The 114,103-nt window shown below is 47.1% G+C and overlaps 1 protein-coding gene and 2 pseudogenes across 2 annotated transcripts; 2 read left to right on the forward strand and 1 right to left on the reverse strand.

The window, feature by feature from the left end:
- The first annotated feature begins 5,845 nt into the window (after positions 1–5,845).
- LOC129381969 (uncharacterized) lies at positions 5,846–91,567 on the forward strand. 2 transcript variants are annotated; one of them, XM_055065279.2, is made up of 8 exons: positions 5,846–6,280; positions 18,920–19,006; positions 19,096–19,217; positions 50,893–51,010; positions 58,473–58,774; positions 71,371–71,484; positions 73,150–73,351; positions 90,858–91,567. In XM_055065279.2, exons 1-8 carry the CDS (start codon positions 6,007–6,009, stop codon positions 90,968–90,970), a joined length of 1,332 nt encoding a protein of 443 aa, XP_054921254.1. In that variant the 5' UTR covers positions 5,846–6,006; the 3' UTR covers positions 90,971–91,567. The 2 variants fall into 2 exon arrangements, with proteins under 2 accessions (XP_054921254.1, XP_054921255.1); XM_055065280.2 differs by lacking the exon at positions 71,371–71,484 and having other exon boundaries at positions 5,858–6,280.
- Positions 71,787–72,460, reverse strand: LOC140213669 (uncharacterized; annotated as a pseudogene).
- Positions 91,568–102,869: 11,302 nt separating the features above from the next.
- On the forward strand, positions 102,870–105,475 carry LOC126519231 (uncharacterized; annotated as a pseudogene).
- Positions 105,476–114,103: the final 8,628 nt, after the last annotated feature.

The raw sequence follows: 114,103 nt of genomic DNA on the forward strand, positions 1-114,103 counted from the left end.
GGATTACTTTGAACGTGGGACGAAAGCGTGCGGCCGGGCGCACTGTGCGCACGACCAGATGGGATGCCTACAGAAGAGCATTTGCGGAGCAACCCAAGACTTCATCCGTACGGGAGCGGGCGTCACGCGCCCTGCGCAAGGCCACTACTGAGACTGAGGTGAGAGCTGATGCTCCGGCGCCGGACATACATATGCTAAACCTTTGGGATGCGCGCAAGCGAGCACAGTTGCCGTACGAAGCCAATGGCCGACGACATCGCGACCGTGTGCGACTTCGATGTCGCACTGCCATCGCTAGAAGATACGCCAAGCGCCTGTATCGGGAACGTTGGAGCCAGCACTGCTCATCATTCAACGAAAGAACTGGCCTCCACAAGGCGTGGCACACGTTCAAGGCTATGACAGGTCAGCGTAAAACACGCAGTGCTATTTCAAATGTCTTGCTCAAAACTAGCCAGCCAGTCAGCCAACTCCAAGATGATGCCGCGAACACGTTTTTCCCCCAACCGGCGACGCCCCCGAACGTCGACATTTACCGGAAAACGCCGCCAGTGACCGATGAGAGCATCCAGGCCCCATTCTCACTCTTCGAGCTCGAACAGGCACTTTCTTCCATCAACGCGCGCAGCGCGCCAGGCTATGACGGCGTGACGTGGGCGGCTCTGAGGAATCTGGAAGAATACGCAAAAAATCTCGAGGAGATTAACGAAGTGTGGATCAACGGTGAAATCCCAGCAGGATGGAAGCATTCGATAGTCACACCCATACCGAAACCAAACAAACAGCCAGATGTACTGTCGAGCATGCGCCCTGTATCTCTCACACTTACTACGTGTAAGCTGGCGGAGCGAATGGCCTTGACACGCATATCTCACTTTCTAGAAACAGAGGGTCGCTTTCATCCAGCCCAGACAGGGTTTAGACCAAACCTTGGCACTCATGGCAGCCTCCTACTTGTGAGGGAAGGTGTACTGCGTCGAAAGACAGTCGGTCGCGCAAAGCGACACCCGAGCGTCCTGGTGGCGGTGGACCTCCGCAAAGCTTTTGACACTGTGACGCATGAGGCAATCATCGAGGCAGCTGAGAGGCACGGAATCACGGGCCGCCCCCTCAACTTTGTGCGTTCCTTCCTTCAAGATCGCACTTTTTCCATACGGATCGACGGAGACGTCGGGAAGGTTTACCCAAACATAGTGGGAGTCCCACAAGGCTCCATACTATCACCCCTCCTATTTAATTTGACTATGATAGGCCTGGCTGAGCGACTAGAGGCTATTTCCGAACTGGGCTTCACAATTTACGCAGATTACATCACGTTATGGACGGCATCACGACCAATTGATGAGCAGCAGGAGACCCTGCAAGCGGCACTTGACGTTATTGACGACTACCTGCCACAAACTGGCATGCGGCCATCTCCAGAGAAGACAACCTATGTGGTGATCCGAGGTTCAACGCAGGACGAAGCAGCCCTCACGCTCACTCTCGCAGGCAAAACGCTGCAGCGAGCAGAAAAATCAGTGCGCGTTCTCGGGATACCTATTGACCGCACAGGCACAGCGGATGCGTGGCTCGCAGACCTTCGTCGGACATGGCACAACACTCTGCACCTCATAAAACGAATCTGTTTCCGCATGGGCGGTGCTGGTACCGACGTATGCCGAAAGCTTGTTAGTGCTTTGCTGACATCCCGAGCGATATACGGAGCGCGCTGTTATGACCTGCTTGCTCGGCACTGGACACAGCTAGAGGTACTCCACAGATCAGCTCTCCGTGTTATCACAGGGCTCCCGAAACACACACGTGTCGAGGAGCTACATCGCTATGCGAAGTCGCCTACCCTCCGTGCAACCATCGAAGCATCGAAGGCAGGACACGAGGAACGCCTGAAGCACACCAGACAAGGCAGGACTCTACTGGCCTACATGGGAAAGGATATATCAACTTTGCCACAACTGCCATCCGACATCTCACCATGGGATGACATTGCTGTCGTCGACACTACACCAACGCCCCGAAACATGGGTGCCCAACATGCGCACCGCCGGGCAGCATTCGCTGCGAGTCATATGCAGACATTGGCAGACGCACCGCCAAGCCATGAACACTGACGCAGCTGACGCAGCTTTCGACCCACGCACCAAGGAGGGAGCAGTCGCCTACCACGTAGTGGGTTCTTGTGAGACACATTCTACCTTTACAACTGCTGATGCTGACGACCCAACGGAACTTGAACTCCGCGCAATAGTCTGGGCATTAGATAGAGTTTCAAGCACCACGCAAGCAAAACACATCGATATATACACCGACTCTCAGTATGCGCTGCATGCCTGCAAGTCGCGCCACACATCATCATCGGAAGTACTCCTCGTCAAGCAGGCCTTCAGGCGTGCGGAAGCCCACGGGGTCACTGTAACACTTCATTGGATCCCTGGTCACCAGGGCATCGAGGTAAATGAGAGAGCCCACGAGGCGGCGCGCGCCCTTCTTTCCAACCGCGTCGTCTCCCGGGATCCTTCAGAAGCCCTCACAACCAGCACAAGCAACACGACAAATGGAGCCCCGTATGACCCAGACAGAGCTCTGAGAGCAGCAGCCAACCGACGCAAGAGCTAGGGAACTCCGTGCGAGTGTGCCCTCAGACCCAGACCCACTTCCAGCGGGTCTTCCCAGGTCGGGGCAGGTGCTGCTGCATAGGCTCCGTTCCGGCTTCGTCCTCACACCGGATGTGCTGGAGCGGTGGCGACAGTACCGGCCACGCCGGGAAAGACGCCCTCCATCTCCGTCTCCCAACTCCCTTCCATCGCAGGAACCCGGCCATCCCACAGCCTCCGCGGACCAAGAAGCGCTCCAGACGCCACACAGGTGCCCTGACTGCGACATGGTCACGCGGCCATCCGCAGCCCATCTGATTTGGGAGTGCCAGCGACACGCTCAACAGCGGGACCACCACCTGAGGGCGGTGCGAGTGTCGTCCTACGAGGAGTGGATTAGACCGGCAACTGGCTCGATGGATTCTGACAGGGCCATTCTGGACTCGCTCTTGGCTTTCGCCAAGGACGCGCAACTTCTAGGACGGCTCTGAATACGTCTCCCCCCTCCTCTTCCTATTCCCCATTATAGGCCTTCGCGCCATCCTTTAATAAATACATTTTGTCATCATCATCTTCGCCTATGTACTACGAAAGTTGTTAGCTCCGTTCGTCCCTAGCCGAGCTGGCAGCACAATCGACAGAATGCGTGGCCGGCAAGGCGATGAAGCCGTGTCCAAGGTGAGTTTGGACGGTAGCATATTAAATTTTTATAGCCGCAGGGGCATACGTTTGGAAGTGAGGCGTCTTCTCGAATGACTTTAGTGGCAAAGCATTACATCGCGCCGAAGCATTATTCATTAGTGTCGTTGAGCAAGGTCACTCTTCAGGAGATTCGCAGAAACGGAAACAGTTTATGAATTCGACTGCCGTGCCGATGCGAGTTTGTTACTTTTCTTTTGCAGCGGTAGCATATTAAATTCTGATACTCGCAAGGGGATACGTTTGGACGTGAGGCGTTTTCTCGGATGACTTTCATGGCAAAGCATTACGTCGTGCCGATGCATTGTTCATTAGTGTCGTTGAGCATACCACACACTTCAGGGGAATCGCGGGAACGGAAACAGTTTGTTAATTCAACTACCGTGCCGAGGCATTAGTTCAATGTAACTGAGCATACAACACGCTTGGAGGTTCGTGGGTATGGAACATTTTGTACTCTGTATGTGAAAGTACTAAAACTTGCGTCGCCATGCAATCTGCGCCGCAGATCGTTGTGAGAGCTGTACAGCCACACTGGCAAAACACTACGCCCTGTGGATGAATACGGAACAAATGTATGCTAAAGAAAAATGGTTGTCATGCAATTTATTTATTTATTTCAGAATACTGCAGGCCAACAGTTATGGCGCCCATGCAGGAGGAGCTGTACAAGGCATGAAACTGCATTGTGACATAATAAAGAAAGAAAGAACGGCAGTTTAAGAGATTGCCGCTAATAAACAAGCAGAAAAATATGTATACACATGCACGTATTTATACATATGTACACATATACAGCACTCATTCACTCAAACAAATGCTCTTCTAGAGTTTTAACAAACACAAAGTAGTTCACAAAGTCACAATCAGTCACAAAGTATAGGAGCTGAAGAGAACTTTTTAATGCTGGCTACTCGACATTGATAGCGATTAAGTTGTGGAAAGCCAGTGACATTTGCATTGCACTAAACAGTGCGACTTCGTCTTAATCCGCAATGCTTATGTTGCGAACAAAGGAGCAAAAGGTGAAAACAATGTTTTCATACAAGGCAAGTTCATATAGTGGAAAGTTCTCTTCAGCTCCTACTTTGTGACTGATGAGCCGGCTGTGCTTACATAGGAGCGGATCCACCTCCAGAGGGTCATCACTGAATTGCATTTTTTTTACAGGAGCGTGGTCACCAGGCCTGCATAAATAGTGTTTTTTGACTCACTGCACATAGGTTACCAGGCTTTTTATCAATCTTTTAGATCACCCACACAGGCGTACGTTATCCTCTTCATTTAGTAAATAGGGGTAAACATCGACAAAATGATGCAGCTCAAATAGCTTGAAGGGTATGCGTTTTCTAGCCGCAGTGACGGACAAGATAGCTCGAGCGTTGCACACTGCCGTTTGCCTAAAGTCAGCTTCGCCGCAATCAAACATGCGCGGTGTATTGCGACGAAGTATACCAAGAGTGGAAAGCGGCACCTGCCATCACGTCTCCTATCGCAGTACAAGCACGGAGACGCCGAACAAGTGTACTGACAGGCCTTCAGAGCTATTTCGCACGCGGTCGTAGCGATCTGAGCCCTTGTTTCGCCCACATAGAGCGCCCCTTATATCGTAACAGCCGGGATTAGTAACTATAAATACGCGCTCCTTCATTAATTACCCTTGCGCACAAGCACCTCAGAATCGCTACGAATCTGCACCACATAGCCAATATCAGTGTTGCAGTACAGCTTTCACAAGGGTCTACTGCTATCAAATTGCATGACGACCATTTTTCTTTAGCATACATTTGTTGCGTATTCATCCGCAGGGCGCAGTGTTTTGCCAGTGTGGCTGTACAGCTCTCACAACGATCTACGGCTCAGATTGCATGGTGACGCAAGTTTTAGTACTTTCACATACAGAGTACAAAATGTTCCATTCCCACGAATCTCCAAGTGTGTTGTATGCCCAGTTACAGTAAGAACTAATGCCTCGGCACGGTAGTTGAATTAATAAACTGTTTCCGTATACGCCATTCCCCTGAAGTGTGTGGTATGCTCAACGACACTAATGAACAATGCACCGGCACGACGTAATGCTTTGCCATTAAAGTCATCCGAGAAAACGCCTCACGTCCGAACGTATCCCCCTACGACTATAAAAATTTAATATGCTACTGTCGCAACAAAATAGCAACAAACTCACCTCAGACACCGCTTCTTCGCCTTGCCGGCCACGCATTAACTGTCGATTCTGTGCTGCCAGCTCGGCTAAGGACGAACGGAGCTAACAACTTTCTTCCCCGTAGTACCTAGGCGAGGAGAAATTGTAAGCACCAAAAGTCCCCACATTTCTCTCTCGCAACCACTCCTCCTCGCGGATGCGCAGAAAGAGCGGAGAAATGCAATTATGATATGCTCGCGTGCAACTCTGCTGTGAATCTCGGAGGCTACGTAAAATAAAGTTAGTAAGTAAGTTTGTTCCCAGTCCCGTTTAACGCAAGGCAGGCGTTTTAGACACCAAAACAATATAACATATATCTTTTTGCTGTCTTTCACAGTTCACTTTGTTTTTTTGTTCGTGTACTGCAGAGCTGGAGTTATCTATCTTAACGCTCTTTGTCGCAGATGGAGCCACGCACTCGAGGTTCGCCCTTCCATTGGTTCGCAGTTTTGGCGGGCTCTTGGGCTGTTTTTGCGCGTCTTTGCGGCAGAATACGTGCGGTTGGATCCTATGGTGCGGTCTGTGCGGTTACAGAACGTGACAGCCGTGTCAGTTGTCAGTGCGGTCTTGCAGCGTTACCGTGTTAAAACAACGGCGTGGTCAGGCAGAATGTTTACAAACGTCGACGTCCGCGGCGTGGCACGAGGACGCTGCTCTCGCGACACGTGTGATTGCGACGGGTTTTCGCGCTCCCACACAGAAGTATACGTCGGTGAAAGCGGGTTAGTCCAGTGCGGCTGGTGTTGCTACTGCGGACATTCACCTGTCTGTCACACTCGCATTGGTAAGTGTCTTCGACATGTCCTTTTGTTCTTATTGGTGCCCGAATTTTCTGCTGCTCTCTACTTGTTCAAACCGTAGCCGGTCATTCAGAGGAGCGTTCCTATCGGAGCAGCGGTGTCACAATGTCCGCGTCACGGCCGCTCGATGGACACAGTGCGTGACAGCAGCTGACCCTTCATTATTTCACTTACGATGCCATTTGCGCGCCTCTTATTTGCGTCGTAACTTCAGCGAAAATACGTTGCAATGCCATTATTAACTGCAGCTGAGAGGCGCGGGATCATCGGGGGTGGTCAACTAATTGACGGTTTTTGTGCTATTTGTGTGAAAAGGCCGGCTATTTGCGTTGCGTATGGGTGCACAAATTGCTTCACTGGCAAACGGAGCGCGAGTTTATTTCGGTTTCCGTCCGAGAAATGATAAGCGATGGCCGAAGGTGCCATCGCAGCACATTGCTTGCATGCTCCTCGCAGATCCGGTTCTCATCGCCCAACTTGCGGCTACTGAATTGTCATATGCCAGCACCGCGAGTTTATTTCAGCCTGCAAACTTCGAGACGCCCTTAAAGGGACACTAAAGGTTACTATGAAGTCAAGTTAAAGTGATAAAGCAATGATCTAGAACGTCTAAGGCGTCAATATAATTGCGAACAGAGCTTTAGTAACCGAGAACTTGAGGTAAATGCATTACACGATTTGAGACACCCCAGCGACATTTCGGTACTAGCCCGATGACGAAGGCACTCCTCATCATAATTTATGTTACTAGTACTCAACTACTCGTATTAACCCTTTGAGACGATGTCTATACAATTGTGCACAGCAGGAGAGTGCATCAATAGCAAAAGCACTGATGAAAGTAATGGTATTTAAGATGTGTTTCATACATCTTGAAACACTTATTATTGGAACTGTGCTGCAATTTTGAATAGCGTGCAGAATGTTTTAGCAAAAAGAGTGCGAAAGTAGGCGGCTGGGTGTTTTTACTCTGTGTCAGTATGTTGTATGTAGCGGGTTCACTTCTTTCATTGTTTTTTACGATGTCATGCACCAGGCATAATTTTCAAGTGGCTGCATAAGTGCTTTTCAAGCTTTTCAAAACACTAATAGTACATGTTCTCATATTTTGTGTTCCTGTAGTGAGTTTTCGCATGGAGTCGAAATTTTGTAAACTTGACAAAACTCGCTAAACAATTGAAAATTCTTAATATTTTCTGCAGCGGTACTTTCTACGATTCTGAAGATGCAAGAGATGTGGTGAAAGCAGCTTTTCAATCAACGGGATAAAGTGGCGTCTGAAAGGGTTAAAAAGATAATTTGATTAGGTTATAAGACGGAAGAAAATGCTTCTTGTCTACTTCTGTTCGATTCTAAGAAAAAATAACATTTTGATGTTACCCTTCAGTAGTATGGGGGGTGGAAAGGTTTCGTTTTCGCTCGACTCTGCGCGCTCGACTCGGCGCCGCGCGGGCTTTGGAGTTTCAGTTGTTTCGTTATTGCGTCGTGCTGCGCTGGTTCTGCTGGCTCGCGAAACTTGCATTTGGAACAAGCAGCGAGAATGCCACGTCCATGTGTTGTCGTGGGATGCGCGAACGGTCCGTGGAACTTGGCCAAGGGCAGTTGCAGCGGCGAATCCAACGTTACTTATCACTGTGTGCCAACGAGTGAACCTCTCCGTTCGAAGTGGTTAAGTGCCGTACCTCTGCCACAGCGCGTTGGCAAAGAGCCGAAAAATCGCATAGTGTGCTCGCTGCACTTTCGTCCAGAGGATTACGAGTTCAACGCCGACTTACTGAAGTCGTGTGGAGTGCCTCTCAAAGCAATGATTTCCCGTAGCGCTGTTCCGTCGGTCTTTCCTGCACTCTCCGAAGCGCAAGAACAACTGGAGGGCGAAGACGGGGCGGTGAGGGCGGCATTTGGTTTTCACGAAGGAAAAGCTACAAATGTGCGAATATGTAGTACAGCCATGACATACAGTTGCCGTCGTAGTAGCACGCAACGACGCTGGCAGCGCGAGCCCTCAGCAGCAGGTCACGTTCATCAGTGCTTAAATCGCTGAAGTCGAGCCCAGCATCGCGAGCCAATGTGTCGTTGTCAGGGTCGTCCATTGCAACGAGCGTCAAAGTTGGCGTCGTAAAATGAACAACCAGCTTATCGTCGCGCGCTTTCCCTTTCAGCTAGCCACCATAGTTCCGCTTTCGCGCTGCTGTCGGCTGTCTTGGCTCTGTTACTGGCCGCGCGTTTGCGTTTTGCGCAGAAAAGCCGTAGCGCCGTCTGTGGGCGCCACTCACCGACGGCGCAACGTCACTATGCGACCATGACGTCACCACTCCTCGATCGGAAGGCGGGCGATTTGAACTGCGCTAGACGTACGCGGACACTTCAGAACGCATTTTCTCTTAAAATAAGTATTTTCTTCGCACGAAACAAGCGTTTCAAGGTTTCGTGGATGGTATTTCAACAGTCCACGTTGACTTAATATTAACCTTTAGTGTCCCTTTAAACGCAGCCGCATTTTGCCGGAAATGTGGAAAGCTCAGGATAGACAAGGACGGACAGAGATTGCGAAAGCGCAGTGGAGTCTTTCAGTTGTCGCTGAGATGTGTCACGATCCGCCCGGGTTCGTGAACAAGGGAGGGCTCGAGGCACCCTCCGTTAGACGGGCGCTCCACAGCGTGGTGGTGATGAACAATAACTGACTGCCGAGCACCTGTGCTCATCGGTGTTTATGGATGGATGGATGGCGGCTACACCCTTTGGAACGGGCGGCGACTGGCGCCACTTAGCCTTTTGCTCCCCCTCCTATTTTTTTTCTTTATGTCCCCTTCTCCTTAAACTAGTTTTCACTCCCCTCCTCCCCCCAAGATAAAATATCTGATATAGTCTAGAAAACATCAGCTCGTCGATTTATGGTATTATCTCTCGCTACACTTCCTCCACCAATCCTACTGAATTGCAGTCCCAATTTTTCTCCCTCCTCTCCACATATCCTCATTAGTTCCTGTAGCCCTACTTGGGTGTCAGCAAGCAGTACAATATCATCTACGTACTTCAGTCCGGCTAGTACTTGAGCTACCTTCTGCCCTTCCATCATATAGCTTATGTCGGTTTCTATTGTGCTCTGTTCTAGCCTCTTTACCACTTGGCTCATGTAAATCATAAAAAGCAGGGGCGGCAATGGACAGCCCTGCCTGAAACCACTTCTTATTTTAGCTGGCTTTGTAGTTCCCCTCCCATGGTATCTCTACCTCATTATCTGTATAAACTTGTAGGAATCCAACCAACTTTCTATCTAGACCATATTCCTTCAACTGGCTCCATAACTTTTCTCGGTTTACATTATCATAGGCTCCTCTAATGTCTAAAAAAGCTATCCATAGTGGTTTCTGTCTGGCTGCCGCTATCTCTATGCACTGTGTTATAACAAATAAATTATCATCTAGCCTTCTGTTCCTTCGAAATCCATTCTGCAGCTCTCCCAATATCTCTTCATATTCTGCCCATTCCTCCATTCTCATTTTCACCATCTGCATTGCTACTCTGTATATGACTGATGTGACAGTTCTTGGCCTGTAGGATTTAATGTTGTCCTTGCTTCCCTTACATTTGTAAACTAATATCATTCTGCTTGATTTCCAGTCCTGTGGAACATCTCCCCCTACAACTATTTGTTCAATAAGTTATCATAATTTTAATTCACTTTTCTTGCGGTGCGGTGACCAATGTTCCCTACCGAGCCTGTCAGGCCACCAAGCCTGGCGGGCCAATGATTATTATGCCCGAGGGGGCGTCGCATGCTTACTACACCCCCTTACCCCTAGTTTGTTTGTTAACTAAAATAAACAAACGCCTAAGTTCAAAGTACGAGGCTCTGCCTCCGTCCTAGCCAGGTCGACGGTGCCTGCTACCCAGGCGAGTAATGGTCCGGTGGCCTCCGCCGTTGAGTACTCCACCTGGGCACCGGTGTTGAAGGGCTGGGTGTGGCAACACCATGTGCTGCCCGAGACAGCCTCGCTCCATCCGGAGAATCTGCACTGGTCGGCCTTGTGAGTGGTGACAGGCTCGACACCGGCCCAACGGGTGCCGCACCACTGGCAACGCTTGCCGCCCCTGTGGTGGGCGGGGCTCCGCTGGAAGAGACTGGTACTGCCTCCTGCGGGATGGAACTCAGAAGTGGCAATCGAGGCTGCTGGCCAGGTCCCGAGGCGAGGCCTGACATGGTCAGCGTGTCTGTGCCACGTGGCCCCATCTGGCATGTGGACGAGCAGCGATGAGGCGCTGGCAGGAGACACCAGCTGTCCGGCGAACTAGGGTGGGCCAGGACGGAAGTTCCTGGCGAAAACAAGCTCCCGACTCCAGCAAAGGCCCGGAACGGCACACTTCGTCAGCAGCCAGCTTCTTCTTCAGCTGCTTCAGGAGCACAGTAGATCGAAGGTCCGGATGCAAGATGTCCAAGGGTGTCTTGACCATCCGACCCAGCAGGAGCTCACAGGGAGCACGGCCAGTGACATAGGAGGGGGGGGGGGGGTCTGGTACTGGAACAGTATCCGGGCAATCTGTGTCTGGAAATCCCCAGTCTGGCTCTTCTTGAGCTTGTCCTTGATGGTTTGCACCATTTGAAGCAGGGTGGTATGGCGGAACCATCATTCAGCAGATTCCGTTACTCGTCAGCCAGGCCAGGTACTCTGCTGACAAAAGCAGGACCATTGTCGGATACAATGCCTTCTGGCAACCTCCATGTGGCGAAGACCTGTCGTAGCGCTGCAATGGTCGTGCCTGCTGATGGAGTGGTGACAGCTAGAACCTCCACCCACTTCGAAAAGGCGTCCACCACCACCAGGAAGTAATGGCCCTTGAAAGGTTCCCCAAAATCCACATGCAGGCGAGACCAGGGTTTCTGTGGGAACGGCCAGGGGGTGATTTCCACATGACGTGAGGCCCGCTGATGCTCCTGGCAGATTTTACAGCTCTGCACCATGTGAGTGATGTCCTGGTCCAGGCCAGGCAACCAAACATGGGACCGGGCCACCATCTTGGTCTTTTCCACGCCAGGATGACCTGCGTGCAGTAACTGCAGGACCCTGGACAGGAGACTTGGTGGGATCACCACCCTGAAACCCCATAGTAAGCAGCCCTGCTGCCAGCTCAGCTCAGCAGCGTTGTGGCTATAGGCCTGCTGAACCGATTCCTCCCCACGGGACACCGCCTTGACCACCTGAGTCAGGACTGGGTCCCAGCTGGTCGCTTGCGATACCGCAAATCTGGAGAGCAGCTGCGGGTACGCGTGCTCCAGCATGAACACTTGAGCAGGTTCTGGCACAGCGTCAGGCACCTCTGGCAGGGGCAGGCGGCTCAGGGCATCAGCAGGTCCCAGGTCCTTTCCTGGACGGTAAATCAACTGGTAACTAAGCTGCCAGCCTGAAGGCCCAGTGTACCACTCGAGGTGATGCCTGCACAGGAACTGCCTTGTCGGGCCCCAGCAGCCCCAATAGCAGCTTGTGGTCCGTGACCGCCTCGTGGCCCCACAGATACTGGTGGAAGCGTTCGACACCGAACATGAGGGCCAGGCCTTCCTTGTCCAGCTGGCTGTAGCAATGCTCTGCAGCATGAAGTTGACAAGAAGCAAAAAAAACGACACAGGGCGTTCCTGGCCATCTTCGTCCCAGTGTGCCAGGACGACTCCCACGCCGTACGGCGACAAATCTACGGTCAGGACGACAGGCTTGGCAGTATCGAAGTGTACCAGCACTGGAGCCTTGGTGATTAGCTCCTGGCTGCACTGGAAAACTCGGCCCAGCTCCTTCTTCCAGACCCATTGCTGACCATCTCGAAGCAGAAGATGCTCTGACAGGTTCGGCAGGAAACTTCTGTAGAAGTTGATGAGGCCGAGGTAGCACTGAAGCTCCTTCTTGTTCTGGGGCTTGGGCGTCTTGAGCACAGCATCAACTATGCGGTGAGCCGGGGCTAGGTCAGCCTGGGAAATGACATGTCCCAAGTACTCAACACTGGGGTCCAGGAAAATGCACATTTCCAGCTTGAGCTTAAGGCCGGCGTCCTGCAGCCGTGCCAGGATGTTGTGCAGGTTTTGCAGGTGGTCTCCGTCATCGCTGCCAGTAGCCAGGATGTCATCCAAGTACACCGCCACGTGCCTCATGCCCCTGAAGAGGTTGTCCATCTCCCTCTGAAATATGGGAGGGGCTGAGGCCACGCCAAACGGTAAGTGCTTGTACTGGGAGAGCCCCAAAGTTGTTGATATTGGGACATACTTCCAGGAGGCATCCTGGAGCACCAGCTGCTGGTAAGCATCTCTGAGGTCGAGCTTGGTAAACTTCTATCCACCAGACAACACTGACCAGAGATCTTCATTCCGGGGCAACGGGTACTTCTTGATGGTAGCTACGGGGTTGATGGTAACCTTGAAATCCCCACAGATCCTGACACTGCCATCTCGCTTGAGGACTGGTACGATGGGAGCTGCCCATTCAGATGTCTTGATGGGCACCAGGATGCCCTCTCACTGTAACCGTTGCAGTTCCCGGGTGACCCCGTCCTTCAGGGCGAACGGCAGTGGGCGAGGCTTCAAAAAATGTGGCCGGGCTCCCTCAGTTACATAGATGCCAGCCGTCGGGCCGGCGAATGTGCCCAGCCCTGGCTGGAACAGAGAGACCTTAACTCGGTCAGGAGGCTGGGGACGTCTTTCACCATATGCAGGCTAGCTTCCTTGTACTTTGGCAGACGAACACCCAGTGCATGAATCCAGTTTCGGCCCAGCAGCGTCGGTGACGACCCCTTGGTTAAGTAAAGGGGAAGGGTTGCCTCCCTGTCGCCAAAGCGAATGCTGACCTGTGCCTGACCCTGGACCTGGGAGAGCTGCCCGGGGTAGCTGCGCAGCATCATGCCTGGAGCCTCGACGGACACTCCGGGGAAAGTACGGCTGAAGAGTTTCCCGGCCATGACCGACACCCTGGCCTCTGTGTCCAGCTCCATGGAAATGGGATGCCCGCAGATTTCAACGGTCAGCATGTACGGCGGCACAGACGACGGTACAAGGCCTGTGCACCACATGGCGAAAATCGGCGAGTCCTAGGCCACGACGTGGAGCCTGGCTGCGGAAGAACTTGAGCCTGCTGCCGCACGCCCCTGCCGCGTACCCTTGCGAAGCGATGTCGAAAGTGCGCCTCATATAACAATCGGCTCCCAGCACTACACCACAGAAGGGATCGAAACACACTATCCGAGGGCAGTTGGTTTCACCGACGGGCAGCGCACAGCTATGTTCACCTGGTTTGCTCTTTTCTGCAGACGGTGTATAAATATCCAAATGTATTTTCATTTAGCCTCTTATTATTCATGTATGAGTTAAAGAGTGCGCAGAAAACTATGCATTCGATTGCTAGCAGAGGCTTCTTCGTAACCAGCGACACCTACGGCCATCGAGCAAGGCCTACCGTCTTCATCGGTGACAGTTATCAGTGTATGCAGTCGAGAGAACAGCGTGCTGTTTGAGGCTTTTCTGTATTTACCGTGCGCAAAAAAGGGCTGTCGTCGTAACACAAACAGCTCTGTGAAATTTTCCTTTGTTCCAGATGGGCCATATTACTACGGTAAACTTCCCTAAGCGGAGCATCACGCTCGGCCCGCTGCCGTTGATCGTTCGCGGTTGTCAAAGCAGCAGCCGACGGGGCTTGCAATAAAAACGCCGCTAGTCGTAAAGCATTTATTTTCGTGAGCATTTTCGCGTATGGTCAATTATGTTGCGTTTAAATTAACGTCTGTCAGCACTCTGACAATTTCACTCTGTCAGCAGTAAAGAGCAAACCTGGCGAGCCGCTTTGCATGGTGGTCGCTGCGTGCGGCCAGTCTATAGGCCCCCTTCAGTCATAGAGAAAGAAACACAACAAGAGCGCACACTCCCATAGAGCCCAGCGGCCGAATTGACTCCAGCACACCAAGCCGCCGGCGTTAATACCTGCACCAAACTTTAGGTTTTGTGCGTGCGGCATTTTGAATGCTGGCGCTAGTGTCTTTTTTTTTTGCTTCTACAGCTCAACCGTGCGCGGTCTTCGAGCGAAACAGTTTTATTATTAAGTAAATTGTGAATTATCTTTACAAGCCTCCATCGAATATGTGCCACGTGCAGTTTCATAAAGACACAGAACGCCTTGTGAAATGAGGAAATGTTTATTTTATTCTATATAAACACTCGTTGCAGGCTTTTTGTGCATTCATTCAACATTGTGGCACCAGGTAAGCAGCTTTAGTTCCCGTAGAAAGCTCCACCAGACGACGCCAGCTGAAAAAATAAAATTACAAGCAAGTTTATAAGCAATTATAAGCAATTATAAGCAAGGCAAAGCGTGCGAAAGTGGTGAATGGGCGGCTTTACAAACAAAAGCAGTTCACTTTTGCATACACGGCATAGAAAATGCCCGACTCATCCCACAAAATACCGTACGTACCACAAAAACATTCTATTTCAAAGCAGTCCCCTCTTCTCGGGCCTTATTTCCTGCACTTTAATAGCACGAATACATGGGCTACTGTGCATTCCCAGAACTTGACTACAACTGACGCAATAGTACGCTACGAATGCACAGAGGTGGCCACAACACAGGCTCTTAACCAGACCATGCTGGACGTTCGCAGAATTTCTTCTACACGCACTCAAGACAAATGCGTGGGTGCAAAACCTGTCTTCGGTTGTTCAGAAGACAGAATTTTCAAGTTACAAGTTCCTGGCGTTCGAGCTCCTTGGCGTTATCTTTTGCGCGTTCTGCCGGCGCAAGCAACGCGCTCCTATGTTATCACTCATGGCAATTGCTTGTCACATTTTCTACAAGTGTGAGTACCGAAACAAGGCTTAAATTGTTGTTGGGCCATAACATTGTCACAAACTTTAGCAGTAAGGTTGGGTAGGTGCCAAACTATGTCACCATGGCCGAGCTGCTTTTTGCTGAGTCATGACAGGCGCGGCGAGCGTGCCTCATAAGTAACAAAAAAAAGTACTGAAAATAATTTTCAACAATGTTGGGCGTTAGAGAAAGCACCTCAAACTTGTCTTGTCAATGCATTAAAGCGCGAAATTTCACTGCGCACCACGGCCGAGCTGCATTTCGCTAAGTGGGTCACAGCGCTTGAAAAGTACTCCAAAAAGTAACAAAATTGGTTACAATGATGTTGGGGGTCAGAGAAAGTGCCAAAACTTGGTGCAGTAAGATTCAGTACACGCGAAACTGCATCACAGCACCCTGTGGGCTCAGCTTGCCCAAAAACTACCGAAATAAGTTAAAATAATATTGGGGCTCATAGAAAGAATCGCAAACATCTCCCAATACGATTCATTAATTAAAGTTAACTGTGCCACGATAGCCATGCTGTTCTCATTAACTGCGTCACAAGTCTAGCCTAGCCTAGGTGCCGTGCCGTAAGCCTAATTGCTAAATGCTTCGCATACTGTCGAACAAAATTTCTCACCTTGCTGTAGTCCAATAGTGCAGTGGTGCCATGTCGAAGTTCAGAAGGAACGTAAGAATTCGCCGGGAGCCCACCAAACCAGGCTAAATTCAAAAATAGAAAAACAGGCAGACGGCTGACCGAATAGGCCAACGCTCAGATGCATGCCTGGTCTCGTTCACTTCGGCGGTGTGTCTGACGAATGATGCACGCACCTGGCTCGTCAGTCGCCGATTTGCCTGTCGCTAGGCAGCCAAAATAAGCCGCAAAGTTTAATTTAATTTATGCGCAGATATTTTTACTTTTGACCGGAAAGAATAAAGAAAACGAAACAATTTCTGTTAACCTCATTTCACATTCTCTTTATTTTGATGCTCGGGGCAGCAAATGGTCGGCGTGACGTATTTCCTGTTGCCAGTTTTCATCGAGTGTCCCCTCTTGTTATATTTCTTTCTCTGCTTCAATGGTCAGGCGGCGCAGCGATTGGCTCAGCCGTCAGCGCCACAGCGTCAGTTGCTCGAAACACTGATGCGGCCGCTGCTACGAAGGCATGCTTTTGCGGCGCTTGTTTGAAACCTGTCGGACGTTCTGAATTGCAGTTTTCAGGCAATCGAAAACATTGAGGCCCATTTTGGACCACCGACGCTTGAAAAAGGACGTCAAATTTACGACTACAACCATGTATATCTTGTCAAAGAAGTAAGCAGCACAGACATCACAGGCGCGGTACTTAAATTAAATTATGCTGTTTTAGGTGCCAAAACCACGATCTGATTAGGAGACACGCAGTGGTGGGAGACTCCGGAATAATTTGGACCACCTGGGGTTCTTTAACGTGGACCTAAATCTAATTACACGGGTATTTTGGTATTTCAGCCCCATTGAAATTTGGCGGCCGCTGCCGGGATTTGATCCTGCAACCTCGTGCTTAGTAGCACAACACCATAGCCACTAGCAACCACCACAGGTCGCAAAGTATTTGTCACAACAAAGCAAGCATGCTTACGATGTCGAACTCCGAGTTAACAAATCATTATTTTATGCCACATAAGTGACCAAATATGGCCATGGACGTCTTTCAACTGTCATTTGTCGCGTCATTACTTGGAGCGTGCCTTGCACCTCACAATTGTAGAGGTTTTGACGAATTGGCAGGTAAGTGCTTTTTTCTCCGTTGACAAAGTGACTCAAGCATATTCTGGTATTGTTGTTCGGGCTCGAATGTGAGAGGGCACTACTGCTGAAGCATCATAGAGAGCAATCAGCTGAGACTAAACAACATGAAGACTGAACAAATATGCGCTTGTGTGCACGAGGGAAATGCTAATTTTCGAATACTCGACATGTGCTACAGTGTACTCTAGCCTTAGTTCTGTTCTAAGCGTGAGAAAACATTGGCATGAACGAGCTCGGTTCCAGCATTCGCGTCTTGATCTTGGCGCAGGAAGAAGCAGAGTGCATACAAAGCTCCAGCACGGAGCGCTTACGAAGCTAGATTTGACACAGAACAACCACTGCACGTTTGTTTTGGAGCAAAACAAGCTAAACAACTATCTAAACTGATTTAAAACAGCGGGAATCAGTTCACGCGTTTTTATGCAGTTGTCGCATTATTGTGTGCTTTTACGGATGCCGCTGATCATTCTTTTTCATTTTTTTCCTTATTTTTGCATTTACGTCTTAGTTTGTTTAACAGACAAGACCAACACGAACTGCGATGATCCACTTCAGCCGCCGGATTGCTTCCCTCGGTTTTGAAGGGAAGCGGTACAATTTGATGCAACATCCCCTTTGCGGTTGTGACAATCCTTAACGCAGCAACATCTGTGCTTGTTCTTTTTGTTCACCCTTGTCACGGAGGAACTGCCAAGAGGCTGTGGTGAATCCATTTGAAAATTGGAAAAGCTGGCTTTTAGGCGGGCCTGAGCACACCGCGGACAATGGTGACATGACGCTGAGGGCCTACCCTTGGGAGGCTCACCGCCGCTGCTAGGTGGCGCGATATGTACAGGCAAACTTCATTGCAGGGTGCCCATGCGACACCTAGTGTGGTCACTCGGCGACACATCAGCACTGTTTCAATCTACGACTTGAAGGAGTGCGATCTACAATTTTTGGAGTGCATGTTGCTCGCACCAGCCCCATGCTGGTATCGGCAGTCTCCGAATGTATATTTTTAATGTGAAATTTTTCTTCAGTGCCGAGCCTCAATGAGCTTGGTGAACAGTAGCACTTTTAAAAAGAAGATACTGCCACACACCATCAGTTCGAGAAGTGTGAGGTCTATGTCATGTATGAAAACTGGAACGCAGTGAAGGAGTCTTCAATTATTTTTGCCGCAGTGAAAACACACGGCTGCCGCGACAGAGCGCTGCAGCTTCGCCTGTTGCGCGACAAGTGGCGCTCACTGTTTTGCTTGCTACGGTAAAGCTAGGGAAATGATGGAGCATGTTTTATTAGAATGTGAAGATATCTGCCCAGTGGTCGCTTTAGGCACCACTGGCCTCCTTGAAGCCCTTAGGTTCAGTGAGAGCAGGGGGAAAGTAAATATGTCCACAATAGGGGGGGGGGGGGGAGATTAGTAAGAGGCGATTGGAAGATTGGTGGAAGGAAAGTAGGGAAGCGAAAAAAATGGAGATGCACAAAAACAAAGTTCACAATGGGGGTCAAAAAGTTTGGTTATGGGAATTCTTCACGTTTTCTTTTTCTTCTTTAACCTAGGTAGGACATTAGGCAGTATAATAGCAAGAGATTGATGGCGCAACCCACCGCCCTGTTGCAAAGTGGACGCTCATAACATCCATCCACCGTCTATTGGCTGTTAGATTCGTCGCGGTGCCTGAGTGGCTTGGCGTTCTCTCGCTGAGCACAAGGTCGCAGGTTCGATCCCTGGCCATGGCAGCCGCATCTTGATGGGTGCAGAATTTGAAACCCCATGTGGTACAAAAAGAAAAAAGAAAGTCGGGGCGCTGCATTGCAGAGCCTTTGGAGACATAGCTCCACTGTTGCCCTATGATCTTAAACACCTAAAAATGAATGTGCATCGGATTAGAGCATGAAGGTGCTTCTGATGTTATTGGGGACCTCAATGCATCAGATATTTTTCGTGTTAAAAAAGTTGCCGTGTTTGGTGGTTTCTTGCCCGAGTTTAATCCGCTCACAACTTTGTTTTTATTTCAACAAACCAGGCACAAACGTACTTGGACAGGAAGAAATTGTTTTAGTCAGCTGGCAGGCTGCCCCACCACCATCACTTGACCAGTCAGCATGTCAGGGTACGTAAGCCCTAGTGCCTAACTGCGTTGCATCGAGTAAGAGTGGTAGGAGCTTAGTGACTCCTGTCTTGTCATGTTTGTCACTTCAGGCTGGGACGGTGACACGCTGGAACCAGCACAGCCCGTGATCGACGATGATGTCATTTTGGTGGAATCTGAGGACGAGAAGCCTGCCTTACCCGATGAAAACCAACAGCTAGAGCAGCGCAAGGTAACCAATATCCATAATTTCATGGCAAAACAAGATGCCTGCATTTTGTTGTGTACTTAAATTAGAAAACTTCCTTGGTTCACACATTCATAAAAGTATATTTCGTGGCTAGAAAATACAATACAATTTAAGTTAGGCCTGGCAGCTATATGGACGTATCAGGAAGTTATTTAAATAACTGTGCCATACAGTAACAGTACATTAAAGAAATGCAGGGAGTCAAGTAATTGGGGGGAAAAAGCAAAGTAAACAATCTTTATAGAGTGCCAATATGTGAGACTTATAAGTATTAGCTATTGATAAGATAGCAATTTCTTTTTGAAAACGACTGATGAACAATACTTAACGTGTGACAGGAGTCATTTGCACAATAACATAGTCAAATATCTATTATGTAAGCAAAGCTTTCTGTGCTGTTTGCTTTGATTGGCGATAGTTAGTGGCAATGTTGATGGTGAATGTTTAATTTATTCAATGTTTAGTCCAACACGAGAGTGGTGAGTTGATTTCAAACGTCCCCGCAGGGGCGTCTGCATCAGCAGGCGTTTGGTGTGTTGCGACACCACGGACCCGAGCACACGAGGGTTGGACCCTCCCGCGTGTAGCCGTGCGCGGCTTAGCCGTGTCTGGGGAAAGGGGGATCCTGGAGGTTGAGCCGATGCTGGCTGTTTGGACCTTTAAGGCCCCCCGGCGGAGGCAACACCCCTCTTCGGCCTCGGCTTCACATAGACGGCACCCCCGGACTGACCCACCCGGGGGAAATCGGTAGTCGCCTCTTCCTGTCCTCCTCTCCAATCTTCGACTTTCTCTCCCACTTTTACATCTTTCCTGTCTTCTCTTCACTTCTTATTACTTCCTTTCTCCACGGCGGCAAGGGTTAACCTTGTGTATCTGCCCTCCCTTGGGTATAATATATTAGGTTATAGTAGTAATGTACGGCTGGCGCCTGCAGCCTTACGCGTTAAGGCCTGCAGCGTCCCCATGTTGGGCTCTGTGGTGGGTGGCCGCCATTGCTGCCGAACACAAACCAAAATACCATGGGAACACCCGCATTTCCCCGCCTACTTGAGCGTCACCCTCAGAAGAGGGGACGCACCGAAGACTTCAGCACATGTTTGACCCGCACTAAAGAGAACTACCCGAAATACCATGTTGTACATAGTGAGAATGCTGCAAAACAGGCCAGACTCATTTCACCATTCATAGTTTCAAAATCTTTGACCGAAGCCTTAGGGTCAGGTTACAAGGTGACGAAAATGGCAAGTGGAGATCTTCTTCTTGAGATCCCACAGAAAAATCAATACGAAAAGCTAGACAGTCTGGTGACCTTTGGCAACATTCCAGTTTCTGTTACGCCACACCGATCAATGAACAGCTCACGCGGAGTCGTCTCAGAGGCAGACCTTCAGGATTTGACAGAAGCTGAACTGCTGGAAGGATGGAAAGATCAAAATGTGACCGATGTAAAGCGTATTATAATTAGACGGGACAATAAGGAAATCCCCACAAAGCATCTTATCCTAACATTTGCATCCAGCGTACTGCCAGAAACGATTGAAACAGGATACATCAGATTAAACGTTCGACCATATATCCCCAACCCTAGAAGGTGTTTCAAATGTCAGAGGTTCGGCCATGGCTCGCAGAGCTGCCGTGGTCAGACAACTTGTGCAAAGTGTGGAGTGCAGGGCCACCCTTCCGAGAACTGCAGTGGCACACCTCACTGTGTGAACTGCAGTGGTGACCATCCAGCTTACTCACGCTCCTGTCCGAACTGGAAGAAAGAAAAAGATATAATCACCCTTAAAGTCAAAGAAAATATTTCGTTTAAGGAAGCCCGTAAACGGTGCTCACCTTTCCACAGCACACCTTATGCTGATGCGGCCCGTCGGGGGGCAGCGTCGCAGCGGCAATCGCCGAGTGCCCTGCCCGCGTGGAGCGAGCAGGCACCTTTGGCTCCTGCCCCCAGGGTGGAAGTAGGTAAGCCTACTCCATCCAACCAGCAACCAGGCCCGGCTACCCTTGGGTTGCCGGTCCCACAAGAGTTATCTGCGGCAACCTGCGCTGCACGCAGCGATCCCGCAGGACCGATAGCGGCCACGAAGGTAGGCGCAGCTGAGGCTGCCTCGACCTCCCCGGCCCCTCCCAGCGCTGGCAACAGCCGGCGCAGCCAAATCCCACAGGGAGCCCCATCGACCTCAGGGCTGGTGGGCGCAGGGGTCTTGCCTTCCGAGGTGAGACTCTCACGAAAAACTTCTCGCTCGCAAGAGCGCGTGTCCGGCGCCTCACAAGAGGCAATGGACACAACACCTATACCTACGGCGCAGCAAGCGCCTAAGGAGCGGCGAGGTTCCCTCGAACGCTCCAGAAAAAACAAAACCCCGGTTACAGGGCCTCGAAAGAGCTCTGTAACCTAAGGCATCACCTCCCTTTCCGTAGACACAGTACTTATTTAAAATAAATATGGATACACAAATTCTTCAATGGAACATCAGAGGTCTCCTTAGAAACCTTGATGATTTGCAAGAACTTATCCACAAACACAATCCAAAAGTGCTGTGTTTACAGGAAACACACTTAAAGCCAAAATACACAAACTTTCTTCGACAGTATGTTACCTTTCGCAAAGATCGCGATGATGCCGTCGCATCATCGGGCGGTGTTGCCATTGTCATTCACAGAAGTATTGCGTGTCAACCTTTACAGCTACACATGCCCCTTGAAGCAGTGGCGGTTCGAGTTGTCCTACTAAACAAACTCATTACCATTTGCTCCCTTTACATACCCCCGCATTACCAACTGAACAAACATAAATTCCAGTCCTTGATCGATCAATTCCCAGAACCTTATGTTGTTCTTGGCGATTTCAATGAGCACAGCTCCCTGTGGGGCGACTCTCGTATGGATTCGCGAGGTTGCCTTGTTGAACAGTTCCTTTTTTCTTCTGGTGCGTGCCTGTTGAATAGGAAGGAACACACATATTACTCTCTTGCAAACAGAACCTATTCCTCAATAGATCTTAGCATAGTCTCCCCGTCTGTACTGCCTGAACTTGAATGGGAAGTTGCCGACAACCCTTACGGCAGCGATCACTTCCCTATACTGCTAAGATCACCTATAGAAAACGAATATCCACCACACGCTCCTAGGTGGAAGATGGACACAGCCGACTGGGAAAAATTTCGAACTCTCACCAGCATCTCATGGGCCGACATTCCTTCTTTAGAAATTGATGCTGCTGTGGATTATCTTACATCATTCATAATAGATGCCGCAGCAAAATGCATATCCGAAGTAAGTGGTCTGGCATGCAAACGACATGTACCGTGGTGGAACAGCGAATGTAGGATCGCCCGTAAGAATCAGAACAAGGCGTGGGGGTTGCTACGCGCTTCTCCCACAGCAGAGAACCTTATGATCTTTAAAAAAGTAAAGTCCCAAGGCAGGCGAACCCGCCGACAGGCCAAAAGAGAAAGTTGGCACAAGTTTTTATCGAGTATTAACTCGTTCAGAGATGAGGCCAAAGCCTGGAACAGGGTGAATAGGATTAGAGGGCGCCAAACATATTCACTCCCTCTGGTAAACACACAGGGCGATACACTGCAAGACCAGGCAGACTCACTTGGGGAGTATTTTGAGAACGTGTCAAGTTCAACAAATTATTCACAATCCTTCCTCAAATACAAACAAATAGAAGAACGTAAGCCTTTCAACAGAAAATGTCGTCAAAATCAACCATACAACCGTCCTTTTAGTATTGCAGAGTTCAGAGCTGCCTTGAGTGCATGCAAGAACTCTGCACCGGGATCTGACAGAATCATGTATGAAATGCTGAAACACTTACACAATGACACGCAAGTTACACTACTTACACTTTTCAACACTATCTGGGAAGCAGGGTACCTTCCGACTGCATGGAAAGAAGCCATTGTGGTCCCCGTTTTAAAACAAGGCAAAGATCCTTCCTCAGTGGCAAGCTACCGCCCGATAGCCCTCACAAGTTGCATGTGTAAGGTATTTGAAAAAATGATAAATCGGCGCCTCATCCATTTCCTTGAACAGAACAAAATACTTGATCCTTATCAGTGTGGCTTCAGAGAAGGGCGCTCCACAACTGATCACCTTGTACGTATTGAAGCAAACATCCGTGACGCATTTGTACACAAGCAGTTTTTCCTATCCATATTCCTCGATATGGAGAAGGCATACGACACAATGTGGCGATACGGGATCTTAAGAGACTTGGCAGAAATGGACATTCATGGTAACATGCTAAACCTCATAGAAAGCTATTTGTCCAATCGCACATTCCGTGTAAAAGTCGGCAATGTGCTGTCACGTCCTTTTACGCAAGAAACTGGTGTACCCCAGGGAGGCGTGCTCAGTTGCACAATTTTTATTGTTAAAATGACAACGCTTCGTGCTTCTTTATCACCGGCCATTTTGTATTCCGTCTATGTGGACGACATTCAAATAGGCTCCAAATCCTGTAACCTCGCAGTATGCGAGAGACAGGTACAGCATGGTTTGAACAAGGTGTCAGGGTGGGCAGAGAAAAATGGTTTTAAAATCAATCCTCAAAAGAGTTCTTGTGTGCTGTTTACAAGGAAGAGAGGCCTGGTCCCCGATCCTTGCTTAGAACTGTGTGGACAACAAATTCCTATCAACAAAGAGCACAAATTCCTAGGTATTATACTTGACGATAGACTCACTTTCATTCCGCACATCAAATATCTGAAAGAAAAATGTCTAAAAACAATGAACTTAATGAAACTTCTATCCAAGACTACGTGGGGTAGTGACAGAAAGTGTCTAATGAATCTCTACAAGAGCCTAATACGGTCACGATTGGATTATGGGGCCGTAGTGTATAACTCTGCCGCCCCGAGCGCACTAAGGATGCTGGATCCTGTCCATCATCTAGGTATCCGACTAGCCTCTGGTGCTTTCAGAACAAGCCCGATCGAAAGCCTATACGCTGAATCGAACGAATGGCCGCTCCACTTACAGAGATCATACGTCAGCTTTACTTATTTCCTCAAAGTGCAGTCCATTCCTGAACACCCATGTTTTAATACCATTACCGATATGACGTATGCTACACTTTTCCGCAACCGTCCGTCTGTAAGACAGCCTTTCTCGCTGCATGTGAAGGAGCTTAGCGATGAAATGCATGTCCCACTCCTGGAGCACCGCTTAATGCGCCCAACCAAGCTATTACCTCATTGGGACTGGCAGGTCACAGAATGTGACGTATCCTTTCTAAAAGTTTCAAAGCATGCTCCAGAGGTAGAAATTCGAATGCATTTCCTAGAACTTCAGTACAAACACTCATGCACAGAGTTCTACACAGACGCTTCCAAGTCACATGCCGGAGTATCCTATGCAGCCGTCGGTCCTTCTTTTTCGGAATCCGATGTACTACATCCAGAAACAAGTATTTTTACGGCAGAGGCCTACGCTGTATGGTCGGCTGTAAAGCATATAAAGAAATCAAAACTCCAAAAAGCTGTTATATATACAGACTCCTTAAGTGTGGTGAAGGCCTTAATGTCACCCTACAAACATAAAAATCCCGTACTTACTGAGGTCTATTCCGACGTGTGCAAAGCTTATCTATCTAACCAGCAAATCATCATATGCTGGGTACCCGGCCATAGGGGAATCGAAGGTAACGTTTTGGCAGACCAGATGGCTACGTCAATTACACTCCCTGCTGTTAATAATACTGCTTTGGTGCCTCTCACAGATCTGAAACCTTACATACGAAAGAAACTGCGAAACCACTGGCAACGCATGTGGGACGCAGAAATAAATAATAAACTGCACGTTATTAAGCCACAGTTAGGTTTTTGGCCCTCCCCAACAAAATCTCGGCGAACAGATGTCCTATTCTGTCGCCTCAGAATAGGACACACATTTGGTACCCATCATTTCTTACTTACTGGAAGTGAACCTCCAACCTGTGGCAGATGCGGTGAGAGGCTGACCGTCCTCCATGTCCTCTTGGAGTGTCGGAAAGCTGAACCTGAAAGAAAGAAACATTTTCCGCTAGCATACCGTTATTACATTCCTTTGCACCCGGCTATGTTTCTTGGTCATGAACCGCTTTTTAACACCAAGGCAGTCCTCGACTTCTTAAAAGATGTAGTTCTACACGTTATATGCGCATTAAATTCGTAGAGCATCCTCGCTCCAGAGGATGCCGCTGCGATAATTGTTTTGAATAGCACATGCCTCCAGGCCCTTGTGTTTCAAGGGCTCTAAGGAGGCAGTAGTGCTAAATGTGTCTTATTGTTCATAGTACACTTCATAAGTCATCGCCATAATCTTATTATACAGATTTTACGCACTTTAGCGCTACCATTTTTAAGGCCCCTCTACAGCCACGTCACACCAACTTCATAGTACTCATGATCTCACTGCAAACTAATTAACACGGACATGGCGCTCTTTGGCCATATCTGGCCCTTGCGCCACTAAACCACATACATCATCATCATCATCATTGATTTCAAACGTTACCTGCATGCATCACTGCTGTTTGTCTGCATAGTACACAGAACACACAGCAAGAGGTGTTTGCAAGAGGCATTGTTTTGTGCCATATTCATAACCTCTGAGAGGGTTGAGCATTGTCATTTCCTCACATGGCACATCGCATCCATGGCAGGAGTATTAAACTTGAATTGGATAATGGGGCTGTATGTGCCAAAACCACAATCGTGTTATGAGGCACGTCATTGTGCTGGACTCCGGATCAATCTTGACACGCGGTGGTATTTAATGTGCCCCTAAATCTAAATGCATGAGTATTTATTTCGCCCCTGTTGACATGCGGCTGCCGCGGTCAGGATCAAACCGATGACCTCGAGCAATGCCATAGCCACATAGTTACCACGGTGGGCACAGAAGTGTTGATTTCACATGCGACCGCTTCAGTGTTGTCGCCTAGACTCTACGATGCACTTTATGCGGCTCGGCTTCTGTACAGTTTTTTTAAGTTGTCCGCCTAACAAATTTGCGTGGTGTTTAATTTTCAGAAATAGCAGAAACGCACCTTGTCGTACCTTGAACTTGCATTTATTGAGTTTGCCCGCAACCACTGTCGTGTCTATAGTAGTAGTGTTTCCTTGCCTTCTCACGTCACCTTCTCCTTATTTCTCCCTGGTCCCCCTCTTGTATGGGAACTGGGAGCGAAGAGTTGCAAGTCTGTTATTCACCTCTGGTCTTGCACGATACCAGAAAGGTAAGCTCCGCAGTTCCTGCAATGCTTTAGCAGGGGGTCACGGATAATTGCAGCTGTCAAGAGGCTAGCATGGCGATGCCGAGTTCACTCCAGAAAGTATTGGGCACATGCGACCTAATGGAAAGGTCTGAATGAGTTTCTTTCTCCCGTTGCCTTTAATCTCTGCCGTGCTTCTGTCGTCTATACAAATGCTATGAACCACCCCCTGATGCTGTGTGCCAGACAGTAGTAGCAACAGTAGCAGCAGCAGTAAAAAAGTCGAAGGAAGAGGCAAAGAAAGCTTCGCTTTAAAAATTAGTATTGACTGTCAGTACCAACACATACTGCAACACAATTGGCATAGCACAGTGTCTTGTCTTGGCGTACTTCCTTCATCTTGTGTTACATAGTACATCATGCCTTCTATAGTTTGAATCTGTTATAGGCAACAAAAAATTCCTTAGCTCTAGTATTGCTAGCACCCGAAAGCATGTGGCACTGTTCCATCTCCCCAGAGACCATTCTTTCTGTGTCAACAACATGGTTGGAGCATAAGCAGCGAGGCATAACGTACGCACAGGAGCAGCGATCAAGGACAATTCACACCTGCCATTTGTGGAGTTCCTGCAAGGAGCTAAACAGGAGAACATAGTGTCACTAAGTATTGTGACAAAAGAAAAAAACATTTTGAACTACTTCGCAGGTTACCAGAGTAATCACTTGATATATGGTTTAAAGCATACAGTGTTGACTATCAGAATACATATTTAAACCGAGATGGTATGGCTTCATATAGAGTAACTTGGTAGTTGACATTTGATTACTGTATTTACACGATTCTACTGCGCCACTGATTGTAACGCACAGTTATATTACCGCCCAAATATAAAAAATAATTGGTGCCGATTCTACTGCGCACACCAAGTCACAAAACCTGAGTCGACCGATGCCATGTTGAAACAATTTTATGGAACACACAAAGGCACCCAGACAAGCACACAACTGAATCTTAGCGGCTGTTCACTGTCGGAGCCTGACAACACCTCTTTTCCACTGGCTGCCGACAACAGAAAGTCATCTTCAGTTTCATTTTATGCATTAGAAATACTCCACATCTTGGCTTGTGCAACCATCATCTGCGGGAGGGCTTTCCACGCACCATGGACACAACCCCGTGATGTCTCCAGGCATCGCTTTCTTCAGATGACCTGTTCAATGGCAGTGTGGCTGGCTACATGGAATTGAGTTTTTTTTTAAAGTAAGAATCGGTTTCGTTTTTGATTTTCAGTTGAATTAGTTACGATTATAATGTGCTTGTAAGTTTGAAAGCAGCTTTTCTTTAAAAAAAAAGGTGCACGCTATAATCATGCAAATACGGTACTTTTAACACTTCATAAGGCTGGTGGCAATTTACGTCGCATGGGACGGGTGAGAGGCATGTATGCTCTGCCAAGGGGCTGTGTTCTAGAATGGTTTGCTTTGGAACCAGTTTGCTCTGGCTTTTGCGTCACTCAGAGAAACAGTGGAAGGTTGCAGCTGGGGGGAGACTAATCAACAAGTAGTGATCTGCCAGGAGTTGACGTCATCGTTTTTGTTTGCACTTTGGGGACAATGTAGTAGTTAAAGGATTTTGTTAGTCCCATAGAAGAAATATTGGTCTGTCTAAAATACTTGCATGTTTAATATCCAGTAATATTCATACTGTGCATGTGCAACTTGGTATTATCCGGTAAGAGATGAGAGCTTTTTTTGTTTGTTTTTTAGACACATTTCAAGTGCTGTTCAATTTCATCCAGCCGCGTTCATGGCCTCATACGTGTGGGATATTCCGAAACCACAATGTTAGAACCATTGAGAAATACTACTATGTAGTGCTACCTGTTGTGATCCACAATGCCTGTCTATCGCACCTAAATCAAGGGAGTTTTCAGGCTTGTAAAATTTATGAAAAGGGCTTAGACTGACATTGCTGACACACTTTATGCCCTTCTATCGCGGATAATTCAAGCATGTTTTTAAATTTTAGGATCCTCTGGGCTGGAATTCTCCACCATAAGGTGGCCTCACAGCCTGCAGATTTATCTGACTGGGCTAGCTTACATGCTGTGTCATAGTTAGGGGTTTGAATCCTCATTTTTTTATATATATATAAATCTGAACGTGGTAAGCTCTGATCCACCTCCTCCAGTACACTAAATCTCCAGGCTTGAAGTGGCACCTGACACTGGCAAGAGATCCCAAGAGCCAGTGAGCCTATACTAATCCAGGTACAACCAAATTAGGGAGACCCACTAAGCTTCAACAAAAGACACTCCCTCACCAGAACAGGAATTGGCCTTCCTGGTGCAGTATTCAGCCACTCCCTCCCAAATGACTCATTCGATCAACCAATGGCCCTCAGTCCCCACCAGCTTCAGAGCACCAGACCAAGGCAGCAGTCAGACCTGTAACGCAGCAGAGGGTGCTAAGACTCTCTGTACCAGGACAGGCCGCCAAGGGAAATTGATCCTGGCAACTGTTAACACTCGAACTCTCTCGAGTGAAGCTAGCTTAGCAGGACTCTTTGAGGGACTATCAGGCATTGTTTGATATATCATTGGCCTTAGTGATGTTAGAAGAACTGGTGAGGCTTATACAGTGCTGTCTAATGGCCACATTCTCTGCTATAGAGAACTTCTAAATAAGAAGCAGTGCAGAGTAGGATTCATATACATAAGGACATAGCGGGCAACATTGATGAATTCTACAGCATTACTGAGAGGGTAGCAGTAGCCGTAATCAAACTTAATAAGAGGTATAGATTAAAGGTAGTACAAGCCTACGCTCCAACATCCAGTCACGATGATTAGGAAGTAGATCAGCTTTATGAAGATGTTGAATAAGCGATGAGAAAAGCGCAAACTCTGTATACTATAGTAATGGGCGACTTCAATGCAAAAGTGAGAAAAAAGCAGGCTGGGGAACAAGCAATTGGCAGCTACGGCGTCGATTCTAGGAACGCTAGAGGAGAGATGCTGATAGAATTCGGAGAAAGGAATAAGCTTCGAATAATGAACACCTTTTTCATAAAGCGTAGCAACAAAAAGTGGACCTGGAAAAGCCCTAATGGTGAAACAAGGAATGACATTGATAGCATACTTTCTGCCAATCCCAGCATAGTGCAGGATGTACAAGTGTTAGGCAGTGCAAAAAGCAGTGATCACAGGTTAGTGAGGTCTAGGATTTTTCTCAGTTTGAAGAGAGAAAGAGTGAAATTGGTCAAGAAAAACAGGCTAACCTAGACGCAGTAAGGGTAAAAGTAGGCAAATTCAGGCTGGTACTTGCAAACAAACATGCAGCCTTAGAACAGAGAGATGATGATGATGACATAGAGGTAATGAATGAAACCGTAACGAGGCTGGCTTCAAAAGCAGCAATTGAAGCGGGAGGTAATGCACCAAGGCAATCAATAGGTAAGCTCTCTCAAGTAACGAAGACCTAGTAAATAAATGACAAAGAATGAAAGTGTCCAACTCAAGAGATAAGATAGAATTTGCGGAACTGTCAAAATTGATCAAGGCAGAAATGAGCGATATACGAGCCTATAACGTGAGAAAGACTGAAGAAGCCATAAAAAATGGACGCAGCCTGAAAGCAGTGAGAAAGAAACATTGCATAGGACAAACCAAGATGTATACACTATAAGATAAGCAGGGTAATATAATCAGCAATCTTGAAGATACAGTAAAAGAAGCGAAATAATTCTATACTGACCTGCACAGTACCCAGAGGAGTCTGGATACGTCCATTAGAAACAGTAATGAACAGTAATGAACAGGATACAGAAACTCCTGTAACTAGCTATGAGGTCAGAAGGGCCTTGCAAGACATGAAACGAGGAAGAGCGGCAGGAGAAGATGGAATAACATGCGAAGGGTCTATCAACTGCAAGGGTCCCAGAAAACTGGAAGAATGGAAACATACTAATCCACAAGAATGGATACAATAAAGAATTAACAATTATTGGCCCATTAGCTTGCTTACAGTATTATATAAAATAGTCGCCAAAATAATCTCCAGTAGAATAAGGGCAACACTGGACTTTAGTCAACCAAGGGAACAGGCTGGCTTCAGGAAGGGATACTTTACAATGAATCACATCCATGTCACCAATCACGTAATCGAGAAATCCGCAGAGTACAATCAGCCTCTCTATATGGCTTTCATAGATTACGAAAAGGCATTTGATTCAGCAGAGATGCCAGCAGTCATAGAGGCATGAAGTAATCAACGAGTACAGGACACTTATGTGAATATCTTGGAAAGTATGTACAGAGATTCCGCACCTACCTTAATTCTCCACAAGAAAAGTAGGCAGATACCTATGAAGAAAGGGGTCAGGCAAGGAGAAACAATCTCTCCAATGCTATTCGCTGAGTGCTTGGAAGAAGTATTCAAGCTATTAAATTGTGAAGGCTTAGGAGTAAGGATCAACGGCAAATATCTCGACAACTTTCGATTTGTGGATGACATTGTCCTTTTCAGCAACACTGGGGACGAGTCACAACAAATCATTCAGGACTTTAACAGGGAGAGTGTAGGAGTGAGGTTGAAGATTAATTTGCAGAAGACAAAGATAATCATCAATAAATAGCCTGGCTAGGGAACAAGAGTTCAGGATCGCCATTCGGCCTTTACAGTCTGTGAAGGAGTATGTTTACCTAGGTCAACTACTCGCAGGGGACCCTGATCATGAGACGGAAATTTACAGGATAGAAATGGGTTGGAGCGCATATGGCAGACATTGTCAGATCCTGACTGGAAGCTTACCATTATCACTAAAGAGAAAGGTGTACACTCAGTGCATTCTACTGGTGCTGTGGGGCAGAAATTTAAAGACTGACAAAGAAGCTCCAGAACAAGTTAAGGACTGCAGAAAGAGCGATGGATTGAAGAATGTTAGGCGTAACGTTAAGAGGCAGGAAGAGAGCGGTGTGGGTCAAATGGAAAACTGGGATAGCCGATATTGTAATTGACACGAAGAGAAAAAAATGGATCTGGGCAGGTCATGTAATGCATAGGTTAAAGTAATCGGTTGACAATTAGCATTACAGAATGGGTGCCAAGAGAAGGGAAGTGCAGTCGAGGACGGCAGTGGACTAAGAAATTCGCAGCCACTAGTTGGAATTGGTTGGCGTAGGACAGGAGTAGTTGGAGATCTTAGGAAGAGGCCTTTGTCCTGTAGGGGACATAAAATAGGCTAATGGTGAGGATGATGATTATCTGAACTTGCGATGCCGACAGCCGCTGGTGGTGTTAATTTGCACTGCATTGTTTTATTTATTTTTGTCGCTATGTGGTGCAACATACAATAAGCAATCAAGGTGTTTCTCTGTGTGTACGGCCACATCTCAAACAGGATTCATTCTCCCTGGGGCTGAGCTTCTCAGGGCGGGCTATTGCGATGAGAGTTCCGTCCACACATCCCTCAACATTGAAAATCTTTCTGCAGTAAAGGAAGCATGGTTTGACTGCAGCATTCTCCTGCGCCTTGGAGGGAAATCTCACCCACACTTCTTCTTTCCCTCAACCATAGTGGCCCTAGGAACGGCTATAATGATGCGGCTGACTGACGGCGGTGACATTCCAGTTGCTTCTTCATTCCAGACACAATGCTGAAAAGCTATGGAAAAAAAGAAACCCAGTGCAAACACATTTTTGTCACAGTGTCAACGCGACTAAATCTTGTGGTCTACGATAGTCTTCCAGCTAGTCGCAAATCCATCGCACTGTCTCTTTGGAAAGTCTAAAATGCGTTCTGGACTCTTCCTTGCTTATGTTGGAACATGTCGCAATGCCAACGCTCGCCAACAACACAACCAAGAAAGCAGTCATTAGCGTTTCTGTCTCTTCACGTATTCCAGTGCGTGACTAGCTGGTGGCCATGGTTGCCTTAGCAACCCTCAAATAGCATGCTCGCAACCGCTTCACGGTTCCACTTCTAGCAGACAATGGGTTGCTTTGCAGATGATTGACAACCTGTGTGATGGCTACAAAATTTGTAGCCACGCCCACCAGGGATGACAACGAAGTGCCGGCCAATCTTTGTGAGAGCAAACCAGTTCCAAAGTGAATCATTACAGAATGTGGCCCCAGATCCAGCCTCCTTGCAATACATGAGGAAGACTTAGTATCCTGGTCAAGAAGTACAAGACAAACTTGCTTATACGATGCTCCTTTATTTTACGCGAACATTGTCACCAAAAGCATGCGTATACACGACCAACAAACACTTGATCAGCATGTTGGCTACTGACGGTTCCTCTAACAGCCGTTGATCAGGCCGCTTGGTGTAGCACACAACATAACTTGTGATCCTGCTGCAGCTTATTACAGTAAAACCTCGTTACGACGAAACAGGATATAACAAACTAATGGATATAACAAAGAAACCACGATTCCCCTTGAAATTCCAGTAGATGCCCATGTATTGAAAACCTCATTTTAACGAAGCTAAAATTTTCTCGCAATGGGTATAACGAACCCTTTCTTAGAGCGCAGTTTTTAGGCGCCCGTTCCTGCATTTCGTGCCGCCGTCGTGCCTCGTTATAACCAGCTCCGTAGCCGGGGCCAGTGTGCTGCTCTATCTGCACGTGCTCCTGGCGCCATCGCTCGGGCACAGCGCAAGCCTTGCTCTCTTCGCTCCTCCTATGCCACCCATGTGCGGCGGCAATCGGAGCACCGGCTCGGTGGTGCATGATCTCGATGTGCTGCTCTCCAAGACGAAACGCATAGTAGCAGCCATTTGCCACTGCGTGTACCCCTTGCTCCCCTCCTCTCCTCCATGGCGGCGACAGCACGAGAGGGCGCGGTGCTCTCCGGTTGCCGAAGCACTGGCTTGGTATCAGCGGATCATGGTGCGCGCTTCCCAAGCCGAAACGCAAAGCCACCTTCAGTTGACTTGCTAGCAGCGTCAGCGGCGTCAGTCAGTCACTGCCATGTCTTTGCCACGCACCGTTCCTACCCGCCTACGCGCTGCCTCCCGCAACCTCCCAATAATAAGCAAAGCAGCTGCGCCAAGCTGCTTGTTTGCGGCGGCCGATGCAAAATGTTCCGCACCAGACGGATCGCCTGAGGCTCAGACAGCTTATATTATAATACAATCTGTTTGCCTATATAAGTAGTTTATTCTCAGCCAGTTCTTTCTGAGCCATGAGCGAGGCAACTGGTAGAAGTCCTTCGTTTGCCACTGCTGCTAAACAAGCTGCCCGGGCAGCGACCCAGCACTGTCGCCGCCAGAATTTAGAAGTGCGCTATGCCGAACCAGGCATGGGTGCAGCAAGTCTACCATATATCTGTCTATTTCTCCAACCACAAAGCTACCTTCATAACAATCAAGAACTGGGAGTAGAGTGTTTCTTGAAGAAGCGAAAAATAAAATTTTATAACTGTAGATACATGTCTTGCTCGAATTATTTGCCTTAGTATATAAAGAAGCCGAAACAGATGCAGACCTGCGCTCAAATTTTGCATTAGGAAGTAACGTAATTGTTGTCAATTCTTTTTTCCACAACGAGCATTTACTGACCATTTTGGTACCCGTCAGGCCGTGTCTCCTGTGCACGTCTCCCGGCCTCCCCTTTCCCGTGGAAGTGGTGGACCCGCCCGCTCTTCCACTGTGTGCGTGGGGTGGCACGGACTGCGGTTTCGTTGTTGCTTGTCATTGCCTCCGTACGCATCAACAGTATCAGTGTTTCTTAAGGTTTGTTCGTGCGAGTTCCCGCTGCCAGAAAGGAGATGGACGACGGCAAACGGAAGCGTAAAACGATATCAGTCGAGCAGAAGGTGGCTATGCTGAAAGCTGTCGAGTCTGGCGTGAAGACAGAAAAACGTGGCCGAAGATTTTGGCATAGCATTGAGCACGTCGTCGACGATTTTGAGCAGCAAAGGAGCTGTCACCAGTGCTGTCGCACATGGTGTAAAACGCGATGGAAGTTGCGAGCCCCCGCTTTTGAAGCTGTAGAGAAGACGGTCTTCAAGTGGCTTTTGGACACAAGAGGAAGTGGCACTCCTGTGAGTGGGGCACTGTCGCAGCGCAAAGCGAGGGGCTTGGCGTGCATCATTGGGTGCGACAATTTTCTGGTTGGCTGCAGCGTTTCAAGGAGTGCCACGACATCGTCAGCAGGGCTGTCAGTGGAGAAGCGCAATCTGTCAACCGCGAAGCTGCAGTGGGGTGGGGGAGACAAACGTTGGACAACTGCTAGAAAAATACAGTGCCAAGGATTTTTTCAACGCGAATGAGACAGCCCTGTTCTACCAGATGCTGCCGCAAAAAAATCTTGGCCCTCAGAGGTGAACGCTGTGAGGGCGGTAAGCAGAGCAAGGTCCGCGTAACCGTGTTGCTTTGTGCCAACATAGATGGGTCGGAAAAGGTGACGGCACTCGTGGTCGGCAGAAGTGCGTCGCCACAATTCTTTAAAGGCAGACGAAAGCTCCAAGTGAGTTATGTGTCCAACTATAAGGCTTGGATGACGAGAGAAATTTTCGCACAATGGCTGCGGGAGCGGGACAGGCGGCTGGGTAAGCTGAACCGGAAGATAAGCCTTGTACTGGACAACTGCGCGGCCCATCACACTGCCACTGTTCTCAAAAACATTGAGGTATGCTTCTTAACGCCAAACTGCACTGCAGTTGTGCAACCCCTCGACCAAGGGTTTATCATGAACTTTAAGTCGGAATACCGCAAGCGTGTGATCTACCGGATTCTGCTGGATATGGGCATGAAGCGCGAGTCCACGATCGACTTGTACATGGAGATCGAGATGCTACAGGCTGCTTGGATGGCCATACCGGCAAGCATGATCGCCAATTGCTTCCAGCATGCCTCACTTGGCGTCAGCAGGGGGGTTTACATCGAAGATCTCGATGCTGCCGTCAATGAGGGTGCCGCGGGTAACCAAGCCCTAGCGTCGTGGGACGCTCTCTTTGACGCCGGTGTTGTGTCAGACTACGACACCTTCTGCACATACGTCAGTGCCAGTGCTGATGCGGTGACGACGGAAGAGCTAACGGAGGCGGAAATTGTCAGCGCGGTGACGGGAGTGCCTGACGACTGTGACGAATGTGTCGACGACAGCCCAGAGCCTAATATTGGCGAACCCGATGTACCGATGCCCACACAAGCGCTGGATTGGCAGACCTGCTGCGCCGCTTCATTGGAGCTCACGATGACGGCGAGGACGGACTCGAAATAGCGGCTGCAGCTGAAAAAGCCATCATTCACCTGAAGACGTGGCAAAAATCTTATCAAGGACATTTTTCTGCGAATTGAGCCCCCAGCTGGTGTGCTGTTAATCGATCAGTAATGAGCCGTTTGGCGTGAATAAAGTAGTTATTCCTTGCTGTCTTTCTCTCGCTTTTTTTTTTTCGTGTGACAGCCGTTTTCTTTTTCATGTGATGGGCTGCTGTGAGATTTGGTGGTGAGTACATCCTCTCTTGCTTGCTAATTATAAATAGAAATGGATAGTGGCTTTAATGAACTGATGGCTATAACGAAGTAATTACGACCCCCCCTTCACCTTCAAATTCGTCATAAAGAGTTTTCACTGTATTGGGTGGTTATTTTTGCCTGCACGATTCGTGATTGTACAGACATGTTGTGCCTTACGAAATGCAATTGGTTTTTGCAATGCCATGGGTACAAAAAGCAAACATGTAGAACGTCTGCCACATGGGCACAAATTGACACTCAGTTAAACGGCCCCTCACCAGGCCACGTGGCAAATTTCGGTTATATGCTGGAAGTTGTTACGTGCCCTCTAGGGAGCGTTCTGGCACAAGAATTTTTAATATTGGTCCAATAATAGCTGAGATATGAAGATTTTTCTGCCATGAATCCATGATTTCAGGAGGTGAGGGCCACTACCATGAGACACTCTCTACATTTGCCCCGTCTAGCCTCTGTAGGTGAAATTCCTTTCCTGCATTTTCCCAGACCGCACCGTTTATGAAATGCCTGTAACTTTGCTACTACTGCACCATTTTAAAAGTTGCATGTATATGTTCATTACTGACTAGTACAAATGAGCCACTATTACTCATTTTCAAGCTGATGGTGGTTCAGGGGCCCTCTAAAGAATGTAATAATGTGAACGGAGTGATAGTTTAAAACATTAACGCAAAAGATCTGCAGTAAGTTCTACCAGCATTGCGCGTACAAAGCACACAGTTATTGGGGGCGTGGAGTTAAGTTGCCATCTGTTGGAAGCGCCTCCCTGGCGTAGCATGAGGGATCACGCGGTGCGCTGCTCATAGCTTTTGCTTATGGCGCTCAATAAAAACATGTGGCAGCCCTCCTGAACATTTATGTAGGTACTGTCAAAACGAGGGAAGCTTTTTACTGTCGATGTAATAATCTTGGGCAAACTGAAAGCACAGAATCATTTACAGATGCATCATTTACCGAATACGTACAGTGAACGCCACTGCGCGTGGCTGGCACGATGGAGTCTCCCGAACTGACTTCTTGCATGAAAGGTAGGCAAACGCTGAGAGTAAACTATGTGAAATATGTTCTTATGGTGGGCTGTCTGTATAACGAAATGGGGCATAACAGAGTGAAGCCTCAACGCAGCGATTGCACGGGTTTGCAGCGACCGACTGCGCGTCTGCATGCATGTCCGCGCACAATGTTTTGCTTTCGCTGTGAGCGCATTTTCGCACCTTGCCGTGAGCTTTAGGCCACAGCATATGAGAATTTGACAGTACACTAGCAACCATTGTTGCATGGATGCCATCAGAACTTTTCCAAAATTTCGTTATAGAGACTTCGACGCCTACGGCGACTGTGATGTGCCGTCGTGACAATTTTTTTTTTCTTCTAAATTCTTGGACATTACAATATTATTTCTCAAGTTGCGTCGCACTGTATGTTTACGACCTTCTCAGCATGCGATTTCCCTCTGCTTCTTTTTCGTAATCCAGTGCATTAATTCATAACACAAACATGATCATACGCCATACCTTTTATTAATGTGCGTCTTACCGCTACCTTTCCGTTCCAGTGAACTTGCCAGTATCTAGCATCAACAAGTTCATTGACCAAACCGTCATGACATTAGTCGGGCAGCGGGTGCGGGCGAGCGTCTCAGTGCGCGTTTTCTGCTACTCGCTGAACATCGTGCAGTCCCTGCGCCTTAGCAGAAATGTTGCTCACGTCTGTGCTTGCTGCATACCCGAGTTGTAGCCGAGGGCTGTCTGCCGGTTCTAAGTTTCGCCATCCAAGCTTCATGTAGCTCCTTGCCCTGCGGCTACATGTGAATAAGGCTGACACAGGGCTCCATTGCGTACGTCCGGCACTGCAGCACCGAGTAGTAGCCTACCATGCTGCATACCTACAAAGGCGGCCGCTACCTATTATAGTACTTTCAAATGTTGTCAAGCGGACACCTAAGGCGGCAAATCCTCGCCCTTTGATCGGAACCGCCGTGCAGGTGTGACTTCATACTTTCGTTTCCAGCTCGCTTCGGCGCTTCTGAAGCAGCCGACGTGGCCGCTGTGTCCACGTCGTCCCTCATCCCACGTCACGCCGACGGTGGCACCAGCTTTTCCAGTGATAGAGCTCACCCCCAATACCGCCAATTTGTTCTTTTCTCCCTGCCAAAATTTCCCAAACAGATGTTCACTGGGGCTCTAATCAGGCTTGCTCTGCCTATAGGCGGTTCTCAGTGAATTTTGTTATATTGCCACATAGTGTTACACAGCAAGGGGGCTGAAAAAGAGGAGAACGAGGTTTGTCTCGGCATTGCGTGTCGCCGCTTACGTTTTCGTAAAGTGCAAACGCCTGGATCTTCATTCAGCGTGTATACTCCAGCAGGGTATACGCGACAATTTGGTGGAGCTTGCTGGGCACACTCAACTTATGCAGGAGAGCCCACTGGGCAGCAAGAACCTCGCCCAACAATTGGAGTTGACTCCAGTTCACAGCACAAGTCGGCGAATCCGAGGCCTCGCCCCAGAATTCGGAAACCTCCAGGAAAAAGTGATTACTGTGACCACTGCGACTTCTACGGAAAGGGTGACATCGACTTACCTAACGCTGCTGAACCCCCAAGTGCCGACGGCTTTTCATGGCGACACATTTGAAGACGTGGAAGACTGGCTGGCGGAGTTCGAGCGCGTGGCTGCGTTTAACGAGTGGGACAACAACGCCAAACTCAGGAACGTCTACTTCAGCCTACAGGATGGTGCTCGCACGTGGTTTATGAACCGCGAAAGTGCCCTATCATCCTGGCCTGAGTTCCGGCGCAAGCTACTGGAGACTTACTCCAGCCCCGATCATCGCCGGGAAAAAGTGGAGCGGGCCCTTCCGTCACGCATTCAAAAGCCCAACGAGAGCGTCACTATGTACGTGGAGGACATGACGCGTCTCTTTCAGCATGACAATCCGAGCATGTCAGAAGAGAAGGTGCGTCATCTGATGAGAGGCGTAAAGGAACAGCTCTTTGGCGGTCTTGTTCAGAATACGCCCAAGACTGTCATGGAGTTCCTCACCGAAGCCACCGCGAAGGAGAAGACGCTTCAGCAACGGTCGAACATGTACAACCGGCAAGTAAATGCCGCCTGCACTCCAGATACGCCCGTAGGCTTGGGGTGCGACGTCGCCTTGCTTTGCGAGCTGATTCGCTCAGTGGTTCGTGACGAGCTGCAGAAGCACCACGGTACGTCGCCATCGCCAGTCAGCTCCCTCACCAGCGTCGTTTGCAACAAAGTACAGCAGGCACTGCAGGCATCTTTTCCCAGCAGTGAAGCACCACCGCCTCCAAGTGAGTCCCGGCGAAAGACTTAAGCAGAAACGTTACTGAGGCGCGCCCAAGCTTTCGTACCTACTTATGTTGTGCTGCCAGTCGCGTTGCAATCGGTGCAAGCCGCTCCGACAACTCCACTACCATACTTCGACGACCGCCGAATACCTGTGAGGAAATCTGAGGTATTGCGAGCACCCGATCAATGACCGCTGTGCTACCACTGCGGCAAAGCTGGTCATGCGTATCGGGAGTGCCCCTACCGACGACTCGGACTGTGGGGTTTTTCTATCAATTCGGCTTGACCTAGGTTCGGCCAAAGGCCTCCCGCCATCGCAGAATCCCTCGAACAACAGCGCAGGCCGGGCCCATAGCAGCGGCAGTCAAGCTCACCCTCACCGCGGCGACATTTCCCTGCTCGCGATACCACCTCGAGGACGACGCAAGGGCGATCCCCAAGTCCACACCGGGAAAACTGACGTCAGCGACCTTCCGAGGTGGGGCCGCTGATACTTGACGCGCTCAAGACCTTGTATCGTGCCGACCGCAGAACAACAAAAACACAATGACGCCAGAACCAGTTTCCACGAACAAGATTTCACTGGACATACCTGTGTTGATTGACGGCAGAAAAATGAGTGCACTTGTAGATACCGGCGCCGATTACTCTATTATTAGTGGAAAACTGGCGAGCGTTCTGAAAAAAGTTACGTTGCCCTGGAACGGGGCACTAGTTCGTACGTTAGGTGGCCACGTCGTCACACCGTTTGGCCTGTGCATGGCCAGAGTAGAAATTAGTGGTGCTGCTTTTCTCGCCACTTGTCTGGTTCTCGAGTGTTCCCGCGATGGAATTCTTGGGATGGACTTCCTCCAGGAATATGGCGCCATTATTGACCTCCACGAGCGCTGCATCACTTTCTCGACACAAAGGGCAACAACACAGACCTACGCTACTGGACACAGATCCGCACTTCACGTTTCAGACAACAGCATCACGATACCGCCGCGTGAGAGTGTTATGTTTCCGGTCAAGTCCGATGGACTACAAAATGGTGAAGCCATTGTAGAAGGCAACATTTCTATGTTACTGACCCAAGGTAATTGTGTAGCGCGAAGACTTGTGGAACTTCGTGATAGTCAGACAGCGGTCCTCGTTGCCAACTTTACCTTTGAGCATCGGCACATTTTTTGTGGCACTGCCATCGCCTACGCCGAACCATCAACGGACATCGTCAAGTGCTTTGCTTCTGAAGTGGACACAGACGACGGTTCGCTCAGAGACATCCATGTAAACGTCGAGCTTACGGACGCCCAAAAGAGTGCACTGCAGGCACTCTTGAACGAATTTCGCGCATGCTTTGCTCAGTCTACTAAGGTGGGCCAAAGTAATCATGAAGCACTGAATAACGTCATCCGCCGACGCATGCCCCATCAAACAACAACCTTATCGTCTCGCTGAAAGAATGTGAGACAATTCAAGCCGAAGTCAAGGAGATGCTAGATGATGGTGTCATTCAGCCTTCGCATAGTCCGTAGTCCTCCCCGGCCGTTCTAGTCAAGAAAAAAGACAGAACGCTTCCTTTCTGTGTTGATTATCGACGCTTCAACGATGTTACCAAGAAGGACGTGTATCCACTACCACATATCAATGACTCTTTAGACAGGTTGCGGCGAGCTAAGTATTTTTCGTCTCGATCTAAAGAGCGGTTCTTTGCAAATTGAGATAGATGCATAAGACCACAAGAAAACTGCTTTCATCACTCCAAATGGCCTTTGCGAATTCAGAGTACTTCTTTTCTGTCTCTGTTCGAGCGAATGATGGACACCGTTCTCGCTGGTTTGAAGTGGCAAAGCTACCTCGTCTACCTCGATGACGTGGTTGTTTTTTTCAGCGACATTTGACGACCACCTGAAACGACTGCGGCAAGTTCTCGAAGCCTTCCGATCGGCTAACCTCACCCTTAAGCCTAAGAAGTGTCATTTCGGCTACAAGGAGCTGATGTTGCTGGGACACGTGGTCAACGCAGAAGGCGTTAGCCCTGATCTTGTGAAAACTGCCGCTGTAGCCTCGTTTGCAACACCGACTGACAAGAAAGGTGTCCGACGCTTCCTGGGCCTTTGCGCATACTACCGCCGTTTCATCGAAAATTTTTCGAAGATGCCAGAGCCGCTGACTCGCCTCACGAGGGACGATGTATCGTACGACTGGGCCTCAGAGCAAGATACTGCTTTCGCCGACATTTGACAACGTCTGGTGTCAGCACCAGTTTTGGCCCACTTTGACGAGGAGGCGGACATGGAAGTTCATACAGGCGCCAGTAACGTTGGTGTTGGTGCGGTGCTCGTACAACGGCAGGAAGGTATTGAAAGAGTGATCGCCTACGCAAGTCGCACACTATCGCATGCAGAGACCAACTACACCACCACGGAAAAAGAATGTCTTGCCGTCGTATGGCCGCTGGCCAAATTTCGACCTTACCTCTACGGCCGCCCATTCAACATTGTAACCGATCATCACTTGTTATGCTGGCTTGCAAATCTGCGGGACCTTTCTGGACGACTGGCACGGTGGAGTCTATGTTTGCAGGAGTACGACGTGACCATCGTGTACAAGTCGGGCGCATACACAAAGACACTGACGCACTCTTGTGCGCCCCTATCGACACTACCAACCAAGACATTGAGGACGATGGCGCTTTCCTTGGGGCCGTAAGCGTTACTGATTTGTCCACACGCAGCGCGCAGACGATGCACTGTCGCCTATATTTGAACATCTGGAAGGTTGAAACCCATCAATACCCCGGCATATCACTCGAGGATTGTCATCTTTTTGTTTACGCTATGGCGTCTTGTATAAGAAAAACTCCGCTGCCACCAACAAGACCTACCTTTTGGTCGTTCCAGCAGACCTCCGTGCCGAAGTTTTGTTTGCCTGTCATAACGAGCATCCGCCTGGCCATTTGGGTTTTATGCGAACGCTTGATAGAGTGCGCAAATCCTACTACTGGGCGAAATTTGCCGAGTGTGTTAAGCGGTACGTCCAAGCCTGCCATGAATGCCAGCGCTGAAGGTTGCCAGCTGTGAAGCCTCCGGGATTGCTGAATCCGATTGACCCACCTGGCAAACCTTTTGACCAGGTTGGCATGGATCTTCTGGGCCCGTTTCCACTGTCATCTTCTGGCAACAGGTGGATAATCGTCGCCACAGACTATTTAACGCGGTATGCTGAGACAAAGGCGCTGCCTCGAGGCACAGCTTCTGAGGTTGCCCAGTTTCATACAGAGCATTGTCCTACGGCATGGCGCGCCATCGCACGTCATCACAGACCGAGGCAGAGCCTTTACAGCACAGCTCATTGAAGACGTTTTTAAACTCGGTTGCACGACCCATTGAAGGACAACTGCCTATCATCTGCAGACAAACGGCTTGACAGAACGACTGAACAAAACGACGACTGACATGTCTGTGTACGTAGACGTACAGCACAAGATGTGGGACAAGATACTCCCTTATGTAATGTTTGCCTATAACACTGCTATGCAAGAAACAACACGCTTCACACCATTTTACCTCGTTTACGGCCGTGAAGTACAGACTATGTTAGAACAATGCTGCCTTGCGACAACATCGATCATCTCGACGTCGCCTAAGATGCCGAACCTTTTGTGCAACGCACGGAAGAAGCCTGTCAGCTTGCCCGAGTGCACATAAAGAAACAACAGAGCATCGATGTGCACCGTTACAATCTCTGCCATCGACAAGTCGACTTCCAACCTGGTGATCAAGTTTTGGTGTGGACTCCCATGCGCCGAAAAGGACTATCCGAGAAGCTTTTGAGTCGCTACTTCGAACCTTACAGAGTGTTGCAGCGAATTAGTGACGTGAATTATGAAGTCCTTCCTGACAGAAGCCAGCCCCCTCGACGTCAACAACCTCAATCTGAAATTGTGCACGTTGTGCGGTTGAAACCGTACTATAGCCCCTAATATTCGACGTTTTCAGCCGCTTTGGTTAGTTTTTGTTGTTGCTCGTCCCTCAGTGCCTTGGGACTATATCGCACACCACAGTGATTGTGACTATAGCCTATGTGTTCGTCCTAGACCATCTCGGCGCTCTCACATTAAACCTATGTATGTTTTCCTTTTCTTTTTCGAGGAGGGGGCAATGCCACATGGTGTGGCACAGCAAGGGCGCTAAAGAAGAGAACGAGGTTCGTCTCGGCATTGTGCATTGCCGCTTACGTTTTCATAAAGTGCAAAGGCCTGGATCTTCATTCAGCGTGTATACTCCAGGAGGGTATACGCGACAATATGTATGCAGAGTCGGCTGCTCAGCGCCCGAGTTCCTAGTCTTGCTCGGTGATGGGTATACAGTTGAACACACTTATAGCAATATCCAAGTGCCACGAAAATTCTACTGTTATAACCAACCATTGTCATAACTGGGTTGCATGAAAAAACTTAAAATGGGGAATGGGAGAACTGTTGTGCGAAAACTATAATGGTGGGGAGGCCCGTGCCCCTCCCCACCACCTTCCTCTACCCAGCTTATGATTGTGTTGACTTGTTCAACTGTTTCAGTCTGCTTCCTGCACACTCCAATCGCGTGTAACAAGCCGCAGCTGTCGGCATTCAAGAACGGCACTGCTATAACTGCAAAGCACAGTCACGGGTGATAAGTGACATGCGAGCTTCGCCAAGGCATCGCTTTGGTGGCCTCAAAAGGGGCCTTTGAAATAATGCAAGAAGGTTGCCGCAGCAGCGTTTCAGCTTGAGAAATTTAGAAGAAAGGCTAGGGCGAGATCGGCACAAGCATCTTGTTACGTACTTCTCACTGGCTTGCACGAGAAAACCCCAGGGTCGTAGGCCTTGCTTTCTTTATGCAAAGCTTGCCAACATCCTTCTCCAAGGCATCTACATGCTCCTCGTAGTGCATTGGAAGGTCCCTCACGAAAACGAAGCCCTGGGGGGAATGAATAATTCACAGGGCTTCGTGCGAGATCAGCATTGAGGCAGCCTGCCCTACCGTGTCATAGCTATCGTCATTGCTGTTGCTATCTGGTGTAAGCACATTCACGACGATCACCTCGTCGGTTAGGAGCACTTTGTTTCCACCGGCAACATCATGCATTGCCAATGATCAGCAGGCAGATCAGCCATCTTCCATTTCGGCGGCAGGTCAAACAAGGCTGAGAAAGCACATGGTAAGGAATTGCTTCAACACAGCCAACAAAGACGAGCACAAGCAGCTTAACCCGTTTGCAGGACTGCACAGCATGACGGCCAGCGGGCAATCGAGCAATCTTGGAGCAGCGCCCAGCACTGTCTGCGAAGTTGGCGTGGTCCATTCGTGTTTTGGAGAGAGGGACGGCATAGAGCTATGGGTGCCACCCATTGGTGTTCAGAGGTGTGAAAGGGCGACAGGAGAGAGGCGCCCAAGGCTTACTACTTGGAGAAGGCTGGAAAACAGTGCACGGTGGCATGCAGCTGCTCAAGGCTTTTCAAGGACTTTGCATTTCGTTACCTTTTGGCACAGACACCCAGTAGTCAAACTTCATCATTATAACTGATAGTGCGGCATGGGGGCATTGTAGTAAGCGGATTATTTAGCCATAGAACACATACACAAGTTGGCAGTGCAGCAGCTTCTCATTGTTCTAACTGATATGTTGTTAAAACCGGTATCGTAAGTGGGTTTGACTGTATATGTATATGTGCTCGCTTATGCCGGGACTTCACTGTGTTGATTTGTTCGGTATTGCTGCAAGCATTTGTTCTGCCGGTTAGAGGTGGATACAGTAAAACCTTGTTGATGTGTTAAAAAAAAATGTGAGCATAAACATACTGTTTGAGAGAACATATGATCCAAATTCACGAAACATTTAAAGAATCACAACAGAGCAAGAAGGTTCGAAGTGCGAGAGCGTTTATTTCTTACTAAGCAAATTTGTAATCTGCTGATGCATTACCTGACCTTCACAAAAAGAAGCTTCTTTTTCATGCACTGCAGGCCTTTTGCATTTATGTTGTCTTTGGCTTGAGAGAAGCTGCTCAGCACGTCTAGTCCAGAGAGGGCTTCGGCAAAAACCTCGTTTTCGTGTGATTGTGCTTTGCCGCTTTTTATCTCTTCCACAACCAGTGCCATGCTTTGTAGCTTGCTCATCCAGATATTGTCGTCTACCGTGACGTAATCTTGAAACGTGCCTTCGGCGCCAGTGCAGTGGAACTCCGCTTCTGTTTCGTCTTCAAGCATGTTGTCGATAACGCAGGGCTGTACTTCTGCTGGGTTGTGCCGAAAACCGCACTTTTTAATGCAGTTTTTTACTGTTTCGCGGTTTACGCTTTCCCACTACTGGCTCAGGTAATGCATTGCATCCAGCCGTGATAGCCTCCCAGGATCCTCACTTTTGGGCACGTCAGCAAGGATTGACGCATGTTGCACTCCCCATAAATGTGTTTCACATTTTTGATAACACCCGCATCTGGTGGTTGCAACTGGCTCATCGTGTTTGCTGGAAGAAAAATGATGCACAGGTTACAGAAGAGCAACATGTCTTTCGGATGAGCTGCATATTGTCCATAAACACCCCTTCGTGCCCTTTGCACCCCAGTCGTCCATCGAGATATCTAAAGAAGTGTTCGAAGTTGTTGCACGTCATCGAAGCCTTCATGTTATGCTTGTAAACAAACGCAAGGGAGGTGACAGATGTTACACAAACACCTTGGGTTCTTTGCCTTTCTGATCATCCATGGCTTCATGTCGCTGCCTTGTTTGTTACAGCAGAGGAGTACCTCAACCCAATCTTTGCTGGTTTTACCACCGTACCAGGACTCTCCCTTCATGCATAGGAACTTGCTGGGCTGAACCCTGATGAACTGCCCAAGCTCATCCACACTCTACACATCACATGGGTCATAAGCGTTGATAATACTAGGGAGCAGTGCGATCCAGCTCTCAACATCAAGTAAGTTCACGCTCGCTGCTTTTCCGTTTATCTGTAGATAGGCACTGGCATGTCATACGAAAATGGCAGATCCAGCCATTCGACACAGTAAAGTTGTCAATTCGCAAAACTTTGGCGATTTCCAATGCTCTTTCCTGAAGAATTCTGCCATCATAGTGTATGCTGGAACTTCTTGACTGCTTGAACCACTTGAGCAGGGCTTCAAGTTCCCCATGCCTTGCTCCACGGGCTTGCTTTCTCTTGGCACTGAACACTAAGGAATGTGCTTCGACGCGATCGCGTTGACAGTTGGTGCTGGCAAGCCAAGCTCACTGGCTGTGTTAACCCACTTTTTCTTAGGGTTCTGGTCGACAACTGCAAGTATGTTAAACTTTTCTTGACGCTCAAAGGTTTGCACTTTCTCGATGCCATGACTGTAGCTCTTGAACACACAGACGCAAGCAGAGTAACTGCACTGAATCCAACGCGCAACATTCCACGAGATTCGTCAATTCTGAAACAGTACTGAGAGCCAGAGTACTGCGGCAAAGCTACTGCTGTGTGCAGCTGCATCAAGCAATGAAGCCACATGGCACGATTGAGCCTTTTCTGGTTTACATGGGATCTGCTGGCCGAAAAACACATCGTGCAATCACAGTTTGACGACCTGAGGAACGTTAATGACAAAAAAGCGTGCTTTCCAGGAATGTAGTGTTGTAAGCAGCATAACTGTATTGGGTCACTTTTAGTCGCCAATGTTAGTGCCGGGAAAACATGTAACGGGAACTTATCAATGAGGTTCTACTGTGTTTCCTTCAAAGTGCACAGAAATTGACAGCACAGTCCAGAGCACCTGTTGAATGCAATGTTTCATAGCCCCATAAGGTTCATGGCTACTCACTTTGCATGGGTTAGTTGCAATGACACGACCCCTGTGGTCATTGTCAGTGATTTCAATGTGGATGTGTAGAGACTGAAACGGGAGCAGTTTACGCATTTCGTATTGCAGACATATTACTTGCGATGTAGCACCGATACGGCCCAACAGACAACCCATCGCGTACATGTATCAATTTGACATTAAAGAATGTGTTTGCAGTTGCTAGTAAGTGGATCAGTGTATATCGCAGTGACCACAAAGCGATTGTGGCCATTGTTACAATTGTGACCATTGTTACATTGTTTCTGAGTTTTTACGCAAGTTTTTTTTACCTCAGTGTTTACAAGCTCTGCTGGCCAGCCGGCTTCGCAGGATGGAATGTCCTTGAAATTTTTTTCTAACGATCACAAATCGTACTTTGCCTGCTAATGCAAAGGTAATTTAAGATAACTGAAATCACAATATACCATCACGTCAGCAGTTCCAGGTATCATTTATTGCAGTAGTGGTTTTTCAAGTTTACAAATCTTTCTTTCCTCCGCATTGTACCACAAGATTTTCCTAAATTAGGAGTTGGTTAATAGATACTGACAGGCTAGATGTTGAACCATGATTTTAGTTAAGCAGTGCCCTTGGAAGAACACAAACAAGAATTGGGGCATACAAAGGCACTGATTTTTGTCATGATGTGTAGTGTGTGCCTGTGTATGTCCTCATCATTCACGTTTGTGTAAACGTCTTTTTTACAAGTATGCTGCTTCTCCAAAAACGTAGATTTGAAGATTTTTTTTTTAACAAGCCTCCGATTCTTAGAGCTAGGGAAGTTTCCCCACGGTTGCAGCACTGACCGGTGGCCAAGCCACATTGCAATGCCTTGTCTAGTTCCTTATGACGCCTTAGGTTCTGACAGTGCCTAAAGGTATATCGAAGTAGCGTGATGGGATGAGGATACAAAAATACAACAGGAATAGCGCTTACTGCCAATTAAACTTTATTTGAAGGAAGAACCAGCCATTTGTAGTCTGACAAAAAACCTGCAAACAAATCGAATTGACAGGCAAGCATACACTATAAGTAGAGGTACCTGTCCAGAAAAAGCATTGTTTGCTTTGATAGGCTACGTGACACCACTCTGAAAACTTATCTGCTTTTGCTTTGCTTTACACCTCTACATTCTTTCTTTCTTTTTTTTTGCGTGTTTGAGAACTGATATTGCTGACATAGGAGGGCATGTTCTGCATGCAGAACTTTCCAATACCATGTATGTAGCGATTTTTAGTGACTACCTCCCGGATGTCTTGTCTGTTCTTTTCCAATTCAGCACTGCTTTCCCTGGTGAGAGAGATTATACAAAGTAACAAAGTAATGGTGTAAACATACCATCATTGATTAAGCATGGGGTGACGGTAATGTGTTACACAGGGCGTCTGTCAACCAGGAAAACCGGGAATTCTCAGGCATTTCGAATAGTCTGGAAATACTCAGGGAAAACTCGGGGGATTTGTGCCTCTATCAGGGAAAATTAGCTGTAATTTTATTGAAAGGAAACGAAAGTCACGGTAATGCTGGCTGGAGCAACAGAGATAGATCGTAACAAATCGTCTTTGACGCTGTGTCGTCGGCTGGAGAAGTTACCAGTGTACAGTCAACGACCGACTTTGCAGACGCCCGATAATTCAGACGGCTTTGCGGCACCACCACGTACCCCATAAAGCCAATCGATAAAAAGGTCTGAAGTTTCAGACGCAAAAACCCTTCGCCGTCCGATTTTCTGGCCTTTTTGCTGTCCGCTGGTCCGAAACGGCATTAATCAATGAATGCCACCACCGCTCCTGTTTTGATAACATCGTCGCCTCGAACCGGTGTTCCTGCACGCAGATCTGCTGGCAGTCGTAGCCACCACCGTGGCAAACGCTATACCTAGTTGCTTCGACGTTCGCTCACCCGCCGTGGTTGCTCAGTGGCTATGGTGTTGGGCTGCTGAGCACGAGGTTGCGGGATCGAATCCCGGCCATGGCGGCCGCATTTCGATGGGGGCGAAATGCGAAAACGTCCGTGTGCTTAGGTTTAGGTGCACGTTAAAGAGCCCCAGGTGGTTGAAATTTCCGGATTCCTCCACTACGGCGTGCCTCATAATCAGAAAGTGGTTTTGGCACGTAAAACCCCATAATTTAATTTAATTTTTGACGTTCGCTACTAAGCTTCTTGCCATTCGGCGCCATGTTTTTCATTGAAAGGATTCGCCGCTGTCAACAATGGCATCGACTTGGACTTCGTGGTTCTCGCGATTGGCTTAATGCTGGTGTCCAAAAGTAAGCTTCGCCTCAGTAAAGCAATGTTACGGGGTGAAGCATACGCGAAAGTATTGCGGTGAAGCATAACAAGTGTAGGAAGGGGCAATTGTCACGTGATAAAGTATGTATTCCTTAATTATACACGAGTCCACCCACAATCTCCTGCCACAGTACGACCGCCGATATGCGTAATAAGTGTACTGGCAGGCCTTTTCGGATGTGCCTGCAGCGATTTGAGCCAATAAGGGCAGTAAAAGACATGCATTCATTTTTTTTAGCTGCCTTATTTTTCGGACGTTTACGAAGCCTCTAGGGAGTCCGAAAAATCGGACGTTGACTGTACAACCGGCCAAGAGAATGCTTCAAGTGGTTTGTGGGGCGAAAGCGCGTCAGAAGGAGGACAAGAAAAGAAAGGACTTACGCATTGCAGAATGACTGGAATAGGAACCGTGCCGCCGCTTTTTCCAAGAAGCTTGAGCTCAAAATACAAAGTGGTGGCTAACGCCGAGATGCAGGTGTCGCTCATCCAAACCAAAATAAACTCTTTAAAGTAGTGAATTACAACACTGAGGCTTTGTGTGCAGGCTGAGAGGGCAGTCAGGGCAGTTGAGGTTGACACACCAGCTGTTGAGACAGAATCTCACTTGTGACAATGTTCAGGCTTCATACCAATGAGCTTGCTATCAGTTTGTAGAAATAGCTCATATCCCCTTCAGTCGCAGCATCCACATTTGTGGATGCGAGATATTTTTGCCATTTCTGTGCAGTGGTGGCAAGGAATAGAGCACAGCCATTAAGCTTAGGGTAAATTGAACATTATGATAACCTAAATCACTTCCATTTTACTTCTGAGTGGTCTTTATTGTTACAGAGTAATGCTTTGGTGAAGGTACTACTCTGTTTTGTGTGACGTTTGACAGGGGCATGTCGGTAGCAACCTTGAGATATACTTCTTTCCTTTCTTAAATTCGAGCGGGGTATTTAATCCTTTCTATAAAAAAATGTAGCATCATTGACTTTACAATATTCAGATATTTAATTACTCTAATTCTGATGACTCATCATAAAATGCTCAGTTATTCTGCCACCTTGATTTGCTTTCAGGGAAGTCTCAAGTACCATTCACATATGTATCGACAGTCACTCATAATTTGTGACTGAATGGGATATTCGAAAATATTTGTTTCTGTGTGCATCTCATTTTATTCTTCGTATCGATTTGCAATAAGTTTGAAGTTCTTTTTTTTTCATAGATATTTTATGTGCTGTGCATTTTACTAACCCCTCCCTCCTGATTTCTTTTTATATAAAATAAATGCTGCTCTTTACTATTGAAACTGGATTAAGTCATTTCTTTTATTTTTCAGCATGCTTACTAGAGAGTGACCGCATCGGGCGACATGGTGTCAGCCCACATTGACATAAAACGAAGTCTGTGTCACTCAGGGAATATTGAAAAGGCACTCAGGAAAAACCTGAAACTCAGGAAATTTGGAAATGACAACTTGGTAGACACTCTGGTTAGGTCTCATGTTTGTCTCTTTGCAGGATGTTTCCTTTTTGGAAGTGTCCTCTTTGAATGCGGATCTTCTGCAGCAGGTTGAAAAACTCGAACAGGACAATGAGCAGCTAAAGAAGCATCTTGCCGATAAAAAAGAAATTTCTGGTAAGTGTTTCGGTGATTGTATGGGTCCTTGAAATAAAGTACTCTGCTGGAGTGCATATTTGCAGACTTTTGTCATAGCTTCGATTTGCTTTTTAAGATGAAAACACAGGAATTATTTTTTTCTAGAATAAACAGTACCATAATGATTTGTGCCGGGTGCCTTCTTTCATTAAAATCGAATGAACATGTAATACATGTGTAGTTAATAAGGGGGAGGCTACACTTGAAAGGCAACTTTTTTATTTGTGCGCAGATCTGAACGACATTTTCACTCTTTGTGTATTTAATGTGCAGATTATAAACATGTAAATAATTTTCTCATAGGATTAGTAGTTTTCGATATACTATAAAAGCATTCTTTAAGCTGGGTCCTTTGTTTCAAGGAAAATTAGCATCTAAACAAAAAAATCCCAACACAATGGTTTGAGTATAAAGACTATCAGAATGTTGAGGGAGTGCAATAAAGTATCAATCAATGTTCTAGGCCAATTTGAACAATAGTTACAGTTCATCAAAGTTGCTAGAAAAATGTCATCTTTACATGTCGAACATGTAACCCCTTTCAAAAACTTAAGAAGAGTACTGCCTTGAAAAGGGGCATATTGCTTACTGCATACATTTATCTTTCTGGCAAAAAAGTTGTAGTGGTTCCTGGGTTCGGGCTCTCTCTTTTCTCAGAGCATTGGGATGGAACCATGAATTTTCACCATTTGGGTACAGGCTGCGATTGGAATGTTCGTCAGTGGACGTGACATGTCTGTATGTTACCATCACAGCCTTCTGCATGGCATCCACATCACCGTCGTTGGATTTTAGAGCCCAGCCTTAATACATGCTCAACCTGGTGATGAGTTCATTTGTCAGCTGGCCTCCCCCACCAAGGCTTTGCTTCCCCTCGGCTTTTTGTTTCTGCGCCAACTTACGCAGTGCCATCCCCATGCGCTTTTGGACATGATTGACACAGTCCTCCTTCTGGACATCGACAAATCCATAGACTTGTGCTTCTTGGATAGGAGTAAATGTGCGGCTTTCACCATCGCACAAGATGGTTGTGTACCTCAATCCATGTCGGTCTAAAGACCTTTGAAACAGTGCGAGGCCAGCTTCGACTTCCATGTGACCAGCTTTGCCGTCAGCATTTTTTTGGCACTGGTGCGTCTCCTTCCATTTTGTGTAGCCGTCAGAATCGGGCTTTGGTCCAGTTCGCACCCTAAACAATTGCAGAGTGCAACGTAGTCCAGCACGTACTCTGTGAACAGCTCTGTCTTAGCACTGATGCCTATGTGAGAGGAGTGACCGCAAGTCATCCAAGTGCCATCATAGCACACTGCTATGGTTCCTCTATGACCAAAACATAGGTCATAATGATTTGAAAGTCATAATGATGAAAAACATAGCTTTCTGTGCACACTGGCTCATAGCGACCTCGGCCGCTTGCGTGGCAGCAGGTTCCAAAGTTCGCTTCAAATGGCACTGAAAAGTGCGGTGATGCATCCCATGGTGGGACAATCCCATTGCCACAAATACATCATTCATGGCTGTCTGGCCATTTCCTGTGGACATTATCGCCCGCGCAGCCAAGGGGTTGATGTCGAATAGGTTGCATGTCTTCTTACCATCAACATGGGGCGAGCTCCATCTGGCCGCGATGTCTCCACAATTGTTGCAAACAGTCGGCTTCACTGCGAGGCTGTAGTTGCGATCATCTCCCGCTAGTTGTGCTGGTTTGCTGCTCGTTTCACGTCGCAGAGCTCGAAGGAGCGAGTTGAGGCACTCCAGGTTCACTATCATTTAAGGAGTGGTGGGTTGATCTGATGCTGACGCCGTCGCTGCATCGCTCGCCTCTGCAAAAGGCTCAACCTTCCGTGCCATTGTTGGTACCGACGAAAGCCCTTCCAGTGCGCACCTCGCGAACTTCTCCGACACAGATAACACCGGTGTCTATTCTCACATGGCCGGAGTCGACATCGTGCGCGCTGTCACGGGAAGCGTCCTCTTGCACCTCACAGTTGCGTATAGTATCGCTGTTTATCCTAATGTGGCCAGAGTCCACGCTGCCGGGGGAAGCAATCTCGCCCACATCCCTGTCGTTGATAACATAGACGTTTACGTGGCCTAAGTCTACACTGCGCATGCTTTCCGAGGAAGCGTCCTCGCTCACAACGCGTTATCAGATGTTGCAGCCCGATTGTTCCTCACATGCTCCCGCGACGCAATACCAGCTCCAACACGCTTTCTGCTCCTGCCTTTCTTTCGTGTACGGCCAAAAGGATGAAGATCGGAACTTCGCACCGCCGGGCATGGTGAACTGCACGATCACGTTGAGGGTAACACACCTTCGCAAGAGAAATACCTTTTCATAATGGCTACGCGGCGCACCAGTGTGGAAAGCAAGCTTCCTTAGCCAATCAAAAACCACCATTTTCGTCACGTGTGCCAACCAACCAGCAGAAGCACAAGCTGCGCATTATTTTTTCGTTGCTTTTTTCACTTTTGCCTGGTGAGCATGGTTGCTTACTGAAAAAAATGGAATGCTGGAAACGTGAGCTTTCCAACAAGACCAAAATGGCGGTTGTGGAGTGCGTAGTTTGCGGGCTGCAGGTGGTTGAAGTAGGGCTAGCTTAGACTTCAATTTAAACGTTCAGGCGCATGCATCCGCCATTCTAATCTCTTATAACTTGTAAAATAAGCGTAACTTTGAAACCAAAAGTTGAAGATCAGTGCAGAAGGGTCTCGGGAACACGACAATGAAGTGACTGAAAATGCGATTTTCAAGTCGATTTTTGTCTTTCAAGTGTCGCGTCCGCCCTTAGGTATCTTACTTCATGTTTTACAGTATGGCGAAGTGCAGGCAACTTCAAGAATCCAGTGAAATAGAAAATTTGGGAAGGGGTAACACTGTAAAGCATTGCAGAGAGTGCCACGAAGCCCACTGAACGTAAAATTTCTGAAACCTACATGCAACTTATGCAGCACCTCATTTTTGTGTTTTCCTTTATTGTGATAGCAATTGTAAGGACACCAAAGGCACATTTTTGCTGTCGCCGTTGCTGTATGTTCCGCATAAAGTCACCGGTGATAACACTGTCACCGTATGCTATATGTGCGAGGGAAAGCTTGCGAGGGTCAGCCGACGATTGAACGAGCGAGGAGGAAGGGTGCCTGCTGCCGTGCGCACTGCATTGGGCAGGAGGGGAGGGGGCATTCTACTGCAGCGGCTGCTGTGCAAGGCACGGCACGCGGGTGCCCATATCTTGAAAGTGATCTGCAATGTGGACAAAGTGTGCCGAGTGCTGGTATGTAGCTTCATATGCGCTGTGCTTTTGACAGTTAGTTCGCATTGAAGCGAGACACAGTGCAAAGGTCAAGTCACTTGCAGCTGCTGCCACGCTTCTTCACTCCAGCATTTCAACAGCGAGTTTCCGCAGCCATTGAGTGAGATGTGTTCATGTTTACTTGTGCATGGGTGACACCGTGCTTGTTTATTTAGTTAGTAAATTTATACAGGCGATAAATCTACTGTCTTTATGGAGCATGGTTATAACGGCGTGTTTTCAGGACAGGACACAGAAAGAATGCACACAGGACAGTTGCCAAACTTTAACGGAGCTTTACTGCGGAAAAATTACACGAGAAGCGGTTGCTGTGCAGAAACATTAGAAACAACATTGCCACAGCCCATTTTGTCAGCACAAGAGCAGATTATCATGTCTCACTTCACTACTGAAAGTCCTGATCTGCACAAGGTTAAAGACTCATTTCTAACCACACTATAGCACATTCTACGCTGTTCATATCTGTAGACTTCGAAACTTATTCTGGAAATATATCTCTTTTCTTGATAAATTCGGCGACTGTCCTGTGTGCATTCTTCCTGTGTCCTGTCCTCAAAACGCACCGTTGTAACCATGTTCCATCAAGCCAGCAACCAACTAGCCATCTAAGTCTCTAAATCTACTATCCTTACTTCGTATAGTGTTCTACCAATTTGCTATAGCAATTGATGCTTTGCCTTTTGGGTGAAACTGCGACTTTTTTTCTTTACCTTGTGCTTGTGCTCAGGAAAACGGTCTGCAGTAGCTTTACACAGTTAGTAATCAAAGCAACTTGCATGTTTCTCTAAAAGCATTGCACGTTTTTCAACCAGAAGAACTCAAATGTATTTTTTTTCCAAGCCTGTTTGAACCCATATGAACAAATTGGTTCATGGAGCTCCAAACTGGTTCCAACAGTTAAATTTTTTTGCTCTGAAGTTGACCCTGAGCCAAACGATAAAGTGTGAACCTGAACCGAACCCGAAAAGAATTCAGACACTCTGGTCTGGATAAACAGGCCAAATTCAATATCTGTGTTGAAGATAACAGCATTTTTCTAGCTTCTAAAACAACCACAGAACTTTTTCATTGGACAAACATAACACTAACGAAAATGAGTACTTGGGAAACTGAAAATGGTTTGATTATTAATACCAGCAAAACAAACACAGTTGTGTTTAGTGCGAAGGTCTACCGGTGTTTCTTTACGGTGCTTCTAAGCAACCTATTTATGCCTGCTATTGCTTCGTGTATTAAACTTTTGTTTGTGATCATACTCTTTGTCTTTATTTCAGTTGTTTGTTCTTTTTGTATGCTGAAAAAATCTTTTTCACTTTTACTGTATATAGATAATTTACTGTATATTGTCACATTGCAGTGATGGTGAAGAACGACAGGGTATGAAAACTGCGAGGTACAAATTTATCTCTTAGTTGGGCAAACTTGTGCCCAGCAACACATGTACATTAAAACCTCGTTAATTCAGATAATTCGGACTCATCCTTTGGTCCCAGCAGGCATATGCATTATTTAGTGCAATGAACCTTTTGTGAATTCGGACGTATTTGGCCGCGCATCGGTAAATTCGGACAACTCTCAGAGCAATTGCCACAAATGTATGACACAAAAGAACATAAACTGCATCAGCGTCCACTGAAACGAAGTGGAGGAGCTCACATGGCCATACGCGAACTTTGCCAGAAATCATACGCGAATGACAGCAACGTCAGAATGCTTCGTGCCTATGTGTGCCATCAAAGCCTTTATTCTTGCGTTTACCACCACACTTAGCAACGCATTGGCCGGGTGCCTTCATGACTGCGTAGTCACCATGAACGCGTTAATAGCAGTCACGGTTTCGTCCGTGGTTAACAGCAAATGGTAGTTTCGTTTTGACTAACTGCCGACATACGCCGCGCCCCTTCAAAACCGCAAGGTCTCCGTCCAGATTGCATTGACAGTGGCCGCAGTTTCGTCTGCAATGGTTGTGGCAAACAGTAGTTTCATTTTTACTAAGTGCAAAGCTGTCGAGGATGAAGAGCACCGTTTACATCACAGTGGGCAACAATGGCGGTATAATCGAGATTTTGCAGGTGGCACTGAAAATCGTGTCTCAGCACCATGCGTGCTGGTGCGAGCGCTAAACAGTCACGAGATGAGAACTGCAGCTTCCGCATTGCTTTCGTGTAAAATAGAAACAGGATTTGCCGATCTATTCGGCAAATAAAAGCATGTGGACATAGTAAGCATTTGTTTAATGTTTTCTTGATACCCTCGTTAACTCGACATTCAATCAATTTGGACTTTTTTTTTTTCGGTCCTGCAGTGGAGGTCCAACTGTGCCATTTTGCTACAATTTGACTTGCCTGCTCTTGGCTGTGCCCACTCAAGTGCCATTTGCGCTGTCTGTGCATAAATGCGGTATTCTCGTGCTTTCATGGTAGTGTTTTCATTAGGGTTATGCACGCGGCACCTGCACAGTACTCGATAGTCAATGTGCAAGAACGTCTGAAATTTCGGGCACAAAAACCCATCGCCATCGGATTTGGCAGACTTTTTGCCATGACGGCAGGTCCGAGATGGCATTGATCAAAGCCACCCCTGCCACCATTTTGATTATCTCGCCACTTCGAACAGGCGCTCTCGCACACAGATCCCCTGGCAGCCATATCCACCACCGCGGCAAGGCTAGGCCTAGCTACTTCGACATTCGCTACCAAGCTTCTTGCTGCTCGGTGCTGTGTTTTTCATTAAAACAATTCGCCTCTGTTAGCAATGGCGTCAACTCCGCCTTTGTAATCCTCGCCAATGGCTTTGAAGCTCGGAAAGCACGATGCATTGCATAATGCCGGTTCCCAAAAGTTAGCTTTGCATCAGTACAGCAGTGTTATGCGGTGAAGTATATGTGTATCAAAAGTTACGATCTTACACCGAATTGACTGGTATCTATTCAGAGGCCACACTACACACGGGAAGCTGACAAACCATCTCACAATGAAAGTGAGTGTGCGGGATAGTACAAACGTTGTTCTCCACTGCCACTGCCATTTTTGCGACACACCGTACAGAGGCATCTTCGCACTGTTCATAGATGCATAGTCTTTTCTCAAGCTTCTAGCATTGTTATTGGGTGTAAAGGTCCACATTTTGTCTAGTGTTATGTTATGTGTTAAAGCATATCAAAGCACATCGGTCATTTGGAATGCGCATGAGACATTTGCCATCACTTTTTGTCTTGTGCCTGATGGCACAAATTGTTCTAGCACATTTGTAATTTCATGTCGCTGTTGGCTTTCTTCCTTGCTTCACTGTTAAGCAGTACTTACTAACTGCACAATAATAACAAGCTTCTTCAAAAAGACGAATTTTTCTGCTCCGAAGTGCTGGTGTAGCTGCTCCTAAACTGCTCCAGAATAACATTTTTCCTGTTCCAAAAATAGCCTTAAATCCTAAACTGGCTGAACCATCACTGAGTCCCATTAAATCCGAATTAATGAGGTCTTACTGTAACACTCAATCGTAACGATAGCAGTGAGCAAAGTCAGCGATTGCTAAAAATCAGAGCTATGGGTGAAGCGCATCATCGGCTTTTATACATTACTCAGCAAAGCTTCCAGCATAATTGCTGGTGCATTTGTGCCTTCCAGAAAGTACTACACAATTCACGTTGCACATACAATCAGATTAGACAAGGTGCGGAGATAGACAACGGATTGAACCATCGATAACTTTCGAGAGACTCTCTATACATGCAGGCGCGGCCTGTGCCAAGCAATAACGATTAACATTTGTTAGCCACTGCAAGGTGGTCACCGGAGAAAGAAACAAGTATACGTCAATATGATGTATAGCTAAACACTTTTGCTTTGCATATTTTTTGGTTTTAGAACTTTTTTTGCTTTTATTGTGCCAGTGACACACTCTACAGTGTTTTTTCACCTTTTCTTCATCGATTATGAGAATCGTGAATTGTAGTATAGATACTAACAACCTAAAATACTCCCTAACATTACTGCTGTTTGGGTCCTGTGTGTTCTTGGGGAAGCTGTTATTTCTGCTCCAACAATGTACTCGCGTAGTCTGGACAGCCACTGTGTTTGCACTTGGTTACAACAACAATAATGACATTCTTTTTATTTTTCTTGCAGAATCACTTTTTAATTTGCTTTCCAAATCAGTTGTCTTGGGGAAGACCCTTCAGCAACTGCTACTCGAACGAGAGAACCGTGATGAGAACAATCCGAGCAACAGAGACGGGACAAGTGTAGACGACAGCGAACTGCTACCCGAACAAGAAAACAGTCCCAGGAGCATTTCAAGAAAGGGCCACGAGAACATTCTACGGAAGGGACCCAGGAAGGGTCCTAGGAAGGGTCTCAAGAAGAGTCTTAGGAGGAGTCCCAGGAGTCCCAAAAGGAGCCCCAGCGGCATATGTGACGACTCATCCATGGTATGGATTGTTTCCTCTGTGTCGAGGTACTTTAACAATGAAACTACAAAACCTGTAGAGCTTTACAAGAACAGTTTTCAGCACAACTCATACTTGCCAACTTTTATTAATTTGCTGTCAAATGCTCATATCTTCAGAGCCATTCATGATCACTGTAGTGGTGAGAATAAATTTGTATATTTGTGTCTAATACCCCTGACACACGGGCAAAACTAAAGTCCTTTCCAGCAAACCCCTTCTGCTACTCTGAACGACCCTTTGCAGAAAGGAGTTGCGCCGATGACACACGGCACCGCACTGAACTTTTTTAGGTAGTTCCTCAGATGAACGCCGCAAGAAAAATAGCGCTGGCTGTTAAAGCCTCAAGAGAGCAAACATTCTTAAAAAGCTGCATATTTAATTACACTTAGCTACTGTAGAACCTAAAAATATTTTTTTTTCATTGTTGATGGCTAATAATGCTTATAGTCGTTTATTTTATTCGCGTTTTTGCGTTGTTAGCAGCCATTTAACTTGGTCCAGCAACTATGTGCAGCCGGTGTTCTGCTGTGCGTGCTGTTTATTCTGGTGATGCCCACGTTTCTGTCATCCTTTTTCACGTCTTTGTCGTCCCTTCCTTTGTGCGCACAGGCGTAACACGTATTATTCAATATGTTATTCCAACAACTGTGGTTTCTTCTAGGTATTTCCTGCGGGCGCTGATTGTGCAGTCTCCATCTCGCGACGCGAACACACCACATGCGCGCAGCAAATCGACGACGATACTGCCGGAATTCAATATGGCGGCACTAGCGACGTTATGCGAGCATTTGAGAGTATAGCTAGAGGAAATCTTCACTATTCGACAAATTGTATCGCTGCTAACAATTAAAACATTTTCGCAAGGTAAAACAAATACCTATGGGCACCGTAGTTGTGTGGCAGGTTTCCTTCTATTGACGAGTTGTGCACGCTGTGTGCGAGAGTAACTCCTTTTCCGCTCGAAAAGTAGTTGCGCGATCTCCTTTCCCGAAAAGGAACTCTGCCGTAAAGGAGATACTCCTTTGTCATGTGTCACTGCACTTGAACGCCTTTCCGGTAGATGTCCCCTTACCTAAAGGACTTTAGAGTGCCCGTGTGTCAGGGGTATAAGTTATGGGAAAAGCGAAGTCAATTGAACACGAGTGCAGTCGCCAACCTATGTTTCAGAGCCTGATTATTAATCTGCCACAGCAGTGCCAAGCATTGCTTTTGCGTAAATATTTATTAAAACTTCATGAATATTCAAATTTTTCTTGGGTAGAGATAATTCTGTCAGTGATTATAGAGTGGAGTGCCTGTTCAGTGCGTCTACAGAACAGTTGCGAATTCCTTAAAAATAATCGGCTTGTGTAATGAAACCATTTGTGTTTCTTTACCAAATTTTAGTATTTTGTGTCTGACCATGGTATTTTTCACACTTCAAGAAGGGACCAGGAGATCGCAGGGTGTCTACCAACCGGGAAAACCGGGAATTCTCAGGGATTTTGAGTAGTCTGGAAAAAGTCAGGGAAAACTCGGGGAATTTGGGCCTCTATCAGGGAAAATTAGCGGCAATTTTATTGAAAGGGTCGAAAGTCGCGGTAATGCTGGCTCGAGTAACAGACAGGAATCGTAATGAATCGTCTTTGACGCTCTGTCGTCGGCTGGAGGAGTTGCCAGTGTACAGTCAACGACCGACTTTCCGAATTCCGGATAATTTGGACGGCTTCGCGGCACCGCCACGTACCCCATAGAGTCAACGTATCAGAACGTGTGACATTTCCGACGCAAGAACTCTTCGCCGTCCGATTTTCCGGACGTTTTGCCGTGACCGCAGGTCCGAAACGGCAATAATCAAAGGCACCACCGCTGCCATTTTGATTACTTCGCCACCTCGAACCGGCACTCTCGCACGGAGATCCGCTGGCAGCCATTGCCGCCACTGCGGCAACGTTAGGCCTAGCTACTTCTATGTTCGCTATGAAGCTTCTTGCCGTTGGATGCCGAGTTTTTTATTGAAAGAATTAGCTGCTGTCAGCAATGGCACGGACTCCGCCTTTGTGGTCCTCGCGATTGGCTTAGAAACTTGGAAAACACGGTGCGTTGCATAATGCCGGTTCCTGAAAATTAGCTTCGCCTCTGTACAGAAATGTTACTTGGTGAAGCATACGCAAAAGTATTGCAGTGAAGCATAACAAGCGTGGGAAGGGGCTATTGCCACGGAACACAGTATGCATTCCTTATACAGGCGTGCACCCGGTATTTCCTGTCCCAGTACGAGCACCGAGATGCCTAATATGTGTACCGATAGGCCTTCGGAGCGTTTTCGAATGTGCCTGTGGCGGTTTGAGCCCCTAAAGGCACTAAATGACACGCATTTATTTTTTTTTCAGCTGGCCGATTTTTCAGACGTTTTCGCGGCCCCTGGGAGTTCGAAAAATCGGCCGTAGACTGTGCAACTGACCAAGATACTTCAAATGGTCTTTGGGGCGAACGAGTGGTGGAAGGAAAACAAGAACAGAAATGACCTACACATTGAGGAATAAACAGGAAAGGAAGCTTGCTGCCGCCGTTTTGAAGGAGCCAGCGCTCAAAAAATTAAGTTTTGGCTAATGCCGAGCTGCAAGTGTCTCTCATCCAAACCAAAATAAACTCGTTAAAGCAGTGAAACACAATACTCAAGAGTCGTGCGCGGGCTGAGAGTATGTCAGGACAGTTGAGGTTGACTTACGAGCTGTTGAGAGAGAATCTCAATTGTGACAGAGTTCGGGCCTAATACCACTGAGCTTGCTATCAGTTGATAGAAATAGCTCATATTCGAAAATATTTGCTTCTATATCCATCTCTTTTTATTCGTATTTGAGAATGTCCGGCTCCATTTGCAATCTTTTTTGAAGACATTTTATTTGCTGGCATTTTACTAACCCCCCTTCTATTAGATCTCTTTTTGAATAACATGAACACTACTCCTTAGTATTCAAATTAGATTAAGTCGGTTTTTTTAAATTTTTTTCTGTAGTTTACTAGAGAGTGACAGCATCGGGTGATATGGTTTCAGCCCGTCTTGACATAAAACATAGTTCTGCATCACTCAGGGAAATTTTCAATGGCACTCAGGGAAAACCTGGAAAACTCAGGGAATTTGGAAATGTCAACTTGGTAGACACCCTGAGATCGAGAACTCATCTCGTTGTTTAGTGCAGAATACTGAAATTTGCGGCATACACTGGAAATGGTATAAGAACCTTCAATGTAAATTTTGAAATGAATATCTTTTAGCAGGTATTGTTTCACAAGAAATTACACATTGGCTGCTTGTAAAAAGCCTAGCATGGCAGGGAAACATGCCAGTATGGCTGATTCACTTTCAATACTTGCACAGATGTGCAGTTTAGGGCAGGACAGTGCCATAATATTTTTTAACTACTTTTCAATTTTATATTCAGCATCACATGCACACTCCCATATAGCACCACATAGTCTGGCGTTGAAAAAATAATTTAAAAAACACAGAATCTGCATATTCCACAGAATCTGGGATTGTCTTGGCCTCAAGCTCATCTTGGGGAATACAATAAAACAGACAGAGTAAAAATCCGTCCAGCAGTTATCATACTACACTTTCTGCAAGCAGTATTGCAGACACGAAAAACACTTCTGGGAAAATGGGCCACAATGTTTAGGGAGCAGTTGACTTGCACAAAAATGTACCGGGACTATAATACTTGACATCCTTACCAATGAGTGAACTTTTAAGCTTCTGTTTCTCATTTCGCCAGGTTTGTGCATCTTTCTCATTTACCATGGATGCTTCTCTACTGCCCTGTGGGCCTAACATAGGCCCTGCTAGATGATTGTGACATTTTTACAGACAAGAAATATGCGAAATAGTGGAATCCCGTTTATATGTCCCCCCAGTTTTGCGATGACCAGAATTTTACGCTGGATTAGTGCAGTCCCTGCAAAGTCTATAGAAGCAGTGCATTAAACACCTCCGTCATCTGACGTAAGTGTATGCCTTACCTGTGTTATATGATATACCATGCGAAGCATGGGACCAAATGGCAGACAAAAAAACAAGAGCCGCTAGCCTCTTTTCGCACCGTCTCTTATTTCAGGATGGGACCCCTTCGCATGCGGAACGCTTGACCCCACTTGACTGGTTTGCTCAGGCACAGCTTTCTGCCCTGTGCCTTGTCTTGTCATTCGTTTCTCTCCCTCTCACCCCCCCAGCAGCCGCCCACGCCACCCACTGTGCTGAAATAGCACGTTTTTCTTTTCCACAATCACTTTCTCCCTCTCTTCTCGGTAGCATCGCCTCTTGTCGCACTGGAGAAGCATTCTAAGCATTCCAAGTTCTCACTCTCGCAGCAGCAGCAGCAGATCGCCAACCAGGTTGCGGTAAGAGGCTTAGGTTTTCGCATGTGTTCGTCATGATAGTTTAGTCAAGAAGTTTTGGGTTGTGTCGCACAACGACGACGCACTATGTCCCTAAAGTGAACAGTTCTGGGGCCGTATTCTGAAACGATCCACCGCGGCGATACTGCAGTGAAACCTCGTTAAACCGTAGTTGGACGGAGCTAAAAAAAAGTGCGTGCTGAACGGTAGTACTGATTAAATGAAATAGCATGAGGTCGCCCACTTACCTGCCAGAAACGGAACTCGGAGAAAGTGCGATGAAGGGCGAAAACATGCAGTATTTATTCACTTCGCATGACAAAAGTTATTTTCGTTCGATGCTGCAGCGGCCTAACAGCAACGACAGCGGCCGCAAACTTACTGAAGCTGCGAGCCAGCTTTTCAGCCAGCCCCTTCTCGGCATACACTCCCAAGGCAGATTCCTCGTTGGCATTGCATATTCTCCATGCATGGGCACGGTAGCGCTTCAGAAATCGTAAAACACCTTTTTCATTGCGGGGTGCTGTTCTCGTTGCAACGATTGCATTCATGAGGCTGACGTAGTGCGCAGCTTCTGCCACTGTCGGGCCTGAATAGCCCGTGCTGTCGCTTTCCATGTCATCCTCATCACTGTTGTTAGGCGACACTTTGGCAACAACAGAGGCAACGATGGCAAAAAGTTGAACCTTGTAGCCAACATCTTTTCGCAGTCGCAACAGCTCTGCCAAGCAACTTTAGATATAGATGTAGATCCTTGTGATCTGGCGAACTTTTCGCATTCCAAATGCCACACACCATAGTCAACTGTAGATCCCTGTCGCGTGCCAGCGTCGACTTCGTGCCATGTTTGATAGCAACGAACAGTGTCCAATTTTTCTTCTATGCTGAGCACCCAATGTTTTTTATCTGAGCTTCAGCGTGACACGAGTCCTAGCTTGCACGGTAGTGGTATGATGTTGATGTTGACATTGATATAGTTTCATGCGCAAACGCACAGGGCGCTTGGAGGCTGTTTTGGTCTCTGAGGCTAGTTGTTCTGCCGGGTCGCCCGATGGGGACGACGCATCGCCGTGACTGAGCGACAAAAACTGGAAATGCTATGTGTAAACTGATATATATGCACTAAGCTGGTACGGCTTATGCGGATACAGCACGCATTATGTTCAATGGCCACTGAGTCTGGGATTTGACTTTACTGCTTTTAAAACAAAACTACTGTTTAAGCAGGTACGGTTTAATGAGGTTTTACTGTGCCACCAGGGCGACATTATCGCCGAAGTGAATCGTTTCAGAATAAGGCCCCTGTTCGGTGATCACCTGGTCATCAAGGAGGGGAAAAAGCGGCATGGAGCCACGAAAGCTAGTGTTGTCCAGGACCTGAAGGTACCTGAATCTTCGCTCAAGATGATCCTGGCAAACAAAGCTATGATCTTGCAGAATGCAAACAAGTTCAGGCTCAAATGAAAGGCAGAAGAAGGTCAACACGAGAAGTTGGAAAAGGTACTCGTTAAGTGGCTGCATCAAGCACGGAGCTCTACAATCAATGTTGACGGCGCCATTCTCAAAGAAAAAGCTGACCTTGTGGCATTGCGTCTGGGTATCGAGGACTTCCAGGCATCGAACGGGTGGCTGGATTGTTTATAAAAAACGAAACAGGCTTGTGTACAGCCACTCCTGCGCAGAAAGCACTTCCGTGGCTGTTTTGATGGTGAACCAGTGGATGCAGTCGCTGCCGGAGATGATTGCAGCACGCAAGCCCTGCGATGTTTTCAACGCTGACAAGAGTGCCATTTTTTTACCACATGCAGCCTGAGAAAACACTTGCGTTGAAGGGTGACAGCTGTTATGGTGGCAAGCGAAGCGAGGAGCATTTGACATCACTATTCTGTGCCAACGAGGATGGTTCCAAGATGCTGCTGTGCAGGTACAACTTGAATAAAAAGGCGTGGATGATGTCCTCGCCCTTCACCAATTTTTTGCAGCAGCTCGACAACAAATGGCTGCTAAGGCGAGGAAGATAACTGCTTTTTGTGGACAATGCGCCGTGCCAACCACCAGATATGTCCAGCTTTAGAAATATAAAGGTTGTTATTTTCCGTCCAACTGTACAAGTCGGCTGCAGCCGCTGAATGCCGGCATCGTAATGTGCGTGAAGCAGGGCTACAGGAAGCGGTTAGTGCAGCGTCGGCTGGCGGCTATGGAGTGCAACGAATCGGAAAAGGTTTCTGTGTTCGGTGCCATGCATTTTATCACAGTTCATGGAACGCAGTGTCACAAAGCACAATTGCCAACTCGTTCGAACATTGTGGCATCAAGCGACAGAGTGCCTCCTCTGCTGGCAACGTGGCAACCTTGATCAACTGCACGCTTGAGGCCGATATAGGCTTTGGCGACGGCGATTTCGAGAATGTAAACCTCGCCACGACCTTCGCCGAATATGTTGAGGCCGACGACAATGTTGCTTTCTGTAGCGAGGTGTCGCTGGATGACGCCGTCGAGGAGGCATTGCCTTGTGCCAGCACCACTGTGACATTGAACGAGGACGTCGATGCTACGGATGCTGCTGTGCCTGTGCTTACCACATTCGCTGATGTGCTAGGACACATTGACGGCATCTGTAACTTCATCTGTTCACGCGACACCACAGAGGGCATCCTTTTGCACGTTGCCCAACTCGAGCGAAAGCACTTGCGTCTTGGGTCGAAGAAGGTGCAAAAAAAGATGAGATTCTTTTTTTTTAACTTAGCACTGGCTGGCGGGAATCGTGGCAGTGGATTGCGGTACAACGTTTGTTCAATGAAGTATGATTGGCACCTGTACCACAGTATTCCTTTTGCATTTACTTTTTAGGTGATTTGGGTTTCCAAGCTCTGCAGAGTATTAGCATTTACTTTTTAGGTGATTTCGGTTTCCAAGCCCTGCAGAGTATTAGTTTGCAGTTTACATTGACACTTCTCATACAATTTCTTCGCATGAAACAGCGTTTTTATAGGCATAATTTTTGTTGTTCGGACTTTATAACACTTGCATTTTACTTTATCACGGTCGGAGAAAGTCGTATAAGCGGGGTTCCAGTGTAGTGTAATGTTGGTTTGTAGGAGCTTTTCAATAATTCCTGGCAACCGTGTATGTTAAGGCGGCCATGTTAGAGAACAAGAAACTACAGCAGCATGGCAAAAGTAGTGCCGCCGTATCAGCGATCAGAGACATGCGTCTGGGACACACATTAACTAGTACAAACTGTGAACCATTTATAATGCTCGGTATCGTTCTCGTTTCAAAAGCTGCGAGTGCACCGTCTCCGTTAACAGTAACAGTAACATAAAGCACTTCTGGTCTCAGAACAGGGTCTAGGCTGCACGAAGCTGTGGTCGCACGGAGAGGCGCAGGAACAATCTCCAGTGCATCGTCTACAGTCTCCGAAGTAAAGTGATACCTCTGCGACGTCATCTAATACGTAGTCGACGGCTCAACAACACGAGGCACTAGTTTGCTTTGTGGTTGCTTTATTGCCAACGCAGTACGGGACTGTACAACGCATTAACCACTTGATTGGTCCAGCAGGATCCAGTCATCAGCTTGTCCACTTCTTGTGATAACCACCTACTCTGCCTGCTGTAATTTGCCTACTCTTTCTCTTCGTAGGAGGCAGAGTAGGCCTGAGCTTTTCTTTCTGAATGCAGGTCCACTTTTGAACTTGCTTTTCCTTAATTAAAACAAGTGTCAATTCACTTCTTGAGGCCAAACTACATGTACGCTTGCCGGCGAGCGAAAGCGTGTGCCCACACGCCTTGCGTGTGCTGCACCTCATGAGTAATGGTGGTTTGAGCACACAAGACGTGTGCATTCGTGCAACCTCTTGGCTCACATTTTTGCCATGGTAGACATTATTTGGTATTTTTGTGAGGCAGCCAGAGCACCAACATTTGTCTGGAGAAGGTAGACAGCTTTAGAATAGCACTCATTGCCTTACGTATGTTAAACACAAGCACGTTTATGGGTTGTTTCGATGTGCGTTCCTTCAGTGCTATTAGTTTAACGTACTGGAATGCAAATGCAAGGAAGACATTTGAAGACAACGCGCCATCTGGTGCCTCGTGTCAAACGTACCTAAGCCAAGACAATCGATTCGCAGCTATCTTGTTGGTATGTGAATGCATTTCGTTAGGCCCACGGATGCCAGAATCTCATAACCTCGCAGGCTTGAGCCAGTGCTCTCGCACGGCGATTAGCTGGCAGCCATGGCCACCACCGGAGCAAGACTGGGCCTAGCTGCTTTGATGTTTTTGGGTTGCAGCGTCATTGGCATGAAATCCTGTAACACTACGACGTTTCGCAGTCGTCAGATACATTGTTGTAGGCATAGAATGATCTTGTCGGCGTCATATCGGCCTAGTGTTAACGCGTGAAGTATGAGAAGTCGGGCATGCGCTGCCACCGCCAGCAAAAGAGGGCAAACATTTCAAGAATGCTTCATCTGCAACATGCTTATTGAAGTCTCTCCCTGAGTGACCTACGGGTTTTTCTATCTATATTTTCTTTCCACAGTCTATATTGTGTTTTGCAGTCCACAAAAGAACTTGCACTATTTCAAGCGCCTTGGGTCTCCTTATTCTCATTGCTCTTTGCATAGCAAGGGCCTCAAATTTGGCAGCTGCCTGGATCCTAAGCTAACACACTGTGGTGTTGCGGCCCTTGCCGGACGCCGAGCAGGATAACAACCTTTATTTCACGCAAGCAGCATATCTATATAGAAAACACTCATGTGATAAGTAACGTCACGGACAGACAACGTTTCATACATCAGGGCGAAAGTGCCCGATAACGCAGACACATGACAGCGCATAGGCACTATGAGCGCATCTTCCCTTTTTCTTTAAGGATACACCGGCATTTGCAACTAAATTTGGCAGCACAGCCAACAAATGATGAACACTTATAATGGAAGCAACCAATGCTCAAAAGAAAATAATCAGTTACTGAACCCATATCGGCCTGGCGGTTGGACGTGACGGCCAAATCGCGTTCTGTATCTAGGAGGGTCAGTTTGTGGCAAGGGAATGCTAGCTGGATCGGCACACGCCTTGTTAGTACCTGGATTAGTTTCCAGTTCCATTTCTACTGGACTATCGTATGCCTGCGGAAACTCATAGCTACCTCCTTCATCCACGCAATCATTCTGCTGTGAAACAAAGCAAACCAAGAATTTCCTGTTTCTTTCGAGAACTACACCAGTGGAAGTTCTAACTTATATGACTTCGGACGCTGTGCAAGACGCAAGACTCGCGCTTTCACTTTGCAGCCTGTCACCAAAGCTCTCAGCTGACAACTCAACCCAGGCCACCATACAGACTCTCTGGCTCGAGCTCTGCATTTTTAAATTCCCTGGTGACTCTCGTGCAAGCGCTTCAAGACCTCTGCGCATAATTTTTGTAGGATCACCAGCCGCACACCTTTGAGTAGCACGCCTTCAGCGACTGTCAGCATTGCTCTTTCCTGCCAGTATGGACGTAAGACCATCGACAGCAATGAGAACTTTGGCCAGCCTTCCTGGCTAAATTTTACGGGAGCTTGACAGACTTCATCGGCTGCTTGTTTGGCTTTGACTCACTCAAAAAGGCTAGCCTCGACGCCATTTGACAAACAGCCAGAAACGAACTCGGCGACTTCGCCAACATTCTGCACATGAGCATCAATTTCTTAACCCTGAATCGGTGCTCTGGACAACACATCTGTAGTAACGAGGCTCATACCCGGGACATGCACAACCGCATAGCTGAACCGTATGAGCCTCATGCAAAAACACTGAATACGAGGTGGCAAAACATCTAAAGGTGATTTTCCTCACAATGTTACGAGTGGTTTGTGGTCGGTTTCAAACAAAATTTCAAGGCCTTTGATGTACTCTTCGAATCGTTCTGTCGCCCAAGTCATTGCGAATGCTTCCTTCTCAGTCCAAGAGTATCTGGTTTTAGCGGGCGTCAACGGGCGCGACGCAAATGCAGCAGGGCTTTTTTCTTTGTTTGGTTCAACATGCATCATTACGGCCCCCAAACCGAATCATGACGCATCAGGGGAAAGAATGTAGGGTACTTTGCATCGTAGTTAGTCATGACGCACGTCAAAGAGATAATGTCTTTAATGTACAACAGCACTTGCTCTTGGGCTGGTCCCCACGTCCGTTTGGAACCCTTCAAAAGCAAGTGACGGAAAGGTGCTGTTTTCAAAGCGAAACCTGGTATGAATCTTGCCAGATGATTAGCCATACCGAGCAGCTGTCGAACGTCAGGCATGTTAGCTGGCATCGCCAGTTCTTTGATAGCGCAAGCTTTGCAGGATCCGGCTTGATGCCATCTCGACTAAGCACACAGCCAAGAAATTTTATCTCGGTTACCCCAAAAGAAAATTTTTCTTTGTTTAGCGTAACGCCAGCACTTGCGAGACGATATAAAGTTAGACGCAGGTGCTCGTCATGTTGAGCCTTGTCGCTGCCAAAAATGACCACATCATCCATCATGTTTATCATGCCTGGGATTCCTTCAAGTATCTGCAACATTTTCTTCTGAAAGAACTCAGGGGCTGATGTTATTCCAAATGGCACTCTTTGATAACAGTATCGCCATACCTGCCACCCCTCCCGATTCGCCCGGGAGTCCCGATTTTTGACTGAACTTTCCGATTGTACGATCATTATCTTATATCTCCCGAAAAGTGGTCTGTTCGCGCAATAATGGTTTTTGCTAAACCGGCACCGCGGAATCTACAGCCGCATCGTAATCGTCAGCATCACCAACAACGGCAGCACTAGCACCATCGGTACAATTGACTAAACAGTCGACTACAGCGCCTAGTAAGCCGACCAAAGCCAGAGCCAATGTAGTTCTTGCATTTCATGCATGCCTTCCTCCATGGTGCATCTTGTTGCTGCTGCTTTTGTGTATGATTAGTGTTGGCTAGGCCGTGTGTGCGCTGCACCGTGTAAAGTTAGAATTCTCGTGCGCTTGGTGCCATGGCGCTACCGAAGTCGAAGAAAAGGTATTTGCAGAAGTTATTGCAAACTTCTGAATTTATGTGCTTTTTGACATCAAGAAAAGGAGAACATTTTGCATTTTGTAGAATGTTTGGATCTGACGTCAGCGTGTCTCACGGTGTCAATGGCATCTTGAAACTGCACATTTCCATGGCGAAGCATCAAAGCTATGTTCGTACCGCTGAGCAGCAAGGCAGCATAGTGAACTTTCTCCGGAACAAGTGCGACGAGAATGTCATACGTGTGGAGTGCCTGTTTACGGGATTCCTCGTTGAACACAACCTACCCCTTAGTGTCAGCAACTACCTTGGGCTTCTTCTACGGAAAATATTTCCGAAATGAGATGAGGCGAAGTGCTATGGATGTATATGCAACTCTGAAACGCAACTATGAAGAATGCGGAGGTGGCCAACCTGAAATTTCACAGGCATCGCTCTCGAGTTGTTATTTCTTTATTCAGAGTTTCCCTCAGCTGCTGCCCTGAGATGCCAACGAATCTGCTGAAGACGCTTTATATGCTCTCGAAGCTGAGTTTGCTACACTACAGGCATACAGTCTTCCAGAGGACATTCTTAATGAAGAAAGGTGGGGCATGCAGTGGTCTATGGTTGGAAAAATGAAAAAACTGATGGAAAACATGTTTCACCGAGTTGCTAAGGCCACCAGAAGTTGAAACACTGATGCAACCCCCCCCCCCCCCCGTTGGCGCGAATAAACTCTCCCAATTTTTGATCTCACCAGGTTGGCAGGTATGGTATTGCCCAACTGGCATTATGAACGTAGTTGACAACTGGCTTTTGGGCAAAAACCTAATTTGATAAAAGCCAGAGTTGGTGTCCAACTTAGAAAACACAGATGCCCCACTTAAAAGATCGAGGCTATCATCAATGGTCGGCATGACATAGCGCTCGCAATGTAAACTTTTGTTTAATTACGTCAAGTCAACGCAAATATGAACCGCTCCAGATGGTTTGAGTACTGGCACAATTCCTGCACACTACTCTGTTGGTTCATCTGCTTTGCAGATTGCACCATCTTGCTCCATACGCTCGAGCTCCTGCTTAACTCAATTATGCAAGGGCTAGGCTATAAGATGCGCAACATGAATTGCAAAACGTATCAAGTTCGGCTTTAGTCTAATTTTGTATTCTCCTTTTATCGCTCCTAGAGCACTGAAAAGCTGCGGCTAGGAAGCTTCGACGGCTGTTGTGCTACTGACAGAGTCTGTGAACTTAACTTCCAGAGCCTCAAGCGCAGGAGACCCAATGTACGGAGCATAATGGTGAGACCACGTACACGAATTGCTGGACAGTGTTTTGTTTCCACTAGATAGCGGCATGAAACTTTCCCAGAACATTCAGTGGCTCATTCGACAGGCCTGTTAGGATTAGATCACACTTGTCTAGACTGGTAGGTAAACTGGGAAACGAGGAAACTTCGGCATCGGAATCTACTTTAGCGAACACCGGAGTGCCGTTAATGACGACCTGTACATACCAAGAATTAGAGTATTCTCCGTTCACCGCGCCAACGAAATACGTCCCCTTGTCCATATGGAGAGATTAAAGTTGTACCTTCTTTCAATCACGTGCAGCCTTTTTCCGACATACAGCTGCAAAGTGTCTGGAACAACCACAGTTGTTGCATTTCGCCGCTTTTGCTGGACACGAGGCTCTGAGATGCACTCCTTGACCGCAGTTGGAGCATGACCCGGCGGTGCCTGGTCGGTAAGACTGTGCTCTGGGGCACTGACCTTGTATTCCAGGTGAACAGTTCCTTGACGAGCTGCCCGAATGCTATTCTGAAGAATTCTTTCCGGGCTGCCCTTGCTTGCTGACCGTGTCAAGGTTGCTGGTTGCTGCTGCCAAGGGTTCGTCGCTGGTTTCTCGCAGTTGCAGCTGCTGTCGTTGGATGGTCTCCTTTAAGTGTGCCAAAGCGCTGGCGAGAGTCAAATTGGCATCCATTTGAAGTGACCCGGAGAGCTTAGCACACCTGAGGCCGACCACGAACCTGTCGTGAATCATGCGATTTTTTTCCTTGTAGTCGCACTCGTCCGCCATCGTGTGCAACGCGGTAACGAATTGGTCGACTGGCTCTCCAGGTTCTTGAATGCGATGGTGAAAGCATGCGCTCTCGTACACGAGGTTCCTTGTGGCGACGAAGTGATTGTCGAACTTCTTTCTGACGAGTTCGTACTGCTTCTGTTCTTCTTTGGGTAATGTAAACGTTGAGAAGATTTCTCTTGCTTGCCTGCCCATCGATAAAGTAGAGTCCAGACCTGCTCTTCTTCACTCCGCTCTTTTAGGCCCGAGGTGAAGCAGTAGTCATCAAAGAATTGGATCCAAGAAGGCCATTTGGACGTCCAGTCGAAGTCAAACCTTGGCGGAGCTGGAACCGCGAACATGCCGTGAAAGGGCTTGACAGCTGCGTTGTCTTCTGACATGGCACCGGTTGACGAAGTTAGGGCAGCACCCCTCGAATGCCAGAAGACCCCACTTCTGACAGCATGTGGTGTTGCGGCCCTGACACGTGGCATAGGCGCTATCAGCACACACACTAGATGGGTTTTGCGACGTTCTTGGCCATGAGCAGTGCTAAGACTCCCTCGGAGCTTATATAGTACACATGTACGAATACCCTAGAAATTGGATGGTAGGATGGCACCGTGTTAGCTGAGTGGGCAAAGCTCTGCATGTGTAATGCTCCCTCCCACAGCAAGTTATGTTCTTATCTACTTTCATTGCGCTTTGCCTTATTATTCCTCAATTTTAATGAAGTAGTAAATAATTTCCCCTACACATTCTCTTGTACCACTGTCTGTTTTTTCAAGTGGTAGCGACTAACAGAAAAGCTGAGCCCCCCCGTATTCCCTTAACTATTCTCACCAAGTGTCCTGTTTGAATTGATTTTCATGTTGTCAATGTGTTTTTACCGCTCTCCCCTTCAGGTGGATATCGGTAACGGCGTCTTGGTGAAGGAAAAGCAACTGTCCAAGCTTTTCAATCCCCACATGAGTGCAACCAAATTCGGCCGCTGCCTTCTCCGCACAGTCTTCACTCCTGACGAGCTAAAGGGAAAGTGCCTCATGGGGAGGAACAAAAAAGGAGACAAAGAGCCACTGGACCCAATCCGCGTGAATGCTGTCATAGGTAAGGGCGATGCTTAACTAGGAGGGCCAGCTTTGCATGACTTTTCCTGTTATGCTGCCGGCTGTTCTCTGCTCAATTTCTGCTGAACTGTATCACATTGCATGAAATTTAGTTTTTAAGATGCAATATTTGTGGGCATTGTTTGCCATTTAATGTCCACGATAAATACAAAATTGGTATGACCTGCTGGATACTTCAGTAAAACCAGGTTACATAGTTTAGTACTTGCAAAAAAAACGTCTACCCATTCAGTATAGGGTATAATTCTATATAAATTAGAGGTGTGTGAATACTTGGATATTTGATTTCGAATCGAATAGCAAGTGTTTGAGAAATTCGGTTCGCAAATAAAATATCTAATCTTCTATCTTTTGCATATAGGTACCTTCAGTGAATTACTCGGTGTCGTGGTTGGTGCCTTGGCGTGCATTCCCATGGCGCAACATTGGTACAATGTTTATCCAGATTGACCAGATCCTTTGTATTGACGGGGCAGGCTCAAAAATGTTCTGTGAGAACGCCTTGACCCGTGGCTGCAAACGCATTCACACAGATGGCGCATGGATGCAGACGGGAAAAGAAAAGGTGGGGGGGGGGGGGTGATCGCGCAAACTTGCCGTGGCCCTCCCAATTTGAGCAACGTCGGCACTGATACTGCGCTGATCGATGCCGAGTGACGTGATGCACATTCCCCACTTTTTTCTGTCGCACAGATTTGCCTTAACCAGCTGACGATAACCCACAGGAACCACCTGCCATAAAGGCAGAAAAGCCCTCCCTCCTCTTTCCTGGAAGGAAACTGGAAAGCAATACAGTGGAACCTTTTTGATACGATCCTGTTACATACGATTTCCCAGTGCCAATGTTCGCGATCGAGAACACAGAAAACTACTCAATAGAGTTAACTCATTTTGTTTACCGGTTAAAACATTCCCAGATAGCACGGATCTTTCGGCACCGAATTTCAGTACATCGCCGAACTTCGATCCCATGTGAACAAGAAAATGTGCGTGGCACGCATGATTAAGAACAGTAGCTGCCATGCTGCATCGGCTTCCTCGCAATACTCAGCTGCCCATCTCACGTGAAAACGGTGCAGTACACGTGCTGTTTATTCCAGTACCAGCAAATCGCCCCACGGTTTGTTGCACGCTGCATTCACCACTATCGCAGTCAGTCAACTGTTGCGATAAGCATCTTCACCTATTAGCTTTACAGCGTGTGGGGTGTAGTGCCGTTGAAAGCATACTGCACACCCTTAGTAGGCGATAACCTGAACGCACCACCGTTTCCTGCTACAGGCGGTTCGATGTGAGCATAACGTTTTGCTCTTGTGGCATCTGCAGTCGCCCACTAGCTCGATTTCGTTTCGGTTTCTTGTTACTGTCAAAGCACTATGCAATAGAAACACAACAAAATGCTTCTCGGGCCCCCGAAGCCCTACCAGCTTTACGCACGTTGGCGTCTTGTGCCTCTTGCCGCAATGATTTGCGTAACGCTTCGCATTATGTAGGTGTCAGTTACAGTTGTCTGCAATATTTTAGTTGCTTCTGATCGTAGATTTTCTTGATTATTATGTTTTTGCTATGTTTTTCCAAAAACTATGAACGAAGTTCTACTGTACTTTCAAAGAAATAGAACATCGTCATGAAGCACAGTATATGGCCCACTGTTAAAGTGAAAATACTACTGGTATATACACAACTTCACCGTTTCTTCACATTCAGAGGGAAAAAAGCACTTGCCATATTTACTCAATTCTAATGCACCCTCGATTGTAACACGCCCCATTTTCTGTGACCAAGAAAAGAAATAAGAAAGTGACGCCCTCGATTGTAATGGACAACCGATTTCTGGGACACAAAAATAAAAACCCTTTACAGTACCATGCACCTCATGCTTTTGTACATGAGTGCAGTTAAACCTCGATGTAACAAACATCAATATGACGAAATACTCGATAATATGAAGTATTTAAATTTTCATAACCTCTTGTCTTTAGAACACCATGTATTTAGAACCTCAATATAACGAAGTGTGTATGCGATTTGAATATAACGAAATTACACTGCCGCCACAAAGGAATGCCGAGACAATAAACAGAAACTTCCGGAGATGCACATGGTCAAATGATTGACTTATAAGCGTCTCTTTGCAAACGCACCTCTCAAATCGTGCGCCGTGCAACAAGAGCGACCGCCGAATTGGAGCCTCGTCATGTTTCATATAAAGTCCGAGTGCGATATGATCGTATCGCAACCCGCACACTGTGTGCTTTAGGTGCGAGTGAAAGTGTGCAAGGGTGAGACTAGAAAGACGGTCGCTGCACGAGTGACGCCTTGCCGCACGAGCAAAGAGAAAGTGAAGTGGGGGAGTGCACTTGCAGGAACGCGATCAAGCCTGCACGAGGGGGCGGAGTGGGAGGTAAGTTGGCGCACGTCTTGGCCGTGGCTGCACATGGCTGTAAGCACAGCTGAGCGCAGGCGCAGCCACACACCCTGCTCGAGGTAATCTGCTGCATGTGCAAAGAGTGGGCTTACTGAGATGGCATGGCATCATGTAGACCATCTTCCCACACGTTTAGTATTGGAGGTTACGTAATCTTGAGTTTCGGTGACCTGTTGGAGTGAGAGCCAGATGGACCATTCCCTCCTCGCTGCCAGCGCTTTTCCTGATAGCGTCGCACCAGTGCGGGCGATGCTATCAGCTGCGGGAGCAGAGTGCACACGAAAGCGAGGCCGGCTTCGCTTAATTCATACCGCTGATGTGAAGATAGCATCGACGTTACATGGCATGAAACCATGTCATTCATCGCCGAATCCCAGATTTTTCAAAATGAATTGTTTTCTCATTCAAATTTGCTTTTCTTGGTGGCCCGATAATTCAGAAAATTCTGTGAAAGGTGGCCCCTTTCCGTGCAAGAAAAATCTATCGGTGACTGTACTTACCAGCATAAAAGGTCAAATTTCAGTAAAATGAAGATTCGATATAATGAAGCAAATTGCCGATTTTACTGACTTTGTTATATCGAGGTTTAACTGTATAATAAACGTGTGGCATCTTCGAAGTGTGCTTTATAGAAGAATTGTTGCTTTCTGGCTGGATAATTTTGCTGGCGTTAAGGTTCCTGCTGATCCCATTGTCAGTGGTTGTCATGTACTATAGGCGTGTATCGTTAAAGTGCAATATTGTTTTTGAAGGCTAACGTAACTTAGGTATACAAAAAGCAACCAACACATGGTGCAAGTGCAGCACCACAGACCCTGCGGGCAGCTACACGACGACAGTGCCACTGCGGCAGAACCACACATCCTTGATCGTGAAAACTTGGAGTCGCCAGTTTTAACACCTCCCAGCTCTGGCCAGCGACAGGCAGGGTTTTCAAGCTTGCCTGCTCTCTGTGATACTGGCTATTTTTGTGGCTTGTTTAGCTTTCTAATATCTGCATTTAGTAGTAGGGCAGGCCCTAGGTTCCTGTGATTGCAGCTTGGCTACTTTCTTGGTTGGTTTAGGGCTACTTTTTTAATTTGAGATCTGGCGGCCCATGTGGCAATGTATAATGACTCCCAAAGCACTACATGTGTGCAGGACACAGTCGTGGGCATGTGCAACTTCTGTAGAATCCCGATACTAATTTCATGGGTCCTTGTGAAAATCTTCTATCAAAGCACCGAAGTGAAGGTAACACACTCATTTATTTATGGTTGTTGTTTTTCATTGAAGCTGGCTTTGATGGCTTTTAGACCTTCAGTTATTGCTCAACGCTGTTGAGCAAAAAATGTGACACTTCTAGTTGCACCAGTTTCTATGCCAGCATTCAACTACAAGCCTCATTGAGCACTTTTGAAGTACAGCTTAGACCGCTTGTGACTGTTATACAGTGCAGAACCGGCTACTACGTGTAGCAAGCATGTGACGCCCCCCAGGCATAATGTTCGTTCGCCGCCAGGCTCGGTGGCCTGCTAGAGCTCGGCAGGCAACATTGGTCACTGCACTGCAATAAACACCGACGAGCATGGCTGCTCGCCGGTCAGTCATCGTTAAGCACCACCGGAGCGTCCGTCTAACGGAGGGTGACACAAGCCCTCCCTTGTTCACGACCCGGGGTGGATCGTGACTCTGGCAACGAGGATGGGATTTTAACCCAGCACCGTCCACACTAATGGAGCATTTCCGCTTCAACAACCGGAGCCGCCCGGAAGGAGAGACCCTAGGGCAGTTCGTTGCTGCGCTATGAGGGTTAGCGAGTGCCTGCGCCTTCGGGGACCAACTGGACTCACTGCTCCGGGACTGTTTCGTCTGTGGAATCAACAACCCCGCCATGCAGACGCAACTCCTGGAGCTTCCCGACCCCTCGCTGGATGACGCCGTGAAGGCAGCGCTGGCAATGGAAGCTGCCGCCAAGGACTCCGGCGAGATTTCCCGTGCGACTGGCTCACTGTCGGCGGAAGCCGCGGTCAACAAGTTGGCGACAAAGGGCAGTACCTGCGGTCACTGTGGTGGTGCCCACTCCCCCTCACTATGCCAGTTTTCTTGAGCAGAATGCTTTACGTACGCGAAAACTGGGCACCTGGCATGTGTATGCCGAAGGGGGAGCACAAACAGCAAACAGTAGCAGCAACCTGATTCAAGCCCAGGTACCAGACAAGCCCGCGGCGAGGGTAGCCGTCGCAAGCGTATGCGGCGGGGGCCTGCGGCAGCAGGCTCAAGTTCTTCTGCGGCCAGGCTCCACGTCGTGGCCGAGGACCCGCCGATTTTCGACATGTGGCACACGGGCTTTGCACCGTTGTCTGTGCCGCCATACATGCTGACCGTCGAAATCTGCGGGCACCCCATTTCCATGGAGCTGGACACGGGCCAGCGTGTCAGTAATGGCCAGGAAACTCTTCAAGCGTACTTCCCCCGGCGTGTCCGTCGAGGCTTCGGGCGTGATGCTGCGCAGCTACTCCGGGCAACTCTCCCAGGTCCAGGGTCAGGCGCAGGTCAGCGTTCGCTTTGGCGACAGGGAGGCAACCCTTCCCCTTTACTTAACGAAGGGGTCGTCGCCGACGCTGCTGGGACGAAACTGGATTCATGCACTGGGCGTTCATCTGCCAGAGTACCAGGAAGCCAGCCTGCATGTGGTGCAAGACGTCCCCAGCCTCCTGACCGAGTTCAAGTCCCTGTTCCAGCCAGGGGTGGGCACATTTGCCGGCACGACGGCTGGCATCTATGTACCTGAGGGAGCCTGGCCACGTTTTTTCAAGCCTCGCCCACTGCCGTTTGCTCTGAAATACGGGGTCACCCAGGAGCTGCAACGGTTACAGCGAGAGGGCATCCTGGTGCCTGTAAAGACATCTGAATGGGCCGCTCCCATCGTTCCAGTCCTCAAGCGAGATGGCAGTGTCAGGATCTGTGGGGATTTCAGCTACCATCAACCCCGTCGCTACCGTCGAGAAGTACTCGTTGCCCCGGAATGAAGATCTCTGGTCAGTGTTGTCTGGTGGATAGAAGTTTACCAAGCGCGACCTCAGAGATGCTTACCAGCAGCTGGTGCTCCAGGATGCCTCCCGGAAGTATGTTACTATATCGACAACTTTGGGACTCTTTCAGTATACGCGCTTACCGTTTGGCGTGGCCTCGGCCCCAGCCATATTCCAGAGGGAGATGGACAACCTCTTCAGGGGCATGAGGCATGTGGCGGTGTTCTTGGATGACATCCTGGTTACTGGCAGCGATGACGGGGACCACCTGCAGAACCTGCACAACGTCCTGGCACGACTGCAGGACGCCGGCCTCAAGCTCAAGCTGGAAAAGTGCGTTTTCCTAGCACCCAGCGTTGAGTACTTGGGACATGTCATTTCCCAGGCAGGCCTAGCCCCGGCTCCCAGCAAAGTTGATGCTGTGCTCAAGGCACCTAAGCCCCAGAACAAGGATTTTCAGAGCTACCTCGGCCTCATCAACTTCTACAGGAGCTTTCTGCCGAACCTGTCGCAGCATCTACAGCCGCTCCATCTTCTGGTTCGAGATGATCAGCAATGGGTCTGGAAGAAGGAGCAGGACCGGGCCTTCCAGCGCCGCAAGGAGCTAATCACCAAGGCTCCAGTGCTGGTGCACTTCGATCCTGCTAAGCATGTCGTCCTTACTGTAGATGCATCGCCGTACAGTTGGGAGCCGTCCTGGCACACCGGGACAAAGATGGCCAGGAACGCCCTGTGTCGTTTGTTTCTCAATGGCTTCATGCTGCCGAGCAGCGTTACAGCCAGCTGGACAAGGAAGGTTTGGCCCTCATGTTCGGTGTCGAACGCTTCCACCAGTATCTGTGGGGCCGGAAGCTTGAGGCGGTCACGGACCACAAGCCGCTGTTGGGGCTGCTGGGGCCTGACAAGGCAGTTCCTGTGCAGGCATCACCTCGAGTGGTACGCTGGGCCTTGAGGCTGGCAGCTTACAGTTACCAGCTGGTTTACCGTCCGGGAAAGGACCTGGGACCTGCTGATGCACTGAGCCGCCTGCCCCTGCCAGAGGTGCCTGACGCTGTGCCAGAACCTGCTGAAGTATTCATGCTGGAACACGCGTACCCGGAGGTGCTCTCCACATCTGCGGTATCTCAAGCGACCAGCCGGGACCCAGTTCTGTCTCAGGTGGTCAAGGCGGTGTCCCGTGGAGAGGAATTGGCACAGTAGGCCTATAGCCACAAGGCCGCTGAGCTGAGCTTGCAGCAGGGCTGCCTACTGTGGGGTTCTAGGGTGGTGATCCCATAAAGTCTCCGGTCCAGGGTTCTGCAGTCGCTGCACGCGAGTCATCCCAGCGTGGAAAAGACCAAGATGGTGGCCCAGTCCCACGTTTACTGGCCTGGCCTGGACCAGGACATCGCTCACTTGGTGTAGAGCTGCCAAATCTGCCAGGAGCATCAGCGAGCCTTGCGTCATGTGGAGATCACCCCCTGGCCGTTCCCACAGAGACCCTGGTCCCGCCTACATGTGGATTTTGGGGTACCCTTTGAGGGCCATTACTTCCTGGTGGTGGTGGACGGACGCCTTTTCGAAGTGGGTGGAGGTTCTACCTGTCACCACTCCATCAGCAGGCGCGACCATCGCAGCGCTACGACAGGTCTTCGCCGCCCAGGGGTTGCCGGATGTCATCGTGTCCAACAATGGTCCTGCTTTTGCCAGCGCAGAGTACCTGGCCTGGCTGACAAAGAATGGAATCCGCTGGATGATGGTTCCGCCGTACCACCCTGCTTCAAATGGTGCAGCCGAGCAGGTGGTGCAAACTATCAAAGACAAGCTCAAGAAGAGCCAGACTGGGGATTTCCTGATGCAAATTGCTCGGATAATATTTCAGTACCGGAGCACGCCCCACGATGTCACTGGCCGTGCCCCCTGTGAGCTCCTGCTGGGTCGGATGGTCAAGACACCCTTGGACGTCTTGCATCCGGACCTCCGATCCACAGTGCTCTTGAAGCAGCTGAAGCAGAAGCTGGCTGCTGACCAAGGGCGCCATCCCGGGCCTTTGCCAGAGTCGGGAGCTCCAGTTTTTGTCAGGAACTTTCGTCCTGGCCCACCCTGGTCTGCCGGACAGGTGGTGTCTCCTGCCAGCACCTCATCGCTGCTTGTGCGAATGCCAGATGGGGCCATGTGGCCTCGCCTTGGGACCTGGCCAGCACCCTCGACTGCCACTGAGTTCTAGCCCTCAGGAGGACTAGCGGCAGCACCAGTCGCTTCCAGCGGAGCACCACCCACCTCGGAGGCGGCCAGTGGTACGGCACCCGTTGGACCGGTGTCGAGCCCGGCACCACTCGCAAGGCCGACCACTACGAACCCTCCGGTTGGAGCGAGGCTGGCGCAGGCAGCACCCGGCGTTGCCACACCCGACCCATCAACACCGGTGCCCAGGCGGAGTACTCGACGGCGGAGGCCACCGGACCGTTACTCACCTGGATAGCAGGCACCGTAGACCCAGCTAGGGTGCAGGGAGAGCCTCGTATCTAAAATATGGACGTTTGTTTTTTCTTTAACAAACAAACTGGTGGTAAGGGGTGTAGCAAGCATGTGACGCCCCCCAGGCATAATGTTCGTTCGCCGCCAGGCTCAGTGGCCTGCTAAAGCTCGGCAGGCAACATTGGTCACCGCACCACAATAAACACCGACGAGCACGGCTGCTCACCGGTCAGTCATCGTTCAGCACCACCACGCTGCGGAGCGTCCGTCTAACGGAGGGTGCCATAAGCCCTCCCTTGTTCACGACCCGGGGTGGATCGTGACACTACATACCTTCTTCTGACTCCCGTTTATCCTCACATAGAACTTTGCATGCGCATAAAGGGATGCTACTACTTCACCCATCGCGCCAAACTGCACTGAGAGGCTAACTCTGCTACATCCTGCTACATTTCAGCAAAATGTGAGAAATCTGTGCCCTCTACCATGAAAGGGTTGCTCGCACTTTCAAAAAACAAAACTATGCCCTCAAGTACTGTTTTACTGCACCGTCTAAAGTGGCATCGCGTGGGCCAGCGGCTGGATTAGCTCAGCAGTGGCCTGAGTCAACGGATCGTACTGATGTTTCTTCCGTGGGGTGCTGTCTATATTCAATACCTTCCACCCCAATGCATGTTGGTTGCTTAGGCAACGGGAGAACCTCGATTTTCAGGCGGCAGCGAGTGATTGCACTGGCGCCGAGCTAGACCCCGCACATCTGTATGACCAATGAGGCTTTAATGTAAAATGGTCACCAACGTTTAGGACGCTGTACGGTGTCCCACTCAATTTTTTTAACATAATGCTCGCTTTGGCACAACCATGGCGGCCGTGAACAACTTTTCCGCTATTCAATTTGTCTCCTGTCCCTCGCTTTCCTTGGTGTGGCAATTTAACGGCATAAGAATGGCGTATGGCTGCTACCAAGATTTCGGTTGACTCGGCACAAAACAGCAACTTTCGCCATAGGATACTGACAAAGCACTGCTGGTTAAACCTTGCGATACCATATACGGCCGTGATAAAAATCCGTTGGCAGCTGATGCAGTGGCGGGCAGGTCGTCGTGGCGAGATGGCCTCCAATATATTCGGACCAGTAAACTGCCGTGTTGATTGGGCGTGACATCACTGGCTTGACTGAGGCTGCAAGCCGAGATTTGGTCTACGGATGACATGACAGCAAGTACAGCGAACGCTTTTGCAAAATTTTTTTGCACTTTCTGGACGGAATGGCAAAAGCTCATGTGTAGGCAGAAAGCTCCAAACTGAATTCGCTGATGACAACCTAATCTGACAGTGTTACCTGTGCACAGTCAGAGGTCACGCATATATATCTGCATTTCATGACAGTGCGCGACACACATCGAGTTGCGCGACGAGCGAAAGCGAACTGTTCCTGCAGTGTTGACCGTTGCAGTATTTTATGTAGATCGTCGTCGGTGAATTGCAGCACAGGGGACCAATAGTAAATATTTCATACCGCTGGTGTTGCCTTTTCTCAAAAGAGTACTCAATCTTAAAGAATACATTTAAATAAGCAAGATCATGTTGAAGGTTTTCAAAACGTTTCTGAATTCTTCGCATAGCGTGTACAAATGCTTCCATGTTTTTTTAAGCACTTTTAGGACACCACCGCTTCATCGCAGTCCACAGTAAAGACTGCAATAAAAAAAGGGGGGGTATGTCATTTTTAGCGTTTAAATTTATGAACCAGTGACGTGACCACTTACTGCTTTCACATGCATTTCCCAATGTAAAAGCCTCATATAATATAGTTTGCGATTGCTTCCATCAACATGCTCTGGAAGTCCATTTGACTGCTCCGAAATGGGTTGGGCCTGTAGCATCACTGTGGATACTGCTTACAGTGCATGCTGTGCATGCTGCCAGCAGAGCCATTGCCTCATCGTTATCCTGGGACCCCTGTGCAACGCCTGATTGTATCGAATGCGTCGATGACCTGCGATGCAGTTTGTGGTCCGGGCTCACGTTGTGCAGCTGTTTCATCTTCGTCCGACGAAACACATTTCCCGGACGCTCTTCAGGATTTCCTGGTCTGTCAAATTTTTGCACACCACCACGCATGAGTTTACTTGGATGTACTCGTTGGGCAGGCACATCTCCGCTTTCTTTCAGGGTTGCCCATGCAGCTGCGACTTAATCAAACAGCGACCCATCTTCAGTGCTACCTTCGTTCTCAGAGTCCGAAGTCTCAGCAGCCTGTGCAGTGAACCCATCATGGCAGAAGCAGTTGCAGATTATGGTGCTTCTCGTTGCGCACCACGAAGTGGCAATCATTTGGAGTGCTGTAAGGAGGTCCACTTTCGTGTTGTGGCCCGACTGCGTGTTCAGAAGCAGCCTTTGAATAAGGCGCTTCTAATAAGGCCCGCTTGACGCTTGGTCGAGGGGTTGATTGATAGAGGTGCAGTTCAGTGGGAAAAACTTCACCTGCACGTTTTCCCGCTCGGCGTCCTCTATGATGTGGGTAGAACAATTGTCTAAAAGACAAACCTTTCGGCCTTGCCTGCCCATGCCCCAGTCAAAGGCTTCGACCCACTCTCCGAAAATAGCCCGGGTGATCCACACCCGAGTGTTAGCCACGTGCTTCACGGGAAGGCACTGATTTCCTTTGAAACAGCGTGGTTTAGCACTTTTTCTGATGACCAAAAGTGGCTGCTTGTCGAACCGTCCACATTAGTGCACAGTAGCAGTGTTTCTCTTCTTATTGTGCTTGCCTCCGTGGCAGCGCAGACCCTTAAAATCCAGGTGGGCAGTATTTCGTAGAAGAGCCCATTCTCATCGGCATTATAAATATCTGATGGTGGGTAGTCTTTCAGGATGCCTGTAAGGCTGGCTGACATCCATGCAGCGGTGCCGTCACTATCCGCTGAAGCGACTTCACCGCACAAAACTTTGCCAATGACGCTGTGGCGTGACTTGAATCTGTTCAGTAACCTATGCTGGCCTTAAAGTAATCTATTCCTAGCATGCAGGCACAATCCAGCGCTTTTTGCTGCACAATATCACCTCTACAGGCGATTTTCTTGGCCCGCGTCTCGACGAATCAGGTGTAAACTGCATTGTCCAAGGCCTCATGCACCGGCTGAGTCACTTTCTTGTGCTTCACCAATGTCCCTGAAGCTAGCGCGTTTACTATAGCATCCTCGCTCTTCAGTTTTGTCGAAAGGGATCTTGCCGGAATTCCGTATTCTTCCATGATGACTGATTTTTTCTCTTTCCAGCTTCAACTTAGGCAATAACTCGAGCAGTCTCTTCTAACGACAAAAACTTGTCTTTGTCAGCTGCGACATGCTTCAGCTGACAATCCAACAGTATCGAGAGACAATGACCAGATGGGGTGCAGTTGTTCGTTGTCAAGCATGCATCGCCCAAACGCCTCGTCGCACCCTACCGGGATTTGACCTCGCAACCGCTACTTCGTATAGTACTTGGTGTTGTACACCGGAGCCATTTTCACTTTTCACAAATTTTCACTAATTAGAAATGCTACAAAAATAAAATTGCGTATATGTTATTTGTACACGCACCATTTTCCTAACCAATGTAACCTAAAATGTTTCCTCGGAGTTCGGATGCTCCTCCAGAAGAGCGCATTGCATCGCCATCACCAATGCAGCATGGTGGCTTTCTGTTTTGTTTATGTTGCGTCATGGCCCGAGCAGCTCCAGTTTGTGTTTCTTTTTATGCTATCAAAGTCGATGGTTTGCCAAGGCATGAAAAATAAAACGGTTTTAGGGGCTTCGATGAGCTACGGTTTAATTAATTTTTCTGATGTCTGCTCCGTAAAAACTTCGTTGGAGTGAAAATGTGTCTGCGAAGTAGTTCGTTTTGGAGGGAATTTTGATGCATTATGTTCTATGGGACATCGACGGGGAATGAAAAGATCTTCGTTGTGGCGAAAATTTATTAAAGTGGACTTCGTTGTGCCAGGATTCGACTGTATATTGTGCTCTCCGGGAAATTTTCAAAAGTTATTCTGATATAGGTCGACCCATATCTTTTGAGAAAATGAAAAAATGGAACATGACACACCTTTATTTACTATAAGCTTGGCTCAGCCACTCACTAGTCGCTGTCACAAGCCATATCCTTGTCAGAACTGTTTGGAAAGTTGTCCTTGTTGGATGCTTTGCAGGCGCCCTCGGCATCCCAAATGACATCGGCTTCGGTGCCATCGAGGCGACATTGAAAGGCAGCATTTCTTGAAGCTAGTCTTGATTCTTTCCACTGTTGGGTCCTCCCACGCTTCCTTGACTCGTGTCGCGACTTTGCTGAGGGGAGCCTTTTTGCGGCATCTTGTCGGTGTCATGACAGCATTGTCCTTCGCAAGCCACTCTCTGTACCACTTGGCGAGACGATCCTTGAAAGGCATGTTGACGGAGACATCCAATGGTTGCGGTTGAGACGGCATACTGCCAGGTATGACGACCAGGTTCGTGTTTGCCTTCTGTAGGGCCTCTTTGACAGCTGGGCAAGTGTGGCCACTGAACAAGTCCAAGACCAGCATGTTTGGAAAGTCCGAGTCTGCTGCCAGTCGCTTCATCCAAACTGTCTTGAACCATTCTTTAACCATTGCTTCATTCACGAATCCTTTTTCATTCGTGCAGATGATAACTTTCTTGGGGAACTGTTCATTTTTTGGGATGGTTTTCCAGTGAAACACGACATACAGTGGCAACTTCCACCCATCTGCAGTGCAGCATAGCATAACAGTGAATCGTGTGTGTACATGGCCTGTTACGCGTGTATACTTTGCTCCTTTCATTGTGACGGTCGTACGGCTGGGCATGTCAAAGTAGACCGGTGTCTCGCCGGCATTCAGGATGTGGCCGACACGTTAATCCTGATGCCGGAGCTTGAGAACTTAGTCCTGGAACTCCACCAGCTTTTCCTTGTATTCTGCTGGCAAACACTGACAGATGGTCGTTCTACAACGAAGGGAGAGTCCAGTGCGCCGAAATAAGTTTTAGACCCAGCTTCGACTTGCTTTAAACATTGACCGGCTGATACCGTCTTGTTGCACCCACTGCCAGGCTTTCGTCTGGATGTCCTTGCAGGACTCCTGAAGACCTGTCGCATGCAAAAAGTTCGTCCCGCTGTTTCATCAAACCCCTAATCAGCTTCTCGTTCCCATAGAAGTCGCGTTGAGCAGCGCAGTTGTTCTCGGCAAAAAGTACCACTTGACACTTGAAGTCAGCAGTGTAACTGTGCCGACGTGACATCATCACACAGCTGCACAGCAGCAAATGTGAGCTGTCACACAGAAATGATTGGAAAATGGCAACATAGAGGGAAACAACCACTAAACAAGTGTTTCTTTAACCAGAAACTTTGTTGCAACCTATTAATTGCGCTGCTGCTTTTGTTGGATTATAACTGCCACGAATTTTCTATTTTCATTATTTGTTCTACTTTCATTATTTAATTTCTATAAAATATAGTGTTCCCAAAAATGCTTGAAGGTTCTTGAAAGATGGGGCGATGCAGAATCTCAAAAAAGAAAAGAAAGGTGCGTTAAAAGTTGTGGCAGTACTTGCACTGCCCTCTAGCGCCAGCGCAAGGTGCCATACGAACCATTTTCAACCAATATCACTGAAAATGTAATTGATCTAAAAACAATATGCTGCTTGTCACTGCCTGTTTGCTGCAGCTCGTATGCTGTGCCTAAAGGTAAATGATTGTCGGTAAAGTGCTTAAGTAGCCCACAAAAGATGTGTGCTGAGCAAACTTAGTTTGCTTTAATGGCCAGCTGTAACGAAATTTGGGACTGTGTAAAAAGCCTAGTTTCAGATGGTGTATATATAGAACGACTACAGCTTTTCAGCATGACCTCCAAGATCTGCTAACCGCTAGTCACTCATGTCGTCTGCTTGTGCTGTTTAAAAGCTGTTGATTCCATGCAGCAAGGTGTCTATCAGCCGGGAATTCTCAGGGATTTTGAATAGTTTGGAAATACTCTGGGAAAACCCAGGATATCTATAATTGTGCTTCTATCGGGGAAAATTAGATGTAATTTTATTGAAAGGGAATGAAAGTCGTGGTAATGCTGGCTTGAGTAACAGGAATCGTAAAAAATCTACTTAGGCTCTGTGTGCTGTCGGCTGAAGGAGTTGCCAGTGTACAGCAGAGTTTGTAGGGATTGGCAGTCAGTGTCATTGGTAAAGTTATGGTAAATTATGCAATGATCAGCAAAAAGTCAAACCCACTTTTCTCATCGCGGCACCATCACCTACCCCATAGAGTCAGTGTATAAGAATGTCTGAAATTTCGGACGCGAGAACCCTTCGGACGTCCGATTTTCCAGACTTTCTGCCGTGACCGCAGGTTCGAAACGGCATGAATCAAACCCACCACCACCGTCGCTATTTTGGTTACCATGCTGCCTCAAACCAGCACTCGCATGCAAATCTGCTGGTGGCCGTAGCCACCACCACGGCCACGCTAGGCCTAGCTGCTTGCCGTTCTGTGCCATGTTTTTCTTTGAAAGAATTCGCCACTGTCAGCAATGGCACCGGCTCTGCCTTTGTGGTTCTCGCAATTGGCTTCGAAGCTCGGAAAGCACGGCGCGTTAGATATTGCCGGTTTCTGAAAGTCAACTTCGCCTCAGTACAGTAATCTCACTTCGTGAAGCATACGCAAAAGTTTTGCGGGGAAGCATTACAAATGTGGGAAGGGGTAATTGTCGCGTGTCACAGTATGTATGCATGCACCCGCCATCTCCTGTCACAGTATGAGCAACAGTATACCTAATAAGTGTACTGGCAGGCCTTCAGAGCTTTTTCAGATGTGCCTGTGGTGGTTCGAGCCCTTAAGGGCAGCAAAAGACATGCATTCATTTTTTGGGACTGCCTGATTGTTCGGATGTTTTCATGGCCTCTAGGGAGCCCGAAAAATTGGACATTGACTGTACAACAAACGAAGAGGTTGCTTCAAATGGTCCGTGGGGCAAACGCACAGTGGAAGGAGGATGAGAACAGAAAGGACCTATGCATTGAGGAATGAATGGGAAAGGAAGCATGCCGCTGCTTCTTTGAAGGAACTTGAGCTCAAAAAAAACAGTTGACGGACCCCCAGATGCAGATGTCCCTCATCCAAACCAAAATAAACTCTTTAAAGCAGTAAAACGCAACACTGAGGCGTTGTGCGCGGGCTGTGAGTATGTCAGGGCAGTTGAGGTTGAGCTTCCAGCTGCTGAGAAAGAATCTCACTTGTGACAAAGTTTGGGCCTCATATCACTGAGCTTGCTATCATTTAATAAAAATAGCTCATATTAGAAAATATTTGCTTCTGTATGCATCTCCTTTTTATTCGTGTATAGAGAATGTGAGACTCCATTTGCAATGGGTTATACCATTTTTTTTTTCAAAAATATTTTATTTGCCATGCGTTTTACTAACCCTGGACTTCTGTTATTCTTTTGAATAAAATAATCACTACTCATTACTATTCAAACTGGAATAAGTCGTTTTTTATTTTTTAACATGCTTGCTAGAGCGTGACGGCATCGGGCAACATAGTGTCAACCCATCTTGACATTTATTTATTTATTTATTCGTGTTACCCCTAAAGGCCCTCACAGGGAGGGTATACATGGGGAGCGATACAATGTTGTTGTACATATTAGAAAAAGCAACAATACATAGAGCAATAATAAAAAACAGCAATGAAAACATAAAGCATAATACGAAAGGAAAGGGTGAACAAAAGAACAATGAACAAAATATTATTACACATTACCATCACAGCAAAGTAAATTTTGGAATTTTTTTTGTCAGTTTCTGTGGTGATGTGCGGTGGCAAATTGTTCCACTGAATGATAGCGCGAGGAATTAATGCGTTGGCATGAGAGGATGAATGGCACTTTATGCGTTTAAATTTGAAGGAATGATCACATCATTGAATGATGGCATGGGGTGACTGAAAGAAATCATTGTGAAGGGATGGATGGTGTTAAAGCTAATGCAAAAGTGTTAAACGAGCAAGTTTACGGCGATACGATAGGTCTTCCAGTATAGGCACACTTTTTTAGTTTTGAGACACTTGTGTAAAATGAGTAGTCTGAAAAAATAAAATGAACAGCACGGCTTTGGAAGGATTCGATGTTAGAGATAACATAGGCCTGATCGGGTCCCAAATCGACGCAGTATATTCAATTTTAGGGCGTATTAGAGTAGCATAAGCAAGCTTTTTTTATGTGGATAGGAGCATGTTTGACGTTATGTTTACGAAGACCAAGTGAACGGTTAGCAGACGCAAGGGGGAGGTCGATTTGGTGATACCATGTTAAGTCACACTGAAGGTGCGCCCCAGAGTACTTGTAAGTTAGTTCTACAGTATTGCTATTAAGGATGTAAGTGGTTGGAATACGAGATGTACGAGTGAAACATATATGTTTTGTTTTAGAAATGTTAAGGGTCATTAACCAGGATGAGCACAATGCACCTACTGCTTTGAGGTCAGTTTGTAGGGATTGGCACTCGGCATCATTGGTAATGTTAAGGTAAATTATGCGGTCATCAGCAAAGAGTCGAACTCTGGGCCCTACGCAGTCAGGCAAATCATCTATATTAACAAAGATTCATATATTATTATAAAACGAAGTTCTGTGTCAGTCAGTGAATTTTGCAAAGGCACTAAGGGAAAACCTGGAAAACTTAGGGAATTTGGAATGTCAACTTGATGGAGAACCTGTGCAGCTATGCCAAGATTGGTTCAATAGCATATACAGTAGACTTACGGTTCAGCCAGCGCCCCTGCATTTCTAAGAGGCATACTCATAATGTTGATCTTAAAGTTGGCCTACGCAGGATAATTCAAACTTAACCAGTCAACATGCACAGGCCTGATCCCTGGGTGACTCCCTTTAGTGGCACCTTAGGGGACAGTGAATGAGTTTAAAGTGCTAATTTTCGGTCTGCCCTAGGAATATTTTCAAGCAATAACTGTAGCCCACAATGTCTGATTACGGCATCTACCAGATTCTAAATTGGGCCATAAGTTGTCTGCGCGTTGCAATGGGACACACTACCAAATCTGGCGACATTCATATGCTTTAGTGCATAACACAGATGTGTTCCGGCGAAGCTCACTTTAGGAAACTGGCTGTCTTGTGCAACACATATTATTTAGACCCTTGCCCATTTTTCTTGCTAAAAGATCGTACACGCATTAGTTTTACTTTGTTTAGGAGCTTTAATGTCATTTCTACATCAGTATTATATTCGGGTGCAGAAAGTGGCCGTGCATTTAATTCGGGGCGTGTTAGAATCTGAAAAATACCACCAAATGAATCGGCCAGCATGTTGTTTTTTCTGCATCTTGTTTAATTCGAACTGCCGGATAATTTGATCACCTTCATCGATCTCGTCAGGTTCGAATTAACGAAGTCAACTGCACTACTTATGACTAATTTAGCCAATGTGAAATTTTACTACAGTTGGCCTTTAACAGTGTTACCAATGTCATCATTAGTGTCTCGCATATTTTTTTCAACCCTCTGAACCAACGTTTATCTTGTTTCCTTGCAGGCTATACCTGTTCCAAGTTCCCTGTGAACAAACACTTCTTGATCTCAAGTCTTTCTACCATGCTGTATCACTTAAGCCCTGGAAAACGTCCATCATCTCTAACATTTCGCTGACGTGCATGTCAATGTTGAGTTTTTTTAACATCAGCAGTGTGGTTTCCAGGTGTTTGTGCAAGTTGTAAGCAACCTGTGTTGCCTTTCTTGCTGAACCACCCCGAAGTTTTCCAACTTATTGTGATACATTGCAACATAGCGGGGCTTTTGCTATGTTTAGCTTATTCCCTTAACCATTTACATTAGTATTTTGTTAAGCTGAACTGCTCATAAGTAGTAGAGTGATTTTATCACTCATTTTTGTGTGCCAAAAAAATTTTCAATACATATCAAGCTGCGATATCAAGAAGGGTTTACAAGAAGGAAGCACAACATTCCAGTTAGTTTATTGATCTCCAATGAGTCTTCATATTTATAATTTCTTTAATAATGTTTTGCTTTATTGTACGTTTTTAAATGTAATTATTTTACTTTGTTCAAAGCCTCGGCAGAAGTATTGCTGAATTTAACGGTGTATGCAGTTCTAGTGGCAGCCGTGAATGTTCCTAGCATCCCTGTGTATCTCTTTCGTTAAGATGAACTGCTCATAAGTAGAGTGATTTTATGTTATTTCTATGTGCCAAAGAAAGTTCAATAAAGGTCAAGCTGTGATATCAAGATGCATTTACAAGAAGGAAGCACAATAAGCCAGTTGGTTTGTTATGCACCATTGAGTTTTTTCATTTATTATTTTTCTAATCATTTTCGCTTTGTTGTCGTGCCTTTTTAAATGTGATTATTTTACTCTGTTCAAAGCCTTGGCAGAAGTATAGCTATATCTAACGGTGTACGTGGTTCTAGTGGAAGCCACGAATGTTCCTAGCATCCCTGTCGATTTTATTTTTTAATACAGTCAATGAGCGATTTTTCGGACGCATTCGCGGCAACGCTAGGATGCCCCATAGAGTCAACGTGTAAGAACGTCTGAAATTTTGGACGCAAGGACCCTTCGCCATCCGATTTTCCAGACATTTTTCTGTGACTGCAGGTCCGAAATGTCATTCATCGAAGCCACCACCGCCATCATTTTTATTATCTCACTGCCTCTCGATTATCTCACTGCGCTGTCACACGCAGATCCGCTAGCAGCCGTAGCCACCATCGCCTAGCTACTTCGACATTCGCTGCCAAGCTTCTTTCTGTTCGATGCCGTGTTTTTCATTAAAACAATTTGCTGCTGTTAACAATGGCACCGACTCCACCTTTGTAATCCTTGCCAATTGCTTCGAAGCTCGGAAAGCACGTTGCATTGCATAATGCTGGTTCCAAAAAGTCGGGATCGACTCAGTCAGTCAGCTTCGCCGTCTTCTGTCACAGTATGAGCATCGATATGCCTACAAGTGTACTGACAGGCCCTCAGAGCTATTTCGGACTTGCCTGTGGTGATTTGAGCCCCTGGGGGCAGTAAAAGGCATGCACACGTTTTTTTGGACTGCCTGATTTTTCTGTTGTTCTTCCGGCCCCTAGAGAGCCTGAAAAATTAGACACTGACTGTACCTATGTGCTGCTGTGATCTTTATCGCAGTCGGCGTATGTCTCGCACAGCTTTCGCATGACATGGTTGACATGCTTTTGTGTGGTATCTTGGGAAGGATTAATGAGCCCGAATTTAAGGGGAGCACAAATTTTGACAATAAAAAGCGTGCTAAAAAGTTAAACCTCAATATAATGACATGGACAATTTGTTTCATTACATAGTCACGTTAATATATATGGCAAGAACTATTAAGCGGAAGCTTCAGCTCGGGTGCTCCTATCTAAATACATGTAAAAGGAGAATTCGTTTTTCTCGGCAATCGCTGCACCAAATTTGATGAGGTTTGTTGCATTTAAAAGCAAAACTTAAAATCTAGTGACTGTTGGTCTCGAATTTTCAAGTTAGGTCGTCAATTTTTTATTAAAAATTGGCAAAAATAGAAAATTTTTGAAAAACGAAACTGAAGTTTACAACTCTGTAACTCAATAACGAAAAATGATAATACAATTATGTGAATTGCATCTAATAGTACATCTAAAGCGAACAAAATTGATTCATTCACGGAGCAATCCAGGCAGCCTTCGCAACCAGGCAGAGGCTAACCGCCTTCTTCGTTCATTGCAGAAATGCGCGTTTGAGGAGCGGAATCCGAAGCTGCTACCGTCACTGCTGGTGGAACCTACACGTGTCCACGGATCGTCCCCCTCCCTCCGTTCTCTACTGGCAAGCCGCACCTGCGCACTACTGTCCGATATCAACGGCGTCCCCTATATAACCGCTGCACGACGGTCCCCACATCATTCACGGAGCAATCCAGGCAGCCTTCGCAACCAGGCAGAGGCTAACCGCCTTCTTCGTTCATTGCAGAAATGCGCGTTTGAGGAGCGGAATCCGAAGCTGCTACCGTCACTGCTGGTGGAACCTACACGTGTCCACGGATCGTCCCCCTCCCTCCGTTCTCTACTGGCAAGCCGCACCTGCGCACTACTGTCCGATATCAACGGCGTCCCCTATATAACCGCTGCACGACGGTCCCCACATCATTCACGGAGCAATCCAGGCAGCCTTCGCAACCAGGCAGAGGCTAACCGCCTTCTTCGTTCATTGCAGAAATGCGCGTTTGAGGAGCGGAATCCGAAGCTGCTACCGTCACTGCTGGTGGAACCTACACGTGTCCACGGATCGTCCCCCTCCCTCCGTTCTCTACTGGCAAGCCGCACCTGCGCACTACTGTCCGATATCAACGGCGTCCCCTATATAACCGCTGCACGACGGTCCCCACATCATTCACGGAGCAATCCAGGCAGCCTTCGCAACCAGGCAGAGGCTAACCGCCTTCTTCGTTCATTGCAGAAATGCGCGTTTGAGGAGCGGAATCCGAAGCTGCTACCGTCACTGCTGGTGGAACCTACACGTGTCCACGGATCGTCCCCCTCCCTCCGTTCTCTACTGGCAAGCCGCACCTGCGCACTACTGTCCGATATCAACGGCGTCCCCTATATAACCGCTGCACGACGGTCCCCACATCATTCACGGAGCAATCCAGGCAGCCTTCGCAACCAGGCAGAGGCTAACCGCCTTCTTCGTTCATTGCAGAAATGCGCGTTTGAGGAGCGGAATCCGAAGCTGCTACCGTCACTGCTGGTGGAACCTACACGTGTCCACGGATCGTCCCCCTCCCTCCGTTCTCTACTGGCAAGCCGCACCTGCGCACTACTGTCCGATATCAACGGCGTCCCCTATATAACCGCTGCACGACGGTCCCCACATCATTCACGGAGCAATCCAGGCAGCCTTCGCAACCAGGCAGAGGCTAACCGCCTTCTTCGTTCATTGCAGAAATGCGCGTTTGAGGAGCGGAATCCGAAGCTGCTACCGTCACTGCTGGTGGAACCTACACGTGTCCACGGATCGTCCCCCTCCCTCCGTTCTCTACTGGCAAGCCGCACCTGCGCACTACTGTCCGATATCAACGGCGTCCCCTATATAACCGCTGCACGACGGTCCCCACATCATTCACGGAGCAATCCAGGCAGCCTTCGCAACCAGGCAGAGGCTAACCGCCTTCTTCGTTCATTGCAGAAATGCGCGTTTGAGGAGCGGAATCCGAAGCTGCTACCGTCACTGCTGGTGGAACCTACACGTGTCCACGGATCGTCCCCCTCCCTCCGTTCTCTACTGGCAAGCCGCACCTGCGCACTACTGTCCGATATCAACGGCGTCCCCTATATAACCGCTGCACGACGGTCCCCACATCATTCACGGAGCAATCCAGGCAGCCTTCGCAACCAGGCAGAGGCTAACCGCCTTCTTCGTTCATTGCAGGTGTGTATCCTGTATCTTTGATTACATCGATCTTAGGCTACTGGATTGCTCCGTTCGTGTTTGTGTCCAGCATGGGTGATAAGCCTCCTTCAACTATAAAAGAACTTGTAAAGGCTATGACTGACTTGAGTGCACAGTTTAACTCTAAGCAAAGTGAACTAAAGCAAGATATAAAGCATGTGATTGAATCTGAAATGGAATCTGTCAAAACTTCAATGGGCTTTATCAATGAAAAGTTCGAAGAATTTAGAACAGAGATCTCTGAGCTCAAAAAGACCCTGTCTGACGTGAAAAACGTAAACCTGGAAATGAAAAAAGAAAACAACCGACTCACAAATGAAGTGAAAACTCTCAGGCACGAATTGACTGAACTGCAGCAGTACAGTAGAAGAAATAACCTTGAAATCAAAGGCATCCCTCCAGCACCCACTGAAAATCTGATTTCAGTGATGACATCGATCTGTCATCTCTTGAGCACCAAGTTCGATGAATCCGATGTTGAAGCTATCCATCGTGTGCCCTCAAAAAACAAGGACGAACCCAACATCATTGTTAAGTTTGCTTCCAGGAAAGTGAGAGACAGCATTCTGAAAACAGCGAAAAAGCAACGGCTGAACACTACACTTCTGAGCTTTGACGATCACGAAAATCCCGTGTTCATCAACGAACATTTGTGCCCGGCAAACAAAATTTTGCTAGGTAAAGCACGGAAAGCCAAAAAGGAAAAACAGTGGAAACACGCATGGGTATCAGATGGCAAGATCCTGATGCGCAAGACAGATACCTCGCATGTTCTACATATAACCTGTGACGCTGATCTTGCTCAGGTAGTCTAGAAACATGGCCTTTTCCGTCGAGGAAATCAGTGCTAAGTGGCACGAGAGCGAAAACCTTTCCATTTTTCATTGCAATGTCCGCAGCATAAATAAAAATTTAGACCAACTCACTGTACATTTATCGCAACATTCTTTCCAGTATGATCTTATCGCTGTAACTGAAACCTGGCTTAAGAAAGGAGAAATACCGTACATACCGGGTTACACAACGCTATCTTTACCAAGAGATAGCACCGCACGAGGGGGTGGCGTTGCTCTTTTTATAAAAAACGGCATAGATTATCAACAGCTCTCGGATTCCTCTCTGAGCTCTAATACCACAGAAGCACTTTTTATTCGCCTTAAGACAGACGTCGTAATAGGCGTGGTATATCGTCCGCCAAACACGTGCACAAGTCAGTTCATATCTGATATGGAGTCCATTCTGGTTCCTCTGATGTCTTTTAATAATCAGTTAGCAATAGTTGGTGATTTCAATATCGACTTATCAAAGGATGACTGTCCAGATTATATTTTCTTACTGGAATCGTTCAACCTCAAGAATGTTATCAATGTGCCCACAAGAATTACACATCAGTCTGCAACAATTATTGATCACATCTTATGTAACCGTGATATGGATGCCTGCGCTGGTGTTTGTAACCAAAACATTGCTGATCACTGTTCAACTTTTCTGTTTCTGCCACGGTCGGGTATCGATTGTACTTGCCCTACCCATACCAATGTATTTTCACGGGTGGACTACGCGCATGTCAGGCGTTTGCTCGAATCTATTCATTTCGAAAATCTGTGTCACAGTGACGTTCACACAGAATTTGCTAACTTCGTATCTGCTGTTTCCGATGCAATTACTAAGTCAACACTGAAGTTTTCTCGGCGCAACTACAAACATGCCATATGTCCTTGGATTACTGAGGAAATACTCACAGTATTGAAAAAGAAGGATTCATACTATAATAAGCTCAAAAACAACAGAACAAATGCTTATTACTTGAAACAGTTTAAGTATTACAGAAACAAATCCGTGGCGCTGATGAGAAAATCAAAGAAATTGTATTATACTAATTTGGTTAATCGTCAAGGAAATGACACAAAGCAAGTATGGAAGATTGTAGGAGAAGTTACGGGAACAGCTAAAAGAAAACAGATTGTTCCTGTCAACTTGTCAATAGAGACTGCAGACCAGTTTAATCAGTTCTTCACAACATACGGTCAGAACAGTGCGCAACCTACTCCCTTAGCTTCAGTGACATCCGACATACCTCGATGTATTAATAATGAATTCAGTTTCTCGAACATTACTAGCGATGAAGTTGCAAGTGTTGTGGCGAACATGCCCACGAATAAAGCGGCCGGGCCAGACGGCATAATGGCTAAGGTAATCAAGGACAACATTGATTTGTTTTGTGTTCCTTTGTGCAGAATATTCAATCATGCGATACACTCTAGCTTATACCCCGATACTTTAAAAGTTGCAAAAGTTGTTCCGATATTTAAAACTGGTGACCCTAACAACCCGTCTAGTTACAGGCCAATATCTGTACTGAGTGTCGTCAATACCATTTTTGAAAAATTAATTGCTTTCCAACTGAAAACCTTTCTTGATGTTAATCATATTATTTGTCCTCAGCAACACGGATTTGTTTCTAGCAGGTCCACGTCCACGGCTGTAGTTACTCTATCACAGCTTATCCTATCTGCTCTTCATAACCATAATGTTGCTGTAAGCGTATTTATAGACATCAAAAAAGCTTTCGACACAGTTTCACACTCCATTCTTTTAATGAAACTGGAAGCATATGGTGTGCGTAGCGGGGCCCTTGAATTCTTTAAAAGTTATCTTTCTTCACGACAGCAGCAAGTTGTCCTCAAACAGTTCAAGTCTGCATACCAAACTGTTACGTGTGGTGTACCCCAGGGGTCAGTTCTGGGACCGCTTTTATTTTCGCTCTTTATTAATGACCTCCCCAATGCAATACAGTGTTCTCAAATTTTGATGTATGCGGATGACACTGCACTTATCTTTACTGGCAACTCACTTGAGTCAATAGAAAATCCTATTAACAATGAACTCCAACGTATCTCGACCTGGTTTCGTAATAATCATCTAACTTTAAACACTGAAAAAACTAAATATGTTATTTTTCGTTCAAAACAAAAGTGTATTGAATTAAGTGACTTTTCTATATGTGTTGACAACAATGTTATTGATAGTGTGTCTTCTTTTAAATATTTAGGGGTCATGTTCGACTGCCACTTGTCTTGGAAGGAACAGGTGCACAGTGTGTGTAAAAAGGTTGCGTACGGTTGTTTTACCTTGTCTAAGGCACGGCGGCACTTTCCACCTGCTATTCTTAGATCACTGTATTTTTCATTATGTCACAGTCATCTCAGTTATTGCAGTGAATCATGGGGAATCACATACAAAACGTATTTAACACCATTGCTAAGACTACAAAAACGTGCCTTGAAAACCATGGGATTACCTTCTTCGAATAGTTCTAACAATAACATTTTTGACGCAATGCAAATCATGTCATTCACAACCTTACGCGATTACAAAATAGCTCTTATGGTTAATAATATTATAAATACCAACTACCCCTTACCTCTTGGTGCATTCAGTATTCCCGTCCGCAACACTAGACAAGCCAGCAATGGCAATTTTAACCTTCCTATTTGCCATAATGCGTACGGAGAAAGACGAATAGAATTTACAGGAGCGAAAATTTGGAACTCGTTGCCAATTGAAGTAAAGCAAGCTAGGAATTTCAAACTGACATGCAAGAAACATTTTTTGGGAATGGAAGCAAGGCTACAAAGTTAAGTTTTTCTTCAATGTGTTTGTGATTGCTGTCCTATATGTTATTTTGTATTGGACCGCTTACTAGCCTCATTGGCTATCGGTCCAAATATCTGTGTATACATTTTGTTTGTGTTACTCAATAAAGACTTCTTGATTCTTCTTGATATGTTACACATGAATGTGAAAAAATTTAGTAATAGGGAAATACAACTTTTGCAGAACTCTTGTAACCTACGTAACAAATTCACGTAACATGTAAAATGACATATCGAATTTGTCCGCTTTGAATGATCTAATGGATGCCGTTTACAGAAACGCGATATCGGTTCTCTATGTAGAGCTATGAATTTGTAAACTTCGTGCTTCTGTTTTTTTTTTAAATGGTCAAATATTTGAAAATCTTTTTAAAAAAATTCAAGCCCTAAATCGAAATTCCGCTTCCAGCAGTCACTAGAACTTAACTTTCTCTTTCAAATGCAACAAATTTCATTGAAATTGGTCCAGGGGTTATCTCATAAAAATGTTTTTGCCTTTTCATCATCATCATCATCATCAGCCTGATTACGCCCACTGCAGGGCAAAGGCCTCTCCCATACTTCTCCAACTACCCCGGTCATGTACTAATTGTGGCCATGTTGACCCTCCAAACTTCCTAATCTCATCTGCCCACCTAACTTTCTGTCGCCCCCTGCTACGCTTCCCTTCCCTCGGAATCCAGTCCGTAACCCTTAATGACCATCGGTTATCTTCCCTCCTCATTACATGTCCTGCCCATGCCCATTTCTTTTTCTTGATTTCAACTAAGATGTCATTAACGCGCGTTTGTTCCCTCACCCAATCTGCTCTTTTCTTATCCCTTAACGTTACACCTATCATTTTTCTTTCCATAGCTCGTTGCGTCGTCCTCAATTTAAGTAGAACCCTTTTCGTAAGCCTCCAGGTTTCTGCCCCGTACGTGAGTACTGGTAAGACACAGCTGTTATACACAGCTGTTTTGCCTTTTACATGCATTTGAATAGGCCGCTTTGGAGTTGGGACCGAGCTAAAGCTTCCTCTTAAGTTCAATCTAACGGAAGCACACCGTTTCCGTCCAACACTGAGAGTGCGACTTCGTCATCATCAACACGCAGTTCACTTTGTCGTCCTCAGCTTCCATAGAAGTGGCAATACCACAAAACAGCCAACTGTTACGCATGTGGCAATATCGAAATTTTGATTTACTGAATTTCGACATTCTATGAACACAAGTACAGTCACCAGTGAAATTTCCTTATGCGGAAGGGGCTGCAAAATTTTACGGTTTATCGAGGAGTTGGGGGGGAAGAGCTCCTTTTGTTGAATTTTAGTCAGCAATTAATGCCATGTCGACAATACCTTCACATTGGCGGTACAAAGCGAAGCCAGTCACACTTCTGCGTCCACTCCATCCTTGTGGCTGATAGTGTCAGCCGCAGTGGGACGACGCTATCATTCGAAACAGTGGTAGCGGGGAGCGAATGCATCGTCTACCTCTCCCTTCGAGTTTTGAAAACTGAAGATCCCGCAGCCCACCGTATCAAAGGCATGAGAATATGGCGCACATGATGGCATGCCCGCTCTTTGCACTCGCAGCAGATTACCTCAGAAGCAGGGTGTGCAGGCTGCATATAAGCTCTGCTGTGCTGGCAGCCATTGGCAGCCGCGGCCACGCTAAAAAAGGAGATGTGCGCCAACCTACACCTCCTCCTCTTCCTCCCCTCACGCATTCACGCAGGGTGTCTGCCAACCGGGAAAACTGGGAATTCTCAGGGATGTTGAATAGTCCGGAAATACTTGGGGAAAACTCAGGGAAATTATGTTTATATCGGGGAAAGTTAGTTATCATTTTATCGAAAAAACAAAATTTAGTTGCCCTAATGCTGGCTCGAGTAAAAGAAAGGAATCGTAATTGTCTACGACGCCGTGTCGTCGGCGGGGGGAGTTGCCAGTGTACAGTCAACGACCGATTTTCCGAAAGTTGGAAGACTTTTGGGACATGCCCGACAATGTGGACAGCTTCGCGGCACCACCACCTACCCCGTTGTCTATGTACAAGAACGTCTGTAATTTCAGATGCAAGAACCCTTCGCCATCCGGTTTTCCTGACTTTTTGGCACGAGCGCAGGTCTGAAACGGCATTAATTATAGCGAACACCGCCGTTTTATCTCACCTTCTCGAAGCGGCGCTCTCGCATACAGATCAGCTGGCAGCTGTAGCCACCACCATTGCTAGACAAGGTTCCATTTTTTAACTCTCCATAGGCGCCGAATATTGCAGGCGCCCCCATTCCTTGGTTTGCAGCCAGAGGGCGGGAGCGCCGTAGGTAGCTCTATGCGGGTGCAGCTCTGCGTTGGCGAAGGTGCCCGGGTTCTGCGACTTTGCAAATTAGAAACGCAAAGGTTTTCAAAGATGCTTTTTTAACGGGATAGTGTTAAGGTGCCCGTGTCACAGAAAATCCAGTGTCTGGCGTTGGAGGTCGCACTGGCAAAAAGATTTTCGAACCACACATACCCAGGCCACTCGCGTGATGCAAGGAATTCACTGAACCATAGCCTCCTATATTTTTTCATGCCTGCGCAATGGTGCCGCGGAGACTGTCCGTTTCCCTCTCCCTTCCTCTATTTATGCCTCAGCTTTCCGCGACAGGCGCTCGCACCCCATACTTGCTAAAATACCTGCTCTCACATACCAGACATAGCTACGCATCGAGGCACATCAAAGCACCCAAACCGATCCATCAAGCACGAGTTCTGCGTTTTCATCTTGTTGGTTGCAGGTAAGCATGTGTGTTTTGCAACAGCAGCATGTTTTATTGTTTTTTTTTTCTTGAAATATCAGGGATGCATGACCGAATTTGTGAGCAGTGTACACACATGAAGTGACCGTTTGTTTACTAGATTTTTTGCGACCATGTGTTATTTGTTGGTGTCGTTGCAACATATATTGCTTCACTACTATAAAATCAGGGATTTACAACGCATAGTTCTTATTGTCTCTTTGTGTTACTTTCTTTTTTATACACAATCAGTTCTCTATCTGCAGTGTGGAATTGGTTGTGGTGTCCTGCGCCTGACAACATGCCGTACTGCTGTGCGCCACGCTGCAAGTCATCCAGTAAACAACGGACGCTGGGCATATCGTTCCACGAAATACCAAGCCATCTGGAACTGTGCTCAAAATGGCTAAAAGTAATTTCTCATGAAAACTGGCCACCGAATACGATGTCGTGCTATTCGACTGTATGCAACCGAAACTTCAGTTCCTCTGACTTCAAGGAAGGTTTTAAAATTAGGAACCTAAGACGCTACCTCCAGCATTTTCGAAGAATATCTGGTGTACTTGCAGCCTCCTAAAAAAAAAGAGAGAAGGAACGCATAAGTGAAGAAGCGCGAGGCTGCTGCTCTAGCCAACCCACCACTTCCGAAGCGACGAGCAGTCAGTCATTGATGACAACCAAATGGAGTCATGTCCGCATCTGCTCGACGACTTGCTGGTTGTCGACGTTGCCATTGAAGATTTGTCACTTGTGGACTGCACCGCTACTCAGCCGTTGCCACCCATGAAAAACGGCGCTAGCGAGCGCTGCATGACTGCGACTGCGCAGGTGGACAGAGCAGTGCAGGTGTCCTCACAATTCTCAGTTTCGACTGTGGACAAACGAAAGTCAACACGCAAAGAACGAGACTTAAACGCGCATATTGAGCGGCTCAAAATACCATCGACAATAGCAAACAGGAGATACAAAAGCTCAAGGAAGAGTGCTTCGTTCCTGCATTCCTCAAGTTGTCGAGAAAGTGAAGGAGAAAGAGTTGGCTACATCAGTATCAGTAGAACAAGTTAAGAATTTTGGGGAAAAGAAATGAACGTGGTCTGATCTGACAGTGCGCCATGCTATGGTTTCGCGTAACCTCTCGACTCGCGCATACTGGCATATAAGGACTACAGGCATACTCCGGCTGCCCAGCCGAAGCACTCTGGAGCATTTTATGGGCTCATCACATGGAGAAGTCAGCATGACGGAACTTGTGAGGCAAAGGCTGTCACCCAAGCTTGCTTCTCATCTCTCATCGCAAGCCAGAGCGTGCTCGTTAATTGTAGACGAAATGCACGTGAAACAGAGGCTACTTTACCATAAACAAAGGGACACCTTCATCGGCAAAGTAGGCTATGGTGGGAGCTTTCCTAAGGAAGCAACAAATGAGCCTGTGCTGGCCAACTCACTTCTGTGCTTCATCCTCAACAGCCTTTCAGTTTCGTTCAAAATACCTGCGGCCTATTTTTTCACGAGAAATTGCACTGGCCGTGAGCTGCACATGCTCGTGTGACACGTCCTGAAGGAAGTTGAAGACATAGGCTTTTTCGTTGTGCGCATTGTCGCCGACAACCACAAAATCAATGTCTTAATGTTCCGACTTCTATGCAACAGAAGTCTTGCGCATTGCATTGAGCACCCAGGAACACCGAGTCAAAAGCTTTTCTTAGCATTCAATCAGTGCCGCTTGGTCAACAACGTGCGATCGCAGTTTTGTCGCGTGACATTAGAAAAGGCGCCGAAATAATGGCAAATCACTTGAAGCACCTCTACAATATGTAGCAAGACAGCCTTGTAAAGCCAGTTCGATTTCTTACAAGAAAACGCATGTTCCCTACAAATACTGGAAAAAAAAAAATGAATGTGGAAAGAGCAATTGAAGTTTTGTCTCCTGCCGTGACAGCTGCTCTGAAGCTCCTGCAAGAGCAAGTGGGCTACACATGCGACGCAAGTGTCACGGGTGTTGGACCGACGGTTGAATTCATGAACACCGTGCACCGCTGGTTTATGCTCATTGACGTGAGCAATTGTACCCAGCACATACACCAGAGCAATGCCGGCTGCAAGCAGTTTGAATCTACAAGCAATGAACGGCTAATCTGGCTTGAAACAAGCTTCCTCAACTACCTGGCCAATTTCAAAAGCCAGTGCCTGGCGAAGAACTTCTTAACCAAGGGGACTTACGAAGGCCTGGCGATGACAACTCGTTCAAATGTTGAGTGCATTTGACATCTTCTTGAAGAGATGTGCTTTCAGTTTGTTTTAACGAGAAAAATGTCGTCTGACCCAATCGAGTTGTGTTTTGGCTGGCTGAGGAAGTCAGCAGGCTCAAATGATCAAACGGATGCCCGAGCTGTTCTCTCAGGTATTGAGAATACTCTGAAGACTGGCATCATGTGGGCATCGAGTACGAGCAACGTAATGGCAGCAGAAAGCAATGATTGCTTGTCAATGCTGCCACAACAGAAAAACGCAAGGGAGGGAACCAGCGAGGAATTCCCTGCAGATGCACGTAGAGAGCTCGCTGAGCAACTCAAGCGAGAACAGCCTCTGCTTCCTACTCCAGATGTCGCAGCATTTTCTATGGTCGGCGGCTACTTGGCAAGAGCTGTACAAGAAAAAATCGGTTGTGAGAAGTGTATCAGCCTGTTAACAAAGCCAAACGCCTCGGTGCCCTCGGACTCCCTGATAAAGCACCCAGACTGCAGTGGATTGATCTACCCACCTGGACAACTTTTAGCGGTTCTCTACGCATTGGAGAAATTTATCCGCATTCTTCTCGCAAAAAGGCGCATGAATCCACACAAAAGGCACAATAATGCCACTGCAATGCTCAGCGAGCGCAAAACCTTGATGTGCTCGATGCCAGGACACCAAGAGAACCTGCCGCAACTCTTGCTGACAGTTTTTTCGCCCAGGGGCCGTATTCTTTAGCGGTTCGCTTTGGAACCGGTTCGGTCTGGCTGTTGCCATTGGTCGGCGCTTCGTTGTCGTCATCCCTGGTGGGCGGGACATCAAAATTTGTCGTCACACAGGTTGTCAATCATCTGGAAAGGAACCGTTTCCCTGCTACGAGAGGAACCACAGAGAAGTGGTTCGCTCGAGGGTCGCGCGCTGTGGCGAGCATGATGTCGAGGGTTGCTAGGGCAACCGTGGCTGCCGGCTAGTCTCGCGCCAGCTGACGAGCCGGCACCTAGACAAGACAGAGACGGCAATGGCGGCTTCTTTGGTTGTGCTGCTGGCGAGCGCCGAAAGACAACGACACGACGCGTTCGGCATGGCCGAAGAAGAGTTTCGAAGGCATTTTAGGCTCTCCAAAGACATAGTGCGACGTCTTTGCGATGAGCTGGAAGAACATCTCGGACCTCAAAGATTTCGTGGTGTCGACACTACGATGAAAGTGCTGTGCGCGCTGCGGTTTTTTGCCACCGGGAGCTTTCAACAGTGCGTCGGGAATGAAGAAGCGATTGCACTGTCACAGCCTTCGGTCAGCCGGACCATTACAACCGTCGCTAAGGCCATTACGGTTGTGGGAAAAGAAAAAGGATGGGTTAGATTCCCAACCACGGCGCAACAGAAAGCCGCCGTCAGCTGCTGGCCCAACACACACGACGCCTTTGCTAGGTAGGGGTGCTCCTCGACAAATGAAACGAGTATTTCGCGCTGCCTCGCTGAAACGTGAGGACTCAGCCGCCTGCCCTTGTGCGACGACATCGTTTCGGTTTCGGCGTGCGAGCAAGTCCAAAACATAAACAAAGCGAGGCAAGTTGTTTGCATAACGTATGGCACACCACCTAGCGACTAAATAAGAAAACAACACAAATAAAATTACAACTCCCAGTAGCCGCCTGCGCCGCAAGCTCACATTTATTACTGAAAATTATATTTGCAAGTGTTCTATACAAACCAATGTTTTTTTTATCAAACCAGCAACATCCTTCAATTGCTATATCGTCCCCCAAGTACAAACAAAACTGATGACGTGATCTTCCGGCAGTCCGCCGCTCGTTGATTGGTTCCCCTCATGCCACCCCGTTCCACTCTTTCTCCGAGTGACGTAATCCAGACGTAACAGCCAGACCGAACCGGTTCCAAAGCGAACCACTACAGAATACGGCCCCAGTATTCACAAACGCTGCAATGAAGGCGACAGACAAACACAACTTGGCTAAACTGTTTGAAATAAAACTGCTGTCACGAAAAACCCTCAAACTGCGAGCTATGATCTCGCAATCGGGCGCGTTTTGGTGAAGAGCTGACTTTCCACAACATGTTTTGTGTTGCTTACTTCTGATGCACATTGTCGACAAGCATCAATTCAACGTGCGATATGAATCAGCTCATGGAGGTATGGACGGCACGTTTTGTTCCTCCCGTCAGTGGGCGGGCATGAAAAAATATAGGAGCCTATGACCTGGCAGTGCAAAGCTTAGCAGCTACAGCCGGTCTGTCAATTCAGAATACTGAAAATACTACAAATGGTGGTCTGACATCTGGGGCTATATTCTTGCATGACTGTTTTTGCACGATTGCTGTTCGATGCATCAGCACCTGCAATTGGCACCATTGGCATGGTGCCAAGCACACTGTTTCATTGCCGTGTTGGGAGAGCCATTGATCGTAGATGCTGACAAGTCCAGTCCTAGTCATGTGAATGTATTGCCGTCTGGCAGTACAAAGTTTAAAAGCGTAAGCTGCAATGTCTGAGTTATCCTCTGTGGTTTCAGAACAGTGAAAATCCTGCGAAGGCCCAATATGGGTGACCAGACAATGTCGGGGCCTGGATTCTTGTATTACCACTTTCGGGGATACTTCTGCGTGATTGGCATCGGATGCATCACTGTCTGCGAATGAGAGCCTTAGCACAGTGCCAAGCACACTGACTCATTGCAGTGCTTAGTAGAACTGTCGCTTCTAGACGACATGTGAAGTCTCAAGAAAGCATCGCCAAAAGTGATCTTCCAAGAATACCACCTCTGGCCGTAGGTATTTGCTTGAAAACTTCCAGCAGTGTCTACACGCACAGCACGGTCTGCACACGCAGCATGGCCTTTGCATAATTGGCCATGTGGTTTACTTGTTGGGCTGTTGTATCTGGTTCCGATTCTCCAACAGTGCGGTGATGCAGTCGTGAGATATGACTTGTACATTACTTAGAGTTATGATCTCCAAGTTGAATAGCCCATTTGTCTTAATGTGAGCTGCCCTTGACTGCAAGCCCTTGTAGTTAGTCAATGCTGACCTGTGTGCTGGCATGCACTCTTGCATATTAAAATACATGATATCGAAGGGCCCTGTGTCTCAGAAAATTCGGTGTCTGGCATCTAGAGTTGGATCTCGTTGCAGCAAAAAAATTTCGAACCACGCAAGCCATCCATGTGGTGCAAGGAAATTACTGAATTGATTGAATTTCTCAAGGTAAAATACGTAGAAAAATCATAAAGTATGACTTGCACACAACTTACAGATATGATAGTGTCAGACTGTAATTTGAATCTATACGATAAAACATAATTCTGTTATGCAAAAACAACAAAAGAAAAGCACAAACCCCTTTGCCAGCATTTCTGCCATTCATAGAGTGGCCATGGCCTCCCGGATTTTATTCCTGCGTTGAATACCCATGGTGGTGGCTTAGCAGCTGTGGTGTTGGGCTGCTAAGCATGAGGTCGCGGGATTGAATCCCGGCCACGACGGCTGCATTTTGATGGGGGTGAAATGTAAAAATGCCCTTGTCCTCTGCATTGAGGCCATTTTAAAGATCCTCTGGTGGTCAGTACTAATCCGTTGCAAAACCTGTAACACGAGAATCATCTGGTAAAGCAAATATCATGCCAAAAAGAAAGAAATAGCAACATGCCTGAGAAAGAGAAGCATTGCGAAAAAATGCATAGCAATTTATTTGTTTAGATGAAATAAAAAAGTCATATTTTTTCTCGGCTCTTTAGAATCCATAATTTCCAGGCAGTCCTACAGTCTTGAAACTTAACTAAATAGGAAGTAGCCGTAACATTCAGCTATTTATTTCCAATGACAACTGTGGAAAAAATTGCTATGAAAGGCGCCTTGTTTGATAACTCGTGCTCCTAGGGTCATCGTTATCACTACTCCATTAATATTTACAGCATTGTTGAAAGTATGAAGAGCCGAAGCTGTTCCACAAAAATGGTGTAGCACTTAGCAGCACACATTTCTGATAAAGGGGGTGAATCGTGTCTTGTGCAACCTACATGTCCATCCAAGCTATCCAACTTATGTTGAGCCTGTCAGTACAATTTCTCATGCCTTCAGTTTATTCAAGGGAGTACTAACATGATGGTTTTGACTACTCATATCTTCAAGTGAAGGGCCTCAAGTTTTAAACACTAGAGAAAACACTAACATGCCCAATAGCGCCCTAAATCATTTCCTTCCTCTAATAGCTTTTCTATGTACGATTTTCAGTTTTGTTTCAGTTTTGGCGGTCACGTGCGAGTGGAGCATGGGGACTTTGGCACTTGCTCCGGCTCATTTGTTTGTCTGCTAAGCTGCTACACGTTAGACAGGCCAGTGCAGCAGTATAGTGGACAATTAAACAAACTGCAGAGGGTGCCAAGACATTGCAATGTCCTGCTCTCATGTGACCACCTGTTGCATCGCAGCACGTGCCAGCTCCCGGGAAGCAAAATCTAAACTAGTTCATAGAAAAGCTACTACAGTAAATTAAGATGCTCTGACCCTTGCCAGTGCTTTTTAATGGTTTACAGAGTGAGGACCTTCATTTCATGGCAATAATTCTAAAACGTCTTATCAGCACGCCTTTAACCTTTCCTTGTCGAACAATGCAAGTGTGGAAGCCATTTGTAGACACATTCATTGTTTATTATTGCGCAATAAGTTCCATATTGGTCAATTCCAATATAATCTTTGATTTTTGGCTTTCTACTTTGTTTATCAACAGTGTCAAAGCATGCTTTCTCTAAAAAAAACTGGCCTTTGTTGTTGGTTTGACTAATCGCAGGTTGAAAGTATGATTTTTCCGTTTGGCGCTGCCATCTTATAGGATGTTGATTGCGTCCTGAAAACTGCAACATTACACAAGTGCGCAGCTGTAATCCTGTGTATGCAAGTGTGAATGGCAAGGTGCTTATGAACATATGAAGGTGCATCATTTCAATTATTCGGGTAAAAGAAATTTATGAACGAATAACAATTTGAAAAGATACAAGTAGAAGTGTTAGAGAATGTCTTTGTTTTGCTTTATGAATCGATGCTCAAAGTGATATTAGTTCAGATATGACTCGAACAGAAAGTCAAGCCTCTGCAGTGCTTCAGAAAGGGCACTATTTTAGAGTTCTGTTATTTCAAGTGGGAGAAACATGGGTAGTCTTGAGTGGCAGCATATTGCATTGATTTCGCTGTTCTGGAACCTCAAAATTATTGACATCGTGACATGATGAAATTGATGGATGAGGCAGATGTAAGTGTGCTGATGAAGGATCTAATTTTGCTTGCAGGCTTAAGTATGTCGACCGATATAGTATCTGGAAAAGATCTTGAAGACGCTTTCTTGGGCTCTAGTTGTACGCAAGAGCTGGTTTCACGGCCAGGGGCTTCATAACTGCTGTCTTGATGCTGTCACTGGGAATTCATTAGGCCATGAAGTTGTATTAGTATGTGCACTGCATGTTTGAAAGCTCTGCGGCATTTGCATAAGCACTTGGTCACAATGGTTTCCTTCATATTTCATGAACTTAGTGCAGAAAAAGATAACGCCCAGTAGTCATGTTCTGGAAAGTGCTCTACAACATATACGTAATTGGATAGTTTACTCAATTTCATACTGCTGGTGAAGTTGCTTAGAACCTTACCTAGTTTGGAACCTACATGTGCGAAGTAAATCGTTCATGAAATGATTAAATAAACGTTTTTCACTAAGCGCGGTGTGCTCTAAGCATTTTAGATAGCTATGTAGGTTGCGATTAGGTCTCCCTGGCAATACAATTGTGATAATTTAACTGTAAACAATTGAGATTGTGTTTCATATGCGGTAGATTTAAGAAAAGGTTTCCTTAACCTGGCCTACTCGCCAGTTTAATTAACCAGTTCAGAGTTGAAACTTTGCCTGCAACTGCCTCCATGCACGTACAACAGGTTGTCCCAACTACCAGGCACCAAGATTTAAAAATATGCCAATGCCACGTAGCTGGACAGAACCAAGGTTATGTTGTTTGCTGTCACTTGGAGATACTCTGATTACTTTTTGCATTCCACCTAATTACATAGTTAAATGAGGAGTGTCAGTGAGTAAATTGTAGAGCAACATGCAAAACTCATGATACAGCTTTCTGTTGCTCAATACATGCTTCATAAGTGTTTTTCTGAGCCTGTTTTTCCGCTGATATATGTAATAGTGCTGTGCAACTGGCTGCTCGAGGCACTTTGCATGTTCTCGCAGGCTTCTGTCTGCAGTTGCCCATTAAATGTGAATAATAATATGCTAACATTTGGAAACTTGGACAATGTGCAGTAATTCACTCAATTTTTGTGTTATAATTTCTTTTTAATTTTTTGCCTTTCTATTTACAGTAATACAAGGCGGGATTATGAACACAGGGCTTGTAAAAAATGGAACCGGGTTTTGAACACGCCAAACATGCTATAGTAGTTCTAGCCATCCTACATGTGTTGTTTTAAATATGGCAATTGTATTGGCGGCGCCTTATTTGGTCGTATATGCGAAAATGCAGGAACTGCTTTGTGGTAGCATTCTTAGCCGCAGCGAAGGCTGTATAAATATAGCTGATGTTGTAATAGCTTTACGATTTCTTTGTAGCCGCTGTTCTTTGACAGCACGCAGAGTACCAATCCTAACAATGCTATTGCATTAGTCACTCAATGTGGATCTAGTTTCTTTTTATTGCAACTTTGGCTTTGGTGTCTCGCCGAGCCGACACAGTGGGGGCTCTCTCATACACCTGTGCAATGGACAGGGAAAACATGAACATTTACAGGACAGAGGGCTCCTGCCAGATAGACTTAGCAGAAGGTCTCTGCACTTGTGTAGTGGGGGTACTTGATAGCTTATGGAATTCAGAGATGTTCAAGCATTAAACATGTTTACTATTTCTTTGTACATACGCCTCTGCTCACAGTGCTTTCATTACAAGTTGCAAAACAGTGCATTAGCGTGCAAGTAATTGTTGCATTCACAAAGTTTACCATGAGACCTTGTAAATTTACGTTTAAGCAGGTGTAAACAATCGCACTAGTTGGGAATAAAAATGAAGCAGCTCCCATCCACTTTGCAAAGGATTTTGCTGGTAACTGGCTGCCCAGCAGTGTTACGGATAATGCAAAGCATTACCAGGTGGACCAATATGTTTGTGTAAAACGAACAACTATGTTTGTGACGACAGCAGCAAGATGGCTGAGGGTATGATTTCTACTCAGGCAATCATTTGACGTAAGCTTACGACATGCCAGTTATTGGGTTCCACATATGTACTCGACGAGCATAAGCTAATCATACCCTCAGCAAGATGCTGAGGGTATGATTTCTACTCAGGCAATCATTTGATGTAAGCTTACGACGTGCCAGTTATTGGGTTCCGTATATGTACTCGACGAGCATAAGCTAGAGAAACGTGGATTGTGAAGTCATCAGCGGCTATACAATCATACATATTAAAACAATAATGGCATTTGCACTCTGGTGACGAAACGTTAAAAACTGTTCAGTTTGGTCTGATCATGCAGGAAGTGCAATGTCGCTAAGTTTCTGCATAGCATCAGCTGCTGTGAGGAAAGAATTGAAGAATTTGGGTTGATCATGAAGTCAGTGAAGCTTAACGCAGTATCTTTCTTTTTTTATGCAATGCGAGCTGTCACAAAGAAAGAACACACGAAACTGGGATGTGACGGCACGTGCATGCACGTGATCATGGCCTAGTGGTTAGTGTTGGCTGGCTGTGCTTGAAAGCCGAGGTTTGATTCAACTGTCGGTCATGCATTTGTTTTTATTACACAAGTACATAGTGCGGCAAAGTGTGACACCTACCTACCGCAAGCTGCATGGAATGAGGCAAAGAATGCTTCGTATTAAAATACAATAACATGCGTCATGTCTCTTTGTATAGAATTCAAGTGAAACGGTTCAGGTAAGCTGTGCTTACTGTACATTACAGCAAGGCCATTGAATGTACTAGAATTTAAAATTGTGCTCTTTATATTTAGAACCAGGTGCAGAAAGGCATCCTCTTGGACCACTAGAGTTTCTTAATGTGGTTAGCATTCTTTGCATTCTTATGACACTTAATCTTATCTAGCTATGTACCAGCTTCTAAGCTGACCTAGTGACCCAAGTTGTCTACTAGCGTGGACCATTATGTGTGTGCTCGCAGTCATGCTGTTGTTGTCATGCCATTGTCATTCCAGCTTCACATTGCCATTCCAGCTGAGATACCCATGCAGGTTTCCACGTTGAAAGTGATATTTTAGTGGGTTTCTTTCTGAGGAAGAATGCTTCATAGTTGAAAATTTTCTCCTGGTCCAGGGATCAAAGCTGGCACATAGTGCTAAAGTCAGGTGGATGACAACTTCTCTTTTCGTGAACCCTCCTTCACCTTGCGGACTTCTGCAGACCTGATTGATTTGCCAATACCTGAGCTTAGGGGCAGGCAAGTGGTCAACAACCCTGATTTGGACAGCCTCGATGCTGTGGAGTTTGTTGGGCACTTGCCCTCTTCTAAGATCACATGCTATTCAAATCAATTAAATTTTGGGGTTTTACGTGCCAAAGCAACAATCTGGTTACGGGGCACGCTTCAGAGCATTTCTTACATTTCGCGTCTATCGAAATGCGTGCGCTGCAGCTGGGACTATCCCTGCAGCTGAAAGGACGTTCCACATTTGCCGACATGGCTGTGAGCAATGTTGGCCAACACTTCCAGGGCTAATCGTGTGCATGTATGCAAATAGCCGATAAAGTTGACAGGACGGTTGCTATGGTAGCTTAACGGTAAAGAATGTGCACACATAATGCAGAACAGGTGGGTCTGACACCATGCTGCGGCACTTTAACTTTCCTTATTATTTATACATTACAAATAAACGCAAGAACTTTCCCCTATGCTTTCTCTGGCTTCAGTGTCAGTGTTCTTTTATATGGTTATAACTAATAAAAGATTGAGCTCGTAGAACCCCTTATTCTTCTTGCTTCTTTTGACTAGCATGGAAGGGGGCATTGTACCCTACTGCTCACAATCCCAAAAGGGACAGACCACTCCGAACATGATTCGAGATAACCCCAGTGATATAAAGATTGCCTATTGTAGTGGCTAAAATGAGCCATGTTTTTCTCATTAAAGGTGAATTTATATGTTTAATTCTTCACTAAAAGTCGCAAAAAGTTACCTTTGGCGCCCTATGCGGCAAAGATGAAGATGTGTAAGGGGCCTATCACGGGAGCTTCTATTAGTGTATGTGGTTTCTGGTCTTTTCATTAGCGTTGAAATGCAGTCTTTTTTTCTGTTATAAATTTTTTCTAACTTGCAATGTGCAGGTAGGGCTTAATTTCTAGTGTGTAGCAAAGTGGCGCTGCCTTCACTTTCGATTAGTTGGCTTGGCTAGTCTATCGACAAAATGACGACGGGGACCAGCCAGCCATAACATAGGTGTGTACATGGGGGAAAATGCGGTACAAGAAAGGTCTCTACAACGATGCGAACTTATTGTACCATTTCTTTATTTTCGAAAGTGGCTGAAAAGGGCAAAATGTAGGTGGTTCACCACAGTTAAACTCACTCCTGTGAAAGCGGAACGATGGGCGGCTCTCACAATTTGCAAAGTGGGCTATCAACATCACCCTCACTTCCCAGCATTGCTGGAGGAGGGACTTTTACTTTTTGAGAGGCTGCTCTGATCGACAAATTCTGCTTAGTAAATATCCACGCACTTTTGGAAGTAACCGCTGCAGGTGTAAACACTACCGAGGGTGAGCTTCGCACGGTGCCATAAAAAGACCAGGTCCTTAAAAAAATTGGTTGCAAGTCCCTTTAAACATTGTTTTCGTGCACAACCACAAATGTACAAACGAAGGACATACGAAGTGTCAACAACCAACTGTTTTAATGCTTCATAGGATGCAACACAGGGTGTAATTTAAATTACATACACATACAAGGTGCACAAGTTGTGGCAGTGTTAGTTTATCTAGCAATGCTTCAAACTGGCCTCAAACAAGTACACCTTTGCGGAATATAAGGCAACTGAAGTGCTACTTGGCATTTGCTTGAGTGTGGCGTGGGCCTACAAACCTTATCGAGTTATCGAGGTTTTTCCCGAGTGGCTTTGTAAAGTCCCCTGAGTAACACATAACTTTGTTTTATGTCAAGATGTGCTCGCACCACGTCGCCCAATGCTGTCACTCTCTAGTATCTTAAAAAATAAAGAAAACGGCTTAATCCACTTTTAATGGTAAGGAGCAGTTTGTTTTATTCAGAAAGAAAACAGAAGGGAGGGGTTAGTGAAACGCACTGCAAATAAAATACCTCCGGAAAAAGAAAGACAAAACCCATTGTGAATCGAGTCGAAGATTCTCAAATACGAATAAAAAGGAGATGCATACAGAAGCAAATATTTTCGAATATGGGCTATTTATATCTATTGATAGCAAGCTCATCCATATGAGGCCCGAACGTTGTCACAAGCAAGATTCTCTCTCTCAACAGCTGTTAAGTAAACCTGAACTGCCCTGACAGTTGAGTCAGCACGAGGGTCACCTGCATCTCGGCGTCAGCCAACACTTCGCTGTTTGACCTCAAGCTCCTTCAAAGAAGCGGCGGCACACTTCCTCTCGGGTTCGATCCTCAATGCGACGGTCCTTTCTGTTCTCGTCCT

Source organism: Dermacentor andersoni, chromosome 10 (assembly GCF_023375885.2).
Source record: "Dermacentor andersoni chromosome 10, qqDerAnde1_hic_scaffold, whole genome shotgun sequence".
NCBI lineage: Eukaryota > Metazoa > Arthropoda > Arachnida > Ixodida > Ixodidae > Dermacentor > Dermacentor andersoni.

Excerpts from the sequence above, each read along its gene's own strand:
- LOC129381969 (XM_055065279.2), top strand. The coding sequence starts at position 6,007 with ATGGTGCGGTCTGTGCGGTTACAGAACGTGACAGCCGTGTCAGTTGTC. Across the intron at positions 19,218-50,892 it reads AACAGCTAGAGCAGCGCAAG|GATGTTTCCTTTTTGGAAGT; the intron begins GTAACCAATATC and ends GTCTCTTTGCAG. Across the intron at positions 51,011-58,472 it reads CGATAAAAAAGAAATTTCTG|AATCACTTTTTAATTTGCTT; the intron begins GTAAGTGTTTCG and ends TTTTTCTTGCAG.